This window comes from Fringilla coelebs (assembly GCF_963513975.1).
Source record: "Fringilla coelebs genome assembly, chromosome: 30".
NCBI classification, from domain to species: Eukaryota; Metazoa; Chordata; class Aves; order Passeriformes; family Fringillidae; genus Fringilla; species Fringilla coelebs.
Genome location: NC_140056.1, coordinates 630,589 through 736,289, shown reverse-complemented (window position 1 = coordinate 736,289; position 105,701 = coordinate 630,589). Strand labels below are relative to the sequence as shown.

The 105,701-nt window shown below is 47.6% G+C and overlaps 3 protein-coding genes across 10 annotated transcripts; all 3 read right to left on the bottom strand.

Moving 5' to 3' along the window:
* Positions 1-6,741: 6,741 nt before the first annotated feature.
* On the bottom strand, positions 6,742-19,371 carry ATF1 (activating transcription factor 1). Of its 3 annotated transcripts, XM_084223446.1 has the most exons (9): positions 19,160-19,371; positions 14,887-15,000; positions 13,531-13,659; positions 12,118-12,218; positions 11,684-11,814; positions 10,804-10,983; positions 10,563-10,722; positions 9,513-9,666; positions 6,742-9,408 (listed from the first exon to the last, which is right to left on the bottom strand). In XM_084223446.1, exons 2-8 carry the CDS (start codon positions 14,995-14,997, stop codon positions 9,522-9,524), a joined length of 957 nt encoding a protein of 318 aa, XP_084079572.1. In that variant the 5' UTR covers positions 14,998-15,000; positions 19,160-19,371; the 3' UTR covers positions 6,742-9,408; positions 9,513-9,521. The 3 variants fall into 3 exon arrangements, with proteins under 3 accessions (XP_084079572.1, XP_084079571.1, XP_084079573.1); XM_084223445.1 differs by having other exon boundaries at positions 6,742-9,666; XM_084223447.1 differs by having other exon boundaries at positions 6,742-9,666; positions 14,931-15,000.
* Positions 19,372-23,296: 3,925 nt separating this feature from the next.
* DIP2B (disco interacting protein 2 homolog B) lies at positions 23,297-80,534 on the bottom strand. Of its 3 annotated transcripts, XM_084223509.1 has the most exons (38): positions 80,370-80,534; positions 54,580-54,651; positions 50,528-50,671; positions 50,140-50,265; positions 47,713-47,925; positions 45,316-45,459; positions 44,486-44,605; positions 43,684-43,881; positions 43,378-43,469; positions 42,948-43,058; positions 41,641-41,764; positions 41,036-41,145; positions 39,924-40,026; positions 38,868-38,932; positions 38,268-38,361; positions 37,406-37,525; positions 36,708-36,822; positions 35,994-36,133; positions 35,653-35,789; positions 35,253-35,333; positions 34,997-35,124; positions 34,155-34,269; positions 32,975-33,176; positions 32,527-32,636; positions 32,332-32,412; positions 31,659-31,782; positions 31,192-31,313; positions 30,446-30,557; positions 29,916-30,025; positions 29,054-29,184; positions 28,367-28,535; positions 27,263-27,433; positions 26,733-26,794; positions 26,548-26,605; positions 25,946-26,020; positions 25,539-25,716; positions 24,364-24,487; positions 23,297-23,913 (listed from the first exon to the last, which is right to left on the bottom strand). In XM_084223509.1, exons 1-38 carry the CDS (start codon positions 80,449-80,451, stop codon positions 23,661-23,663), a joined length of 4,716 nt encoding a protein of 1,571 aa, XP_084079635.1. In that variant the 5' UTR covers positions 80,452-80,534; the 3' UTR covers positions 23,297-23,660. The 3 variants fall into 3 exon arrangements, 2 of the variants coding, with proteins under 2 accessions (XP_084079635.1, XP_084079636.1); XM_084223510.1 differs by lacking the exon at positions 47,713-47,925; XR_014616842.1 differs by lacking the exons at positions 23,297-23,913; positions 24,364-24,487; positions 25,539-25,716 and having other exon boundaries at positions 25,967-26,020; positions 26,728-26,794.
* Positions 80,535-81,389: 855 nt separating this feature from the next.
* Positions 81,390-103,053, bottom strand: LARP4 (La ribonucleoprotein 4). Of its 4 annotated transcripts, none has more exons than XM_084223438.1 (17): positions 102,947-103,040; positions 98,125-98,299; positions 97,777-97,924; positions 96,496-96,654; positions 96,096-96,171; positions 95,459-95,595; positions 95,126-95,229; positions 94,052-94,162; positions 93,625-93,678; positions 92,812-93,021; positions 92,256-92,359; positions 89,361-89,585; positions 88,636-88,684; positions 88,280-88,438; positions 87,627-87,742; positions 86,675-86,843; positions 81,390-86,466 (listed from the first exon to the last, which is right to left on the bottom strand). In XM_084223438.1, exons 2-17 carry the CDS (start codon positions 98,173-98,175, stop codon positions 86,128-86,130), a joined length of 2,211 nt encoding a protein of 736 aa, XP_084079564.1. In that variant the 5' UTR covers positions 98,176-98,299; positions 102,947-103,040; the 3' UTR covers positions 81,390-86,127. The 4 variants fall into 4 exon arrangements, with proteins under 4 accessions (XP_084079564.1, XP_084079565.1, XP_084079566.1 ...); XM_084223439.1 differs by having other exon boundaries at positions 97,777-97,921; XM_084223440.1 differs by lacking the exon at positions 98,125-98,299 and having other exon boundaries at positions 102,947-103,053.
* Between the last annotated feature and the right edge of the window lie 2,648 nt (positions 103,054-105,701).

The following is a 105,701-nucleotide window of genomic DNA, read 5'->3' as shown; positions in this document are numbered from 1 at the left end:
TGTCCAGCCTGGCCTCAAACACTGCCAGGGATCCAGGAGCACCCACAGCTTCTCTGGGTACCCTGTGCCAGGGCCTCACCACCCTGGAAGGGAGGAATTTCTTCCCAATATCCCTCTAACCTTCCGTCTGGCAGTTGTCCCTTGTCCTGGCACTCCAGGCCCATTTATATGGTCTCTCTCCATCTATCCTGCAGCTCCTTCAGGCACTGGAAGGCCACAGTCAAGTCAGCCCAAAGCTTTTTTCCTCCAGGCTGAACAATCCCAATTCTCCCAACCTTTCCTCACAGCAGATCTGCTCCATCCCTCTAAACAACTCAGTGACTTCGTCTCCAACAGGTCCATGTCCTTCCTGTGCTGTGGTGATGCTGGAGATTTAAAAATCCAAACACAAAGCAAATTTAAAAGTACCAAAAAAGCCAGCAACAAAAAAGACCCACCAAAAGTCCCAAACACCCAAGCAAACAAAACCAGCAAACAAAACCAGAAAAGGAAGACCAACCCTTAAACCCACAGCACCGACAAACGCTGCCCCAAAAGCTGAGCTGTGCCCTCCAGGCTCTCTAAGGAGCCCATTGTATTTTGCAGAGTGTCAGCAGCAGCTGGCGGTGGCCCGGAGCGTGGCATCCTGGATCGTGGGGGGCCACGAGGCTCCGGAGGGTGCGTGGCCGTGGGTGGTGAGCCTGCAGGTGCTGCGTGGCGGCGTCCGCTTCGTGCACCTGTGCGGCGGCGTCCTGCTGAGCCGGAGAGCCGTGCTGACCGCTGGCCACTGCGTGGATGGCAGGACGTACGTACTGGGGTGACCCCTTGGCACCACAGCTGAGCCCCCTGGGCACCACAGCTGAGCCCCCTGGGTACCATGGCTGAGCCCCCTGGGTAGCACGGCTGAGCTCCCTGGGCACCACAGCTGAGCCCCCTGGGTACCATGGCTGAGCCCTGGGCACCATGGCTGAACCCTGGGCACTACAGCTGAACACTGGGCACCACGGCTGAGCCCTGGGCACCATGGCTGAGCCCTGGGCACCATGGCTGAACCCTGGGCACCATGGCTGAGCTCCCTGGGCACCACAGCTGAACCCTGGGCACCACGGCTGAGCCCCCTGGGCACCACAGCTGAACCCTGGGCACCACGCTGAGCCCTGGGCACCAAGGCTGAACCCTGGGCACCATGGCTGAGCTCCCTGGGTACCATGGCTGAGCCCTGGGCACCATGGCTGAGCCCCCTGGGCATGACAGTTGAGCTCCCTGGGTACCACAGCTGAACCCTGGGCACCACAGCTCTACACTGGGTACCATGGCTGAGCTCCCTGGGCACCACGGCTGAACACTGGGCACCACAGCTGAACCCCCTGGGTGGGTGGAAGGAGGCCGATGGCACCTGAGTTGTGTCACAGAGTAGCCAAAGGGGCAGAGCGGGGATTGTCCCCCTGTGCTGGGCACTGAGAGGCCCCTCCAGTGCTGTGTCCAGTTTTCCCCTCACAACAAGGGGATGGAACATATCCAGAGCTAGGAACAGGGCTGGGGAAGGGGCTGGAGCAATGATTGAAAAGATCTCCCAGCTCATCAAGTTCAACCTCTGCGTGATCCCCCACCTTGTCACCAGGCCAGAGCACTGAGTGCCACCTCCAGTCATTCCTTGGACACCTCCAGGGATGGGAACTCCACCAACTCCCTGGGCAACCAACATCAGGAATAGTCAGTCAGGAATCATAAGTCGTCATCAAGAAATCTTGGCTGTGCCCTTCTGGCCTGGGCCAGAATTACCTGTCTTGTTTCTAATAAAGGGCTGTTTGGTTTTGATTAATAGAATCACAGAATGAGATACTGGATGAGATCTTCTCATCCCACCCCTGACTCTGGGCTTTTCCAGCTCTGGAGCAGGAGGACCCACTCCCATGCCACGTTTTCTGCTCCCTTCCCCAGCCTACTCCCCCAAAGTAGTATGGGTTGCTTTGTTCCACAGAGCTCTGATTTTTCTGGTTAATGGTGTTTTCTTAACCACTAAAGTTCACCACAAAATGTTGTGACATTTAGGTTACAAACACTCCAATTTATCAGTTTTAACACAATTTCCTTTTTTCTTGTTGATCAGAACCAACAATTTGGCACTTAAGAGGTTTTTTTTGACAATGTGGTAATAACTCCTCAGAACAGATTTTTAACTGCACTTACAGCAACTCCAGAGCATTTCAGCTCCCAGCACTGATCTCTTTTCCAGCCTTTACCACAGTTGCGCAATCTGCATCTGTCAACATCGACTGTTGACTCAGCCATGACCTGGGGGAAAGTGAACTGTGAAATCTGTGAAACTTGGATTTTGTCCTTTATCAGGACTTTGTTACATCAGCTCCTTGTTTGCATTTCACAAACATTTATTTGCAATATAATTTCTCTTTAAATTATCAATTTAATTTTTACCTTAATTTTGGAGACTAATTTGAATTTTATCGCTCATCCCAGGCCAAATTCAAAACATTTAATAAAGGTTTTTTTCAACATACTTGACTAGAAATTAGATCTGAATGACTCTACCCCTACTTATAAATTTGTTATTACCTTGATAGTCATTATTTTGCTTCTAGATAATGGATTTCCCAGGTCTAGGTACAAATAGAATCTTTGTGGGGGATAAGCCTCCTTCCTTTATCCAAAATAAAACCATGTTTTCAGCTTTTTCAGACTATTGTCTCCTGGTGGCATCTGCTGAGACGGTGAGAGACGAAATCTGGGTGTCATCTTAAATCCTTAGTCTGAATTTTCCTTAACACCAACTGGCAAAGGGAGTGTTCACATGGGCAGAATGGTAACGAGGAAAATTTGTTCTAGGAAATATTTACTCTGGAATTGTCAATGTATATTCCTAAAGGTGCATAAGCAAAAGAAGACAGGGATAGAGAAGATAATGGAAGAAATTTCTCCCTGTGAGGGAGGCCCTGGTATATGGTGCCCGGAGAAGCTGGGATCCCTGGAAGTGTCTAAGGCAAGGCTGGACGGGGCTTGGAGCACCCTGGGACAGTGGAAGGTGTCCCTGCCATGGCAGGGGTGGGATGAGATGAGCTTTAAGGTGCCTCCAATCCAACCCATTCCTGGGTTCCAGGGCTCTATGAAAACAAATGGTGAAACTGATGTCAAACCCATGTGAATTCTCTCGCAGGGATCCGTGTTCCTGGCGAGCAGTTCTGGGCGTGCACAACCTGCAGAAGCACAGCCGCAACACAGCAAGGAGGAGGATCAGGAGGATCATCGTGCACTCGGAGTTCAAGAGGGAAACCTTTGAGAACGACGTGGCAGTGTTCGAGCTGAGGTGGCCGGTGCGCTACAGCCTCTACATCCAGCCCGTGTGCCTGCCCCCAGCTGCCCTGGTGCAGCCCCTGGAGAACAGCTCCGACTGCTACATCACCGGCTGGGGACGCACCACCGAGAAGGGTACTGGGCTCTGCCACTGCTGGAACCCTCCTGTTTCCATCCTCACCCACTCCAGCTCCCCGGGTTTATAAACTTCCTGCGCTTGAATCTTAAAGGCCTTTCCCGACCTTTCAAGGGGGAATGGCACCAAACTGAAAGAAGACAGATTCAGATTAGATATTGGGAAGAAATTCCTCCCTGTGAGGGTGGTGAGGCCCTGGCACAGATTGCCCAGTGCAGCTGTGGCTGCTCCTGGATCCCTGTAAGTGTCCAGGGTCAGGCTGGATGGGGCTTGGAGTAACGTGATAGTGGAAAGTGTCCCTTCCCATGGCAGGGGGTTGGAACTGGATGATCTTTAAGGTTCCTCCTAACCCAAACCATTCTGTGATTCTAACTGGACTTGCTCAGGTTATGGTCTCCCCACACAGTGAGGATCTGCTCTCGGGGGTTCTCCATCACAAGCAGGTTAGACCCACACTGCTGTAACCACAGGAATAGATTTCCCAGCCTTTCTTCCAAATATAACATGAAAAAAAGGAAAATAAACTCAACCGATTTCAGATTTGTGGTGCAGGTCAACGTGGGCTGCTGGAAACAGCTATTATATTGAAAAGCAACAATCCTGATGCCACATGTTGTGAACTGAGGGGTTCCCATGGGATTTATGAATGACTACACCCCCTCGAATTCTCTCTTTACTCCTACTGGGCACAAATTCAGTGCCAGTTGGTGTGTGGGAGTTTTGGGGTCAGCTGAGATTGAATGAGCCTGTTTGATAAGTCACCTCTGACATTTTGAACAAGACAGGTATATTATCATTGATGCTTCTTCTGAGGAAGAATTGCAAAATCTACATCAAACCCAAGTCTTCAAACCTTTAACCCACTCAAATTCCAATCCATTGGCAACAGGCAGGGTCTGTGTCACATCCGTGTCTAAACATGTCCAGGAACACACCTAGGCTGGCAAAATGAAAAAAAAAAAGCCACAGTAAAGTTGCTACACAACCCAGCATATTTCACCTTTCTAAATTCTGTCTCCTTTCAAGGTAAAATCTCACCTGTATTAAAAGAAGCCCATGTGGGAATCCTCCCTTCCAGCCTGTGCAACAGCTCTGAAGGCTACGCGGGGCTCGTGAGCAACAAAGCACTCTGCGCCGGTGCCTGGGCTGGAGGCACCGACACCTGCCAGGTGAGAAGGGAGGTGGTGCCCCACCTGCCTCAGTGGAACTCCCAAGCCAGAGGCTCAGCAGCATCGTGATTTGTAGCATGATTAATTAAAACAGCAGAAATACTAACTGGAAAATATGTTAAATGCAAACGAAGCATCATAAAAGGGTTGGGACAGTGATTGCAAAGCAAAAACGTACACAAAAAATTTGGTGATATTGGAAAGATGACTGGGATAGGTGAACAAAGAGGAAGGATAAAGAATGCAACATATTTATGCCACAAAGGTGTCAGTAAATTATATATGAGACAAAACATTGGACACTGGACCATGCAGTGTGTGTGAAGCACATGTATGTCTCACCTGTTCTTATGCCAGAGAGCAGCACTGGACACAGATAAGGCTCAGGGGTGTGGTTCAGGGATAGGGCTCTAGGAAGTGGCTCAGGGATGTGGCATGATTTTCATTTAAATTCTGAGCAATCACCACCTCTTTCTCGGAAAAGCCAGTTCTCAGGTCCAAAGCACTGGCAGAAGCTGCAGCACCAGCTGGGACATGGAGACATTACTAATTAAACCCCATAATGTATCCTAAGCGCTTTGTCTGATACACTTCCTGCTTCTCTCAGCAGTTTTCCCTGAGCAGGTGACACAGCCAAGACCACAGGATGTGTGTTCCTTTCTGTGTCTCTTGGAGCTCCCACACTGTGTGGACAAATTCCCCAATTAAGTGAGGCATGAAGGTTTAGGTTTAGGCATGAAAAGGTGCAGAGAGAAAACAACAGAATCTGAGTTAAAAGATACTCAGATTACTTTTAACTCAATTAACAGAAGCAGTGCAGGCCTGGGGCTCTGGTCAGTGCAGTCTGGACCAGAATCAGGAGGAATTTCTCCATGGAAGGGGTGTCAGGCATTGGAAGGCGCTGCCAAGGGAGGTGGTGGAATCCCCATCCCTGGAGGTGTCCAAGGAACAGCTGAACGTGGGTGACAGCACTCAGGTCTGGTGACAAGATGGGGATCAGGTTAGAGTTGATGGTCTTGAGGGCCTTTCCAACCTCAAGGATGCTGGTTCTGTCTTTCAGCAACACCAGACTGACCTTGAGTTTTCCACATGCTACTGCCCACATGTTACTGTCACTGTGACTGTCCAGTTAACTGAGCCGCTTAAAATAAATCTAAAAAATAGGCTGATTACTACCTGAACTTTCCTGGAAGGAAACCCTTACATGCTACTGGTTTTTGTGGTGTTCATTTGTAGGGCGACAGCGGGGGCCCCTTGGTGTGTTACCACCCTGACACTGACAAGTACTTCCTCATTGGCATCGCCAGCTTTGGGGTGGGCTGTGGCCGCCCCAGATACCCCGGGATCTACGTGCGCCTGTCTCAGTACAGAAAATGGATAAAAGCAAAACTCCTGTTGACTAACAAGACTTGGAACCCCCTGAGCACCACACTCACCATCCTCCTGACTCTGGTACACACAGTGCTCACGCAGATTTTGTAGAGGGGAATCCAGTGCGTAGTCCTCGTGGAGGTCTGTCCTGCCTGAAAAAGCTTGGAGAAACCAGCTCCCTCCTGACTGAAAATAAATCCAAGAGCCAAAGGATGTGCACTTATTTTTTAGGAGTCATGTCTGCCATTGTATTTTTTGTTTCCTGCCTCTGATATCCACACTGACAGGAGAGGAAACAGCAACAGCCTCGGCACTAATAAGGAAAATTGAATATAGAAATGTTACCGACTGGAAACACTTTCTTCCCACCCTGTTTCTGTGCTTTTCCAGCCATCAGAAGGTTAAATACACTCAGTGACGCCACCAGGGTCTGGGGAGGACAGATGCTCCCTCTGCCGGGTAAAAGCCAGCAGAGCACACTAAGGTTTTAATTAACCATTTAATTAACCAAACCTTACCTGTGGCTCAGCTTATTGAAAATTAAGAAGGTAAAAAAACCAAGAAGGTAGGTAAGGTAAAAGCTGTTCTGCACTCATCATTTTTAGCACTGGCAAGTGTGTATAAGTGCCATTTAATTCACTAAAATTGACTATTATTTATTCCTGGCTGTCATATGACTTAATCCCACAAAGGTATTCACACCTGGTCACCACCACTGCAGCTCTAACTTCATTAAAAATAAATAGGGACCAGCAGAATAATAATATTTTAGCGACTTTATTTACCAAGATCAAAATTTGCAACCATTAATTGTTTCAACAAATATTTACAATTCATGGAAAGCACGGACTGTTTGGAACCAACAAGCAGAACAGCATCAGCTGCTGCATCTCTTATCCTCAGGAATAAGATTTTACTCTTTAAAATCAAGATTTGAAAGTAAATCCAAACGAAGAACTTCATGATCAGTGCTTAAAGAGCGAACATGTGTTCTGTTTAATATTCCCATGACGAAAAATCAGCTGTTCTTTCCAACACACTATTTTAAGAGTATAAAAATTGACTCCTGGTGTGTCTGACAGGACAGGTGCTTCCATTGCTGGATACAAGAAGAATTGGCCACCAGGTTTTTACAGTCTTAACATTGATAGTTTTTGTTTATTATTGTTCCATCTTACAAAAGGAAAAAAGAGAACACAGTGAGGATCAGCTACCACAGAGTTCCCAAAGCAGTTCAAAACTGTAGGTCAAACCCTCTCTCACAGGTTACACAGAGCTGAGGAAAGGTCCAATTCTCTGAGGTGCATGTTCCAAGCACATTCCAGGCTGTTCAATTCTCCTGAAATTCCACCAAAGAAATGGGAAACACTGACACCTCTCCAGGAGCAGCTCCCTCAGTTTAGGACTTTCCCAACCTTATTTCTGATGTGCCACAAAGCTTTTTTTCTGACATGATGGCAACCAGGAGTCACACTCCAGCATGGCCTAAAGGAAACACATTGGGACTCGTGCCCTCAACAATCAGAGACTTGGGAACTTCAGGGGAAAAAAAAAAAAATTCTTTTCTAGCCCACTAACCAGGAGACTGTGGAATGCAGATTCCTCATGGCAAAGAGCTCTGCTTGCTACAAGTCTGTTAATTCCCAAAGGAGCAAAATCAAAAATACTGACTGACCATGGGATAAGCATTACACATCCAGGGAGGGAGCACAGCTTGGAATTCTATCCAGATCTGAGCTAGCACGACACACACAGAGCTCTAACACCTCGGAACAGCACAGTCCATTGTGTAATTCCCGCTGACAGAACTGGAAGCAGGATTCAATCCCAGCTATGGAAATGGTTTATTACTCATGCAGGAGGCACTGCAGTCACCTACAGCACCTGCCCAGGACCACAGCCTGACCAGCAGGGTCACACCTTGCCCAGGACCATGTCCTCACCAGTACCATGTCCTGCCCACCAGGCCCACAGCCAGACAGCTCTGGGGGTCTCCAAGCACAGAGATTCTCCAGGTAAAGGAGTCCTGATCATGTCAAACTTTTGATTTTCACCTGAAACAAATTTAAATTGTACAAACTGGACTCTCTGACACAATGAGATCTAATGTGCAGATATTGTCAACTCTGGGGAGTAAAAAGCCCTAATTTTTTTTTTCCTCCTTTGTTCCCCCCCCCAATATTCTTTAGGATCCGTTTTTTTCTGCAAGTTGCCTACAGACATACAAAATTAATTCAAGTATCTCCTACACCAAAGAGGATCTCATTTGACTTTGTACTATCCATAAAAATATATCCTTGAAAATCTGGTTCACAAAATATTTCATTTGGTTACTAAAATGAAAGATATAAACTGTCAAAATACGTATAGAAACTCAATTTCAGGTTTTGTAAAGATCACAATTTAGCTACAAAATATACCAACCATCTCCCTGTTTGCAATATAGTATTTGCTTACAAAGATACCATTACTTTGCAAAATAGCTCCTACCTTACAAAATTAGGCTGGAAATTGTAATTTTGCACTACTTCCAGCAATAAACCAGAGATTAGAACCTCATAACCCTTTGGTATAGATCTTCCATTTTTTACTACATCATTTTTCTTCTATTTGGTTTCATGTTCCAAAGCCCAGGAGAATCCCCAGCCAGGACAAGCACTGAGTGTTTAATTGTAGATATGATCAGCACACAATTTAATTTTCAATGACCAATGTTTCTCATGCCCAGAACTAAGAAAAACCTCTTGTGAAATTGAAAACTTTTGGAAGTTTAATCTCAGAAATTCTTCAGAACTTTTGTCACCAGTCCTTATCCTTCACACAGTGCTTTAAAATCAATGATGTGTTGAATTCTCTAAGAAAATCAACACAATTTTCTATGCCTCAGACATTTCCAGGACCAGGCCTCTTGCTGCCTTCTGCAGATCCTACCCCCATCTGATAAACACAGCAAATATGGAAAAAATATCATCCCAACTTTTTCAATTGTCATCTGAGAAAGAGTAAAAACATAATTTATACCTCGAGCAAAGTATCAGCTTTTTTATCATCTGCACCTGTAAAGACCAACTTACAGGTTAAAATAAAAATATTTACAGACAAATAACTGAAGGAAGAAGGCTTGAAAAAGAGTAAGAAATCAAAACATACACTGGTTATAAACGTTACTAATAATGTCAGCTATGGCAAGGATTCTGTTTCATCCATGGTTTCTTTGTAACCAAACTTTGCCTCCCTTATTAGAGGCATTCATAGGAACTTTCAAAGAAACTCTCATCACCTGCCTCGCCACACGTGGCTGTCCTTCCGCTGTAGCTGCAATCTTGAATTTAGCAGTTTCCAGTTGTGCCAGCAGGAATTTTGGTGAGGTTTTCTTGTTTCCTCTTTGTACTTTTTCACCAACATGTTGTAAAGAAAATCTGTAGAGTCTTTGAGCTGTGAAATCTAGGTAGAAAAGTTTCATTTTTGACCTTTCATCTAGTTTAAAAAATTCAGTATAAAAAAAAAAATTCTCCTCTGATATTTCACCAGTCCCCAAAGGTTTTTACCTTCTCTTCTTACACACTTTTATGACAGTAAAGATCTTTCAAAGTTTTTAGCTCTTCAATTAGAGTTTTGTTCTGATTTTCCAGGACTGCCACTCGATTTTCCAAACATTTCACATACTCCTTCTTCTTCCTACGGCACTCCCGGGCAGCTTCTCTGCAACAGAGAAGCAGAGTTCTTGATTTTAGGCGTGAGATCTATTTTCTGAACGTCACAATACTGACCACCATGAGAGAGCTGGAACTGCAGTGAGGAACAAAACTGAGCCAAATCTGCCTGAGGAGAGCAGGAAATTCAGCAGGATCTGGTAACACACATGGCAGCCAATCTGCAGGGGAAAGCCAGTTTTGGCTTCTCCACACTGTCAGACTCAAGAGAGCATGTCTGGGTCACAATTTCCCATGTTTGGGCCACAATCTCCCACAAGCCCAGGTGTGCCCAGGTGGGGATGGAGGCCAAGGGCACCTGGGCTGTACCAGCCATGGTGTGGCAAAGCACCAGGGCAGGGACTGCCCCCCTGTGCTGGACACGGCTGAGGCCCCTCCAGTTCTGGACCCTTACTGCAAGAAAAATACGGATGGGCTGGAGCACACCCAGAGCTGGGAATGGAGCTAGGGAAGGGGCTGAAGCACAAGGACAAGGATCTGGAGAACTCCTGAGGGAACTGGGAAAGGGGCTCAGCCTGTAGAGGAGGCTCAGGGGGGAACCTCCTCCCTCTCCACAGCTCCCTGACATGAGGGGCAGCCAGTGGCAGGGGGGTCAGGCTCTGTTCCCAGGGAACAGGGAGGGACAGGACAAGAGGAAATGGCCTCGAGCTATGCCAGGGGAGGTTCAGGTTGGACATCAGGAGGAATTTCTTCATAGAAAGGATGGTCAGGCATTGGCAGGGGCTGCCCAGGGAGGTCTGGAGCCCCCATCCCTAGATGCACTACTCAGTGCTCTGCTGGAGATTTGTCACAGGTTGGACTTTATGATCCTGGAAGTCTTTTCCAACCCTAGTGATTGCATGTGATTGAACTCACCAACCAAGCAGCTCAGGTGCACTCACATACCTGTTCTTCATCAGCCTGATCTCTCGTTTCAGCTGTGGGTCATCTGTCTTGCTGCTCTGGGACGTCAGAGTGACGGGGGATGTCATCACCACGGTCTGGGGCAGGGAGGAGGTGGTGGGTGTGGTGCGGATCTGGTACGTCTGCATGTCCCCAGAGGCAGCTGGGGGACACAAACGGGGCAGCATTAGCAGGTGGCACTCACGGTGACAGGGGTGTAACCATGTCCCCAGGGGGTACTCACTCTGCACCACCACCTGGTTGCTGGGCACCAGGATCTGCTGCCCATCCGAGGTCTGGGCGTACTGCAGGATGGTGGTCCCGGGCTGGGAGCCGCCGGCGTTGGCCATGGTCAGTGTCTGCAGCCCCTGCACCCCGTCCGCCCCCGGGCCCGCCAGCTGGAGCCCGTTGGCTGCGATGGCAACTGCGAGAGAAGGCACAGGGACAAGAGGATCTGTAGCTGTACAGCAGAAAAGACAGGTAAATCACAGTATCCTATAATGGGTTGGGCTGGGAGGGACCTTACAGCCCATCCAGTGCCACCCCCTGCCATGGGCAGGGACACCTCCCACCAGCCCAGGCTGCTCCAAGCCCCGTCCAGCCTGGCCCTGGTCACTGCCAAGGATCCAGGGGCACCACAGCTTCTCTGCGCACCCTGTGCCAGGGCCTCACTCACTCACAGGATGGAGAGGAGCAGGTGTGAAACACCACAAACACCAAGTGGTAACATCAAAAGAACAAATCCTAATTTTTTCGTACCTCTCTGATACCACAGAAGCCTTTTAGTGTGGCCTATAATACACACACATATATATATATATATAAAAACAAAATTAAAAAAAAATATATCTCTGTGTCTTCACTGATGTATTGGGTTAAATCCAGCAAAGAACACTGCTGTGTGCTCCATAGCAACACCCTTAAATGTCTTAATGTGCAAAATTTAAAATTACAGAGCACTGTGTTTATCTGAAGTCTATAGATACCAGTTATTTCTATATACTAACTTTATTGACTACTAGATAATAACCAACTTTTGTCCTTCATCTTACTCAAATACTTAATGAAATCTGTATTTTGAGGCAAGTAGAAGAAAACCCGTGAGGATATTTTGGGTAACGTACTGTACTGTCCAGTGCTTGTCTGGTAGATGGGCGTGGGAACGGACATGGAGGCGACAGTGGAGACCCCAGGACTTTCTCCATCTCCTTTTCTATCCCGTGTGTCTTCAGAAGAAAGATCTTTCAAAATTTTTCTGTGAAAAAAGAAGTCTGACATTTTTCTGCACTCCTCACTTCAATAAAATGATAAAACTGAGTAAAATTACAGCTGATGATGAACATTTTGCCCTTTACACAATCCTGCTGAGGCCAATCTCCAGTTAGTGGAGTCAAAGTTTCCTCATAGCAATGATGGCTCAGAAAGTTCAGTGCATGAACAGAATCACTGCGTGTTTCAAGGGAAAAGAAACAACTGGAGGGCAGCAGAATATTGAAAACCATGGGAAGGGGCTGTTGTTGTGGTTTCAAATAAAAACACCCATGTACCACACCCGTACCGGTAGGATGGACGACGAGCCAAGATCCCTCGAGCCTTCTGTGAGGAGCCAATGCTGTCGGAGGAGTCCTGAGAATCCTCACTCTCAGACAAGGAAGATACCTGGTGAGAAAGGGAACAGGAGCACCACTGATGTACATGACAAACACAGAAAGCGCCTGGAATCTTTTATGTAGAAAAGGAGCAGTGGGGTTTGTTGGTGAGAATGTGAAAGTCCAGTTAAAAGAATATTTAAGGCAGCAGCATATCAGGGAGTAAATATGCAAAGTACTATCTACAATTTTCATTATTCCACTATGTGCTTGTCCAGTTCAAAGTGTAATTTTGTCTCTGATGCTCCTTATTAGTGAACAAAACATTTGTTTGCTCTTATCCGTGTGCCAGTAACAGAGGTAACAGAGTGCAGAGGAATGCACAGAGCTCTGGGAAAAGCCAAAAAGCCTTTCACTGAACTGCAGAGACAGAGCAGCCTATGATCAGCAGGGAAAAATCCTGCTCATGTTGTACTTTGTTTTTCCCTCCACCAAGGCCACAAAGTTCATAAATTACAGAAAAGGAATGAATCCAGTCAGTGGAGACTGTGCAACCAGGAGGAGGGAAAAGGAAAGAGACTGAACAGAGACACGAGCACCAACAAGCAGCCAATGCAGATGCTCGAGTGCTTTCAGCAGTGACACATGTTCTCCTCTCCCTGCTCTGATGTTACAGCAGTGACAACTGACAATCCCTGCCAGGTTTGCTTCTCATGGCTTATCATTTTAGTGTGGTGTGAGGAGTGTGGGACAAGGATCAGGGACAAATTCCTGGGTTTTAGGGCAGCTCCTCCCTCGCCCAGCTGCCAGGGCAGTGGTTTCCCAGCGGAACTCCAGGTCCCCAGGGGCTCTGCAGCAGGGACTGAAAGGAGCAGGAGCAGGCACACTGAAACTCCCTCGGCACCTCTTGGAAGGGACTCTTACAAAAATCACATGGCAAGTGAGTAAGAGACTCAAGCAGAGACTTGGGTACCACTGAAAAGGAGTTACAGCATGAGAGAGCACCCAGCAGCCATTCTCCTTCACACAGCTCCACCTTGCCCAAACACTCATTTTAATCCACTACTGAATTATTCTATAATTCCCCACTCCCCTCCTTTGGGTGTCAGACCCCACCTGACTGCCAAGGAACCAATTACAGAGCTGTGGATTGGATTTTTGTATAAAGGGAGGTGACATCAAATGGTTTCATTTTGACTCCACAGGTGACTTCCCACGAGGAAGAATTTCAAGCCCAAATGAGGGATCCCATAGGGCTTGCTCACTGTCTCTTACAGCAGGGCACAAAGGCAGCTGGGTCAGAGAAGCCTCTACACATCTTTTCCCATCTTCTCACCTGCATAACTGCAGATCTGGGGTATTTAAAGCCATTGTGGAGTTACCTGCACGGTTTGCACCTGAGGGGAGTGGATCACAGAGGAGGACTGAGCTGTCTGAATGACTCCCTGGACCTGGACTTGCTCTCCAGGAAGCTGAACGACTGTGAGGGGAGCAGAACCTCTGAGAGACATCTACAACAGACCAAACACCACCAGTAAAACCTTTGTGCCACAGGACTCAGGAAGTGCAACACGTGTAGGAAAACCATTAACAGCTTATTTTAATTCTAATTAAATCACAAAAGTACCTTTAGAGATGCACATTTTTTAGACATTATTTGCATATGAAAAAAGCTGAAACAGTTTGTTATTTCCTTTGGTTGGAGAAAAATCAAATTATGTCACATAATCAAATGTGTGGCATTATGCCACATAATCAAATATGGGATATTATGTAGCATATTAAAAACATGAAAATGCTTCAGCTTCCTAGAGCATTTGTAGTTTTGATGTTGAACTCACATAAGTCTTTACACTTTAATTCAATTTATATTGTTCACATTTCCCTATATTCCCAAAATAAAAATAATTCAAGTTATACATGTAGATTGTAAGTAAATAACACCTTTTGTTGTGAAATTCCTTCAGCACTTTTATTAATCTGAAATACATGAGAAGATGAAGGGATCATTAAAATAACATAGCTGAATTTCCATTTAATGCTACTTTTGTATCATAACTCACAATATTAAGAGACAATCAGACCTTTATATAAAAACAGATCAGGAAACCAGCCTGGAAACAAACCCCAGGACACCAGCTGATATTCTCTCCTTCCCTATATCTAAATTTTGCATCAAAATCCCAATTGCCTCCACAAGATAAACAGTGGATGAGCTGCAAAACATTGCTTTTTCCCAGGAAAACCCTCCTGGAAGGATTCAATCCTTCACCAGTTCTAAGGGATTCAGCTTAAAGCTCTGACACGGATGTTACCTTATAGGAAAAATCTCAAATTTGCAAGTTCATATGGTTTATTAGATTAAATATGTTCATGTTGGGCTAAAATCCAAGGGTTTCCATGGTGCTGAGCACCCAGGATTGCTGCTTCTACAAAAGGAGTTGGAAATTCTTTTTCTAAGGAAAAAATGAAACCAGGCCCTCATTTTATTCCTGAACAGCTCCTGTGGTCAACTAACCCCAAATGTGGGCTGCACTTCTGCATTGTACAAACACAAAAAAAATAGCTTTTGAACACTTTTAAATTAATTTTATATCATCCACCATCAAACACATTTTTCTTAGCCTCTTTCTGTTTTTTTCTTCTCTGAGTGCTTCCAAGGATGGATCTAGTTTGTAGCACATAAAACTGGCTCTGAACTCCCTGAAATGTTTGCTGAGATCCAGCCCAGGCTTTACCTGTTGAGCAATATGAGAGAGCTGAGCTGCCTGGAGGGTTGTACCTTGTACAGCTGAGGGCTGGGACGTAACAGAGCTGCTGCTGCCACCCTTGTGCACCTCTTCCATCATCAGCTACGAGAAAACCAGTTAAATCCAGTTAGTAATAAATTTGGACAGCAGACAGGTGCCCAGTTCCACCAGTGTTTTCTACCCTCAGTGCCTGATGATTCTGGTCTCACTGGGACATGCCAAATGAGCTCTTTGCCCTCCAATATCGCCATTATTAAGGCACAGCCTGGATTTTTGTCACTTCCCATCAACACTCTGAGCCCTTCTGTGCCTCCTCAGTGGGGAGGGACACGGTGAGACCCTGCCCTGCTCTTCCCTGTGGGTTTGGGCAGGTGAAGCCCCACACCTGGGGTCACCTCCTGAGTCCAGGCTGGGAATAGAAGAGGTTAGGTCTGTGCTGCAAAGGACACACAGAATCATGGATTGGTTTGTGCTGGGAGGGACCTTAAAGCCCATCCACCCCCTGACATGGGCAAGGACACCTTTCACTACTCCAGGTTGCTCCAAGCCTTGTCCAACCTGGCCTTGGACACTTCTACGGATGGCACAGCTCCAGCTTCTCTGGGCACCCTGTGCCAGGGCCTCACCATCCTGTTATAATCCCATTAATATCCAATTCCTAATATCCCATCTAACCCTGCTCTCTTTCACTTTGAAGGATGATCCAAGAAGAAAATCAAGATTCTTTATACTAAAGAATATCTTTCTCTAAGTAAGATAATTTCCAAAAATATTTTAGCCAAGCCACCAGCCAAACCTATTTTAAACTATCTGAAGGTGTATAAAAACAAACCAGGGACTCACATCAAAGTGAAGAGAACACAGTTTTGAATTTTAAGAGTCACTCTGTCTTGATGTAATGCAGTCAGCAACACTTCTCTCATGTCTAAGATTTTATATTTAACTGTTCAACGTCTTGCCAGCATCCCCCCTCGGATTCTGGGGGATTCAGGGATGCACAAATGCAGGTTTCAGCTGGGGGGAGTGGGCGGACCAGCCTGGAGCATTAAAAGCTGATGGGTGAGTGTTAAACATTTTGTCACAGAAGGTTTGAAAGTGTTGAAAGGACAGTTGCTATGAGACTGGAAATTACATTTCTTTCTGTGGAAATGTGAGTCACTGATTTTTCCCTGCTGAGCCCAACCACAGCACGCAGCCCAACGAAGGCTCCTGGGGGGAAGAGTCAACCAAGAGCAGAGTCCTGCTCCTGCACCCTCCCTGCTCGTAGGGGTCCCGCTGCAGGACCCCCAAAAAAGTCACCAAAGCAGGGCTTTGTAGGGGGAAAACTGGTCACTGGCTGATATAAGAGACTATGATTGATGGAGCAGCTCTGCTGTGAGGAAAGGCTGGGAGAATTGGGATTGTTCAGCCTGGAAAAGAGAAGCTTCAGGGTAACTTGAACTGTGCCTTTCCAGTAGCTGAAGGAGCTGCAGGGAGGAGGATGGAGAGAGCATGGGGAATGGCTTCCCATGGACAGATGGCAGGGCTGGATGGGACATTGGGAAGGATTCCTCCCCGAGAGGGTGGGCAGGCCCTGGCACAGGGTGCCCAGAGAGGCTGTGGCTGCCCCTGGATCCCTGGCAGTGCCCAAGGCCAGGGTGGACAGGGCCTGGGGCAAGCTGGGATGGTGGAAGGTAAGCCTGCCCATGGCAGGGAGGTGGAATGAGATGTTGCTTAAGGTCTCTTCCAGCCAAAACAAACCCATGGTTCCATGTCCTTTACAGCACAGCCCAAATTTTCCCCAGCCTATGATGCAAACATTGTGGCTGCAAACATCAACCACTTCAAGATTATGAGCACAATTAACGGCAAACCTGCAGTGGACACAACTTTGTCTGTCCTCAAACGCAGTTTTGGATTTTTATAAAGGAAAATCTATATTTTGCACTCTGCAAAGTGTCCGAGGTAACCAGGGCACCTCAAACCGAAATCCAGGCAGCAGCAAAAATGACAATAAATTTCCAGTGCTACAGAAACCTCTGTTCATTTCTGTAGTGCAAAACCACAGCCTGCCCTCCCTGCTCTCTACTATTAGTTTCTTTATCTTACTGTCCTATGAAAGACTCAAAACAGGCTGCGAGAAACAGTGAAACCAATAAAACCACCCAAAAGAAACACCCCAGGGGGAAAGCACAGAGAGTTTTGCTGACCTTTCTCTCACTGGTGCGAAGTTCTGCTTACAGGAATAAAAGATAAAGTATTTCCCATTAGAAATATGAGTTTTGAGTTTAGTTCATCTCTGCTTGCTCTGGAATATTTAATTATTCATCCAACATCAGTCAATAAAAAGATTTAGCAAGGACTGCAATAAGATGGAAATTCATCCTGCACCTCACAGCCTCTGGGGATGTGAGTGTCACACAAGACTCCCCTGCCTTTAACTTCATTTAGCTGGAAAACCAGGAATTTCTGCCTGGAATGGGAGGAAAACCTCAACCTGCAGGTCTCAAACTCTAAGAAGAAGCAGCAAAAAGGATAATACTTGAGCACAGTCACCTCCTGGATAAACCTGCTCTGACAGCTGCATTTAATTTATTTAGCTGAAAGCAGGTGCTCTCTTTGGGGTGAAGGAAGAATTTTGGTGTCACAGAGCACTGACAAGTGAAGCAATACCAAGGCTTTATTGTCCCGAGAATGATTATTGTCCCAATCTGTACAAACACCATTTTTTTAAAACCAGACAGGTAAGGGTGATGATTTTCACAGTAAACCCAAAGTCTCCATGCAGCTCCACCTCAAAAGTCATTTAACTGAAAGGATTTTGCAACAGCAGCTCATGAAATTTGCTTTAAGGAACTCCTAAAATTCTGGGCATCATCTCCCTCCAGCCAAGAAAACTCATCCTTATTCAAAGCTGCGCTTCAAAACCACCTTCCTTTGAAACACAAACAGGAAAGTCACAGTTCATCAGGACATATTTCATTTCTCAAAGTTCACAGACACCCCCCAAATACCTCAGTGCATGAACCACCACACAAACCCACCAGAAACACTTGACATGCTCAAGGAGCATCAATTAAAAAAGAAAACCTATTCCCACAACTTTCACTGATTCCCTAATTCTGTAAATTCCCTAAAACGCTACAGAGAGCTCCAGAGAAAGAAACCAAGTTCTGTTTTGCAAACTGAGTAGAGGAAGGGTCTGAATGATGTTTCATCACTGAAATATTTTAAGAGCCAATTGATTGTATTTTTTATAATGTCAGAAATCACAAATATTTGACACAGAATTTTATTCTCAGATAGTGACAAGAGTCAAATTCTGACACAAATTGTACAAAGGGATTTCAAAACGTTTTCTTAAATGATACTTTCAGCAGTGAAAATATTATTTACCTAAATTTGCCATCAGACACACAGAGAAAATTTGCTCCAGAAAACTCCATTTTTTTCCTCCCAGAAATCAGTAAAAGACAGAGTAAAGGGTAGCACATCCCACCAGATGTGCCAGAGAGCAAGTGAGCAGTCTCGAGTCAAGGTGCCCAGTCACTGCTCCAGACTCCATTCCACAAACACACAAAGTTATTCCATAAAACTCCAGGAGCACTTTCCTCATAGGATTTCTCCCACTCCCCTCCACCCAGCACCAGCCTATACAGGAACATCTCCTGACAGGAGCTTCAGAAATAAACGCTGCAGCCTAAAGATGTCAATATTCTATCCTCATCAGAGATCTGATGGTTGTGAGAGAAAAATAGCCCAGATATCATTTATACCATCATTTCTATCATTTATACCGCCCTGGATCTACCCGATCCTCACTAAGCACTGAAGTCAAGGCTCAGACACGGGTCTGGGGCAAAATTCATAGAGAACAGGTAACGACGCGCATTAGCGGCGCCTTAGTTACTGATAAAGCCGAGTTTGTCCCCGGGCAGGGCTCGGGGACCCAACCACCGCTGGCCGGGACCGGCTGGAGCCGCAGTCACCCCCAGAGCACCTTTCCCCCATTCCCGAGGGGAGGGGGACCCGGGGCCCTTCGTCACCCCCCGGAAGCCTTTTCCCCCCGTCCCCGGGGCGAGCGGGCCCGGGCCCGGCAGCAGCCCCAGGCCGCAGGGCAGCGCCTCAGGCCCGGCTGCGGAGGGAACTCCCCGCGGTTTCCGCAGCGGCCGCCGAGCCGAGGCCGCGGCCTGTGCCCGTCCCCTCACGGCCCGCGGGGGCGGAGGGGGGGGAGAAGAAGCGGCGGGCGGGCCGAGGGGCGGCCTCCCCAGCCCGCGCTTACCTCAGAGCCCCGCAGGGCCGCGCGTGGGGAGCGCCGGAGCCGCCGCCGGGTCCCGGCCCCGGTCCCGGCCCGGTCCCGCCTCAGGGAAGCGGCGCCGGCGGGGGGGGCGGGCCCCGACCATAGAGTGCGCGCCCAGGGGCCCCCGCCATAGAGCCCCAGCGGCGCGGAGCGCGCGGGCGCCGGGCTAGAGCGGCCGCCTGGAGCCGGCCCCGCCCGGGCGCACCACAGAGAGGAGGCGGCGGAGCGCCGCTGCCGGGCACGGCGCGGAACAGCGCCCCTGCCGGCGGGAGCGGCGCGGTGCGGGCGGGAACCCGCGCTCGGGGAGCGGGATCGGGGTCGTCGCCAGGAAAAAAATTCCCGAAATTCCCAAAATTCCAGGCCCCCGCGCCCAACCGCCGGCCAAGGGCAGTGCGGCCGGGTTTTACCGGCACGTCCCGGCCGGAGTGTGGCAGGACTGTGGCCGCGGTTCCTCACGGCTGGGCCGGTGGCACTGAGGGGTTTTAAGGAAGCAGCAGGTGACGGGGTTGGGTCCCCCTCGGGGATATTCCACAGCGATTTTAGGATCACAGTAAGGATTTGGGATCCAGTCGGTGGCTCCCATCATGGGACAGTTCCTCAGCCATCACCGGGGAGCACAGGAAATTCAGTGTTCCCCGTAAGGCACCAACTGCAGCCAAGCGCCTCTAGGAACAGGAATCTGATTTTCACAGGATCCCGGAATTCCTGAGGTTGAAAAATCCCTCCGAGACCATCGAATCCAACCTTGTCCCCAGCCCAGAGCACTGAGTGGCACCTGCCACCCTTCCTGGGTCACCTCCAGGCATGGGCACCCCAAACCCCCCTGGGCAGTGCCAATTCCTGACCCCCTTTCCATGGGGAAGTTCCTCCTGGTGTCCACCCTGAGGCCGTTCCCTCTCCTCTATCCCTGTTCCCTGGGATAAATCCCGAATCCCCCCCAGCTGTCCCCTCCTGTCAGGGCATTCTGCAGAGCCAGAAATTCCCCCTGATCCCCCTTTTCTCCAGCTGAGCCCCTTCCCAGCTCCCTCAGGGTTCTCCAGCTCCACTCCCTGCTCTGATCCCCAAAAACTGATTCCCAAAGCTACAGGTAAAGGACACTGCCCAGCCCAGCTCCTTCACACCTCCAGAGCTCCAACACACCTCCATACAACTGACAAAATATAAGATACTTACAAGTTCTCCCTCTGCCCAGGATCAATTTTAACCCGCATTTTCTTCCTTAAAAATAAAATTCCTTCATGGAAACAGCGCTGGAAGGACTAAACAAGCAACCAGGCATCAATATTTATTAACACAAGACAAAGGAAACACAATCAATGCGTTAATGGGACACTGTCCAGCCAGGTGTTAAATTTAAAAATGTAACTAATCTAATTTTAAATAAATAAAACCTTTATACATAATTACAGAATGCCAGAGTCTGGATTGGACAATGAGAAAGAGGTTGACAGAAATAAAAGCCAAAAAAAAAAAAAAAAAAAAGCATCTAGGGCTAAAATTGATCTGGTTTTTATAACCTTATTTTAGGACAGTTAGTAGGACACAGCTGAATTGATTTACACAGAAATGAAGTGCAAATTCTAACAAAACAGGACAAAACTGTCCTGTTCCCACAGCGTTTGCTCAGAGAAGATTCAGAAACAGTGAGACACACACAATATACTTCAGTCCAGTGGGAAGAACTCCCAGTTTTTCAGTTCCACTGCAGTTAAGTTGGAACCCGAGGGGCAAGAAAAGGGAATAATGTGCCCTGTGCAACCCCAGCAGCTGCAGTCTCACACCAGGGGGAGAGGCTGTTTGTTGGGAAAAGCACCCAGCTCTGCCCACCTGCCAACGTCTGGAGTGAAGGATCTTGCTTTGTTCCCCAAAAATATGGAAATATCATCCCCAGCTACAGAGAGAGGAGTGGAATGATCTGTGGAAGGCTCGTGGCAAGTCCTGAGCAGAGCTGGGGGTGGAATTTTGGGGATTCCAGAGCCCCAGCTCCATCCCTCCTCCTCTCCAGCACTGTGGGATATGGATTTATAGAAAACTCTCAAAGCACTCAGGGAATTCAGGGAAGCCAAACTGAGCAGCTTCTCCTTGTCCCTGGAATGCTCTCTCATCCCATGGGCAGTGTCCTGCAGCTCTCCAGCACACAGAAATGGAACATGCTGGAAGATTTGGGGCACACAGGGAACTTGCAAGATAAAACCTCAAACCATAGGAGGCTATCAGTACCTATCCAAACTAAAAAATAAGGGAAAAAAAAAAAAAAGATCAATCCAGTCACAATCAAAAATGCTATTCAGGAATTTCACCTGCCACATTTGATGGAATCAATACACAGGGGTGTTTTATTTGTGAAAAATCACGAGTAAAAATATAAGACAATCCTGGAATTGGACTTAAAATCTACTTCAAAGGACAAAAAATGTTTGTTGAAACAATTTATCTAAAGCCTTGAGTAAAGAAAAAGGTTGAAGACCACCAGTTTTCCCTGGAAAGGTCACACTGGAGTGAAGCTGCTTGGCCAGGCCTGGGCTGTGCAGGAAACACAAAAATGGTGACAAAGAACATGGAATAACAGGAATTTTCTGGCTGAAAGGGGAGAACAACCTTTATGCACTTTACACCCAAAATAAGCTGCAGGACTAACTGTTTTAGTCTTTGACCTGCCACTGTCCCCACTTTGTGTTCAATTTGTTAAAACTAAATATACTGAAGATTTTGTGCATATTCTGCAGTGTTGGCTGATAACTGTGAAAAACAGAGACAAGGTTCCAAAATGTGCCCTTGAAACCCAAAGTGTTTGCAAAGAACCTTAAGTCCAGACCTGCTACAAAACTTCCAGTTCCTATTTCCCCACCAAATATTTTTCAAAAATATCATTTGAAACTTCTGAGTTTTAAAGCTCCTGTTTTCAGTGAGGAGCCACCACGGTGCAGCAGGAGCTTTTCAGGGACACAGTGGGGTTTGCTCGTGGATCCGCTGGACTCTGTTCCAGTAACTGCCACAGGATCTTCCAAGTCCACACCACAAACCTTTCAAAAACTGCCTAAAACCTTTTTGTGAGGTAATCTGGAACATTTGAAAAGTTTATTTACACTGTATACCACATCTGACTCAAAAACCCTGTTGCAGGATCTGGTAGCAGCTCCCAAAGCTTCCAAAATCATATATTAGCACCCAGAGAAGTGTAATTGCTGTTAAAAGATGAAGAATTTATAAAAAAAAAGATAATTTTGAGTCGAAACTCAACCACCAGCTCTCTCCCAGCCCTGCTTCCCAGCAGGAAGAGCTTGTACCTGCTGCTTTCAGGTTTCTCTTTCTTCCCATTCCCTAATGCTGGAGCTGACACAGGATGTGGAAGGCTGGGATAGCAATTTTCACAATGTTATTTAACAATGTGTTTGCCAGAATTACTGGATCCTCCAGTAAAAGAAAAATTGTGTCCAACTAAAACCTGGAATTCTCCCGTTCTTTTGGGGAATGCTTTGAGGAAAGCATTTTTGTTTGCTCCCAGTTTCCACTAAAGCCTATTCACAGTAATTCTGCTCTGCCTGCAGGGAGATGAAGGAATCCCAGAGGAAGGGCACAAGCAGGGAATTCACCTGTGTGTCAACCTGAGGAATGGTTTTCCTTTCCACACCTGGTGCCACAGGATGAGGCAGAGGCTGTCCCTCACTTCCTTCCCTGCACTGCCATTTCTCCCCGATTCCATGCTGAATTCAGCCTCCTGGAGAAAGATGTGCCTTAAAACCAAAGGGTTCTACACACTTCTGGCCAGAATAAAGATGCAAATGAAATCAGAAATCTGGGGAAGGTGGGAGCATCTCACATTGTGTCTAAGCCAATGCCATGATGCTGAGGACCACAAAAGTCACCTGTCCTTAAAAACATCAACCTTCAGCTGCCCTCACTAGCCAAGTTAATTTTCTATCTAAGTGAATTATGTATAATAATATTTACATATTTAAAATATAGGCAAAATTCTTTTTAAATTCCAGAAATCTCTATATGAATAAGTAACTCTGATTCTGTAAGTTATTGATTTGGTCATGGCACAATTGTCAATAAGTTGTGTGATCCCGTGGGATGAACAGCTCCAGATGCAAAGGAGATCATGGAGTAGGGAACTGCAGAATTCTGATGACCCTTTTCTTAATAGTTTATTATCTTAACTAAATAAACCCACCCCTTATAGAATCCTAACCCAGGATTAGATAAAAATACAAATATGTACAACGGGTGAAAAAGTAACACTACTGTAAAGGCTTTGGGGATTTCGTAGCTCACACACTTTCCCCCTTTGCAGTTCTCTAAAGCTCATGGTTCAGTAAACTGTTACAAACGTTTGCTGTTGCTTCTCCCACTTCCTTCACCCCACCAGGACTGAAAAAAGGAGGGAGGGAATGTGGCAGCAACCTCAAACTTTAGATCAAGTATTAGTAATTTTCACCAGCTTCACTTCCATAACCACCCTGATCACTCTGTGCTCCCATCACATGTTGTAGGCCACGTAAATGGGGTCCAGCTGATCCGCCAGGAAACTGTCCCGGAGGTGCATCCGTTGTTTCTCTCCTCGGGAATTGATGGGGATGACTCCAGGATCCACCACCACCACCACACCCACAATCAAGTAATGCTCCTCCAGGACCACGTTGGTGACCAGAGGCACCAGATCCAGAGCCTCCTGTTCACAGCCACACAGCTCCACCACCACCACCAGCAGGTTGGTCCAGGTGAACACAGCACTGAAATGACAGAGGAAAAACAACACAAAACCAAGTTGTTGCCACAAAGATCCAAAGTTTTCAGTTCTTTATCCTTAGATGGATACCAGCTGCTTTGGGCTACATTTCCAACCTAACTGCAACATGACTTGGTCCTGATGTGACAAAAATCAGACCTATCGCAGCACTACCTGTATGAGACAGGAACCCAGTGCTGCTGTCATTGACTCAGAAATGGCTCTTCACACCCCAGAGAAGGAAATCATAATTTCTGTGTTGAACAAAGGCTTGTCAGAAAACACTGAGTCTGTTCTCATCTGCAGATGGGAAATCAGGTGCATGACCTGCTGATGGCAGCACAAAACCCCCTGAATTTCCCTACATTTTTTTTCAGATAAAACCCTGCATCTTTGCCTAAACTGCTGCATTCCAGCTGGGCTAGGATGGCTCCACTCCTCAGAAGTGTTTTACCATTCAGCAATGCTCCTGTGGGTTCGGGACACCGAGGTCTCGATGTCGATGGGGTGGTAGCGCAGCCCCCGCAGCTCCAGGGTCTCATCCAGGGCTCCCACAACGTACAGAGCATCGTGGCGCTCTGGGGAGACAGGAGAGGAGGGGGAGTAAATGGAGTTTCGTGAATAAAAATTGTCTCTTGTATAAGCTAAAGAATCCCAGAATGGTTTGCATTAGAAGGGACCTTAAAGCCCATCCAGTCCCCCACCCTGCTAGGGACAGGGACACCCACCACTGTTCCAGGCTGCTCCAAGCCCTGTCCAGCCTGGCCTCCAGCACTTCCAGGGATCCAGGGGCAGCCACAGCTTCTCTCGGCACCCTGTGCCATGGCCTCACCACACTCACAGGAAGGAATTCCTTCCCAAAGTCCCCTCTAACCCTGCCCTCTGGCAGTTTGAAGCCATTGTCCCTTGTCCTGGCACTCCAAGATGTCCTGCATCCACCTTTCCTGCAGCTCCTTCAGGCACTGGAAGGCCACAATTACATTACCCAAAGCTTCGCTTCTCCAGCCTGAAGGCAGCTCTGCAGGTGGGGTCTCACCTGAGCAGGGCAGAGGGGCAGACCCCTCCTGCCCTGCTGCCCATGCTGGGGGCTCAGCCCAGGCTCAGGAAGTTCCTGGGGCACGTCCAGCACCTCAAACCCTTCTTCCCAGGGCTGCTCTCTCTACTCATCCCCAGCCTGGATCAACCCAGGTGCAGGCCTTGGTTAATCCACACAGGAATCCCATGGGAATGCCCAGGCTGTCTGTGCCCCTGCCAGCTGTGCCCAGGTGAAATCCTTGGTTAAACCATGAGATTCCCATGGGAATGCCCAGGCTTCCCCAGCCCCAGCCAGCTGTGCCCTGTCACAGAATGCCCAGGCTGCCCCTGTACCTATGAGCTGCACCCTGCCATGGGATGCCTAGGCTGCCCGTGTACTTGTGAGCTGTGGCCTGCCATGGGATGCCCAGGCTGCCCCAGCCCCAGCCAGCTGTGCCCAGGTGAAACCCTTGGTTAAACCATGAGATTCCCATGGGATGCCCAGGCTGCCCGTGTCCCTGTGAGCTGTCCCCTGCCATGGGATGCCCAGGCTGCCCCAGCCAGCTGTGCCCTGCCATGGGATGGGATGCCCAGGCTGCCCCAGCCCCAGCCCACCTCCGCTGGCCGCCGTCAGCTCGGTGCGCCGCACGAAGCCCAGGTAGCCCGTGCGCGCCCAGAGCGTCTGCGCCGCGTCACCAAAGCTCAGGCGGGTGTTGAAGTGGTCGGCCTGAAGGGTCTCGTTGTCGTAGATGGTGTAGTAGCCACTGGCTGTGTGGGGGCTGTTCACCCAGATCTGTGCAGGGGGGGGAAAAGGGTCAGATCCCCACACTGCCCACACAGAGAATCTGCCCAGTGGAGTGGGTAAAGGAACTGCAACAAGAAGGTTCTGGTTTTATCTGTAGTTTGTCAGATCAGAAATAATTCATCTTAAAAAGGCCTGTCACAGCTCCAAACTGTCCCCCAGCAGAGAAAAGCCCCAGAGCAGCAGGAAAAGGTCCCCAAGAAGCAAAACTTGCACTTACCTCCCCAAGGTGAGAATCTCCCAGAGGCCCTTTTGTCTCTGGATTAACAATGACCACTTTGACCCCAGGCAGAATCTAAAGAGCACAAGAAGGAAACGTGTCATTCTTGATGGATTATCTTCAGCATAATAAAACACACAGGCTGTTCAATCAGGGCAGAATTGCACCCATGGACATCACAAACAGGGACAAAACAGGCAGGACAGGTACAGCAATGCAAGATCAGGGTATGGATGTATTCCATGGCTCCAGGGTCACAGAGGTAAGATATTCTGACCTTGTTTTTGAAGAATTCAGCTAAAAAACTACAGGAAAACCTCTTTCTGTTAAGCTATGACGGAGCAAGAGCTACAATAAATCCCAACTACAGCCTGATTTCAAGACTACCAGAGCCCACACCTCTGATATGGTTAATTTACTGCAAAATGGACCAATTCCCCCAATAGCTCCAGCAAAATACACTCCTAAATCAATGGGCAATTCCTTATAAATCAAACTGACTTTCCAGAGGGACAATGTAACCAAGTGCCACCCCCTCCCATGCCACAGGACTGTCCTTCCCAGTTACAAAGGCAGTGGGAGATGGGGAGACATGGAATTACCTTTCCAGACTCTGAGAGCAGCAGGCTCTGTGGAGCTCCTCGTTCCACCAGACGGACTCTGAAGGTCAAGAAAAAACATTGTCAGGGGAAAAAACGGAGCTGAAGGGTCTGGAGTGGTGTGAAAATTCAGCAGCACTGCAGGGTTTCATACAGTTAATAAATTGGTTTAAGTGAACTTACAGTACCTGTCATGTCTCAAGGATTTCAGGTCTACATACACCGTGGTGGGATCTGGCCCCGACGTTCCCTGAGGAGTTAATATTTAAAAAACATTGATGTATTTAGAGCAGTCAGGGGAACTTCTGCCTGAGCCCAGAAACATTTCCAGGGGTTTCTTGCAGCAGAATTCCTACTCATATTTCCCCACCTTTGCAGCTGCACCCTTCAGTAAGCAGGTGACACCTGTGTGGGAAGGAGCCTTGGGGAGGGGAGAGACACCCCAAGCCCTCTCAGCCACCAGCCTGGAGCAACCAGGCGCTGTTTATGTGGGAATAAACCGCTCAGATTCATGTTTCACTTGTTTCGAGCATCTGTGATACGATTTGGCAGCTGAGAATGAGAGAAGCTGCTTAAATCTTGTGCCAGCTGTTCTCTACAGGGCAGATGTCGGGCTTCAGAATTGTGTGCAGATGGGGAGTGTGGAACACAACCCAGCCTGGCATCTGGAACCTGGTGCCAATGACAACGAGGAGCCCTGGGTGACAACAAGCCTCACCTGTAAACAGATGGCCACGTTGACCCGTGAGCCAAAGGTGGTGCTCACAGCTCGGGATGAGAGCCCGATGTCCTTGAAGAGCTTGGAGAAGGAATGAGTGAGGGCCACGCGCGGCCGCTCCTCTGCCACCACCACGCAGGTCCGGACACAGGACAGGTTAATGCCTCGGGCCTGCACACAAACACCAGGCAAAATGCTGCAGGTGCTCATCTGGCCCCTCTCAACAAGTCATGTTCGCTTCTTAGCCCATGAAATTACTCAGGAAATGCAGGACAAACTGAGTCCTTGTGTTCTGAGCTGCTCTCCCTCTTTCAGATTCTGTTTGTAATTATAAATTGTGCCTAACCAGAGCCTGGAAATGCAGCCAGAGCAAGACATGGACTGAGAGAGCTCTCTCCTCTGCCCCAGCTCTCAGCACAGCTGCTCAGCTGAGATTACACCTCTGAGTCACTGCTTATACAGATGGAAACCAAACCCAGGCAGAATAAAGTCATCCACTGGGATTACACTGACTCTTCAACAACACTGGCACCTGAATCCATTATTATTATTTCTATGGTGAATGCTCTGACCAGCACCAGGCAGGAGCTCCTGAGTGCTGCTCACCTGGTGACACAGCCCAGGCACCTGCAGAGGTCTCTGCCAGCCAGAGAACAAGGCTGAGCCTTCATCTCACAGAGCAAGAATCCAGGAAATCCCAGGGAAAAAACCACCTCAGGCATGGCATGGAGCTATTTTTTCCCTTCTTTCATCTCCAAGGAGAACACACCTCCATTGAGCAGCTCTCCTGACATGTGCTTTCCATCATGTGCTGGTCTGAGCCTCACTGCAGACTGTTACATAAGGAATCTGCTGCAGAGCAGCACTGGGATCCTCCCTGCTCAGGGCTGCCCTGACAGGTGCTCCCTGCACTGCCAGAGCCCCTGCTCCTCCCCAGTCCTCTCCTCTCCCAGGAAGATTTGCTTTTGGAGATTTGCTTTTGGAGCACCTCTGGCCTGGAGATTTGTGCAACAGGAAAATCTCTATTTAACAATCATATCACTTTGCTTTACTACCAGAGCTTCCTTAATTTATGTGACGTAACAGTCAGGAAATGTTCCTTACCTTTAACATTTCAACTTGGTTTCCAAGTCCCTTTGTACACAGTTCCATGACTGAATAGGAACAGAAAGTGTCCCTTATTTTATACTGGCTGACAGTAGATAACCAGAGAAAAAGATTGGATTCCAGCTCCATAGGAGGAATTAAAATTGACTGATGTCCAGAATACACACTGTGAAGAACATTAACGGAGAAAACATTTTAGTGAAGCTTGTAGCTATCTTTAAATTAATATTTACTGTATCTGCACATTACATTCCTGCTAGTCCAAAGGCAGGTTGTGGGACTGCAGCTGAGGCAAACTGGAGCAGGAACATTTTAAAAATGCAACTTACTGTACAAGAATAACAATTTATCTACATACAAACACACACTGACAGTGAAGGAAGAAAACTGGCTCAACCCCACAGAGAACAAAACCTTCCTTATTGCAACATGCAATCAAGGAAGAAAGGGAAGAGAAACATTTTGAAGCCAGGAATATTTGGCAGCACAAACACACATAATCAAGATGGGATAACATCTTGCTAATCTGCAGCAAAAGGGAACATGTTGTTGTCAGTTCCAAGACAAATTCCCCCCTTACTGTAAATTAAGTCATTCTGTAATGTCAACACGTCTGTAATGACACCCATTTCCCATTTCCAACCAGCCAAGAGTTAATCTGCCCCTCTCCCCAGAAAATCCTACCTGCAAAGGCACCAGAGCACAAATCCCAGCCCGCAGTAGGGGTCCAGACAAATGGCAATCTGCCGGGAGGAGTAGAGCTCACACTGGAGCTTGATGGCCCTGCACAGGCCACTGACTGCAGCGTGGGACATCTGCAACACAGGGGACACTGCTGGGGGCCCAGGACAGCACCCAGGCACCCCCACAGGAGAGCAAAGGCGGCTCATGGAGAGCTGGTTGCAGGCAAGGCCATGGTTTGGTTCCTGAGCTTCCACAGCAGAGGCAGAGACTGCAGAGCCCTGACACCAAGAGCTAAACTTGAAGCTGCAGTAGTTTGGGTTCCACCTCAACATGAGCAAGAACTTTCCACGGAGGTGGCAGCACTGAAACAGCTGCCCAGGGTGGTTTTGGAATCTTCCTCTATGGAGACATTCCAAACCCACCTGGACATGTTCCTGTGTCACCTGCTCTGCAGGACCCTGCCTTGGACTGGGGATCTCCAGAGGTCCCTCCCAACCCTGACTATCCTGTGATTCCAACTCCAAACACACCTGAGCATTAATAACAGTCTAAGGCTTTCCTTTTTAGTTTCTTATCCTCTTTTTTCTGACTGCATCCCTCTTGGGCTCTTGGTGGAGCTCAGAGCTCTGCTGCTCTCTCTAGGCAGCTCTCCAGGGGGAGGCAGCAGCAGAATTCCTGACCCCACTGTGCAGACCTGTTTCCCTCCTCAGCAGAATTCAGTGAACCGAAGCCCACAGCTTTGTTAGAAGAAAATCAGGGTCTTTGTTTAAGCTACAACTTTGAGGAGGAGGTCAAGGGGAGGTGCTTCAGAGGGTCAGGCAATACAAGACACAAATGCCCATCTCCTAACCCGTTATTATACCTTTACTCCTGTGAGCATGCCTGTTGTAGAAACACTAAAATCTAGATATGCCAACATTTCAGGTGTGGGTGGCTTATAGATCTGGGCCAGCCTCTTCCTGGGCAAATCATCTGTGCAAGAGAGAAACAAATGGGTTAATTTTGATTACTTGACTGGTATTTGAAAGGAGAACACGACTATCAAAACACCAGAGATGGAAGACAAAGCCTTCCATTAATTCTCTTTCCAGAAAAGACAGGCTAGTGTATGGCAAAACTCTTGCCAAAGCTCCTACACAGAAAATTATTTATTCTCAGGAAAAGGGAGAAAAGACCGACTCGTCCTTGTCTTAGGCAGACAAGGATTGTCTCCAGAAATCACTGTAATAATTTCCCATGCACAGCTCAATACAGAACAGTTCTCAGTGAACAAGGGCACATTTTGGATAGCTTTTGTGCATATTCAAACAAATTTTCAAGAACCACTCAATGAAATGGGGGACAATCACCCCTCCACAGGACTTCAAGGAGCCTCTTGGCCAGGGAGCTCACCTGTGTCAATGATGGTTGGCCAGGTTTTCACATCCACAGCACCAGCTGCCTCTCTGGACTTGAGCAGCCTCATCAAGGTCTGGGTTGTGAGGATGCAGGCGGCTTTGCTGACCTGCAAAGATGAACATTCACTGAAACAAAGAGGCAGGAGCATGTCCCAGCAGCACTGCCACTGCAAGAGCTGATGTGCAGAGACTATTTTATCATCTGCAGCCAGTTTCTTTCAGCAAACCTGAATTCCTTTCTCTGCCTTTTGCAAACTCTGCTCTGCTTCCCCGTCACTAAACCCCCAGCGCAGCCCAGCCTGCACAGACCCTGGCAGAACCTCTAGAGCAGGTGAGAAGGTGTCACAGCAAGATCCAGATTTCTTCCCCATGCTGTCTCCTGGTTACTGGGCTTGGGAAGTGACTCAGCTGCAGGATTTGGATTTCCTCAGCATTAAGGAGTGTCAAGGTGACATTCTGGGTGGCAACACCATGTTGGTGTCATCAGACAGCACCTGCACTGCACATGTGAGGAGGGGGTTCTCTCTGGCATTTTATGAAGGAGAACACTGTCCCTCAGCTCCAAGATGTGCCTCAATCCCTCTCACACAGACCCCACTAGCTTGGTCAACTGTGTCACCCCTGGAGCACGAGGCTGGAGCAGTCAGTGTGACCCTCAGGAGCCCGTGACCAATCCAGCTCCACTCCAGCCACAGTCCCTGTGACACACGTGTCACCCCTGGAGCCCAGGCTGCCACTCACCTCCACAATCATCCTCACTGTGGGCAGTGTTGCCACCAGGCTCTGGGCGTGGGGCGGGCGCACGGTGACGGGGACACAGCCCGAGTACAGGCAGCCGTAGAAGGCCGTGATGAGCTCGATGCCTGCAAGGACACCACAGCTGCACTGGGGGACACTGGGGAGGGACCCCTGGGCACAGCAGGGCAGTGCTGCCCCTCCCACAGCGCAGGTGGGCAACATCAGCAGCCCAGCAGCAAGGGCTGCACAAGGAAGCTGAGAAAGCTTGGGATAAGGAATGGGGAAAGTAAAGGAACCACACAGGAAAGCATCTCCTTCGTAGAGGAAAAGAACATCAAATGACTCAAAAGCCAGTCAGGACACACCAGTGAGCACCTCTCACTAGCACTGAGTGCCTTTCTTGTGTTTCCAGATCCCAGTGAGAGTCCAAAGCAAGCCCAGGCTGTGTCTCCCCAGAGGGACTCACTCACCAGGAGGATAAAGAAGCACCACATTGTCTCCTGCATTGAGATGGCCTTTGTCACACAGCACTGATGCGATTCTCTCAGCCTTTTTGTGCAGCTGAAGGCAGGTGGCCGTGCACACAGTGGTTCCCTTGAAAGGAGACAGAAACGCTCTAAACAGGGGCTGGCACGACACAAACTGGCTGCTCTGAGATGAACCCAAGCTTGCTGGCTAGCAGGAGGCTACAGCTAAGAGTTATCTCTACCTAAAGGCTGCTGGTGCCCAGTGAGCCACTCATCCACTACAGTACCAAAGGACAGAGATGGAGTTAGATCTGCTCTAGAAAATTCTACCTTCCAGGGAGTCAGTTCAGGTCTTCTTGCACCAGAACCTTGCCAGAATATACTCAACACCATTGATAGGGATGGTGGCACCAAGGGATACACCATTAACTGATACAGGAACCAGTGGGACCTACAAACACGCTCAGTTTTAAAATGAAGTGTCAAACCATGAGAGCCATTTGCGGAAGGGACCTAGAGGGTCAAAGGGTCAAGTTTTAAGTTACAAATCTATGGGCAAAATCGGATACAGAGGTTAAAGAAAGGCACTGCAGAGGGCAAAAGATTTTAAAGACACTCCAACTGGCACTGGATAACACACGGACCTTAAAACCCAACAACTCAGCACCAACTGTACCTTGGCATTCAGTAAAAGGAAGAGTGGGTGGTCAGGAGTCGCTTGAGCTCTCCACTGCAACACTTCTGTCAGGAACTGGTGCTGGAAGAGACAGGAAGGAATTCAACACCAGCTTTTCCTTCAGTGCTCCACACTGCTGCTCTGCACACAGGAGGGAAAACTCCTTCCCATTCTCAGTCACAAACACTGATTTACCTTTTTAACTAAATCATTGTCTTCTATTTGACCCAGATCTCTCCCAGAGGCTTGAGCGATTCTCTTCCCAGCAACCAGGTTCCCCACCATCACAGAGGCAGGGCCCACACCTGTGCAGAGACAGCAGCACTTTGGGAAGGAGCAGAGCAAAGGTACAGAGAGTCCCTGCAGGATCCCACTGCTCCTGCAAATGAGCCTCACTGATGGAGTTCAGCAGGCATTGCTGGTCTCTACTCATCAGGAGGGAGAATCCCAGCGAGTTCAGAGGTGGGAATTAAAATTCCTGAGTAACACATGCAAAGAGAGGCCTGGAACAACCTCAGCCACAGGGCACAAGACAGGCCCTGGTCCCCAGCAGGTGGGACAGGGAGGAGGACATCGCCCGGGTCCCTGGGGCTGAGCACTGAGCCCCAGTTCAACAACACCAAACAAAAGGGCTTCAGGTTACCTGGCTGTTTCTGCCTGGGCTTTGGCAAGTTTGTCACACAAGTGTGTGGGCACATGAGGATGTTGCAGGGGTGCAGAGAGCCCTCCAGAAAGTGCTGTTTGGTTTGGGAGATGTGGATCCCTCCCAGTGGAGTTTTTGGCAATGTGTTGGCTGGCACGAGAGCAAGGCAGTAAACACCCACTTGGTGAATGCTGTCAATGGCCTAGAGAAAGGAGAGATGGTCATTGGCATTCCTGGCACTGCTGGACACAGTCTGCTGCTGCTGATGCACTGACACTCTGCAAGACAAACCCCTGGGCTTGTGAGTCAATCACTGACATCCCATTCGACCTCTGTGCCACCAGTGAGTCCTGCAGTGAGCCTGAAGTGCAGGGTACATCCTTGCCTTTACAGCCCATTTCATAGACACCAAATCCATTTTTAAATCCTTCATGACCAAAATCCCAAAATACCCACGGCTGCCTGATGAATCACACGATTCTGATCTCGGGATTGTATCCATCTGTCTCCTCTGAACCATCACACTCTGTTCCCTCCTGCCCGCCTCAGCATTCAGGCATCTGATCCATTATTCAGAGTACCAGGTACTTCCCTGATTTTCCACACCCCAGCTTGCACACTTCACTCCCTGAATGTCATTCCTGGAATGACACACATGCAGTGCAGGCAGCTCTCAAAGGAAGTACTTGCTACTCATTCTTTTAGGACCACACTCATTCAGCTGTTCTGGCCTTTCTCTGCCCACTTGGTCCCTGCTGAAAATGCATCTCCAAAGAAAAGGATAGCTTTAAAGCCAGACTCCGAGCTCTACATAATCCAGACTAAAAGCAGAACTCCAAAGCTTGAGCACAGATCTGCTCTGCATTTCTGAGAGGAGACTGCCAGAGCTCTTCTGTTTTCTGGGATTCATGGAATCCTAGACTGGCCAAGGAATTTCTTCCCAAAATTTAACTTAAATTCCTCCTCTTTCAGTTCGAAGCCATTCCCCTTGTCCTGTCACTCCAGCTCCCTGAGGACAACAGAACAGCCTGGACACAGCTTGTGACCCTGCACAAACACCTTGTGCCAAGAGGGATGCAAAACTTGTGGCACCTCCATCCCTGGGCTCCCTCCATCGGGGCCATCAGTGGTCTCTGCTCTGCCCACACCCCAAAAGCTGCAGGATTTCCCCTGGCTGTACCTGCAGCACCCGACTCATCCACTGGAAACTGTCCTCCTCAGATGCATCTGGCCTCTGCTCTGCCACCACCACGATTCTCTCGTCGTAGAACACAGACACGGAGAACACTGCAATCCTAAGGAAAAGGGCAGAGCCACACTCCAGTTTCACTCCTCAGAAACAGGAGGCCAAGGAGAAATTAAAGACAGGACTTGTTCACAGAATTCACACTTGTTAAAATAACCATGGGGCAAAAACAAGAGAAAAAGCATCAGACAATTAACATTGAGTCAAAAAGAAAGACTGGGGAGTATTTAAGGGGTTAATTTCACTTTCTGATGGAATTTCCATATGGCACAGTCCCCCATTCTCCCAACCTGCTGTCACATTCTTGTTCCAACTTCTGGCGAAGCCCAAATGAAAGGAGATTTAAAGACACCTACGGATGGTTTAAAATCTCTCACTAAGTCTCAGAGATATGTGCTCCAGCTCTGCCTGAAGATCTAGAAAATTGTATCCACAACTGCTAAATAAAAATCAAATATCTTTGGACATTAATGAAACTCTTCCTTGCTGCACCAACCAGCAGCTAACGACTGCAACTCTGCAGAGACAGAGAATTAATTTCTCCATGTGGCTGACTTTATCTCATTACTTGATTGCTTTCCCCAAAGCACAGACTTGATAAAAAGCCAGGCTGGGTAGTGAGGAAAAGATGTGTGTTGGGGAGGATCAGGGCAATTACTACCTAAATCAAAAATACGTTTACTTTAACTGAGCTACCAAAGAGAAATCCAAGAAAGTACTAAAGCTTGTGCTTTGCTTTATTACATGCAGCAGGTGATGGGGTTTCTTGTGCTGACCTTCCTCTGTAAACTGTTTTTATTGCCTCCACGGCCAGTCCAGTGGCCACGATGTCATCGGCGTTGTGCCTTCTCCCGCTCACTGTCAGCAACCCATCCATTTTCCCAACCACAAACACCAAACTGCCCTGCAAGACAAGAAGGCAACTGTGAGGAACTCACAGCGAGCTCTTCTCACACATCCTCCCTCCCCAAAGGCTTTTCTCTGAAACGCTGAAGGGCCAGAGCAGCGCAGGCTCTGAGCTGCCTCACGTACAGGTCCAACAAATCCCAGCAAGCCGGAACGCACGAAGGGCACTTCCCCCACTGGAGAGCCAGAGGAGTTCACAGGGATCACCTGCAACACAAGGGAGGACATTGGAGGCCTGAGGAAATAAAAACCTTCCCAAAGCACCCCAAAATTGTGGAGAAAAACCACCCCAAGAACTGCACGTAACATGAGTGAAGGGAAGAGGAGAAGGGCAGGGAAGCCTTGGTACAGCCAGGGTGGGAGATGTTTATGGAGGGGATTCTGAGTGTCTCTAACTGCAAGGAGTTTTTCAGTGCATGTTTTTAAAAACAACATTAACACTTCAGTTACAAATCCAAGGGATTGCACAACACCATGAGTCTGACACAGAAAATGGGGCAAGAAAGATGCATTCTGCTAGACATACCTCGAAAGTATTCTTTGTCACCCCTGCCAGCCCATAGTACATCATTCCTCCTGCTCTGGAGCTCACACAGATTTCACCAATCTCATCTGTTTTACAGAGCTGGGGTGGCCCATCTGGTTTCACTATACACATCATGCCTAGGACAAATCAGGCTTTGTTAAAAACAGCTCCCAAATTTTGCCCAGTGTGAGAACTGACACATTTAATTGTGACAGAAATGACTGAGTCTGGCACTGCCCCACCTCTCCCACACTGAGGCTGATGTGGGAGAGAACATTCACCCATTTTGCTCTTAAAACATCCCCAAAAACAGCTCCCATCAGCCTCCTGCCTGCTTTTACCTCCTGGCATCACGTGCCCGACGTCCTGGACAGTGAGAGCAGAGTTTTTATCTTCGGTGTTGACCCGAATGACACCGAAACTCAGCCCATTCATGGACAGGATGGCTCTGCCTGGCAGAGGGGCCCCGGGGACTCCAGGCCTGGGAAAGACACAAAATGAATAAATACACTCAATCAGGCACTCAGGCTTGGTGTTATACTCAGATGGAGATGGCACAGCAACAGAAATAGGTGTATAAAGTGTCTTTGCTTAGCACAATCATTTCAAACTGTGATGGCAGTCAGGATCCCCACCCAAATTTTCAATCCCTAAGGAATTGTGTTACTGGGCACTGCAGCTCCTCTGCCAGCTCCTTATCTCACCCCACGGCAAACCCCAGCTCCCAGACCACATGACTGCAGGACTGTTTCTTACAGAAGGCAGCAATGGACAGAAACAGAGTATGAGAATGTCCAAATGATCTCAAATCTCATCTCAGATTCAGAACACCTCCCAGGCTGTGGAAATCAGCAGGAGGAAAAGCAGAGCTCAGGCACTGCCGAGCTGTCACACACCTCAGAAATCACTTGGATCTCAGGAGGCAGGTTTAAAGCTCAGCAACTTGAGTACCTGAGCACACAGAGCAAATGTCAGAGGAGTTTATTACATGCTTAAATCAACTCTGACCAGCCCAAGTGTGAAGAAAGCCCAGGCTGGATGACTCAATCTGTTACCTCCGGATTGCAACGGTCATCGCTTCGGGGGAGGTGGCACAGGGACAAATCGCCTCTGGTTTGAGCCCATGGCTCTGAAACAAGTTCAGGAAGGCATCACAGGAGGAAACAGACCCTAGGAAGAAAGAAAAGATGCCACTATGACTTCACAGATATTGATTTCATGCCCATCTACAAGAAGGGTCAGGAGGAGGATTTGGGAAACTTCAGGAGGAAGCAGCCTCAAATTGTGCTGGGGAGGTTTAAGTTGGACATGAAGGAAAATCTCCTCACTCCAAGAATGGTCAGGCATTGGAACAAGCCCAGACTGGATGTTCAGAAAGTGGATTCTGCCCAGAGCAGTGGTGGAATCACAATCCCTGGAGAGATTAAAAGGACATGTGGACGTGGCACTTGGGGACAGGGTTTAGTGGTGAAAATGGTGCTAGGTTAAGGGCTGGATTTGATGGTCTTAAAGGTCTTTTCCAGCCTGAACAATTCTCTGATTTTATAAACACTGCCCCCCATCCAACTCTCCCTTTTTCCTGCTTTGCAGGATCTCTTACAACCCAAAGGATGGCAACACAAAAACCTTGAACCACCCTTGTCATGTGCCCAAGCAGCAGGAGGCAGAGCTCTGCTGCAAAGGAGAGCTCCAAGGGAGCTGCTGCTGCTGCCAGGGGCTGCAGAGAGGGCTGGGCAGGGCTGGGGACACTCACAGGGGTTGGCGCCGTCGGTGACGATCAGCATCCGCAGCGAGCTCAGGCTCACGTCTCTTTGGTCCCGGTGGGCCATCATGGCCCAGTGCAAGTCTCGACACTTCACCAGAGCAACTTTTGCTGCAACCAACACAAAAACACCAGCTCAGGACAAATCAAAGCTTTCCAAGAGTTATTTTCGTAGAACTCACATGGTCTGAGACCCCCAAACGAGGGAATTCTCACCTAAGCAAGGAAGCCTTTAATAACTGAGGCTGCAGTAACAGCAAAGCCAACACACAATGGCATCTGCTGTGGCACTGCCACCACCTGAGCCAGGGTCTGTCAGCATTGCAGCTCCTCCTCCAAAGGCCAGAAATCATTATCACCCTCTGAAAGCCCTCAGGGAGGCCAGGGACCAAGGGCTCCTGCTGCACTCTACCACTTCCTTGGTTTCATAAAAGAAACTGGCTCCAAGTCACAAGACCCCCATCGTGTTCCCCACCACTGACATGGCATCAGGACTTTCTGCACAGAAATAAATGGCAAAATCCCCTGTCCTCCCAAGCTGTCACATTCCTGTTCCAACCTCTGGCAAGTCACCAATGTGAGGAGTTTTACAAGTATCCACATGACTAGGGGCTTAAAATCTCCCACTGAGTCTTACAGACATGAGCTCCAGCCCTGCTTGAGGATCTAGAAAATCACTGATTCTAGAAAATCATCACCACAAAATAAAAATCAACTACCTTTGGACATTAGTGAAACTCTTGGCCCTTGAGATTTGGAAGAGCAAGCAGGGTTTAAGGCATTTGAGATTTTAATGCCCCTCACTCTTGGATCCTGAGAATTCCAAGCTGAAGTTGTGAATCCCCCAGGTTACCTTTGTGGGCATGAACCCTCTGCACCCATGAGAGAGGACAGGTTTTCATCACGGAATAGGGCACGCTGATAGTGTGCAGCTTGTTCATTACATTCTGAAAAACAGGAAAAAGATTGTTAGGAAAGGGATCCCAAACCTTTCATTGAGTTATTAGAAATGAGAGTCACCCCCAGTGCCCGTCAACTTCCACCCCATCATGAGTTCACAGAGGTTTAGTCAGGATGATTCTGTTGTTCCCCCAGAGAACTGGAGATTTGGCAGGGAGAGAAATGGTTGTTTTAACAGGTAATGCTCCCAGCCATGGACTCAAAATGCTGCTGTTACCTCAGAATCATGGAATTCTGGAATGGGTTGGGTTGGGAGGCACCTTAAAGCTCATCCAGTGTCACCCCTGCCATGGGCAGGGACACCTTCCACTGTCCCAGGCTGCTCCTAACCCTGTCCAACCTGGTCTTGGACACTTCCAGGGATCCAGGGGCAGCCACAGCTTCTCTGGGCACCCTTTGCCAGGGCTTCCCCACCCTCAGAGGGAATAAATTTTTCCTAATATCCCATCTAACCATTAATCTGTCATTACAGAGAGCTCTGGAACCAACTCACCGTGAGAATGCCATGCCACAGCCCTGCATCCTTCTTAAAATCCAACACATTCACTATCGTTTCACCTGGGAAAAGAAAGGTGAAGCCATCAAGTGCAACGTGCCAGCACGGCTGTGCCCATCACTTATTCTGGAATCTGCACAAGGATGAACATCCCTGATCTGTCAGACCTGCTCCAGGGGCAGCCCAGGGCCCTGTTTGATTACACATGTTACTGAGCACAGCTCCCTGCCATGCAAAGTAACAACTACACGTCCATGCCTGAGCAGGAACACGTCCAGAGAGCTGCAAGGAAATCACATTTGGAAATCCAGCTGCCAGCTGGAAATCACATTCCAGCCTGACATGTCCATCAGTAGGACAGCAAGGGTCTGAAGCTCGTTATGCACGAGGAGGGGAGGGAAGGAGAGCCAGAGAACATCACTCAAGACCTGACTCTCAGCAGTAATGGGAGCTCAAGTGATGGATTCTAATGGCAAACTTTGCATTTTAAAGCTCTGTGACCTACAGCTCTATAAATAGCTTCACTTGTGCATGTAGGGATTAGCTTGATTTACAAGGCAGACCAGAATAAACCATAAGCTACAGCAAAACCCTCTGGAATACCAACAGCACCTTCCAATCTCCATTCCTGGGTTCCCCAAAAAACCTCACAGGACCAGAACAGCCCCAGCAACTTTGGCATTTACACACTATCAGCAATGAAAGACATTTCTATGGGTCATCAGTGCAGTGAGAGGGGACTCCAGCTTGGTGGAAAATGCTCCATTTTTCATTCATTTGCTCCTCTTTTGGTTCATCAGAATAGACTCAGTAAATTCACAGAAATTACATAAATCCCCCTTTTTATTCCTCTTCATCATGGCAGTGAAAATAATGCCATTTTGGAAGGAAAAACATCACAGGTAATTTTCACTTCCGCGGGAGAATTAATCTGCACTTTCAAATTTTATTTATTTTTAGAAGTAAATTCTGGTTTCTCAGAGGCAGCTGTTGAAGATATGAGAGGCAACCACTTAATGTTGTCAACCTTTGATGTTCTGTGCCCTCACCCACCTTCAGAGTAGTTGCAGGCCTGAGACAAGGCTTGGCAGTGAGCCAGCATGGCCACACGGGACACGGTGACACCCATGACACTGCCCTCCTTGCTGGTCTTGTACTGCAAGGAGAGAAGTTAAAGGGAGTTAAGGAAGAGAGAAATTAAGGAAGGTAAATCACAGAATCCATGTGAAAATAAAGTTTTCTCTCTATGTGAAAGCTTGGACCCGAGGAGATGGTTACTGTGGTGGCACACATGGAAAATCTCCATGGAGATGGGAGAAAAAATGAATGTGTTTGTGTTTATTTCAGTGTCACTGCTGCTCACAACATCTCTTCCTGCTCCTGCAACAAACTGAGAAGCCAATCTGTGTTCCAGGATGGCTGAACCACCACTGAAACTGCTGCAATCCTGTGGGAAATGGATTTGTAAAGAATTTTTAAAATTTGATAGAAAACTTACATAATTTTAGAGAATTAGAACGGTGAAAGATGCATTGTAGCAGGACCAGGTAGGAAAAAACAGAGGTGATTGGTGTTAGAAGTAACAGCAGCATTGTGTAGAAAACCTAATAAGCTGAAAAAGTTACTGTAATTTATAAGGTGTTGTAACCAGAAAATAAGTTACCTTCTGCCAGAATGGCATTGAGGTTTACATCTCTTGTGTCTCACTACTCATCAAGACTGATAATAGAATAAAATCTTTTAAAACACCTCTCAATTGCCCTGTCACAATAAAAGCTGAGAAAACCAACACAATCCCTACAAGTTACCCTCTGGCATAGGAACAAAAATCAGCATTACTGCAAGGACAGAGAATTCCAACTGCTGCTGGCTCAAGCACAGCAGAAATGGGGTTATCAAGCACCACCTCAGAGCTCAGCTGTCTCCATCCCTCACTTTTTTGGAACAAAAACAATTCTCCAACTTATTCCAAGCGGTGCTCAAGGCCACAAAGGGATTCAAACCTAAAATGAGCTTCACAGCAGGATGTCCCCAGTGAAAGGCTTGTTTCAGTGGCAGGGAAGTGAGAAGTTTAAGGGAGTGAGGTAAAACTATTCACTCTCTGGTGATTAGAACATTAAATTCAGCTCACGGAAGGTACTTTCATTTCCCCATGCAGCACTTACCTCAATATATGCTGGCTCAGTTCCTGCTGCTGAGATGTTGGGCTGCCAGTCCTTGGGAGATTTGGAGAGATATTTTGAATCTGTCACAACCCATTTGAGTCTGGGCCAACCTGGAGCCAAAATTAAATGGTACATTAATATCAGTTTATTTATTGAGGGATTTATATTCTGCAAGAATACACTAAACCCCATCATTTGTCCAAGTTCAGTTACACAAGCTAAATTCCAAGCCAAGCCCAGCTACCAGCCAGAAGGTTCATCTCGTTTCTCATCAGGGAGTTCAGTGGGCAACAAGGTACTTCCTCTCCTCAGGGAAGATCCCTGCAGCATTCCTAAATAAAGCTTGTGAATAAAACTGCCCTGGAACCTGCCAAATGCCACTAAAGGGACCTGAGCACAACCCTGGCTTGGGAGGTGGCTCCTTGTGACCCCCAGAACAGCAGAGCAGCTGTGTCAGACACCACAAACACAACTCCTACACATTTTGCTGATGGGATCAGGAGTTGCTCCATTACCTCCCAAGTGCTTTCAGAGTCCTGACAGCTCCTTTCAGATGGTTCAGCTGCAGCACAAGTACATCAAAAGCCAATCTGTAACCAACTCACCTTTAAACTGCACAATTTCTCCATTCTGGGTTTTTGGGAGCCCTTTCAGACACACTTCAGTGGTGAGGGCCAGAGCAATGCCACAGCTCCCCAGAAGGAAACCAATCTGCTGCCCACCAGCATCCTGAGGGAAGAGGGGAACAGTCACTCCTGCTCAAAGATGACAAAAGTCAGCTTTCCCTTACCAAAATCCAAGATTTGATAATGCTTTGGGGACTGGGGGAAGGAATGGCAAGGAAAGAAGAAAACAACCCATTCCCACAGAGGATCACAGAATCACAACTGGAGGGACTTGGGCTACTGGAAGGTGTCCCTGTCCATGGCAAAGGATGGAACTGGATGGTCCCTAAGGTGCCTTCCAACTCAAACCATGCTCTGACCCCATGAAACATGGCACTGGCAAGATTAAAATGCACTGGATGTGAAACCCAGGGGAAACAAGAGCTCCTGCCCAGCACCCAGGCATGGAGCTCACCCCATCTCCTGGCATTAAAGGAAACCCAGATGCTGCAAAGAGGAATTGAGAGGCAAAAAAAGCAAAACATGTAATTACACTGGGATAACGAGACCTCTCCATCCCCTGGAGCCAATTTCTGTTGCACAATGATAAAATGAGGAGGCTCACTCAGAAACTGATTGGGCAAATACTGGAGAAGTTTTAATTTTGCATTTGGTTGCTATAGCAGTCTGTCACAGTGCAGAGAATGAAATCCAAGCTCTGTGAGTCCCTGAGTGCTCCCTGAGCTCATTGCCACCTGTCAGACCAGTTCCCAGCTCATTGCCACCTCTCCTGCCACAATGTTTGCCATGACCCTATTGTTTTTGTTACTCTTAGGAAATCCTATAGTTTCACACAGCTCTTGACACAGCAATAATAGGGCAACAGTGCAAAAATTCTGGTAAGGGTAGAGAAAACACTCTGCTGGGCAAATAATTTACAAAAAGTGTCTCAATGTCTTCAGGAGCACTGAGCATCTAAAATCAGAGCCTGGCAGAGCTCAGCGAGCCTGGACTGAGCCCCCTCCCATCAACAGGGGGCAGATCCACACTCTAATCTGTTCTGTATAAATTATTTGCAGTAAGGAAGTGAAGACTGCATCATTTAGGAGAATTGACCATCTCCAACTGCTCAGCACAGCTCTGATCAATATGTTTTTCCATTTTTAAATGCCAATCCAAGCTCCCAAAAGTCCTTGTTGGTACAGAGCTGCTCAGGCAGCAGCTGGAGGCTGTGAAATGCTGTCAGAGGCTGATGGCCTGACTTGCTTTCCATCCCACATCACTCCTCCAAGTTCCATCAACGTTACCTTTCTGGTAAGAGGTACCTCTATAGGCACTGGGATCACTTCAGCCAGGAGACAGCCATAAAATGCCACCATGAACATCACGGGGTCGTTGTTGGGATACACAAGGGCTACCTGCAACCCACAAGTTAACATTTCAAAATCCACATCTAGAGTGACTGAAACTAGGAAAATTTGGCGTTATTTCACACTCTTCCGCACACAGAATGTGTGGAATGTGCCTGAGCTCCTCACACAGTGCCCAGGCATGTGAAGGTTCACACACAGCCAAGACACAAGAAACTGCTCACAGAGGAGCCAGGACCCCTGAAAAATCACACCAATTTCTGTCCCAAGCAGCCTTGTCCCTGGGTCAGAGTCCCACTATGGTGTCAGTGGAAAGTTCCAGCTCCCAAACCCCTGGTTTTACTCCAGAGAGTCCCCAGGTCCTTACCCTGTCTCCAGGTTTTAACACAGGTTCATTTTTGGTCCCCAGTTTATTAAGCAGGGTGTAGGCCAGCTTGAGACTTCTGCTCCACAGTTTGCCTGGAAGACAGAGAACAGAGACTTGCAGAGCTCTGGATCAAGCAGACAAGAGAACAGCACACACCTTGGCTTTTTTACCACCTACACTTACACTGCTCTGTCCACAAACCAGGAAGGTTTCTGCAACCCCTGTGAACCCACGAGCCCTGAGCTCTCTCCACTGCTGCTCTCTGGCAGCAGCTGAGCAGGGGAAGGCAGGGGAGGCTCAACTCACCATATGTGAGGGTATAAACTGGTTTTCCTGTCACATCCAGGGCTGTCAGACAGGGACACTTGGCCTGAGTGGTTCCCCAGCGTTGCAGAGCTGCTTCCAAGGCAGGAGGCCAGTTACAGACCACTCCCAGGGGCTCTCCCTTCACCGGGGTCATCTGGCGGCCCTCGGGCTTGGGCTGGTTGGGGTCAGGCTGGGGAACTGAGAAAATTCTATATTATTTCCAGGATCTGTTGGTATTTCTCATGTAATCAAAGTAAAATAATATTCACTGTCTTTGCCCATTTGTCACCTCACAGTTCAGCTCAAAATAAATTGAAAATAAAGCTAAAGGAATGAAGAAAAGCATTTAAAAGCCCATTCCATCCCATTTCCTGGGAAGTCTTGCACAGAACAAGAGATCATGAACAGAGGTTTCTCACAGGATGTTGTTCAAAGGTGTTCAACACATCAGTGAGGAAAGGAACACAGAACTGCAGAGAAGAAAACCTTACAAATGAATGCTGGAATGAAATTACCAGTGAGGACAATCCCCTTTGGGAAATTAATTAAAGTAGCTTAGGCAAATGAAAGGGGTCAAAAAATCTATTTAAATATTTTTTTAAGAAGTTTAGTGTTGAGGAAGTCCCCCAAAGCTCAGCAGAACAGTGAATTGCTTCAAACACTGGTTTTGTGTCAGACTGTTCATGGAGGCTGCTGCAAATAGTGAATGTGAGCCAACCTTGAGAACAACAGCTCAAAGAACTCAGCTCCCTGAGTACCCAATTGTAACAAACGTGCATAAAATCACTATTTGTGCTATTACCTTCCACAATTTCTTCAAAATCATCCACAAAGAATTCTTTCAGGGGTGGTCTCTTAGGTCTTTTCAAGGTGTTCAGCAACTGCTGAATTTTTGTGGAGACTCTGCTGCTCACAGGAACACCTGGAGGGAAAGACCAGAGCAATGAGTGCCATGTCCAGTCCTTCCCACTCACCGTCAGGGACTTGGGGCTCCACCACCCCCCTGAGCACTTCCAAAGCCTGACCATCCTGTCCATGAAGAAATTCCTCCAGAATGCCAACACCACACAGTAACACCTTAATGCAGCACAGTAACATCTTAATGCCAACACCAAAACCATTCTGATTTTGTGGAGAGCTTAAATGAGATAACAGCTCAGGAACAACTGAGGGAGCTGGCGGTGTTTAGCCTGGAGAAAAGGAGACTCAGGGGTGATCTCATCACTCTGCACAGCTCCTGAAAGGTGCCTGTGCTCAGGTGGGGTCAGTCTCTTTCTCCAGGCAGCACTGACAGAACCAGAGCACACAGTCTCAAGCTGCAGCAAGGGAAATACAGGTTGGATATCAGGAAAAAGTTTTTTACAGAAATGGTGATAAAATTCTGGAATGTTCTGCCCGGGGAGGTGGTGGAGTCCCCATCCCTGGGTGTGTTTAACAAAGCCTGGATGTGGCACTGGGTGCCAGGGTTTCGTTGAGGTGTTGGGGCTGGGTTGGACTCGATGATTTGAAGGGCTCTTTTGTCACGGTGATTCTGTGAATTCTGAGATCACCCAGAGCTGGGAGAACAATTGATGTGGTTTAAGGCCTCTCTGGACCCTGCTGGCACCCCTGGGTGCCCCGAGGGCTCCGTACCATCTGCAGTGTCCATGAGACTGGAGCGGTTGGATCCCTTGTGCATCCCCTTCACAATCCCAGAGGGAGGGAGGTCGATGGCTGCCGGCCGCGCTGAGGGGGTGGAGGTAGTTGCTGTGACATCTGGAGGGACTGAGAAACTTTCTAGAAAAAGAAGAAAGCTGCTAAACACACCTTTTATTATCCCCCAATGAGCAAAGTGTCAGTCACCTGTTCCAAATAATCCTAAGGATTGAATGGTTGGATGTATGGGAACCCTCATTAATGCTAAACACACTGACTCCTAAAGGTTCAGCAGCTCTAGAAGAGGCACAGCATCTGTTCTGGAAACCAAAAACCAAAGGCACAACGTTTTGTCCATGTCAGGAAAGTGCTTCAGCAAAACAGAATTCCTGTTCTTGTTTTCTAACCTTGAAGCTCAATCTCTTGACAATTCAGTACTGTAAAAAAACAAACAAAAAAATTTTTTTTAAAGTTTGAGATTCACATGAGCTCTGAAACATCCAAAGTCCAGAACAAATCACTCCCTCACCTATGCACTGATCTCTCTTGCTAGAATTCTACTATTTAGCCTTTTTGTGAGGGCTTTTGAAAACAAAACATGGGAATTTGACAAAAGCAGGTCAGCAAAAATTGTGTTGGGTTTCAATCCCTTCCAGCTGGATGGTTACAGAGCTTGTCCAGCAGCCATAGAATAAATCCAATTAATAGTGTGAGTTGGGTCTTCTGCTTCAGGTTGTAAGACACTGTCCTGCCTTTCAGCCAAGGCTGCAACTGTACCCTGCAGGAATTCTCCTGTGAACTGTCTCTTAAACAAGGGATTTTTGCTAATGGGGGGTTTCTTTACACAACCCAGCAGGTTCAGTCATCTGATAGGGCAAGAATATTCTATTCTGGCTTAACAGCACCAGCAACTGTTGCTTACAAAGGAAAAACCCAACAGTCTGAAACTATGGGTTGGGTTTTACAGATAGTCTGAAGTCAAATCCCAAATAATTCCCACTCACAGGGTTTTGTGATTGATTCTGTGTTGATTTCCCTTTTTCTAAGGATAAAAAATAACTCATTTCTGCATTCCTTTGGAGACACAGTGGCAAGGAGTATTTCTCATGCACGGAACTTCTAAAATCACTGGAAAGGACATGGATTTGTACAATCCAAACATCTGCAGGACTTTTTATTGCTCTCAAGAGAGAGATGTACAGAACTGCCTATGTGAGAGCTCTATTCATTTAAACCAGGTGTTAACAAGGTATGAATGTGGCAAATAGATCTCTGACAAAGATTCAAAGCTTCTATTTTGCATAAGACACTAATTAGATTAGACGGCAGATATTCTGGAGGTAAAAAGCTGTGTTACCGTAATTCATTGGAAAAGGTAATGTGGCCTTCTGCAAGCTCCAATTAAAAACAGCCTCTCTGCTTCAAAGACATTAATTATATTGACTACATTTTATGGGCAATCTCCTCAGTTTTCCATTTCAGGAAACAATTTGCATCCCAGCAAATAAACACAAAAATAACAGCAATAAAAAGATAAATAAGTAAAAGATAAAATCACCAGCACTTCTAAGCACTGCTTGCCCCAACCCAGTTAAGCAGAAGCAGAGAGCACATGAAATACAGACAATGTCCTACGGTGCAGGAATTTCCTCACCAGCAGCTAAAAAGGACAAACACACAGAGCAAAAACAAACTTGGCCATTTCATACAGAAGCATCAGCAGCAAGGAGCACCTCAGAGCCTCAGAAAACTGAGCCCGGGGTATCCAGATCTGTAGATTTTGCTCCATCTCCTCAGTACCTGGATGCTCTGGTTATTCCTCAGACAGCCACGAAGAGCTGGGCTAAAGCTTTACTCCTCTAACCCTGTTTTTTAATGACAAGCTCATTTGTTCACACACAGAGCTGGATTTGGTTCCTTTTCTTCCCTGATCTAACGCAAACAATAAGCCATGGGGGCTCAGAGCAAAATGAGGATGTTAAACACAACATTTCCCCACTCCACAGGCACAGACACCCCTAAGGGATTCGTCAGGACACAGATGAAAATGCCACTTGAACTGGGCAGCTTTGTACCCATGGGAGCTCCCAAGAGCTGGAGACAAAAAGCAACACAGGACACAGAGTTGTGCCTCCTGCTCTGTCCACACTGTCCCTGGAGTCTTCCCTGCTTCCAGAAGCTCCTGCTCCCCACTCTCCCTTTTACAACCACTTCAATCTTCTGAAATTCTTCAGGAAAACAACAGCATGAAGGTGCAACTCCAACCAATCCTAGCAAGTTCCATCAACACCAGCTAAACTCTTGCTCTGAATTTCCCTTCTGCAAGGGACAACTCCACCTTTATCAACACAGTCTGCACTCGAAGCGATTGTTCTGTTGGTACCCAGCTCCTACCTATTCGAGTATTGGCAAATACATCAGCTAGTGACCCACTGGTCCCTTTGCCTTCTCCATGGGAAAGTGTAGAGGATGCTGATGAGGATGTGGATGACCCCTGAACAGATCGGTTGATCCAAGACTCAGCATTCTGTAAGCTCTGGTGCAATGCAGCAGAGAGAGCAGCTTGGCGCCTGAGCGAGCCCTCGTCCTCGGAGGCGGAAGACGTGTCTGTGTGGAAGCAGAAAGAAAATCTAGCTGCTTAGGGAAAAGCACATGGCACTGAACATGCTCTTTCCAATCACATATCAACAGCACAGGCTTTCACAGGAAGATCTGTTTTCCACATTGGCCAAACCAGAGGTTAAAGCAGCAGAACTGTTGGTGGGAACACACTCAACCCCTGTTTGATTCACCTCCTCAGACAACATCCTTCCCCTGGGGTCTCCAAGCCTACAACTTAACTCTCATTACTTTTCCGTTCACATTCCATATTATCAGATGCTGTTTTGCCTAACTCTGGTCATTCTGAACTCAAAAGTGAGGGGTCACGGTCATTGTTAAACTGCAAAGTCCCAGGAACAAAGAAAATGCAGGAAACAACTGTGCCAAGGCCACAGCAGAAAATGCTTTTGTCTGGGGCTCTAAATGGGGCCCTTTCAATTGCAGAAAACAAACAAAAAGCCCAACCCCAAACCAAAACAGAAATCTACAGCAAGAAACTGCTTCCTGTGTGTCCCAGAGCACAGATACCTCAGCTGTCCCAAAATTGTGAACTAATTATTTAATTACCATGAAGCAAGCACTCAGTTCTTGAGATGTTGAGTTGTACAATGCTAAATACAAACACAGGCTTTGGCCTAAAATTTAGGTGTTCTTCAAAGTGATTTTCTGCCTACACTGGAGTGGTAAACCAAAGTACTAAATCACGTTCTACCACTTGCCAGAGTGGAACGGAGTGAGGAGCTGAGGCAAAGGCTGACTCCAGCCATGCTGTGACTGCTGACCTCGACTGATGTGACTACCCCAGCACAGGATGTGCTGCAGTCCTGGACAAGTAAGCACAGAGCTGAGACCCAAGCAGACACCAGGAACATGCATCAGCCCCCCGGAGAAAGGAAGGGAAAAAGGAAGTGTGCTAAAACAGGAAATAAGGAGGAGGAGGAGGAGTGACGTGGCCTAGCAGAGCAGTTTCAGAGCTATGAATTCACCAGGAGATGTGGATTCATAACATTTTGGATGACTTTGTCAATCCAAATGGCTGCGATGCTTCTGCACAATGAGACACAACATAGAAATCACTGCCAAAAACCACACGGACTCGTTTGTCATCAGAGCATCCAGCTGCTGGAAAACAGAGGGTTATTGATTTCTGCTGCACATGCATCGTGACAGACACTGTGTCACCAGGGATTCAGCTGCAGCCAGCACATGGCAGGGGTGAGAGAAGTCCTGCAAGTCTGGAATCCCACCAGACCCCTCTGAGGGCCTTGTCCAGAAACAAACACGGCTGCAAACCCTCCTCTTGTGTGCTGAGCATTAAACATTCATGAAATCAAGATGTGAATTATCCATCAGAAACAGGAAGAAGTGGCCTTGGTCCAGACCTGCTCAGCTCTGGCCAGTTTGAACAAGAGAACCATGGAACACCAAGAGCTGGACCCACAAGGACCATCCACGGTCCAAGGCTGGACCCACAAGGACCATCCAAGGACATCCAGGACATCCCACGGATCCCACCACGTGGCTCTTCAAGAACTCCTGGAAGAAAGGTCACTTCCCAGCCCTGAGAGAGGACTGACAGACTCCCTGAAGAGCTGCAACACTGGGAGGGAGCACTGCAGCCCCTTGGTTTGGAAGGTGCATCCCTGGACAGCCCATCACAGCCTTGTTGTAATAGAAACAGACAGGATTCTAGGCCTTTTTAGGCAGAAAAGCTGAATTTTTAATGTTACAGTCTATCTTTATATAGTTTTAAAAGTTATTTGGTTTAACTGGCTAGTAACTTTTTTGCTACTCAATTTATTGGTTAGAGGGTGTTTGTGTGTATATGTGTTAAGGCTTTTTCTTTCCACAAATGTTTATGTTTTTTTTTTTAAGGATCTTACAGGTTAGAATTTCCTTCTTTATAGGTGCAAACTGTTTTTTTAAATAAGAATAGGTTGTTATGTAAATTGATTTTTATTATTTTTTTACATGGGAACTTAATAGCCCAGTTGCTAGTTTTACTTAGGTGAAATAGTAGGCTGAAGTTACAATTTCAAAAATATATTATAATTATATAGAAATGTAATTATAATGATTACAATTATTTTATAAATATTTTATTTCTAATTAAAATAAATAATAAATGAATAAAAATAAAAAAATATTTTAAAATTAATAAAAAAATATTTTAAATTTCATTTAAAAGAAGTTTTTTACCTCTATGGCACAGAGCCTCACCTGGGGGAGTGCAGGCTTCTGCTGGGGACTGGACGAAGGTGGAGCGGCGCTTGGTGGGCATGGGCAGGGCCATCTTCTGCTCCTTGTGCTTGGCCAGCGCCGCCTGGACCGCCTCCGTGTGGATGTCTGCGAGAGGGAAGTGCCTCAGCCCCAGCACAGCCCAAGGGGATGCCTCAACATCGCAGTTTTTCAAGTTTTCAGATCCCGTGCTGCGTTAGTGCATAGCTCTGAACTCCACGTAAAGTGCAGTTAACTGGCTTCACATTTTAGTTAGGCAAAACAACCCCTCTGGGCCTGTGATCCAAGGACACCTTCAGGCCCCAGAAAATATGAACAAAAGGGAAGTTCCACGGGGAGGAACCCAGGGAGCTCTTGTCCCTGCCCTTACCAGATCGATAACGTTCATCTCTGGCTCCCCCTGAGCGAGCTCGGTGGAATTTGGATGAGGATGAGGAGGATGATGCCGAGGCTGGAGCTGCAGATGGAACGGGCATCTGAGGTTTGGATTCCTTCTGTAATGCTGGATCAACCCCTGGAAAACAGGGAGAGGGAAATTAAAGGAGCTTTTTTGGATCACACTCTTCCCTTCTCCCATGACAGGGCTGTGGATGCCACAAAGCTGGTTTGTCACTCAGGGTCCCAGCGACCAGCTTGTCATTGACTGGAAAACCAATAATAAAACCAGCAGCAAGAGTCTTTGCTGTTCCCATTAATCACAAACCCAAGGAGACCTCCAGTTGTCTGGCTCTGGCTTTCAGCATGTCCAGTGCATGGCTTTATCATCCAGGAAAAGTTTGTTTATCCCGTTAAAACAGGAAGGAAAATAAATAATCTGATAAACAGTATAATTTTACATAATTCAGCAAGAGCAACTCAGAATTATGCTACTGGAGGTTCAATTTTAAAATGAATCTGTGTGTCAGAGGGAAGTTTTGAAAACTAAAACCCAGAGGTCACCCAGATGTAATTTCCTCCAGACTGTCACCTGGAGTCATGCAAAACCAAGAGCAACTGTGTCATCTGTATGTGCTGCTTCAGAATTCTCACAAACTACCAAAGGATCAGAGAAATGGAGAGGAAACCACAAATCCTGAGCTTCCAATCCAGTTACACCACTTTTGACGTGTGTGGTTTTAGGTAAACAACTTCAGGTGAATGCTTTGAGCTCAGGGACTCACAATAACAGCAAATCACCCTGAGCAAGCTGCAGGAATCTCCCCAGGATTGCACAATTCTTCAGGCTGGAAAAGCCTCGGGACCATCAAGTCCAGGCTGTGCTCCATCCCCACCTTGTGCCCAGCCCAGAGCAGGGAGTGCCACCTGCAGCCCTTCCTAGGACACCTCCAGGATGGGCAGCAGCTCCCACTTCTGACCCCCCTTGTCCATGGGGAAATTCCTCCTGATGTCCAACCCAAACCCCCTGACCCCCACCTGGCTCCACCCTCCTGTCAGGGGAGCTGTGGAGTGAAAAGGTCCCCCCTGAGCCTCCTTTTCTCCAGGCTGAGCCCCCCCAGCTCCCTCAGGAGTTCCCCAGCCCCTTCCCCAGCTCTGTTCCCATCCCTGGACACACTCTAGCCCCTCAGTATCTCTCTTGTAGAAAGACATTTTTTTAATTCCTCATCTTGATAACCAGTTTAACATCTTTGTAGCATTTATCTGCCTTCACCAAACCCAGCCCAGTTTTATTTTGATCCAAAAACAACACGACTTCACAGACCAAACAGAAAAGCTTCACGTTTTCTGATCACTCGAGTATTTACAAATTCAGGCACCCACTAGATGTCAGCAGCAGATTTAACACTATTTTAAATGAATTATTAAATTCATATTCAGTTCTCTTTCGTAAGTCTTGTAAAAGCCTCTCATCTCTCCGCGGAGCATCACAGGGCAAACATGACATTCCAGTTAGGAAGGGATCAGAGGTGGCTCTAAGTGACATGACACACAGAGAACAAGCTCTTTGTTTCAATATTTTGCTCTGACATAATAACATGTTCCAGTGGCCTCACAAAGCGCTCAGACACAGAGGAGGAAAGAGTGTAAATCACTGATGGTTACACAACAAAGCAGCACAAGTGAGCCAAGCCTGGCAGGTGACAGGTGATTTATTTAGAGCTCCCTTCAGAATAATCCTGCTACAGCTGCACTTTCTGCTGGCAGAAACATGACAAATATGACAGAAAGATGAAAAATGAATTCTTTCAGATGGGCTTTGAAGGATGCCATGGATTTGTTGACTGTCTTTAGTTTCTAATGAGAATTGACTGCTTTGTGATTCCTGTGTTTTGGTGAAGGGCCAGTGATTTAGAGATTCAGAGACTGAACCATTAGAAGATCAAGGAGGATAAATGTTTGCATGAATAACAAGGAGAACAAGTGCCACATGCACAAGGGAGCAGCTGCAAACCTGTAACTCCACTGTCTGCAAACAGAATGGAGTAGCAGTGCTAGGGCTGGACCACCTATTCCTTGAAGATATGTTTTTTCAAGCTACATACCCATAAAATCATGGAAATAACCAACTTGAGCCTCCAGGGTTTTCAGGGCAGCCTAAACACACTCCCAGAACCCAAGGACACCCGGCCCAACTTCATGGGCTTCATTTGCTGTGCTTGCTGCTCCCTATCATGGAGAACTCCCTGGAATTAGGGACTTCAGATTTTGGGATCTGCAGATTGCAGAGACTTTAGGAGTTAGCAGCTAGATGAACCTTAATGGATACTGCACCAGGAAAAAATGCATCTTTAGGTAATTAACAGTGCTGCCTTAACTCCTGAGGCCATGTGAATGGAGAGCAGATCAAGCAGTAAGAATCTCCTAAATGATCCTGCTGACATGCCCTGACATGTCACCCCCCTCCCTTCCTCTCATTTCACATCCATGGAATGGAGACACTCCATCAGCCAACACCAGTCCAGTGCTCACAGAAATGGCACAAAACGCCAGCACTGAGTATTTTGTTGTTGTTGTTGTTGTGGACTAAATGAATTTTCTTCTCATTACCAAGGTGACCTGATTCTGAATCCCTCACGCATGACTTCCACAGGGTTTTTACAACAGGAGATTCCCAGACACTGGGGCAGCTGGGTGTGAGATGGATAAAAAGCTGCAGAGCTGGGCCGGAAGGGCAATCAAACCTCTGGGTTAATTGGTGGCCTCCCTCATCCCAGGCTTCTGCCTGGACCTCAGCTCCACTGGCAGCTCTCAAAGCCCCACAATTAACAGAGCAGAGCCCAGTCTTGCCAAACACTGTTTTCCCCCTCCTAATTAAACATTTTCTGAGACAAATCAAACATGTGCACAGCGACAGGGCTGGGGCCAAGACCGTATCATCTTCAGCCTCCAGAATACTCGGGACAAAAGCAGGGCTGCCAAGAGTTCCTGAAGTACCCAAGGATTCCCCATTTCTTCCTCAGGCTCGAGCTCTCCACTGGCACAAATGCTAGCCTGAGGACTGTAAAATCTGCTCAACAAATACTTGCTTATCAAGAGGGATTAGTCACGTGTATATTAGTTTTTGGTTTTTTTAAGTAACAGAAATAGATTTGATAAATAGGCAGCAACCAAGTCTCTGAGATTCCCATCACATCCTGCTACAGGGAGTCCTCAGCACTTGGAGAGCTGTTTGTAACAAAATCTCCATTTTGAAGGCTAAATTACATTTTTACTTGCCTTGCTCCCTTCAGCAGGTGGCTCAGACAGAATACACTGTATAAAACCCAGTCTCAAAGAGCCCCACCTTGAGATCAATAAACAACCAAATCCGACCTAGAGAGCAGGAACTGGGCAGTGGTTTGGGGCGGGAAATTCAGGAAGTTGCCACATGACAACTTTATTTGCCCCCACCAAATGCCTGAAGGGAGCTGCTGTCATTTCCCCCAGTCCCGTGATGTTGATGGGCAATAAATGCACTTTGAGCTTTTACTCTTTATCAATTTTTTTTTGGCAGTAGACCAGGCTCAGTAAATTCCAGTAGGTCCATTCAGGACTCCCTGTCATAGCCAGTCACTGCCCGAAATCAGAACCAGACACATCAGTTTTTAATGGCTGAACATCTCAGCATATCAGTAACAATTATTCCGGGTAAGCCCCAAAATAATGATTAGACACACATTCAGCCATGTCCTGCAGTTTACAATTAAATGTAATTATCCCACATACAACCAGCTGAGCTGCTCTGGATCTCTGAACCAAAGGAAACAATTGTACCCAAAGGAGGTGACTTCAGCTACTCTGGCAAAATAAAGCAACAAATTATAAAAATCCTAATGTTTCTCCAACAAGGCATTAAGAAGGACACAGCACAGATACTTTGGAGAATATTTCCAGAATACTTTAGAGAATGTTTCCAGAATGGTTCTTGAGGATCTTCAGGACTGATCCAGAGCTCTTGAGGAGCCAAGGGAGTGGGAGGTGATTCCAGCCAAAACAAGGACCTACCTTGGGTTTGTGGAACATACGGAGCCAGCAGCTTTGCTCTCTTCTTCTCATACCCCTTCTGTGTGATGTCCCCTAAAAACAAGCAAAGAAACCTCATTTAATCACACTGGAATTTGCAATTTGAGGTCTGCTTGCTTTTTTTTTTCAGTGCCATGAAGGTTTCACCTGAAGACAGCTGAAGAAAACCTGAAACTCAATAAGTACGAGCACATTAAGATTTCAAAGCTCCATATTACAGAAGTTCTGCAGTTTCCCTTGGGATCAGAGACCTACACTATCCACTATTTAAATGCAATAACTTGGATCACAGCAGCTATCTAAATGGAATATCAAAGCAGTGAAAAACTAAAAAGGGAAACTGGGAGTGCATGAAAATATTCTGTAACCACAGAACAACTTATGCGAACAAAGTGGGATAATTCCCAACCAAAAGGGTGAAGGGGAAGTGCAAACTCAGAGCCTCATCTTCAACTAATCAAACAGCAAACAAAGTGAGTCCACTGCAGCAGCTGCTTAGGGGATCTCCAAAAACTGAGGTAAGGGTGGACATGATCCAGGTGCCAGGGAATCACCACCCTCATAGGGAGGAATTTCTTCCATATATGTAAATTAAACTTCCCCCCTTTCAGTTTGGACCCATTCCCCCTGTCCTGTCACTGCAGCTGCTGGTGAATTGTCCTTTTCCAGCTGCCCTGGAGCCCTTTCAGACACTGGAAGGTGCTGTGAAGTCTCCACACCACCTTCTCTTCTCCATGCTGAGCGTTCCCAACTCTCCCTGCCTGTCTCCATAAGGGAGGTGCTCCAGCCCCTTCTTTATCAACCTTGTGGCCTCCTCTGGACTTGCTCCAACAGCTCCACATCCTTCTTATGCTGGGGGCCCCAGAACTGGACAGAAGACTCCAGGTGGGCTGTCACATGAGCAGAGTAGAGGGGGAGAATCCCCTCTGGAGTGATTATTATTAGAGTGATTACTCTAGAGAGCAGAATAAGCATTTGTAAACTTTTCCCTCTTTTAAAAAACTAATCTGTCTGATCCTGGAGATGCACCATCTGGCTGCTGTCTTTTGTTTTAATTTCTCACATTACATCAGAACCACAAGAAAGACTGGAACCTTGGAGGGATTAAAACAAACAGCCCTGCAGCGTTTTCAAGTCTCTTCATAGCCTGCCCGGCACTCACAACCTCCCATCTCCCAGAGATGGGGAGCCATCAAACACACAGCACTATGAAAACAGAATTTTTTGCTATCAAGCTAAAATCAAGCCACAGTTACACGATGACAAGAAGTGAGTGATCACAAACAGGATGTTTTCTTTGCCTCAGCCTCAGAGCAGCTCTGGCCAGTGGGGTTTGCCCCGAACAGGATCCTCCTGCCAGTCCCCTCCACAACACAAAAGGGTATTACAGGCCTCAGGCTCTAAGCCTCCCAACACCACCAGTGTCTGCTAAAACATTCCAGCTAAGTGCCCAGTTTGGTTCCAAAGGTGATTTGTGGAATGCCTGGAAAGGGAATGGATTCCACTCCTCAGTGCTGGGCACTCAAATGCCAGTGGCACTTCAAACACTGAGACTCGGACTTCAGAGCTGGAGTGGGACTCAGTGGCTTCAGATTGACAGAGGTTTAGATAAGATACTGGGGAGAAATTCCTCTCTGTGAGGGTGCTGAGGCCCTGGCACAGGGTGCCCAGAGAAGCTGGGGCTGCCCACTCTCTGCAAGTGTCCAAGGCCAGGCTGGCTGGGCTTGGAGCAACCTGGGATAGTGGAAAGTGTCCCTGCCATGGCAGGGGATGGAACAGGATGAGCTTTAAGGTCCCTTCCAGCCCAAACCAATCCATGATTCCATCCTTCCCTGACTTGTGCTGCTCAGGGCAGGGTGTGCATCTGCACACAAAATTTTATCTCACTCCTCCAACACTATGTTTGAGTCAGGGCCCAACAAGTCCAAACAAATCCAGCAGCTGAAAAGGAGAACGTCCATGATGCACTGAAATGCCAAGCAAAGCAGTAATTTCAGTTCCTGGTTGCAGTGCAGAGCTCAGGTGACACCCTGCTCACCGGACAGGGACAGGCAGGGAGAGGGACACGTCCAACTGAGCTCCAGTGTGCCCAAGGAGCACGTGCTGAGTGACTGCAGGGGCCTCAAAGCCCACCAGCTTGGCCTCCACTTCCAGAGGCAGTTTTCAGAGAATTGTGGAATGTCCTGAGTCAGAAGGGACCCACAGGGATCATCCAGTCCAACCCCTGGCCCTGCACAGACACCCCAACAATCCCACCCTGGGCATCCCTGGGAGCAGCTCCTGGACCTCTGGCAGCCTCGGGGCTGTGCCCATTCCCTGGGGAGCCTGGGCCATGCCCAGCACGCTCTGGGAGAAGAATCTTTTCCTGATTTCCCTCCCCTGGCAGAGCTGCAGGGGTTCCCTCATGTCCTGGCCCTGCTCACAGGGAGCAGAGATCGGAGCTGCTCCTCGGGATGAAGCTGCAGCCCCCAATGAGTCTCCCCTCAATCTCTTGTCCAGCAGAACAGACCCAGAGCCCTCAGCCACTCCTGCAGAGCCTCCCCATCCCCTTGACCCTTCTTTGGACCCTCTCCAGCAGCTTCGGATGTTTTTGATACGCTGGAGATGAGGCCACCCCACCCCGGAGCAGAGCATGACCATGCCCACCCTCGCCTGGCCAGTGACACTGGCCCTGGCAGCCCCCAGGACAAAGGTGACCCTTGGGGCTGCCAGAGCACTCACGTCCATTTGGGAGGCACAGGGAGCCAGGGGATGGACACTGCAGGAAAGCACAGGTACACAGAAAGGGGAGGGATTTCTCCTTATAAGCCAACCCACAGGTTTGTTCAGAGCTTGTTATTCTGTGATTAGTTTCTCCACAAGATTTAATTGTAGTCTTCACATTGGTGGTTACACACTACATATAATGAAACATTTGCCACAGAAAATTGGTGAAATTAATAAGGAATACAACACATACAAATAATGTAAGTACATTATGAACAAATATCAGAACTTTCAGTAGTACTAGCACCCCATTCTGTTTCACATGCTGAGAAGCAGAGAATTCTCTCTAATTACTTGTTCCACACTAATATCCCACCAATAAAACAAACCCATCCACACTGGAATGGAACCAGTATGGTTCCTAGGCTTGATTTGGAAATCTGAAGCCAAGGTAAGATCCAGGTCACAATACCACCTGAAACTTCAACTGCCATGTGGTGCACATCATTGATATTGTTGTAAGAAGGATTCTCTGAGCATCAGCCAATAAAAAAAATAAAGCCTAATGCTATTTGGCAAAAGTAGGGAAGTTCCAAGGATAAAAATTCAAGCAATAAATATAATAAAGCTGATAGATTCCTGGGACTCCCTGGCACTCCCTCTCTGTCTTCCTAGTGCTGAATTTCCAATTCCATCTGAATTTTTATGTTGTTATAACATAAAAGAATAGATCAACCTTTTTTTTTGACAAACAGGTTGACAGTGTCAAATACCCACAAAGAATTTGAAAATGTAATACCTCAAATTTGAGACCAGCTCTACTGAAGTGGAACTGGGCAGCAGGGACTGAAAGTTTGGGGAAGGAGAAAAATCTGAGCTCTTTCTGAAGCACCGTCCACACAGGTGTGAACCAAACCACAATTACCTGAAATAAAGCTCCATCAAGACACAGGGATTGTCCTCCTGGGAAAAACCTCATGTGCAGGCATGGGTGGCAGGTGTAGTCACCTCATGGATGTGATGATTAGAACACTGCAACCACAACTGTCACAACCAAATTGGCATGGCCAGCCTTGGGAACAAGTATGCCTTTGATACATGTCACAGGTGGAATGAAATTATTGAATAAAACCTCTTTTCTGGTCATGCAAAGTCCAAATTTGGTACCAATCTCTGACACAGATATAAAAGAATTGCTAAGGGAGAAGTTTTCTTTCAGCCTATTCCTTTTCTGCTGATCTACAGGAAATGGAAATGGTGAGATCTGGACACAAACGTGGACTTCCTCATGGAATATCATAAATTACAGCCACAGGAAGAGCACCAGGACAAAAGGGCTGCAAACTCTGGAACCATTCACTCCTCTGACATAAACCTTGTCAATCATTAACCCCCTTCCACAAATAAAACACTCTGTGACACTTGGGGTGCTAAAGTCTCCCAGAGAGCTCAAAACCCACCCTGAGAACCACAACCCCTCTCCAGGCAGATGCAAGACAGGGCACCACAGAGAAACACCAGCAAAAGCAAACGAGAGCTGATAATTTGGCTATAAAATGGTGTTTGTTCATTCCCAAGGAAGAAATTAAAACACAAACAGTGTTGAGACTCTCCTGGCTCCCTCCCAGCCACCACCCATTTCTGTTCCGTTCACTCAGGATTTATCCATATCCGCAGTGAGCTGAGGTTGAGCCTCCCCAGGCTGAGGCCCTGCCCAGGAAATGGGGTTCTGCTCAAAGGGAAGCAGCTTTAGGGGTTTTAGAGGAGACATGAGAGCTGAGCTGTGTGCTGGAGGAAGAGGCTCTTCTTCCTTCCTGCCACCTCTGCTGCAGCGACAGCTCCGGTGCAGCGATGCCTTCAGCCTGCCCAGGTAACCAGCACTCTGGAACAGACCAGGTGTAAAAAAACCCCACCACTACAATCATCATCCTAATTTCTTGGGAGAAAATATAGAATCGATCCTCATTGCACAAATCCAACTAGACATGCAGGGAAAGGATGAGCGTGCAATGGCAGCGCCCAGGGAAGCCCAGGGAAGGACACCTGAGCAGCCTGGATGTCACACCTGGATTCAAATCCTGCCCCGGAGAAGCCCCGGAGCCTCACTCCCCACCCGGCCCGTGACGCCAGGCTGCTTTTCAGCAATTAGCGCTGATGATCTGTTCTAACCAGTGGTGCTCAATCAGTGCAAGGTGGTAACACCCGCTAATCCTGCTAGCTCAGACAATGCTCCTCTTTCAACATCCCTGCTCCCCTTCCCCCATGGAATGAGAACACTGAATCATTTACTGTCTAACAAAACCATAATTACTACAGTGGAGAAATTAAGGAAAATGATCACGTAGGGCACAGCATCTTCCCAACAAAGCCTTCAAACACTGGGCTGCAGCAAGGAAAAGATTCCAATTGGAAAGCAGTTTGTGTGCATTTAAAAAAATGTTTGTATGGTTAAAAAAAAAAAAAAAAAATCTGTTGATGTTTCCAACAGTTTGTGCTACCAGGGAATCCTGGTGGTGCTTCTGGTACTTCTAATAGCCCCAAAACACAGACAGCTATTCTACTAAAGGCAAACACGACAACAAGATTGTAACAAAAATAATTAAAATTATTCTATTATCACTGATTCATCTGGATTTCAGGTCTCACCTCTACGAATGACCTGGTGACTTGGCCTTTCTTGCCTACTCCCCTGCTGATGTCCAGGCAAAGGACAGGCAATATCTCCCTGTGGTTTTATCATCCCAAACCAGCTCTGAAAGAGCAGAACACAGAGTCTGGGTCCGCAGGGCTTGAGCCTGGAGTACCAACATCGAGACAATGAAGACTACAAGTGCTGCTGAAAGTCCAAAATGTTCTTTTGCTGCATGTCCCCTCCAGATAAGGCCTTTCAAGTGTGACTGAAATCCAAAGTGAGGACTAAGTGCACTCATAGCCTGGGCAAAAAATGGGCACAACATCAGGCCAGCTCTTAGTAAGGAATGCTGCCAACACTCACTTATGCACTGAGAGCTGCTTCCCATCTTTCTTAAAGAAAAAATTCCTCCCTGTGAGGGTGGGGAGGGCCTGGCACAGGTTGTCCAGAGGAGCTGTGGCAGCTCCATCCCTGGAAGTGTCCAGAGCCAGGCTGGACGGGGCTTGGAGCCACCTGGGATAGTGGAAAGGTGTCCCTGCCCATAGCAGGGGGTGACACTAGATGGGCTTTAAGCTCCCTTCTAACTCAAGCCAGTCTGGGTTTCTGTGATTTTCCTGGAAAACTGGCAACTTCTAGATATCCTACACTCTCCTCAATGGTTTTACCAAGGGTTAAAACTGAGACATCCTCAATTTCAGGCTTCAGCAAGCCTAAAAACAACATTTAAACCTTATTTTCTAAGGCTGTGTGCTCAAATAGACTGTGCAATGGCCTTAAACTCCTCCTACCACTCTTAGCTACAACTGCAGCACAAAAACTACATTTGAAACAAGTTTAGACAACTGCCTTGCTCCGTTTGAGGCCAAATGATGATGCAGCTTCAAAGATTCCCTCCTCCTTCCTTTGGGTGAAGCTGCATATCAGGTTTCCTTCTTGGAGATATTAGCAAGGTCTGTGAAATAACAGTCTTCCAGTAAAACTGATTTCTTGAGAGAAACAACACCTTACTCACTGTACTTGTCACCAAACAACCAGCACAGGTTTGGGCTCTGTGGTTTCCCTTTAACAGCACCATTGTATTCCCACTAGGAGCATGAATAGGGCACTGAAAACCCAGCAGGGCTAACAAAGCTGTGTTTGTTGGGCACAAGCATTAAACTGCTCCAGCTTCAGTGTTAGAAGTTTCACAGACAGATCAGCTCCAGATTAATTTACACACACAGAACAAGCCGACTTGGCTGCGGCACTGTGGGGGCTCTGTTCTACACTTCCAAAACCCTTTTCTAAAGGCTTAGGAGGGTTGTTTTACCAAATTAAAACTATTTTAATCTCAACATTTATTATTTCAAAAGAATTCCATTCAAGATGAGGTTTCTGTGCAGGGCTGCCCTGTGTTCAAGGTCTGGGTCATTCCAGGTCACAAGGTGCTCTTCTCCCCAGGTCATTCAATGGGTGCCATAAACCTTAAGGGGTTTTTTTTTGTTGTTTTAACTTTAGGCAGTAAATCCAACTCCTGAAACTATACTGAAGAATCTCTTTATCTTCCAGCAGCATTTCCAAGTTGCAGCAGATCCAGTGTCCTCGCTTCACCCGTCTGGGCTGTGTATTTCCAGCTGTAATCTTCAAGGCCATATGTGATGCATCACCAATTGGGTGAGCTAAGGACAGGACTCAGTCCCCTCTGTACACCTGGGCTGGGGGCATCAGTGACAAGGAGGTGTCACCAGCTCAATCTCAGCCACAAACCCTCCCTCCCCCACACAAAGACACATCTGGTAACTTATCACGGGCATTTCTGTTGAAAATAGCACTACCCAGGGTCAGCAAAATGAGTTCTCAGGGGCTTTGGGAGCTAGGACTGGGAATAAAGGAGCCTCTCATGGGTGTAACTGTGCTCTGGCTGATTCTTCTCTCACAGCAGACATGAGAACATGCTCACCACGACTGTGTGTTGCTCACACAGCATCACTGTGTCCTGGTATCTCTATAGAAGTTTATTTAAAGGACTTCCTCGGGTACATTGGTCAAAGGACCTCTTCTTTACCTCTACATAAGAGCTAAAAAGCCAGAAAGACTTTGCCTTTCAGACCCTCAGCTGGGACAAGGGAATGCAAAATGTCCTTGTGCATCAGGAGGAACTTCTCCATGGAAAGGGCAGTTAACCACTGAAAGGGGCTGCCCAGGGAGGTGTGGAGCCCCCATCCCTGGAGGTGTCCAAAAAATGACTGGAGATGGCACTGAGTGCTCTTGCTGGGGACAAGGTGGGGATCAGTCACAGGCTGGATTTGATGACCTCAGAGGGCTTTTCCAGCCTCAGTGGTTCTGGGATTCTGTGATCAGCCACACAAATCATGCTGCCAATGCACAGCTAACATCTACCTTTCCAAAAGGTAAAATGTTTTTAAAGAGGCTCCAAAGACTCTTGAAGATAAACTCTTAAAATCTTCAACTCCATCAGGTAATTGTGTTAGCCCTGATAACTGGAAACACAGGCTCTGCTCAACTGCCTCCAACCAACACCTAAAAAATTAAATTAACAAAGTCAACTTTATATGAGATATTCTATTGTGAAGTGCAGCCGTATAAATGTTATGCTACCCATAAAATTTATGAGCAGCACATGCACATAAACAGCTGAATCCCATATACAAATAAAAAATCTTGCATGTAACCCCATTCTAAGGATAAAAAGTAAAAATCCTTTAAATAGCTACAACTTGTCATCAGGAGAAAATGCATTTTCCTTTCTGAAGGCAACAAACCCAAGGCTTTGTCACAAGCAGGATTTTACAAAATCTGTTCAGGATAAATTTTTTCATCTATTTTAAATAAACAGTCAGTGAGAACCATGTGAGTGGAGAGGCAGGAGCACTGCAGGGTTTTAGCACCAGCCCTGCACCAGAACAATGTGCAGGAGGGGACACAGTGTCACACACGTACCCAAGAACCAGGTGAGCTGAGCTGAGTAAAGCAAGACAACTCCCAGAGCATTAAATAACCCAGCTGAAGTGATTCTGCCCTGAATAATTCTTTTTGCTGACTAACCTCCTGCTCACAGAAATTCCCAAGTATTCAATCCTTGGTGCAAGCGCAGACCTCGCTCTCTCCCACCAGACTGAAAAGCAAAGTTTCCCAGGAAATGACTAAACTGTGACAGCCCTGTGATTCAGCACTTGATTCAGGCAGGTAGAGCATCGTCACCCTCCAAGTACACACTGAATTGTTTGAGCTGGGAGTGCTGATAACACTCTCCCAGGAGTTGCCTGTCCAGCCCAACAAGAGATTACACACAAACTCTGCCTGTTCTGGCAGTCTGCACTTTTATAAGGGATAGACAAGTGTGGACAAATGATTTTCCAAATCAAGCCTGGTTTTAGTCCAGGAATTAAAACAAAGACAAAACCATGCTGGCACCCAAAGAGATTAAAACAGAGGTCACCGTGGGTTTTAATCCTGTGTGTGACTCCTGTCAGACACTTTTTCTTGGCTCTCAGGGTTCAATATTTAATAATTCTCTTGGCTTCAATTTTTCACATAAGCCAAGTGCCACAGGGACTCCTTGCTGGTAACTCCCCTCCCATCCTGACACCAGAGCAACACCTTGTCCAACCATACCAAAAGACAGTTCGGATACAGGGCCCACTTCACTCCAGCTGGACCTGAAATTACTTTTCCTCAATAAATCCTAGATTCTTTAATAAGATGCAAGAAGGGGAGAAGAAAGAAATTAAGAGCAATTACTGCCCTATCTAGTGATCAAACACAGCTGCTCGCACCAAGTATTCAGCAACTCTGACCTGCCCTTAAACACAGCACAGAACCTAACCCAGTTGGCAGCTCACCCTGCACAGTAATTATGTATTTCCAGATGGGACAGTGCTATTCCAAGTCACAGCAATGAGGCCGATGATTATGCATGATGAAACGAAGAAAGAGAACTTGATGGAGGCACTGGCACTTAGAAGATCCCTCCTCAAACAAAACCCAACTGAAAAATAGAACCAACCAAGCACAGTGAACAATCAATTGCAAGAATGAATCTGTCAAAAATCAAGAGGTGAGACACATATCCCACACCCTTCCTGTCCTGGTTTTCCCTAGGAGCCAGTACCAAGGGTGTGTTTATAAGGATGTTATTCCCATTCCATAGAAAAAGCAGCAGACAAACTGGTGGCTGCTCAAGAGAGTAAAATACATTTTTTCTCCCAAAGCACTGAAATCTGGAACAGAGCCCCGAGTCACTGCACTCCCAAGTGCTCACTCGAGGACAGTCACTATTAAAGAGGATTAGTCACCAGAGCAGGATCCCACTACTTAAAGGCAAAGCAATACAATTATTAAACTTTTACCAGCCTCCAATTAGTGTGCAACACCTGTAATTTGACTGGCGGAGACTCCCACCAAATTCCCAACGCGTTCCTGACAGAGGCAGCAGCAGCTCCAGGAGCAGTACAGAGGTTTCCTACTCATTCCCTTCAAGCCTGACTAGTGGGAACCAAAACACCTTGTTCAATAGCCTTAAACCTGCTCTGCACACCCCCATCCCGATCAGGATTCTGTATCCTGGGAATGGGAGGCTCCCCATGGAGCAGGACAACTCCTCCACACAGCCACCAGGCCAGCTTTCCTGCACTCAGCAGCACAACCCATTCAAGCTGGCTACAAGCCTGGGAAACCAGATTTAAATAGACAGAGCAGAAGAAAAATGTCCTGCACAGCATGGCATGAGCAGCAGATTCCAGGCCCTGCACTCAGTCCGGGCTGTGTGAAGCCTTCAGTTGTGTTTACATCAGCATCCACAGCTCCTTAAAGAATGGCACTGCTAAGGAAACCCTGTTGGCACGTCACCAGCAGGCCTAAAAAACCCCATTATCCTGTCAGCTGCAACGCTCTTTACAAGAAGGATCATGCGAGGGACGACTTCTGTTCAGGGCTCTTTGGGCAGAGTCAATGTCTGCTCCAGCAGAGCTTTGTTCCTGCTGCAGAGCAGGATGTGGCAAGATCCTGCTCATGTGAAAGCCTTTAAGCTGTGTGGAAGACCAAAATAACGAGCCAAACTCGAGAGAAAAGAGAACCAAACAACCCAGCTGCACTTTGCAAACCCACCCCAAAGTCACTGAACTCGGCTGCTGCAGGGGAGAAGAGACTTTTCTCCCAGCATACCCATTCCTTCCAATTAATACAGCACATTAATAGTTCTTTAAAATGAATGACATTCAGTTTTTGGTGCAAAGTGGCCTTTTTAAGTAGAAAAAAATATCCTTTTACAATAAAGAGAAGGAACAGTCAATTTACTGCCCTTGTTACGCAGGATATTGTGATATCACCCCAATATTTCTGTTGCTCCAATCACAAACATCCTCACACGTGGAATTTTCTTGCCTTCCATCAGTACCTCACCATCAAAACATAATTTCACAAAACTAGGAGGACATATATCCCTTCCACACTGACACCAGTGGACCTTGAACCAAAATAAACAGGCCTAAAAGTAAAAAATATCTTATTCACCAAATCCACAGCTACTTCTGACAGAGAATTTTCCTCCCGGAGTGCAATATCTCCTCTTCCAATTTAAATAAACTGATTTCTCAAATGTCTCGCTTATAGAGGGAAGGAAGTATGGAGAAATCAGCAGGATTATTTAAGAGCACACAGTCAGCAACTTGACAAAAACTAAAAGTACGCAAATATAAGGGCTTCTCACGTGCTGAAAGGCAACCAGACCTGTCCTCATGTCCTGCACTGCTCATTTGACCAGAATATCATGAATTTGGAAAAGAAAGAGCTTTCTGTCTAATAACAGGCAAAAATTCCATGGTATATTTGCACTAACAAGGTGCAATCCCTCCAAGACCAAACTTATTGTAAAAACGGGTCCAAAATGATGAAATATTTATATGAACTTCTAACCACATAATAGCAGTATGAACAGATTTCAGCCCTAACCAAGTAAAAGCTGGACATTGTCACCATAACACTGCTTGGCACTGGAAAAGTAAGAACTGCTGGTTCTGTTTTCTGCTTAAGATTATGGGAAAGTTACTCACAGAACAAGAGGAGGTTCTTAAAAGTATTTCAGTAATAAATCAAAACAAATAAATCCTACTTCCATACTGTAAGTGAATCCAAATGTTTTCTCCAGTTGTCCTCACATACACCACCACAGGAAGCAGTCTGATAAATCTGCTAAAAGCCTTAAGAAGCCTAAATTAAATATTCATACTCTGAAAATGATGAAGCCAGCACGAAACCCTGAGTCTCCTTCACCACTCCAGCTCTGTAGCCCAGAGCAAGAGATGAAAGATTTCCTGCAATGGGTGATGCTGAGCTGGAATCTCCATGAAGGAGAAGGACACTGCCTTTGGGAGTTACGGGCTGAGTTTGCCACTTGGGGATTTTCCTGAGATGCTCCCTTACCTCTCTGTTACCTAACAGAGAACTACCCCCATTTCCTCCAATTTAAGGATCCCTGGTTGGTCAGGTTTTAATAACAACCTGAAAAGATTTGTCCAAAGCTCCTAAAAAATCTTGTAATTGAATGATGACATCAATTACTTAATTTTAATGAGAGTGAGATCATATTTTAATTTTCCATTCTGCATTAAATTCCAAGAAAAGGTGACTGTGCAGTTTCTCTCAGCAATAGCCATTGTCCCTCCAAGGTGGAAGCAGAATTACTTTCAATAACAAACTAAACTTTATTGCCTTATTTCTCATTAGCACTTAATTCTACAGAATTAGCTTGGGTTTATTACTATGCAAAAAGACAGGTAAATCCTCCAACTTAGTAATTGAAAACAGAAGCCCAGCTTTGAACTCTCTGGTTCTCACAACAGGAAAAAATCCTGCCAGCTAAATTCTCTCTAGGCATGGACAGAGCAGAATTTAATACACAACTCTAAAATATCCAAGAAAACCCCCAAACCTACAAAAAAAGAGACAAAACAAATACATGACCTGAAAAAGCAAGGTAAGAATTGCAGAGGGTATGGAATTAGACTTGTCAGTCATTTATGGGGATCCTGAGGTGTTCAGTTCCACATCACCCCTGATGAAAAGGGCAGGATGGAGGCCACGGATGGACACAGGTGCACAGGGCAAAGCTGCTGCTCCAGCTCCACACGGGACCCTGGCAGAGTTCCGGGACTTTCCAGGCCCCTCCCTCTCCATCACTGCAGGAGCTGCACCTCTTCCAAACCTGGAGATCCTGCACAACCTGGTGGTTTGCCCATCTGAGGACCCCACCTCTTCCAAACCTGGACATCCTCCACAACACGGTGGTTTGCCCATCTGAGGATCACCCTAATTGCAGCCTTGCTCCACTGACCTACAACCCATTCCAGCATCCACGTGCTCTGTCTTGCTCCAGTCTATTCTACACCATTCCCCACCCCTGGAGTGTTCAAGGCCAGTCTGGACAGGGCTTAGAACGATCAGGGAGAGTGGAAGGTGTCCATGGCAGCAGGGTGGAGTGAGATGAGCTTTAAGGCCCCTTCCAACCCAAACCATTCCATGATTCCAGTTCACTTCCTATCCTACTTGGTCTCTCAACCTCACTTCATTACGAGTTCCTCCACCAGGCCTATGTGACCTTTTCAGCCTCACCACTGAAGAGATGCAAATTCAACATTCCCTCTTATTCCTGCTAGAAATGACAACATAAAAAGTACTTGGACAGGAACCATCTGTTCCTGTGCCTCATGGAGCCATAATCACAGGATAACAACCATTCCACAGAACATTCCACTGTTTATAAAACCAGGGTGTCAATGTAATAATATGAATGGGGAGCTGCTTGTGTCTTTTGGATAAAATATTAAATTCACAGCAGGCTTTGCTTCCAGCTGCAAACACCACAGCCTTTTACAGCAAAGCAAAGCACCACAGACAGCACTCACAATTAGGGGGTGGAGGGGCAGGAAGAGCTAAGGACGTGTTGACAGTAATAATTTGAGATATTCTGCCAAAAAAGAGAAACTAAAAGATTAATGACCAAATAGAAAATCTGCAATTAAGCAAAAACCTCTGAAAGAGAAGGACTGTGGACACAGCTCCAGGTTGGATCCTTGCCCTCCAATTTGTTCTCCAAGACTTCTCTGCTGACTCCCTGTGTTTCACAGAAGTAAAATTCATGCCATGCCATGTAACAGTCTCTCAAGAGAAATGATGATGTTTGGGAAATAAAACGACCACTTCTCTTCAACATTGCTTGCACAGGATTATTTCTTTCTTAGCTCTGGGATTCTACAAGCACAACACAGAACTGTACAAAAAACGCAGAAACAAAATGAATTCCTTGGAGAATCCCAGCTGAGATCTTCCTACTGAACACAGCACTGACCTGCAGAGACAGCCAGTCTGAGCATGCATTAAACACCTGCAGGCTGCAGTACCTCAGATGGACCCAGGAAACCCTGGAGAGCTGTTTCCTCTAGCCCTAATTCTGTTGGAGGAAGACACAACAAATTCCTCCTCGGACTGCCAGGTCACAGGTAGGTGGCCCCCAATTCCATGAAAACACACAACCACACAGAAGCCACAAATGCAAGATGTGCTCATGACCCAACACTGTGGTCACAGCTCTCTAAAGTGTGATACCTGAATTAGTTGTGCTGTGCACAGGGCAGGATTGAATATTTCATGTTAAAAGCTCTAAAAGGAGGAACAAAAAAAAAACCCAAAAACACCCTGGCCCAGAAGTGCAGGCTGTCAAAATCAACCGCTCAACTGACAGACTGTGCTGAGAAGCCTGGCATGACAGCCATAAATCACTCCAAAATCTTCTTTTCATGCAGAGGAAAAGGAACAGTAAAGATCTGAACATGAAATCTTGCCCATTTTTAATCTGCTTGGTTGCACTTGTTTAAAATTGACGCTTATTTTGATACTTGAGCTTGTCTCTCCTTTTTATTTCTGCATGCAGCAAGCTGAGAATCAGGAATTTATCACATGGAGAAACCAGTACATCCCAGAGGCACCTACCCCAGAGCTAAGGCAGCCTGACCAGTGGAGACAGGTCCTGCCCTGGGAGCAGAGGGAAGTCACAGGTGGGCCCAGATGTTCCAGAGGGGACCAGTTCCATGCAGAAGATGCTTCCCCACGCTCTGGTTTCAATGGACAGGGTCAGTGCTCTCCTGTCAGACCCGCAGGAGGAAAATCCCGAGAATTCAACACAAGATCTTCGAATTCAAACACCAACAGGGCCCCGAGAGCTAATGGACACTGACATGCAGAAGAGTGTGATCACTTCCAAGCCCTCACCTCCCTCCCAGAGAGGCCAAGGAAGGCCCTGGGGATGCAGCAGTGCCTAAACGGACTCAGATTTCTTTAGTCTCTAACAAAGGCTTGGAGCAATTGGCACATTGCCCGGCCTTGCTGCCTTCTTCCTCTTCAGATGTGCTTCCATCCACAGATAAGGAGGGGTGGCTTTGAATTCACACCCTGCACAATCAGAGGCAAAGGACAGCACAGGAAACCCAAGTCAGCTTTTCCCCTCGGCGAGAGAACTCCCTGGAACAACCAGCACAGTCCTTCTCGTTGGCATGCCCAACACAATGTCACAGGAGACAGCAGACAATGTGCTCAGAGCTCCACCATTAACTGGTTTAGTGAGTTAAGACACAGATCTGTCTGCAACTGCTCGGGGCAGAATGTGCTGAAGGAGCAGAAATGCACCTTTCAACTCAGAATCCATGAAACAGCTTCAAACGTTCTCTTTGAATGGTGGAACCAATCCAACAACTGCAAGCTTACCCCAGTGTGACAGCACCTCTTGGGGACTTCTTGTCACACTTCACCCACAGAAAACTATTCTGAAATAGCTCTTCCTGACAGCAGAATTATAGAAAAACCAGCTCTGACATTTCCCAGGTGTCTCTACTTCGCTACTTCCTTCTCCCTTTCTTGGACAATTTTACAGACTCCTCTCATGGTGTCAAGGATTCTACTGCAATACTGTGAATTTCTTTGCACCTGCATCCAAACCCAAAAGCAGCTGCACCAGCACGGCCCCAAGGTTGCCACTGCAGGGTAGAAGCACCAGAAAGCCACACACACACTCCTGGCTGCACCAGGGTCAGATAACCTGAAGCCAAACTTAACTCTCAGAGAAGACTATTTTCTCCTTCTCCAGTTCTCCAGCCAGCTCTCTCCTTTTATCCTTCTGCCCAAATCATTGTGTCTCTGCTGGAAGAGGAGCCTGCAGTGCCATACACCACCTCTGTGTTCACACCATTTCACTTGGTCTGTCATTTTAAACATACCCAGGAAGGTCTTGTGTCATTTTAAACAAGAGAACCTAAAAAAGTAATTACTTTTCTAGAAGAAGAGGCCTAGTTCTGGCATCCTGGAGAACTTTTTTATGACCATCAGCCCAAAGGAGAGCAAGCAGTACAGGAGAACAGTGCAAAGCAAACGGAACATGTTTGGACAAGAACCAAAATCCAAACCCCGACCTCTGGTACTAACCCCACGGAATCAGCAACAGCCACAGGGAGATTTCAGACTCCCCTGTACAGGAGCTACAACAGAGGAATTGGAATCAGAGGAGGCAGGGAGGAGTAAGGTCTTTTTTTTCTTAAAAGTCACACCTGGAAAAACAGCTTTGTTCAGATTTATTAAAAATCAGCTTATCCACCACAAAAGAGAGGAGACCCACACCATGAGGTCAGTAATTACCCCCTAAGACACAGGACAGGAATCACAGGACCATCAGGTATGACTTAATTGGATCCAAATGCCTTTCCTTACAGCTTCCATGCTACAAGCAGCTACTTCTAAAAGTGTTTTACCAAAGCTCTGTCCAATGAACAAGGATTTGATACACAAAAGGCAAAGGGTAATTACAGCTTCCTGTTTGCTCTTCTTGCCAGAGATTTTTTTTTTGAAGGCCTACTGCAAAAAGAACTGCCTTGAAAGCCTTGCAAGGCAACACCAGCTCCAAGGTTATAGATTTTTCTGATTCTGGGAAAATATGAGAGCAAATTAATTCAGGTCTCTGTGCTTCTGGCCAAAATGACTAAAATGATGTTCCCAAGTCCTTAACACTAATGGCAACCGGCCCTACACAATTTTTACATGCTGCAATTTTAAAACAGGACTTAACAAGTAAAGTGTATCAAACACAGGAATAACTACACAGAAATGTTTGCTCAAGGTTTCTAGGTGTGGCTACAGCCAAGACATAATAGGATTATTTATATCTGACTCATTTGCTTCGCCTTCATCTACAATTCTCCCTATTTGGGACTCAGTAATTGACTTCTTTCTGCACCACACGACTTTTTAAAATCAGGACATCTTTAAGGAGGACTCAAAAATTTAAAGCAGAGAGGAGAAATCCCACAAATACAGTGGGTTTATATCATGCTCAACCAAACCTGACCATCACCATCATGGAAAAGCTTCCTGAACACGCAGCACGGTGAGACATCCACTCCTTGCTAATCAGACTGCACAAGTCACAGCGTGAATGACAACATCCCCTCAGCCACAGAGGGTCTGATGTATGTCCCTTGCTCTGTGTCCGAGCTGCTCACCTCACCCCTGTGCATCTCCCCCCCTTCCTGCTTGGGAACTCAAAATAACAATACTTCCCCCTTTTCACTGCAGCAACTTCCAACCCTAAATTGCGTAAGAATGGGGGTTTTCATTCCAATTACAATGAGAATTGTTCTTTTTTTAATCCACAAGGGATCACTTAAAGTTTCTGCCCTAAGAATAAACACAGGTCTCAGTCTCAAACAACATTTACACGAGCACTTGGCCATTCAGAGATCTCCTTTTTATAACACAAGGGGCTCCAGTCTCATGTTCAATATTTTGCCAGGATTGACACAAAAACCCAAAACCCCCTCAGAATTATTCTTTCACTGTTCATGAAATGCAGTGAAAAGTTTGGTATTTTCTTAAGAAATACAGCTTAGACTCCTAAAAGTTTCATCCCGTGCCCTCTCCAAAGTTCACAGCTTTTGGCGGAGCCGCGGCACCTGAGCTCCCCAAGACGGAAAGAACGAGGTGCCAAGAGGTGAGAGCAGCCTGAGCCAACGCTGCTGCCAAGGGCTTTGTTATGAAAACTGGGGTGCAGCTCCTGAGGACACACAACAGAACAGAGGTGCTTTTCTCCAGCCTGGAGATGCAGCACATCTGAAGCGAACTTCTCCCCTTTCCTCATCACACACCACAAGCAGCCCTGCAGATGCCATCAGGACCTTGCTCCAACACCCACGGGACTCACAGCAACCTCCTGAATGCCAGAAATGGAGCACCTTTAATAGGCATTTTCCACTTGTATTCAATTAAGGGGGGAAAAAAGGCTGCACAGTTTAATAACTGCAGATCTGTTTATTCTCTACCAGCACCGCAGAGGATCAGGGACTTTTATCTCCAGCTCTGATCACCTGACTCCCTGACCCCACTCTCCATCACAGGGCGAATAATCACAGCCTGGAATTTGCCATGTCACTTCCCAGCTCCTTGGAGGAACTCTCCTTGTCCTCACCCCAGTGACAATGCACATTGTGAGCAGGAATGTCAGAGCAGGAATGGCCCAGAGTGACCTTGGACAACTGTTAACTCTGCTCTTACCTCTTGCTAGAAAGGGAGCACAAAACTTCAAAGCCTCCTTCTCCTCCTGGGGCTTCTTTTGGTCAGCTCCTCTCTGGGATCATAGAGAAGTGCACACTTACAATGCCTGGGAAAGTTGATGCTAGAGATGCAAGCACCAGGCCAAGCAAGCAGTTGTATTAGGCCACCCTGATGTACCCTGCTGCTGCTGCTCTCTGGGAGCATTTCCAGAAAGGGTGCTTCAAACTGAAATGGCTCCTTGTAGGTTAATTAGCACCCAAAATGAAGAGCTGATGCATTAAAGGAAACACAAACCTCTTCCAAGCACATCCTCACCTGACAGCCCTTTCTGGAATCACACACAGGGACAGGGCCTGAAACCAAATCTTCCAGCCCTTGACCTTTTCTGCTGTATTGCTCCCTCTTGGATCACATCCTTCCAATTTATGGCCAACCAAGTGTCCCATCAGAACTTACCTTTCTCCTACATTCCAAACCTAGCACTTCCAAAATCTCCCCTGGCTTATCCTACACACACAGCATCAGGTGTGTGTCGGGTGATCCCCTCTGTGAAGGAGGTAAAGCAGAACTTCCTCCAAAAGTTACCTGTGCTGCTCTCAGAGAAATTAACTATAAACCTGTATTAGAGGAACACCAGTGTTGCTAGTCCCAAGTAAATTTCTTAATGCAGTGAGCTGAAATCCAGGAATACAAACACTGACTCATCTTTGCAGTTTATGCTTTATCTCCAATAAAAGGCTCACTTGTCCAACTCCTTTAGGACTAAGCCACAGGAACAACATCCCTCCTAAGAGCAAAAGACAGGAAAAACATCCCAAACAATTCTTTTCCACTGCTGCACTTTAGACCTGATGTTTGACATCAGTCCCCATCCCAGAGGCAAAATGGGAGCTCTCCATGCACTCAGTCACCCAGCTCCCACAGCTACAGCCATCCTAAATGGAATGCATTATTCCTGCATTAAAACATATGTTTTTCAAGGCAGCCAGCCATCCGGCTGTTCCGAGGGAGATTACAGAAGACCTAATTTTATCAGGCAGGGATACAATTCTCCTGGTTGTTTTTGCTCCCTAGGGACATGGAGCTGGTGAAAGCAGGCTGCCTGACTGCTGGGGAACAATTCCGAGAGGCTCCGTTGCCGACCACTCAGGCAGGAACTGGAATCCTGGGTTCATAAAATGTACTAATGGATGCCCTGTAGGCTCTGTGGGCTCCCATCCCTGTGGAATTCAGAGGCCAGGAAGACCTAGTTTGCATCAGCAATTCTCAAGTCAATAAGAATTAGAAAGAGTTTATGTTGGCAAAGAAGTGCTAAAAGTTTTAAGCTTTTTAATTTCCTTTTTCTTTTTATCAGCTTAAGTTACACTAAATAAAACAAGGTGATTGCTCACAGCAAGGAAAGTTATGTTACTATTACGTTACTATCTTTGGTATAAACTCGGTGTAACTTAAATATAGGTCCTGCCTATGTTTACTTCAAGTGGTGTTTCACAAACTCTCAGCTTTGAAGTTTGAAAAGAACACAAACTGATGGAAACAGGCATTTTAGTCCAAATATCAGGCAAGAGTAACAACCCCAGTACATGATTCAAGATGAGAAATACAGGTGTGAGGCTTCTCCCAAGGCTTTTCATGAAATGCAATGGGAAAACTTGTGCAGCAGATGGAATGCTGCTGCCTGCAGAGCATCCGTTAGCTATAAATCACTGTTTCCTCACACATGGTGCAAATGTAAGAGTCTCCCATTCTAATTAATAGAACGAGACATCCTGGTCTGATGACTCGTCCCTGATTTCACAAGCTCTCAAAAAAATAATGGATTGAATCAGCCTTAACAGAGAGAAATTCTTCAATTCCTCTCTCTATGAATCCATGTCCAAAAAAGCAACTGAGCAACTCACTGAGAGATTCAGGAAATGCTTTTTATAACTGAGACACGCGGTTTAAAGAAAACCATCCTAAGAAATTATCTGCACATTGTATTTGAAAGAAATGCAAACAGGAACTCTCCAGCTTCTGCCCATCCCTCGGGAATGCTCACCATGAGTTCACTCTTTGGCTCCTGAAATTTGCCACTGAATAAACATGATAAATGCAGCGAACAGAAAACTTCATGACAAACACTAATCAGAGAGAGGGAATCAGGAAGGAACCATCACCCTTTCCACAACATCACCACTGAACCAGAAACATGAGGGGTGCTCCACGTGCCCTTCCCTGTGGAGCTCCAAGGATTGCTGCATGTTGGGAAGAGCAGCAGCTCTGTGCAGCTCCTCTGCCACCCATCACATTTCCTACTCAATATTTCATGCTACAGCATTTAAAATAGCAAACTGGAGATCAGTTATCTAGGACACCACGGCAAACTCCAAATGCGGCTTTAGCGCAGCTGTGCCAGGCCAACAGGGCTGGTGAACACTGCCAGCCTGGGCACCCAGCTGAAATGGCAAATATCACCCATCCTGGAAAACTAACATGCATAAAATCCACACTGGGAACCACTGCTACCAGATGTCCCCTCCACCCAGCTGAGGAAACAGGTTCTAACTCCAGCAAAGCTTCACAGGAGCAACCAGGGAGGAGGTGCAGGACTTTCTTTAAAGCCTCTAATTTCCTCCTCTCCCCAAGGCAAAGGGTCAGAGCTGCAGCCTTTCAAAAGAGCCCCAAACTCGCTCCTCATTTCCTAAGTATAAAAGGGACAACACAAAAATATGCACATTCTTTAACCTTCCTGGGTATTTTTTTATTATTCCAGTCTGGATGCTCCAAAAACCTTGCTCCCCTTCCCCATGTTTACATGCTTCAATCATGCACCAACAGTAAACCCAACTCCTACTCACAGTAGCCAAAATATTTCATCCAGTATTTGTGTTTAACTCCCTCTCTCCAAACCATTAATCACTTAAATCATTCTGCTTTGACCATCTGCAGAGCAGAAATCTGTGTTCATCTTGTGGACCTTCTGTTTGCTGCACTGGTGATAGACCTGGTACTTTGCTCCTCTTGGTCACGACTGGAGCTGGATTTCCTTTTCCTGTGACACAGACACTGCACAGAATCCATGTGCTCCATGCTTACATCACTTTTTCCTGGGCTGTGAAGCTAAAGAAAATACAATTTCATCCACAGTGAAAGCAGATGAGGGATCTTTATTGGGATCTTTGTAGAGCCAACCTGATGATCCCTGGGCGAGCACAGCCAGCTCTCTGTGACAGTTCCAGGAGGGTTTCAGGCATTTCAAAGCTCTCAAACTCTACCTGCACACAGAGACTGTGTCAAAGCCCTGCACAGATTTCTCAGCAGATTTGGGACCCATCTGCTGCCAGTCCTGCAGGTAAATTAAGGAAGCAACATTAAAGCTTTCCCAGTGCTGGTTTTGCCTAATGCAAGACTTGTGGGTGAGATGCTGCATAAATGCACAAAAACCACCTGTAAGTCCTGTTAGCTACAGGCTGATCAGATCCAACTTGCTTATGTTTATAAAGCTCTTCTTCAACCTTTTCTGTGCTTTGCCCACAGTTCCTCCCTGAGTGGGGGAAGAAACCGAAGTGAAACACTTCTGCTCACTCAGCACAATCCATACAGCCAGTCCCTACTCAGACAATTACTTCCTTTGACTCTGTAATTTAAAATCTGTGCTTCAGCTGCTTAATCTATAAAAAAGGCCCTCACCTACTTTGACAGGCGCCTGGCAATCAAAGATTGCAACCTGAAACACGCAATTTTTCAAAGATCAGAGAAATACTCTGATTCCATAAGAAATTTTCAAGCCAAACAAAATAAAGGCTCTACCCACTTGCTTGAGTCAACATGTTTTCTTCCAGTAAGGTTCTATCCTATTTGGCTGGCCTTAGTCCTGAGTTTCCACTGTTTTGCTGATACTCCTTTTTCCACACATGCCACCATCCTTCTGTTTCCTCTGAAAATCCTCACACAAAGCTTTGCTCTGCAGACAGAGCCTCAGCTCTCCAGAGACAATCAGCTTTAAAAGGAACAAACCTAGGTGCACGGAGCCATTCACAGAAACACCCACCCAGAATCACAAACCAGACAGCAAACGTGTGTTTAGCTAGGAAAGTAAATAGAAACCAGCTCCCTCTGCCCACTAGGCAGGAGGGAGTAACCCTGTCACAGAGCCCAGAAGTGGCTGAAATGACCTCCAAGGTCTGAGCTGCTCACAGGAGCTCCTCCTTACTATGAGGTGCAATTCCCTGTCCTTCCCTGGATAGCTGGGTATCTCCAGCTGGGGTTGTCTCCACTGGCACCCCTTTACTGGTCAGAAATACAGCCAAGACAGAATCCGCAGTGACACAAACCCCAGCAGCCAAATCAGCTCTCTATGCGGGTGTTTAACCCCTGCAGAGCCAGGCTGGGGCCTGCAGTGGGGCTGTCCTGCTGTCACAGCCAGAGCTCTCACCTCCAGGAGAGCACACTTCATGCCCTGTGTGGAACAAATCCTCTGAACGTGCCTAATTAGAGTCTTTGAGCCTGGATATTCCAGAGTTTCCCAGCTCCATTAACAGCTGGGATGAGGTTGATGTGAGAGGAGCTACTGGAATGTTTCACCCAAGGTGTAAAAACACCCAAGCCCAGTGGTGAAGTGCTTTAATATTAACATTTTTCACTGAATATGAGATGAATTCAGACATTTGCCTCGTTCTGGGCACCCTTCAGCACACACTGAGAGCCTTCTAAGGAACAGCATCGTGTGGTGGATCTGAAGCCACCTTCACTCAAGGCTGCAACTCAACCCAAAGGTGAGACTGAGCTGCCACACTCACAGAGGTGTGAAAATGGGGGGAAAGTTAAAGCTAAATAAAGTTAATATCCCCAGCACTTTCACTCATCAAACAGAAACAGATGTAAATACGAAGACAGCCCTTCCCATCATTGGTGATGCATAATGTGGGTGTTACTGACAGATGAAGAAAAGCACCAGAAAGAAAAATATCCCAAAAGTGAAAAAGAAGGAAAACATGAGTAATGAGCAGGTTCCAGGTCTCCCACAGCTCCATGACCCAATTCTCAGCTGATATATTGTTACTTGAACATTCTTCCTCAGAGGTATCAACACTGATCCCTACTGTGAGGCAATGGAAGCTCTCCCCAAGTCTAGACTCAGGTTTAAATGTTCTTCACATTGACAGAAGACAATGAATTCTTATGCACACCGAGAAATGAATGAGTTGGTCTCAAACCCATCGCCAAGGCCCAAGACATAGAGCAAGATACAATTTCTGTTGATTAATGAGCAATTAATGTTTTCTGAAACACGTCCCACTCCTTTGCGCACACATTTCCACTGCACCCAGGGATGGGATGACTGTTACTTCTGCACTGGCCACAAGGCTCAGTAAGGAATAATCCAGGGGTATAATTAGTCCTGTTGCTCTGTCTGCACAGATTGCTCCTTAAGAAACTCTCATGGCTCATCATTGCAAACTCTGATTTCTATTTCCAGCATACATTAAAGTAATCCTGCTCCACTTTGCATCCTGCTTGCTGACACAGCACCTTTCACAACCACAACGCCAGATAAGGTTTTAATACCATATTTTCCCCCCATTTTGTTCTAAATTCTCTACTCTGTGGTGGCTAGTAGTAGCAAATGCCTGGATGAAATTCACTGCAAGGCACAACACACAAAGTGTTTGTGCTCCCAGCCCCTGGAGCCAGGTCCTCCCCATTGTCACATTGTCCATCAAGGACAGAGCCATCTCCAGCTCCTGCTGTCAGGGACCCTGGGCTACTCCCAGCAGCTGCAGTTCCTCTCCTCTCCCAAAAATGAGGCGTTCCTATGCAAAAAAACTGACAGAAATATTCACACAGTCAACAGTCAAAGACAATCGAAGCTGCAACAAGGGGGTGGCAAAAAAAGGATCAAGTGTTCTTATCTGAGCAACAACTGAGCAGTGGCACATGGAGCCCTGCTGCCATTTTTAATAAAATGCTTCTATTCAATATTGTTTACTGTCAACAGCCCATGGTTATATTCAGCTGAACAATGCACACACAGGCCTCAAAATCCCTCAGCTTAAGCCTCAAACTAGGGCGTACAGAACTCCACAATGACGTTACCTCACTCCCCCTTCCCACAACTCAGTTATCTCAGCAACAACATCCCCTGAAATATGTTCCCAAGAGTTTGGGGACACAGTCACCCAGAATTCTCTGTACTCGTGGGTTTTTTGACAGGAAAAAGTGATTTGCACAAACAAATCCCTGATATGCATATTAAGAAATCCAAGTATTAAACCCACAAAGGGGCAGTGGATTTAATATTCAGAGAATTACTTACATAACCCACAAACTTCACTCTGTAGCACCAAAGTTGAAGCTATTGGAGCAGCTCGTTAAAGATTAGTGGGATGTCACAGCAGCCAGTCCAGCAACAGAGTTCATTTATTTTTAAAATTGCAGTACAACCTATCACAGGGTCAAATCATAGCGGGCTTTCAGTGCCACAAGAAACAAACCTTAGAAAATCCAAGCAAATGCTTAAAACATTTAACAAATTCTTTCAAAAACCTATTTAGTGTTACGTTTTGAGCAACACCACCATTCCTCATTCTTTGTTATCACAGAGTCCCCAAAAGCAAACACTAGATAAAGTTTTATCACTTTAGTTAAATGTCTGCAGAAAGTTTATCTGGAAGAGTTAACAAAAGCCCCAGCCAGCCAACATCAGGGGTTTAGCTGTGTTAGGAAAACAGTGCCATGGCCTTTTCTGCTGGCAAAGCCTTGAGTGCCAGTGTAGGCAGCGGGGGCTGGCAGCCCCCAGCTCACCCTGGCAGTGAATTCCTGATCTCCAAAGAGTCAATAAGTCTCTTTTATGCACTGTAGGCTCTGGGATAAACAGAGCAAGAAGTGTCTGCAACTTGATTTTTCTTAATTTTTAATGCGAAGAGAAACATGGGTGATCCTCATAGGGTCCCTTGGGACTCGGGATATTCTGATTCTCTGGTTATTCCAGCCATGCAGTGAACCCTCCTGAGAAGCCACTGATTTTGGCATCAAGTTCCGTACCCTGATGGGGGGGAGGAAAATTTAAATTATGCAAATCTGAGCTACCTGCTCTGCAACCTTCCCCCTCCGCCCGAGCTTCATCCCTCGCCCTCCGGCTTCACAAGGGAGATTCACAACAAAGCTGTACCGAGAACAGCATTTTAAACGCTGGGGAACAAAGACAAACCCATGCAAAAAAGGAAACAGCAACAACAACCAAAAAAAAAAAAAAAAAAAAAACCCAAAAAAAACCCACCAGAAAAAAAAAAAAAAACCACAACAAAAAACAAACCAGAAAAAAAAAAACCCACCCCAGCAAAAAGCGCATGCTCTGAACCGATTATGGCAAAAGAACTTATTCGGAAAGTGGGAATAACACAGGGTTTGCCGTCATTATTGTGCCCGAAGTTCCTGCGACTCCCCCGTCTCAGAACTGCCTGTCCCGGGGTCTCTCACTCCCACTCCGCATCCTCGGCTCGGGAGCTACAGAAAAAGAGGCCGCAAGGAAAAAAACACTCCCGAGGGAGTCGGGGGGGGGGGTCAGGTCACCCAGCCCGACAGGTGAAGGGTCCCTCCGGGGTTCTCCCCGCGGTTTCTCGGGGGTGCCCCGCACAGAAGATGCTCCCAGCGCTCCTTCCTTTCAGACACAGCCACAGCCCCAGCCGGGCCCTTCCTTCCTCCCCCGGTCCTCTCACACAGACCCCGGAGCCTCGTCCCTCGCAACCCCGCCACTCCCGACCCCCCTCGGACCCCGGCACCCCCGGCCTCTCACACGGAGGCTCCGCGGCGCCCCGCGGGCAGGGCCGGGCCGGCGGCCGGGCTCCGGGCGCTCCCCGCTCACCTTCCGAGAGCTCCAGCTCCAGCTCGGCCAGCTGCTCGCGGACCTCGCGGGGCAGCGAGGACACGGCCGCGGGCTCGGCCATGGCGGCAGGCGGGCTCCGGGCGCGGGTCCGGCGAGGCTCAGCGGCCGCGGGGCGCGGGGGTAGCGGGAGCGGCCGCAGCAGCCTCCGCCATGGCTGAGCCCGGCGCCCCGCCACGTGACCGCGCGGCGCGCGCGCCCCGAGCCCCGCTGCGCCCCCGCGCGGCCCCGCCCCGCTCTGCAGCCGCCCCGCGCCCCAGCCCGGGGCCGCTTCTGCTCCCGGACCTGGTGCCGGTTCTGCGACCGATCCTGGTGCCAGTTCTGCTCCCGCTCCCGGTCCTGCGCCCCAGCCCGGGGCCGCTTCTGCTCCCGCTCCCGGTCCTGCGCCCCAGCCCGGGGCCGGTTCTGCTCCCGGTCCTGCTCCCGGCCCCGCGCCCGTGCCCGGCACCGGTCCTGCGACCGATCCTGGTGCCGGCTCTATCCCCAGCGCCGGGACCGATCCCGCCGCCAGCCCTCAGCCCAAGCCCGGTCCTGGTTCGGTTCCTGGCGCTGGGACCGATCCCGATCCCCGTTCTGCTCCCAGGCCCGGGCCCGCTCCCGATCCCCATCTCAGTTCCGCCACCGGCCCGCTCTGTGCTGGTTCTGCAGCCAGGCCCCGTCGCCAGTTCCCCAGCTGCAGTGCCGGGAACCGGCCCGCTCCCGTTCCCAGTCCTGGTTCCATTCCCGAGCCCCGGTTCTGCTCCTGCTGCCCGTCCCTGGTCCTGGTGCAGCCCCCGGCCCCTGTTCTCGGTCCCAGTTCTGCTCCCGTTCCTGGCCCCGGGCCCCCTTCACCGCCATTCTCAGGCCCCCACCACCACCTGGCACTAAAAACATTTCACCCTCCACAGACACAAGTAAGAGCTCAAGGAATTGTGGTTTAAGGGTTTTTTCTTTTTTTTTTCTTTTTTTTTTTTTTTTGGTGTTTGTTTTCTTTTTTTTTTTTTTTTTTTTTTTTTGTGGGTATTTTTTTCTCTTTTAAATCAGCTTTATTTTTCTAACTGTTATTTCAATTTCCCATAGCACCTTGGCAATGTCAAAAACAAATACAAATACATGTATTATCATTTGAACACTTAAAGCATGAACCTACTTTACACAAATTTTGTTTTGGACATTTTGACAACAGGAATAAACCAGAACAGACAGTCTAAAAGCCAGATAAGTCACTTTTTTCTCCTTTCCTACCACTTTGAAGAGAGATCGTCAATGCCAAGGGGAAGCTGGATTCATCCGGGAGGAACAAGATGTCTGTAGTAACTCGAGCTCAATATATTATCTGAATATTTTGTATTCTATAAAAATTAGAACAAAACCCATTTATGCACAGTCTGTTTACATTTGAAGTTGCATGTTTTTTTTTGGAAACTGTATCCATAACTGAAGTTCCATAAAAATAAACATCTGGTTCTTAAATATAAAATTTTAAAGTTGTTACAGGTTAGTTTGCAGATGGATTTTTTTTTTCAGAAATAAGTTGCTTTAACTCCATTTCAAGTCCTCCCAACTGTACATTAAAAACAGACTCAATGAACCTCTTGAAGTGCCTAGGCTAAAGGCACTGAAGAGAAGAGCCAACTAAAATACTACAACAACCCAAAATTATGTACCATCCTAAAGGAAGCTCAGACTATATGGAATATATACACGCAAAGAAGAGCATGATAAATCATTCAGATTAATGGCAACAATCTTACGTTTCAGAAGGAAATATCAAAATTAGAAACAAAAACTCTATTGCATATCTGTAGTAATCAAGGATTTACAAAAAAACTCATCAGAAGCCATTTCCCCCCGAAGTGCATTTCTGTTGCATCATCTGTAATACAATGGTGCATTTTACAAATTTAAAATATCATCTGTACATACCAGATATCTCAGCCCAGGTAAACTCACCTGGGAACAGTAAAAATCGCAGACAGTTTCAAGACAATTAAGCTGATATTGACAAAGTAGTAAGGCCATAGCTATTTAACTACAGTAAAGCATTGATTAAGTCACTTATTTGCTACTGATCTGCCACAGTATCATCTTTCTCTTCTGGTTAATAGTGGGTTACTCTTTTTTTTTTTTTTCCTACAGCTAGAACTGCACCATCATACTGTGCCAGGCTAATTAAAGAAAAAAAAACCAAAAAAAACCAACAAAACAACAAGAGCAGGAATGTAAGATACTATAAAACTAACTTAATGTTAGAAATCAAAAGAAACAAAACTTTTTGCACTTTTAACTTTACTATCACATGCAAAGAATTTCTTCTTTTCACTCCCCAGCAGAAGCACGAGAGAGTGCCCCAATCTTTTCCACACACAGTAATTTGGAAAAGACCTGAACTGGGAAGTGTATTTCTGTCCCTAACAGAAGTCAACAACTCTGAAAACAAGTCACAGTTCCTAAAACTGAAAGTTAGGTGTGATTTGCACCTCCTGGTATTTAACATCAGCGGAGCAGGACAGTTTCTATCCCATGAGGGTACACCCAGAGGGAACACGGAGAGCTCTGGTCACTTGGAGAGCACCTGGAGCCAGGTGACAGGGAGCAGCTCCCATGAGTCCAGGAGCTGTGGGTCTGGTTCCAAATCCCCGCTCTGCCCCAGTTTCCCCAGTCTGCCCAACGGGTAAACTGCTGGGGACAGACACAAGATCCTCCCCAGCCCAGCATGAGAGGAAAAGGCAAAGCCAGTCCCTGCCAGGCCCCAGTGCTGAGGAGAACTCCCACCCCATGACAGTTTCACAGCCTCTGTATCCATCTGGGAATTTCTCCCTGCACAGAAAAGAATAAGAAAAAAACCCAAACCCCAAACCACAGCTGGAAATGGTGGAAGGGCAATGCTTTCATGAAATCCTTGCATGGAGGTGTGAAATTAATCATTCCAAGTGCCCTAAGCTGAGAGAAGTTTGGATATGCTGGGAAAAACCAACAGTTACAGCCTGTCCTACATCCCCTGTACAAGAGCCATGAGCTGCTGCTGCTGCTGGAAACACCCCAGGACCCACAGAGCACCCCTTCCCACCACCCCACAAGGAAGATGGAGCCACAGTTGGTTGGGTTTTCCCACATCTGATCAATGACAAAGTTCCATTTCACCACCCAGGTCCTCTCAGCACAAGCAAGTCACTGACTGGATCAGGGAATTCTGAGCCCCATCTGCACCAGCCCCTTTTCCCTCTCAATTCCTCCTCCAAACAGCCAAAGCTGTCGGCATCCCAACGCTCCCTCAACATCCCAGAACACGTCTCCCCTAAACACCCATAAACCACCCCACAGGATTGTTTTGTTCCAGTTTGGCTGCAGGAATTGTTTAGAGCCTTTAAAACTAATTCAACTTTGCATTCATTGCATTTCAGGACTTTAACACTAAATATTTAAACTTCCCTAACATTCCAACAAGAGTAGCAGTATCAAAATAAATGGAGGAGGGTCTAGAAGAATCCCTAACTGTGGATGTGATCAACGATTTTTTTTCACTAAATTAAAAAAAAACCTCCCAAACCCAGTACAGGTAGTTTCAAAGTGAATAGTGATTTTGGGGTTTATATATATATAGATATATATATACACACACGCACACATATACATACATATATGTATATATATGTATGTGTATGTGTGTGTGTATGTATATGTATACATACTTCAGGACCCAAGGAAATGGCAGGAAGCTGAGCTGGGGAAGGTTGAGGTGAGAGATCAGGAAAAAGTCCTTTCCCAGAGGGGGCTGGGGCATTGAAGAGGCTCCCCAGGGAAGGGGTCACAGCTCCAAGCCTGTCTGATCTCAAGAAGCATTTAGACAACGCTCTCAGGCACAGGGTGGGATTTTTGGGTGTCTGTGCAGGGCCAGGAGTTGGACTCCATGATCCTGATGGGTCCCTTCCAACACAGCCCATTCGATGATTCTCTGACTCTCTCTTTGTAACATGCCTAGAAATGAACAGTTAACTGCATAAATACATTATATCGTGTTATGAATCAACTCAAAGCAATTGCCAAGCTGAATAATAAGTTAGAGAAATGACACCTCTGGCTTTATATATATATTTATAAAAATAGATATGAGTGTTTTCCAAGCAGTTGATAGAGAATTCCTACTGAGGCCCAAGTCGCCAAGGGTTAGCTGGCTAAGAAATCAGAAGATGAAAAATTTCACAGTTATTTTAACTGCCACTTACATTCATTCTATGGCAACACGAGCATATATTACTAAGATGGTTACGGAATATATCACAATTGAGTTTTCCAGTGTTCACAACTTACAACTTCAAAATTCTACACTTGCTATTCACTAAAAAAAGAGGAAAAAATAAAGATGTGATTCTTACTGCTGGAAGCTACTTTTCCCTAACACTTTATACAGAACTTTGAACCCTGGTATGCTGATCTTGGCAGATTAATGCGCTGAATGTTCCTATTTTGGTCATTAATCACTCTGAAACTTAACCACTTACTGCACAATAGTGTTGCAAATTCAGTCAGCACACACCTGGCAAGGAGCCACTGCTCCAGAGGGGATTTCCTTAACTCTGCATCTTTAGCTCCACTTTAAACAGTTAAAAATGAGTCAGTTGCTATGACATCAGCTGTAAACAACAGTACCCAGGAGTCTAAACCCTGATTTCTGGCAATGCGGCAGCCAACAGCCTTTTCCAGAGTCAGCACAGAGAAAACCCAGCCACAGCTCTGGTTTGCTGCCCAGTCATCCAGAGATGACAGTAAGTGCCCAGAGTTCCCACCTGCAAGGCAGAATTCAGCATCTGCAGCTGGAATTCCAGGCTCCTTACCTGTGCAGGTAACACCAGGTGCTGTGTAGCCACCTGCTCATCCTACCCTGGGGCTGCCTCAGGAAAACACACCAAGAAAAATGCACTAAAGTCTGTAATAAAGAAATTAGAGAAAGTAACAAGAGAGGGTAAAAGCAAACAAACAAAACCCCAAACCTAGGAGTTGCCCTCAAAAAGAGGTGAGGAAAAAGGGCATAATAAAGATTCTCACATGCTCCCTTTGCCTCCTTCCACTGCGTCTACAAGACAATTTTTGCTGTCCACACTCATCTACAATCCAGTATCCTGCAAAACTTATACCTTAAAAAGCTTGCTGAATGAAATATTAGTAAGGTCAAGAGACTCTACTTCAAGCTGGAAACACATGGGTTACACTACAGTAGTACATTCAGTTTTCATCATCAGTGACTAAGTGATGACAACAGGTCTGGCTGCACTCGCTCCGCTCATGCTGCTGCAGAGGCCTCTGCAATGCAAGGCCAGCCATGGCAGACACACCAGCCCACAAGCCAAACGTTAAGTAGGTTAAAAAAAGTTCTAATTTTACAGAAATGCTCATTTTCCAAAAATAATATTCTCTTATCCTTTTCCTCCTACACCGAGGGACAGGTTAATTTGTCAACTCATATCCTTTCACTTTGTCAAAACACTACTTTCACAATCCCAAAGCTGATTTCAAGCAGGAAACCCTCTGCAAATTAAAAACAAAAATACAAAAATTATAATCTCTATATTTATAGTGATTGGAATCCTCCAGCATTTGTGAAATCACTTTTAGAGATGAATTTTGGGACCCTCCACAACTTCTCCACACAAGCCACGCTCCAGTTCAGTATTCCCCTTCCCGAATCCTTCCCTCCTCAGTCTCTCTGCTGCTCTTTAGTCCACAGCTCAAGTGAAACAGAGAATCATTGGCTGGCCCAGCTTTACTTTGGTGACCGGGGTGGCACGTACTGCTCCTTGCCCGCGCGGCGCGGCGCTCCCTGAGGCGAAGATCTGCGTCCAAACTGGCGCCTCTGTTCCCTGATTTTCCCAGCAGCTCCCCTGGGAGCTCCGCTGCCGCGGAACCCGGAGTAATCCTTCACTCGCCCTTCGGCCCTCTCGTGAGGAGCCTTCTCCGGAGCCTTCTCCGATGTACCATTCTCTTCATTTTTGGCAGGGGCAACAATGTTGGTGCGGTGCTCCCTCAGAGGCTGGACAGGGACTGGAGGTGGCTCCTTTGGGGGCTTCTGGCAAACTTCGGCGTAGCTGAGCTTGCGAGGCTCCTTTGGGAGCAAGGAGAAGAGCGAGGTTTATGCACCACAACCACCTCCCGGCCCTATGCCAGGCACAAAGCCCACAGCACGACAGCAACATGCACAGCGAGCAGAGGGGAGCTCCCAGGTGCACCATCAGCATATCCTGGAACACCACTGGGTGCACAACCTGGAGCAAGCTCCCTGTGTCATTCCCATTCCCTGCTCTGGGTCTTACCTGTGTCGACAGAGCAGGAGCTGCACTTGCTTGAGCAGAAGGTGAGGAGGTGTTTGTCCTCGGTGGCTTTGCAGCACTGATGGGACAGACGGATGCCGGTGGAGAAGCCGGGCTGGCCACGTCCTTTGGAGCAGACACTTCTTCTGGTTTGCTCTCTGGCTGAACCGTGCTGATAAACCAACACCAAGTCAAATTAAAACCTACCGACACTCAGGTTTCAGACATTATTTCCTTTCTTTGAAGTCACAAGTGCCAGAACAGCACAGCCATTCCCATCATGATCTGGTGGCCTCTGGAGAAGATACCACCCCAACACTGCTGCCAGACACTGGTGAGAGACTTTGCTAGAACATGCAAATGAGTCAGCAGCGCCTTGGCAGCCCAAAGGGTCACCAGGCTCTGGGGGTATCAGGTCCAGCACTGCCAGACAGGTGAGGAAGGGGATTGTCCTACTCTTCTGCACTGGGGTGGCCTCACTCCAGTCCTGGGGGCAGTTTGGGCACCACAGTATCAAAAATATCCGAAGCTGTTGGAGAGGGTCCAAAGCAGGGTCAAGGGGATGGGGAGGCTCTGCAGGAGTGGCTGAGGGCTCTGGGTCTGTTCTGCTGGACAAGAGATTGAGGGGAGACTCATTGGGGGCTGCAGCTTCATCCCGAGGGGCAGCTCCGATCTCTGCTCCCTGTGAGCAGGGCCAGGACATGAGAGAACCCCTGCAGCTCTGCCAGGGGAGGGAAATCAGGAAAAGATTCTTCTCCCAGAGCGTGCTGGGCACGGCCCAGGCTCCCCAGGGAATGGGCACAGCCAGAGCTCCAGGAGCTGCTCCCAGGTATGCCCAGGGTGGGATTGTTGGGGTGTCTGTGCAGGGCCAGGGGTTGGACTGGATGATCCCTGTGGGTCCCTTCCAGCTCAGGACACCCCATGATTCCATGCTATGCCCATGTTCTCTGCATACCTCAGCACCACAGGCTCAGTCTGGCTCGGGGAGCTCACGCTGGGCACGGGCAGTTGGGCAGTGCTGGGTGTTGGTTCTTCTGGAGCAGGGCAGGGGCACAGGGAGTCTTTGCTTTCCTGCACACAGAGCAAAAGTGGCAAAATACAGAATGATACTCACGTTGCTCCACAATATGGCACTGTAAGACATCTGAGATTGGGTTAGTCCCAAAGGCTGCTCAAGTCCTGATGATAGGAATTTTACTTCTTTTGGACCATCACCTCTAAAGCAATACCTCCTTATATGGGCAAAACAAGCAGTGAGTAAAACCAGAATTAAGGCTAGGTCATCCAGAATGTCAGCGCTTAGTCTCACCAGCTCAAAGAACGGATTCATCTGGCGAGATCCCTTGCCCACACTCCACCAAACTGTTCCTACTCCAACAGCCAACATTCCTCCTTTGCCCATTTTATTCCTAAACATCACTGTGTTTACAACAGCATAACTGCATCAGCCCTAGCTGCATTCCCACAAAAAAACCTGGGAAAATGCACTATGAAGTCTGGGATTAAAGCACTGGAATACGTGGCTCTAACAAAACAACCCTTTAACTTGGAAAAGGGAGTCACGGCACCCAGATATGCCCCTGTGTGCACAAAAACAAGACCAGGCACCTTCTCTTTGCAGACTCCTTTAACGATGTCGGACATCCTGCTCTCCAGCACGGGCTCTCCCAGAATTTTTGCTGTGCTGCCAGGCAAAGGTGGGAAATTGGATGCAAGCAAGTCAAACTTTGGTGTCTGAGTCTTTGTTTCTGCTGAAGGCTGAGGTCTCTGGAGAGGGAAAACACAAGTTACTAGAGCTGTAACACTGAGCAGTGAAAGCCCTGAGCAAGTGTCAGGAACTTCCTAGGAAAACTGTAAACCCCCAATGTAATCTGAGGATTTAAGGACTCTGCCATTCATTCAAAAACTGGGAAGCCAACACTGCACTTTGTGTGACTCTCTGCAAAAAGGGAAGCAGAACTTACCGAAACCCGGTCATCCTCCCGTCTCCTCCGACCTCTGAACACGTTCCTCCTTTAAAGACAAGAACACCAGTCAGTGTGTCCAGCCAGCTGCAGTGGGCACTGCTCTGCATGAGGGCAGCCACAGCTGCCTGCTGAGCCTTCCCACACATGGCTCTGGGATGCTCTCCCTCCTCACAAGGGGTCGAAGTTCCAACTTTGGAAGAAGTTGGAAAAGAGTAAATAGGGGAACAGCCCCTCCTTCTCAGCTCCCTGCATGAGCATCTGACCAAGCACAGGGGCAATCATTTTATAGTAATAAACTTATTAGTCTGATTTCTCACTGATCTGCCCTTTCAAGTGTTTAAACCCTGAGTTAAAAGAGATAAAAACAGTTAAAATACTGAGGAGCATCATATTCCCAACTGAGGATTTACTTATGATTTACAGCAATACAGATGTCAACTTTACTTCAACATCTGTTTTAATTCTGGAAACAAATCAGTTACTTTAAAATAAAGACACCTCACTGTCTTATTGCCAGCTGTTTGTCAGAGTAACTACCAGCAGGAGAGTGAAACTGGAACCATTCCTGCTCCCACGTCAGCATTTACTGCTCCTGATTTCCTTACTTTTCTCATGGCTGCTCCTTACAGAAATATATTTTGTGCTGATGGTTGATATCTTTGGCTCACACAAGATAAGTCCCAGCTGCTGTGTGACAGCACACACAGGACACAGCCCTTTACCTGCCCCTGCCGACGCCGTAATCGCCGTTCTGCTCCAGTTGTGCCGTGGGAGAATCCTTCTGGGAATACCCTTGGTCTTGGTGCCCAGTTAACGAGCTGTTGTGGCGCTCCATGACAAAATTCCTGGAGCTGGTTCTGCTCAGGTCCCCCATGGGCAGGGCCCCTGCGCCGGGCGGCCCCTCCAGGTGCTCCGAGCTGCTGGACGAGCGGAAATGGGGCTTCACCCTGCAGGCACAGAGCAGGAGCTGAGGGACCCCTGTGCTGAGGAACCACAGCAGGAGCTGAGGGACCCCGGTGCTGAGGAACCACAGCAGAGCCACCACCAACTGCAGCTGATTCACAGCTGACAAGAAAAGCAAGTCAGCAAGCACCAGAACTCCTGTTTGAGATCACTGCCCAAAAGATACCCAGGAGGGGGAAAAAACCCCCCAAAACCTCAAACAACTAAAGAAATCCCAAACCCCAGGGGTCACAGAAGAGCCAGAAGAACCCAAAGAGGAGTTTTTCCTTTGTCTGGGCCTGCAGCACTGGCACAGAACATTGGAAATAGAGCTGAAGAAATAAGCCAAGGCCAAGGAACAGACTCGTCTGGCCACAGGCAAACTAAGTGAACTGACACAAGGCCAGGAGTGACTGACCATGGCAGATCAGGCCAGGGCAGCTGAGCCCTACCATGCAAGGCCAGGCTCAGCCTGGCTGCTCCCATTCCCAAACCCCCAGCACTGACTCTGCAGTTCCCAACCCCCATATGTTCCACCCCATTATCGATTATTCAGCTTTAAAGCTGTGGTTCCTTTGAGCACAGACACAGCTCTGCACTCTCAGTGCTGCTGCAAGCTCAGGCTCAGAGTCTTAAATGCAGAATTCTCCAGAAAACCTCAGATCCAGCACAATATGGAACAGTTTTCTGGAGTAGCACTTAGGTGTCTTCAATTATTTTCTACTTTTGCCCCTCAATGGTTTTCCATGCAGTACTGATCATACACAAGAACCCAAATTTTCTCTCCTTTCGTAAACTCTGCACATCTCATAAAAGGGCAGCAGGAGGATTTTGCAAACTTGCTGTTTTTAAACAATCTCATTATAACATTCCATGAAATCAGAAGAAACTCTCCTAGTGCCAGCCCAAGCACAATTCCTCCATCTCCCTTTCCCACAAGGACGTTGCAACAAATCAGCACAAAATAAATATGAGTGGCTTAAACAAATGTTTAGCTACAGAGAAAACTCCAGCAGTTAACTATTAACTGTCTGTACCCCAAAACAAATCAGGTTTAATGGGCCAGGACAGAAACCCAAAAGTAGCAGCTGGATAAACTCCAAACAAGCTGTTCTGCAGCTCAAGAGATTTGCTGAACAGAGATGAATTCACACTTCCCAGCTTCAAGAACCAGTTTTAAGGGCCCAATAAAGTTTAAGTTTCCCATCAGCAATAACCACAGGGAGGAGGTGGAGCAAAGTCAACTGAATTCTTCCATTTTGTCTAAGTTGTTCTCAAAATGGCATATTCTGAAGTCACTGTTCAGCCCTCAGATCTCATAATCTTACCCGTCATCGAGAAGGCCACAGTCTCGTCTGGGCAGAAGAGCAAAGCAGAAAAGACAAGGAAAGACAAAGGAGGGGAAAAAAAAAAGAGCAGAGAGGAGGAGAAATGATGTGAGAGCAGAAGGAAGGAAGAGCAGGAGGAAGGACAAGCAGGGAGCACAGGCTGCCCAGCCCCCAACTGTGACCTGTTCTCTCTTAGCGCGATACTGGATCATCACTGGGCCGGCAGGACCTGCACACACTGACCCTAAAGCTGCAACCTCAAGAACCCAAGTCCTACAAACTGAAGCCTTTACATGACCAGGATTTTAAAAGCTTAGGGTTATGCAGATGTGATGTAAAATGAGGCATTTCAAGGTGCTAGCACTTGGATAGCACAGTTCTTGCACAGCTGCAGCATCTGTACTTCCATGAGGGTCCATATACCTGAGAGCTTTACAGGTTTTAAAATTGTACACAATTTAAAGCAAAAAAAAAAAAAAAAAAAAAAAAAGCCAAACCACCTTTGTCAAGATGTGAGTCTGGAGCTGAGCAGCTGCAACTGGAGCAGCTGCTCCATCTTCCAGGCAGTCACGCTCCCAGTTCCACAGTCTGTGTTAAGACTCTGCTGAGTCACCACAGAACAAAGCTTGAAGTTCCCCTTCTGCCAACAGCCACAGACCTGAACTACACCACAGACCCACTCACAGCCCTGGCAGCTGTTGACTGATTTCTCTAACAATACCAACAGCAATTCCCATGATCCCATCCCAGTACTGCACACAAACAACGCCCACCCCCACACACAGGTTACTACTCCATTGTGTTCACAGAGCAATTTCTCCAGCAATACAAAGTGTTTCCTCCTCCCCAGTGTTTGTATCTGAGCTAAGTCCTTACAGCTCTCAAGAAAGATGGGGATAAAGTAAATAAATTACAGAAACAGTCCCAGCATCAAGCAGTTGGACCCAGCAATCAGGACAAGCAACTCCCACTGCAGGAACCAGCAGCTCCACAAGCCTGATCCCAGCAGGAAAGGCTTATGTTGTGCTGCAGGAGTTTATAATCTGTGTATAACAAACATAATTACAAGTATGACCTGAGGAGGAAGTTATTTATTTGTCTGCAAAATTCCTCTGAGGCTTTTAAAGGAGTTACCTTGGCTCTCACCAGCACTGTGTCCATTATTTAGGATCTTAAGCTGCCACCTTCTACTTCATTTTTTTAGTAAAGTTGAAAAACATCACTCCGTTGGGGAAAAAAAAAAAAAATAACGTGGTCCCATCACACTCTATGTGGCATGCAAGGAACACTTGAGGATCTCAGTAGTGCAAGTTTTGCAGGAGCAAACCCCTGGCAGAACTCTCTTACCGATTCCTGTGGAATGGGCGACCTATACTCAGAGAAGCAGCATTTGTTTTATATGATCCTGGTGTATTAAAGCCATTCACAAATCCACCGTTGGGAAACGGGGCCTGCAATAGACGCAACAGTCTCAGTGGCTGAGCTACGAAGAGAATGTCTGCAGATTAATGATCAGCTTCAGCAGTTACTCGTGGCTGTAATTTCACACTGGGCTACAGCATCTATTGTGGTGGGAATTCACTACCCCCCCCAAATCCCCACAGGTTCACAGTCTGCATCTGCTTTAGCAGAGTTCCCCCATTCCTGGAAAAGCTATAGGCTCTTCCAGTAACACAAGCTGCAGAATAATGGAATTTCACACCAAAATTCTTGAAATATGTGGCAGCCAATGGTGACACTGGCAGCTCCTCTGACCGTGCTGCTTTATCAGGGCCAGGACATAAGTGTAACAAAACAGAAGGATCTGACCAAGAAACCTGGAACACCCACTCACCCTACTGATTATTAACCAAATTATCCCCGATGGGCTGGGCTCATCCCCTTCTCAGCAGCTGTTACTCACCAGTGGAGTCTCAAAGTAAGGTGCAGGATTCGGAGACCACGTCTGAGGCACGATGCTGTAAATCGAGTACTGCTGAGGGCTATATACAGGCTGCATAAACAGGGGGGAGGCAAACTGGGCTTGGGTCTGCACGGGCTGGGGATACACACTGGAATCCACGACCCGGTAACCATTCTTAGCAAAAAACGTGTTGATGGCTTTTATCCTGGCCTGCAAGACAGCAAATCATACCAGGCGTCAGCTGGGAGAAAAGGAGAACATGGAATCTTTCTTGCCTGCTGGAGGGATGTGAAGGTTCATTACTGTTTATGAATAAAAAATGATAAAATCAGTCCAGCTCGTATTCCCACAGCATGATAAGGGGAAGGACACATGTTGCTTTAGCTGGGTGACCTGTAAAACTGAAGATAAACGCAGGAACTGTCCAGACTCCAATCGTGACAGCTCCTCTCACAGTACATGCACTTTGCTCCAGCCTGCTTTGTGCAGCAGCCAACTCAAGGCTCACAGTGGCAGGAATCCCTCTCCTGAGCTCTGCAAACCCAGATTCTGGGGCAAATGGAGAAGGGAAGACAGCACAGGAAATGTATTTCACCCCTCCCTGGGAAGCAGTGCTGTGAGTAACCAGCAGCCACTGAACTGTAATTTGTCAGAACTGCCCATGACCTCGTTCATGTTTCCAGCCTCCAGAGCCAGAGTTATGGACTATCCTACTGCTGAGTCCTTGGATCACCCCCCAGAAATGGTCACCATCATCCAAACAGAAATAACATAATTCAATCCCAACAGAAACAGCAGCTAAAGCAGCCTCACCATTACTGGCTTGCCCTGAAAGGTTTTCACTTCTTCCCTTAAGTATTTGAATGCCTGCAGATACAAGAAAAGATCAACATTAGAATATCTTGATAAAGTTATACTTCCCAAAGGATGTTCCATGATTTAACACAAATATGCAGTCATGTGCTTCCCTGTCAGCCCAGCTAAATTCATTAACACTTCACATTCAGGACTCTAGTGCCAGTCACGGCCAGAGAATGCCAAGGCAAGAACCAGGCAAGGGAATTATAAGCCCACAATCTCTCACCTTTGGTCTTATTAATCAGAATCTGCCAGTAATCTCTTAAAACAACAAAGAGGGGATCAGTAAATAAATATTTTCTTTAGCTACAGGAAGCACAAGTGCACTTTCCCTGAGCTGGGGAAGGATTAAAGCTGGGGTGTCAGAGGAAAGCAGCCTTACCTGTTGCGCATCTGTGTCGGACTGGAATGTAACGTACCAGTTGTTGTTGTGAGCAAACTCACAGCTTATCACCTTGGGGCAGTTCTCATTCTTGAACAGAGCCTTCACCTCCTGGGGAGAGAAGTTCAGGGCCCTTGTACAGTGAACACTAAAGTGACCCAAGTTTAGGCTCCAGCTCTCCCATGACCAGGGATGCTTTCTTATCCACCTGACCAAATTACCCTCTTCTTAACCCACAAATCCTACTTCAGCCTCCTGGGTTCCCAAGATAAAACAGAGCAGCCACAGCTGGTAAGAAAATCAAGATCTGTGTAGACCTGGTGATACTTTCATATGAAACAGGTAGGAAAAGTGTGGCTTTAGATCAGCAGAACCATGGAGACAACGACGATTCCATGAAATATTTCTAAGTCAGGGCAACTTGACAGCTTTGCAATAATCAGATTGTAAAGAGAGGTACAAGCAGCTGCTCAGGGTTTGCATTAAAAGAACTCATTAAAAATGCTGGTAGACGAACACCATGTATTACAACTTTAAAAAACAAAGAACTAAATCATTCTGTTTGCCAAGTATCAGGAGGAATTTTATTATCCTCCCTCCTCGGGCATAATGAGCTCAGCTCATGCTGGGGCTCAATGAATGAGAAATGTTTAGCAACATTTCTTGCTGCCAAAACAACTGTCTGACTTCAAGTAAAGTTATTGCTGTGACAAAAATTTAGCCTGAATTCAAAGCAATGCCCTGAACTGATTTATTTTTGGATCTAAAAAGAAACCAGTTCAAACTTCCTTCCAAAAAAGCCAAGGTAGCTCAGCTTTGGTGGAAAAAAAGTTTACTTAAGAAGGTTAAATATAGTAGTAAATAATGGGAAGGGATGATGACAATAAGTTTTTGTTTTGGATATTTTGACACTGCACCCAGGCGGAAAAAGTTACTGATGTGGTCAAGAAGAAAAATATCCGTGTTTAATCCAATTAAACACCAGCTGACCTTTTCCTGGTGCTCTCTGAAGCCCTGTTGAAAAACACCTTCCAAAACCAGTACCAGTTACTTATTTCCTTTCTCTTGATTTACCTCTATAGGTGTAGTTTCAGGGATCTCACGGAGAATGATAATACATCGTTTGTGGTTTGGTCTGACTTTCTCCCCCCTTTCATCCACTTGTACCATAGGAGAAGCTGAAAATAAAGCATAAAATTTTGACATCTCAGCAGTAGCAGACTCTCTCCTGGAACTTGGAACAAAGACTGAGAATTCAGGAGTTTGGAACAGCCTCCTACTCAGTAAAGTTCCTGTCACCCTTTAGCAGAACAACAAACCATAACCAGCTCAGAGACTGCAACGTCCCTCTGAAGCACAGAAGGATTCCTTGCACTACTCATACAGACATCAAAGTCCCAGACTTACATCTCAAAACTTCAAGAATAAGGTCCATGTCCGTTGTCAGCTTCTTAATCCCTTCCATGTTGGCAATTGTCCATATTGGAACAAACTGATCACTGTCCATCTGAGACATCAAGTAGAGATCCTTTGAAAGATTCTCTCTAGAAAGACAGAAAAATATTATCTAATAAAGATTAACTTAGAGATATTTAGAGAAAACTCAAAACAAGAGGATAACTACAGGCTTAAATAATTATTCACCAGTACCATTCACAACCAAAACACCCTCATATTTTCTCTCCTGGAACAAATCCCAGCAAATCAACACAAAGCAGAGTAAGATCATTTTAAAAACTTAATGAAGTTCCAGTGCCCTACACGTTGGTCTGCAAAAAGGATCTGCCAAAAAGACTTCTGGTGCCACACAGTACATGATCTCAACATCTTATGACTGTGGAGCAGAGAAGTCATCCTCATCCAAGGACACAGCTGCACAGACAGGACTGAAAGAGCTGGAAGGTGCCACGGGGCTTCAACAGCACATCAGCAAATCTTGGTTTGTGTTTTTATCAAGATGATGGTACATATCAAGCCAAGAAGAGGGATACTTGCCAAGGATTTTAATAAAGGGTTTATACCATGCCGAGTTAACTGCACCTACCGAGAGAAGCAGAATTCAAGCTGTTTTCTCAAACATTCTCTAATGTCTTCTGTGGACACAGTGGAGCTGCCATCACCTGAAAGGGACCACATCCACCATCAGCTCTCACTTTCATGGCAACAAGACCAGGCAAGGACACATCTCATTGCAGGATACAAGAATTGATCCCTCTGGGTAGGACCAAGAGGAAAAGCTCATCCAAGATGCCTAAAGACCCCCAGACTACACACTCTCAAAATTACTCTGATCCCACTTTGCACCTTTGGCCACATGTTGAGGCCATAATGGAGCTTCTTGGATACACACAGACATGTCAGAGTTCTAACTTGGTCACAGCCCACTTAGAGCAGCTCAGGGGGGTTACAGACACTGATAGCAGCATTTGAACTTTAACACTCACCAGACACTTCATAGATTTGGTATCCCAGATCTTCAGTCGCCAGGACAATTCCATTTGCTGATGCCTCATCAGCTCCTGTGCCATTCCTTGTGGCTTCACAGGACGGGGAATACATCACTTCATACTGCTTGCAGCTGTCCTCTGAGATCTCTATGTTACCTGGCAAAGGAACACACCAGCAGCAGGAAAACTCCTGTCAGCTCTAGCATATTTCCCTTTGAAAAATGCTGGCTATCAACATTAAAACAAATACTCAAGAAAGCTGTACCTGAAAGTGTCTAACATAGCCTGTATTTCTTAGACTTTGTGTTGGATAGAAGTTTTACCTCTCCAATTTCAGGAAGATCTGGTTTGCACCAGGCTCTCACGAAAAGCAAATAAAAGTAAATAAACGGTCCTGAAATTGATCCCCTAAGTGGCAGAGAATCTAAAAACCAGTCCTTCCACATGAAACTTAAAATATTTAAGCGACGTTCCTAAAAACAAGGGATGAAAATTGCTTACACTGTCTCAATTGCTTCACTTTGTTATGAAGAGACAAATGAGTTTCTGTCAGGCAAAGCACAAACCCAGCGCTCTCTCCTCACTTCTGCTGACTTACCAGAAACCTTTGACATGGCCATACAAGCTGAATGTTCTCTTCTTTATCCCTAACTTTTACTAAACCATTTTGCAGGGAATCTTCTGCATCCTCTGCCATGCTTTGAATCACCTTAGCTACACCCAGCATTGAGTCTGAGCCAGACAAGTGAAACCAGTTGAATCCTTAGTTCTGGCCTCTGCCTGTGTGGTAAGGATGGGAATGGGACTGCAGTGGAACAGCCTGAATGGAAAGGAGTTAACCATGGGTACTGCACAGGGTTCTGCTCCAGAACGAATGCTCCTGACAGCTCTCAGCAACACCTCAGTTCCCCAGGACTGCAGGTGGCCCTCAGATCTCATTTTCCTGTTCACAGGGTCCAGTGGATGCTCAAGTGCAGCCATGTCATGAATCTATTTCTACACACTGAGCACCCTGCTCCCTCTTAGCGCGTTACTTGGTCATCACCGGGCCCCTGAATCCTGTTCCAGCAGAGCTCAGAACCCTTCCTGAACCAGAGCTCACTGCTGGGACCCACCACCCTCACAAACCACCTGCTGCTTTCTCATCTTCCTTTATACACACTGCTCCATCAGCAATGACAGCCTCAAGGACAAGAGCCAGAGGTAGCTCCTCACAGCTGAACTCCCCGAGTGTCCCCCAGGAGGGGCCATATCACAACCCCTGTCCCAACACCTCACCCTCAGCTGGAGTCCCCTGGGCTGCTGCTGTCTCCTGCCACGTGTGCTCTGTGCCATTGGTGGGGGGCACGGCCTCACCACTGCCCTGGGGCACTTCTTGCCACACTTTTGCGTTGGGGTTCAAGCCAGCACCTTTCGATGTTACCTGCTGAAGAGGGCAGAATACTTTGGTTAGTGAGAGCACCCCAGAGAAGCCTCAGAAGTCAAGCCAGAAAACACAGGCAAATTTAGTGATTGTCTCTAGAGTTCCACACCTCAAGTGTCTACCCAGCTATTAAGCACCTATGTGATTTTTTTATCAATGAAAACAGGAAAATCCTTGGTATTTTCCAAGTATTTCGTTTCTACCTCCATGAGAAGTGTTGCCTTCAACCTCTCTTTATTGACATCCGACAACATCAGCGGAGGCAGCGGCTACTCGGCAAGGACTCTGGGAACTCATAAGCTTTTAAAGACTTGACTGTCATAATGCTCCAGTCCCCTTTCACCAGAAAGGGAAATTTTCCCTCCTCCAGACCCCTTCCTAGAAAGGAAGGTAAAAAAACATATGTCAAGGAGAAGAAACTGTATAACTTAACCGAATTAGTGACATCTGTACTAACCAAGCATCACCTGTGCTGCATCAGGATTCCTCCTGAACTTACCCGAGTCCTACCCCATTCCCCCAGGAATCTTACACACATCAACAGACACTAATGATTTCCTCAGACTGGTAACTAAGGAGGTTAAAGGTTTTGAATTGCCAAGACAAACTTACACACCATCCCAGCCTGCTGGGGAGAGAACAGGATCTGCTCACTTTGGGCCTGGGCAACAAGGACCATAATTAGAGTCAAAGGGTTACAAATGAAACCGACAAGAACTGCAAGACTCCAGCCTGGCACCTGACAGGTGAACAGAGAAACACTCATTCCCACAGCACAAGATACAGTCCTTCAAGGTCCCTCTCCCAGAGCTGCTCAAAGGCATTTTAGGTGAGGAATCCAACAATCCAGCAGCAGCATAGAGGAAAAACACAGCTTTTGCTCCCTTCACGTAGTGAAATAATAACTATAGTTATAGGGCAGTGAATAAAACTACCCTTTTGCAAAAATTCTCCCCCAGGATATCCCAACACCCCACAAGCAGCTCTAACAGTTCCTCCAGCCACTGAACGATGCTCCACTTCACTGCTGCAATTTGCTGGACTTTAAAAGGTGAAAGCCATTAATCCAGCTCATATCCACAAACACACAGATAAGCAAGCTGGGCATGTTGGAGGCCAGGCTCCTGGATTCTGAAGTTAAGGAGTGGCTCACTACCAGGCCTCAAACACACAGCACAAGGATAAGGAAGCAGTTGCAATAGCTTTAGAGATAATTCCTCTGCCAAGGTCACACCTCGTGCCAGAGCTGTTTGCTGCAAGGACAAGCCCCAGCTCAGTAACAAGAAGCCTCCAAAAACTGGAGAAGTTCAAGACAACCGTGTGAGAAGCAAAACAAAGACCACGGTTTTTGCAAAGCTCTGAGATTCAAACCCCCCACGCACAACTGATTTAATCCACATAGCAACAGAGTCTTCCCCTCCGTTAATCTTTGCCCAGGAGCAGAGTTGGAAACTGTATTTTCCTCTGCAGATTTCAGAGTAGCTGTGCCCTGACAAAACCTGCAAAGCAAAACCCAGTAACCTGCTGCAACCACAGGCTGTCACTGCAGTTCAGCAGTTCCAAACTAAGTTCTGCGCAGCTTCTGGTCACTCCTGGGGCAGCATCACCTGCCCACATGGGTTCCTGCTCATGGACCCAGAGGCAGAGCAGTTCCTTGAACTTACTTCTCAACAAAGCAAAAAGAAACAAGACACATCCAGGAGATGATTCATTCTTTTCTAAAAATAAACTATGCCTCACTACCTACATCCCTAAGGTTAGCACTGAGCTCAGGCCTAAAGTAATTTGCAGGAAAAAATGTGATAAAGTGAAACTGAAACACTTTGTTGTGGTTACTGCATTTCTGGAAGTGATTGGGACCAAAAGCAACTCTGATGAAGTGGTGAACACAATGGCTGGGACACACACCTGGAACAGAGCGTGGGCCACTTCCCCTTGTGCACAAAACACTGAGCTGTAACAGCCCAGCAGGATGCAGCCCTGCTCTCACTCATCTTAACAGCAAAACTGCAGAGTTTAGATAAAAAGTCCCTAATTTACATCAGCTTTTGGGAAATTCATGCTGCGCTCCATGAGCAAAATCACTCCATCCTGGCCAGCGGCTCTTCAGAAGAGAAGGCCAAAATATCAATTCTTGCTTATTTAACTGAGGCTACAAACACTGAGCCCATGGGATTGGCTGCAGCATGATCCTCCCAGCTGCTATCGGGAACTTTCATGACGAGGTTAAAGCTTTACAGAGTGACAAAGGTTGGGAACACTCGCTGGGATCCACGAGCTGACAAAGCTCTCCTCCTCAGCACAGCTTCCCCTCTCGCTCACACTACTTCCAGCAAATGTGGATCAAAGATTCTCCTCCAGCAACTCCTAAAAATTGGCTATTGAAGAAAATTCTCATTCTGAAACATGGCAAATGATATTTTTCTTATTGCAATTACATCTAAATTACAGTTAATCAGATTCAATGAAGCTAACAAAAATGAAGGCACTCAAAAGTTTTAAAGCATTCGATTTCAGTATTAATTCAAATTATTCTGCAACCAAAATTCTAACCCAGAACTTGTGACAGATTTCCTGGAGTTGACAAACTCTCTGAAACAGAAACAAAGCAAAAAATCTAGAAGAGAATTTAACCAAACGTGTGAGGGGAGAAACTAACCCTTTTCCAGAAATGGAAACGTAAGCAGATGGAAAAACCCCAAGGTCAGCAAAGCTCTGGGAGGCAGCTGAGAGAAGCCTTGTGCTGGCTGGGGCACAGGCAGGTAGGGACCCTGAGGGGCTCAGACACGGTGTGACCACCCTCTCTGAGGGGAGCTGATGCAGACTCAGAGGCCGGATAAGGAGAGGCTGGTGTCAAACCAACACACAGAACTCCTTCAGAGATGCTGGCAGGTTTCAGGTAACAGGCCAGCGCTCTGGTAACTGCCAACCTCACAGGAACTTCAGTGGCCACAGGAACATCCCTCCCACCAGGAGCTGCAGGGTTTTCCACTGAGGAGCCTCCTCCACCCCTTGGAAAAGCCAAGGCACAGCTGTGCTGTCTGAAGGTGGTACCTGGGTCAGAGGGATGTGAACAGGGGCAGTGTGGGGTCACAGGAAGCCTCACCTGCTCCACAGGGCCAACAAAACTCAATGCTCCCCACAGACCTGGATTTCTAACCAGGAGACAGAATGGGCAGCATCTCACCCACCTGAAACGCACAGACTCCCATTTCCCCGAGAAATTACAAATAGATGGAATTTGGAGCACATACCCACATATCCACATCTGAGTGGAGCCCAGCAGCCATTTCTCTCGATGTGTTTATTAATATTCCAATGCACCTAATTATTAATTGTTAACAGCACACAGATCCTGGCTTAGAGGGAGAAAAAAGGCCTGCCCAAACATAAACATATGAAACAGCATGAGCCTTATACAGCCCTTACACAGCCATCACAGCAGAGATTTGGAACTAAAGGATGTTGAAGGAAACCCAATTCCCCCACACACACTGTGAAGGGCCCAGCACAACCACCGAGCACAACCACGTTTACACCTCAAGAAGGCCAAAACCAAACACTCACAGCTACAGCAACTAAGCCAATCCACCTGAAAACCTCAGGATTTCCACCCATTCTGTGCCTTATTTCCCAGGTAACCCCAAAGGTCCCCAGATAAAGCTGCTGACTGCTCCCAAGCACCCAACTACAGCATTCCAGGACACCTAGCTCTGAGCTCCAGTTCTCTGTCCTGGCAGTGAAAATAAATCTTCAGAAAGTCCAGATGGTCCTCAGAAACTCAAAATTAAATATTATTGAGGCTTCCAGAATGAAGATTACAGAAATTCCCATCACTATCAGAGAAAGATAGTTGAATTTGTGCTTTAGGACACCCTAAAAATCTTAAAGTGCTGATGAGCTCCAGCTCCCATCCACAGCACCAGGAGCAGCCATGTGCTCCCTGATATGCTCCAGCTCCCGTCCACATCTCCATCCCTGCATTCCAGAACCTGCCTCGTGCACCCGGGGCACCCGGGGGCCTCTCGCCATGCTCAGCCTGGGATGAGGCAGCTGCTCATGCCTCCCATCGGTCTCAGCAGTTCCTCTTCCAGCAGAACACGGCAACCCCTAATTCTCCAGACCTGTCACCGTGTTCAGGACAACTTTTAGTCCGCACCGCGAAGCCAAGGAACATTCAGCTCAAAACTCAGATGATTCACTTAAAAAACAGAACGTGCTTCCTAAACTGCTTTATTGAGGTTCCTAGCCACGGAGCACATGTTGGTGTTTGTGTGCGAGCCCACGAGCACCATCTCACCCGTCACCCGAACAAAACCCCTGGGCAGAACCCCCCGAGCTGAACCCCCTCGTGCAGACACAGCCCAGCGCCCGCCCGGCTCCCGCCGTTACTCCCCCCCGGCCCCGGCAGCTCCTTGCTCCGTGCACGTTTCGGGACAAAACTCGGTGCAAAGTTTACAGCGGCCACCCGGGTTCGCTCAGCAAAGGCTAAAACCGCTTGACCGAACCCGTGAAACGCCCTGAGCAGGTGAAGCCCCATCCCGGGCCACAGCGGACACGGCGCCCGCCCTCCTCGGTGACCTCCAGGGCCGGGCCGGGCCGCGCTGCTCGTCCCGCCCGGACCCGGCGCGCCGGGGAACGGCAGAACCCCCCCTTCCCGCGCCATAAACCACCCCCAGTGTTTAATTAACGCAATTAACGAGGCGCCGCGCTCGGGGCCGAACCCACGGGGCCGCCCCGCGTGTCGAGGGGCCGGGCCGGGCCCGCTCCTGGGAGGCCTCGGGGAGGCCCCGCGTGTCCCGCGTCACCTTCACGGCCGGGCCGCGGCGGCACCCGAAGGTCACGGCGGCGCCTCCCCCGCCCCCTGCCCCGGCGGAACCTTCCAGAGCGCCCACCGACCCCCGCCCACCCGCCCGCGGCCGCCGCCCCCGGATCTGCTGTGTCAGCCCCGTCCCCTCCCCCGGCGCGGCGTGCGCGGCCTCCCGCCGCCGCCTCCCGCCACATGGTCCGGCGCCGTCACCTCACCTCCACGAACAGCAGCATCGTGCCGCCGCGGCCGGCGGGCCCGCGCTCCCCGGTGCCCGGAGCGGCGATCGGGACACGCGGGCTCCGCCTCCGGCCGCGCCGCCCGGCCCGGCCCGTCCCGTCCCGCCCGCTCCCCGCCCGCCGCCGCCTCTTCCGGGCGCACCGAGCGCGTCCGGGGCACGGCCGGGACGGACCATTCCCGCGCGGGGGGTGGGGGGAGCGGCTGCCCCGCCGGGCTCCGCCAGAGGGCGCGATGGCTGCAGCGCGCGGGGGAAGCGGCGTCCCCCGCGGAGGGAGTGGAAGGGCCGTGAGCCGCCTTGTGGAATATTCTCGGATTTGGGGGTTGGGGGGCGGTTTTGGTTGGTCGGTTGTTTTTTCTAATTAAAGAGCTCATAATCCTTTATGCGTCCAACAAACGTATGCAGCCGCGCCGTCCGGCGCCGCACACACCGCCGCGGTCAGACCCCGCTCCGACCCCACCGGCCCCTTTTTTTCCCGATTTTCCCAGTTTTCGGGCCAACCCCGCGGATCCCGCAGGGACACTGTGGAACAGGGCAGCGCCGGCGCTGCGATCCTGCAGTCCCGCTTCCCTGTGCCCGTGCCCGGTGCCCCCCAGCCGGGGGGTGCCGAGGGACTGTCCCCTCCCGCTGTCCCCGCACCCCTGTCCCCTCCGGCTGTCCCCTCCGGCTGTCCCCGCACCCCTGTCCCCTCCGGCTGTCCCCGCACCCCTGTCCCCTCCGGCTGTCCCCCACCCTGCCGGCAGACCCTGGTCCGCCCTCCCCGGGACCCCGGCCGCAGGTGCGGAAGGGGCCGGAGCGGCTGCCATGGCTCGCCCCGGCCAGGAACGGGCGGGGAGGTGCTGGGAAGGGGCCGTGGCTCCGGTGGGGATGTCACAGGAGCAGGATTTCCTCCAGACAGCGCCGAGATAGCCAGGGCACGAACCCACGGCAGGCTCCTGCAGAAGGCAGCCCTTGGTTCGGCTCATCTTTTCGGGATGGGCTCGGCTGAGTCCACTGGAGCCCAAATTGTCTGTTCCGTGTCTTGCCCAGGTAATGCTCCCGCTGCAGGGGTGACACACCTGAGCTGAGGCATCAGAAGGGCTGAGCAAGGCCCGTATGCCCTGCTGAAAGTAAGTCCTGAGATCCCAAAATCCTGTCAACACCCCGACTTGGGTGCCCCCCCAGACACACAGGGGGAGAAGCAGGAACGATGCCCTAAGGGGATTCCTGCCAGGAAAACACACCTTGAAACCACTTTGCTTCAGAGGAAGATCCACAAAATATATGACAGCACATTCAGGGGTAACTGGTTGGTTTTGGTAAGAGAATTAAAACACTGCGGTGTGGGTGGAGGATGGAGATTCCAGCCCTCAGGTCCCTGCCATGAATCAGTGCCCTGTGAGGGACCCCACCAACGCCATCACCTGCAATTAGGGCTGGGCAGATCCGTGTGGATAAGTCGGAGCCAGGGAATAATCAGGGTCCATTGAGGAGATTAGACACGGAGCACAAGCTGCCCAGCAAACCCAGCCCAGCTGGCGGGCCCTTGGCTGTTCCGTGGGTAGCAGCTCCAAGACACAGAGGAGTGAAAGAAAAACAAATAGAAATAAATAATTTGGAGCAGGATAAATTGGAGGGGACAGTTCACACACTGCAGAACGTATTTTGGAATCCTCTCGCTGCCAAGAGCTGGCCAACCTCAGTCCACAGGGACAGCACGGGAGCAAACCCCTGTCAGATCAGTGTTTGTCACATCAGGCACTGGTCTCTGCTCTCTGGGACCAGGGACAAGAGCCAAGGGAGCAGCTGGAGCTCTGTCAGGGGAGGGTTAGGTTGTGTATCAGGAAAGGTTCTTCCTCCTGAGGGGTGTCAGGCATTGGAAAGGCTCCCCAGGAACGGTCACAGCCCCGCAAGGCTGCCAGAGCTCCAGGAGCATTTGAACAACACTCTCAGGAACAGGGTGGGATTGTTGGGGCGTCCTGTGCAGGGCCAGGAGCCAGACTAATGATCCTTGTGGATCCCTGGCAGTTCGGGATATTCCATAATTCCATGACGTAGTGATACCTCATAGGTCCATTGCGGGAGTGGGGACTTCTTCCTTCTCATCCCCTTCCCTGCACTTGTCCTCTCCAAAGCACTTTGCAACCATTAACTCCTCAATCTTCACTCACACCCCCAGGAAGGGTAAGCATCACCCTGGCTCACAAACCTCCTGAGCTCCAAAGCTTCTCCTTAATTTTGATTGTGCCCAAATGGAGCTCCCAAAGCAATGGAGGGATTGCAGCATGGAATGATTCTTAGCCCCATCTCCAGACTTGCTGAGTACCTGAGATCCCACAGGAGCTGAGGACTCCTGGACCCAGGCTTTGCTGGGATGTAAATTACTACTAATGCTCAGTTTAGAGCTTTTCCCAGCAGTTGCTTCTGCCCATTCCATGGAAACACCTGGCTGGTAAAAGCTCAGTGTCACTTCCAGCTCAGGAACACTCCCAGCCTCACTGGCTGGGATGGAAAACCAGGCCTGCTCCATAGAGTGAGAAAAGAATTCCTGCTGGGTGACAATTCTGTGTCAGCCAAGGGAGAAATGCAGGAGTGACACTGCTCGAGCCAGGACACGACCAGGTCCTGTTGTCACCTGTTAGGAGGTGAAACAACCAGTTCTGTATTTATACCCAGGCAGGTTCTTTCCTGTGAGTCACCAGCTGTGACTGAGGCATGGGCAGCTCCCCTTGAGACCCATTCAGGCAGCCCAGGAG

What these genes read in the sequence shown, in the direction of transcription:
- LARP4 (XM_084223438.1), bottom strand. Translation starts at nt 98,175, where the DNA reads ATGTTGTCGGATGTCAATAAAGAGAGGTTGAAGGCAACACTTCTCATG. An exon ending in CTGAAACTACACCTATAGAG is followed by an intron (nt 94,163 to 95,125) that starts GTAAATCAAGAG and finishes TTCTCTCCCCAG; the next exon opens with GAGGTGAAGGCTCTGTTCAA. An exon ending in CGCCCATTCCACAGGAATCG is followed by an intron (nt 89,586 to 92,255) that starts GTAAGAGAGTTC and finishes CTGTGCCTGCAG; the next exon opens with GGTGAAGCCCCATTTCCGCT.
- DIP2B (XM_084223509.1), bottom strand. Translation starts at nt 80,451, where the DNA reads ATGGCCGAGCCCGCGGCCGTGTCCTCGCTGCCCCGCGAGGTCCGCGAG. An exon ending in AGAAGCCTGCACTCCCCCAG is followed by an intron (nt 47,926 to 50,139) that starts GTGAGGCTCTGT and finishes GCTTCCACACAG; the next exon opens with ACACGTCTTCCGCCTCCGAG. An exon ending in CTGAGCCAGCATATATTGAG is followed by an intron (nt 40,027 to 41,035) that starts GTAAGTGCTGCA and finishes CTCTCCTTGCAG; the next exon opens with TACAAGACCAGCAAGGAGGG.
- ATF1 (XM_084223445.1), bottom strand. Translation starts at nt 14,997, where the DNA reads ATGATGGAAGAGGTGCACAAGGGTGGCAGCAGCAGCTCTGTTACGTCC. An exon ending in TCTCTCATATTGCTCAACAG is followed by an intron (nt 13,660 to 14,886) that starts GTAAAGCCTGGG and finishes GGTCTGTTGTAG; the next exon opens with ATGTCTCTCAGAGGTTCTGC. An exon ending in ATCAGGCTGATGAAGAACAG is followed by an intron (nt 9,667 to 10,562) that starts GTATGTGAGTGC and finishes TCTCTGTTGCAG; the next exon opens with AGAAGCTGCCCGGGAGTGCC.